At 42.5% G+C, this 144,179-nt stretch overlaps 4 protein-coding genes across 5 annotated transcripts in view; 2 read left to right on the top strand and 2 right to left on the bottom strand.

Annotated features, from left to right (window-relative positions):
- The window catches only part of CALB2 (calbindin 2), a 14,920-nt gene extending 5,861 nt beyond the window's left edge, over positions 1–9,059 (bottom strand). Inside the window, exons 1-6 of the mRNA XM_075282215.1 lie at positions 8,896–9,059; positions 5,471–5,547; positions 4,638–4,727; positions 4,264–4,344; positions 3,093–3,149; positions 2,704–2,781 (exon numbers count right to left, since the gene is read on the bottom strand). Of these exons, the coding sequence (XP_075138316.1) occupies positions 2,704–2,781; positions 3,093–3,149; positions 4,264–4,344; positions 4,638–4,727; positions 5,471–5,547; positions 8,896–8,989 (477 nt within the window). The 5' untranslated portion in view covers positions 8,990–9,059. The remainder of the gene's footprint in view (positions 1–2,703; positions 2,782–3,092; positions 3,150–4,263; positions 4,345–4,637; positions 4,728–5,470; positions 5,548–8,895) is intronic.
- A 10,504-nt stretch (positions 9,060–19,563) lies between these two features.
- Positions 19,564–31,033, bottom strand: LOC142212665 (purine nucleoside phosphorylase-like). 2 transcript variants are annotated; one of them, XM_075280643.1, is made up of 6 exons: positions 30,974–31,033; positions 26,163–26,332; positions 25,216–25,319; positions 24,615–24,790; positions 21,479–21,669; positions 19,564–19,933 (listed from the first exon to the last, which is right to left on the bottom strand). In XM_075280643.1, exons 1-6 carry the CDS (start codon positions 30,994–30,996, stop codon positions 19,737–19,739), a joined length of 861 nt encoding a protein of 286 aa, XP_075136744.1. In that variant the 5' UTR covers positions 30,997–31,033; the 3' UTR covers positions 19,564–19,736. The 2 variants fall into 2 exon arrangements, with proteins under 2 accessions (XP_075136744.1, XP_075136745.1); XM_075280644.1 differs by lacking the exon at positions 30,974–31,033 and adding an exon at positions 30,638–30,858 and having other exon boundaries at positions 26,163–26,335.
- A 637-nt stretch (positions 31,034–31,670) lies between these two features.
- Positions 31,671–36,141, top strand: CMTR2 (cap methyltransferase 2). Its single transcript, XM_075282214.1, has 2 exons — positions 31,671–31,679; positions 33,732–36,141. Exons 1-2 carry the CDS (start codon positions 31,675–31,677, stop codon positions 35,971–35,973), a joined length of 2,247 nt encoding a protein of 748 aa, XP_075138315.1. The 5' UTR covers positions 31,671–31,674; the 3' UTR covers positions 35,974–36,141.
- A 23,453-nt stretch (positions 36,142–59,594) lies between these two features.
- On the top strand, positions 59,595–143,839 carry HYDIN (HYDIN axonemal central pair apparatus protein). The gene is made up of 86 exons (XM_075282213.1): positions 59,595–59,660; positions 69,659–69,756; positions 71,256–71,387; positions 72,090–72,209; positions 72,372–72,506; positions 77,797–77,996; positions 78,163–78,287; positions 78,978–79,179; positions 83,658–83,841; positions 85,935–86,034; positions 86,121–86,239; positions 87,103–87,326; positions 87,649–87,716; positions 87,789–88,024; positions 89,194–89,294; positions 89,373–89,508; positions 90,161–90,325; positions 91,253–91,405; positions 92,436–92,674; positions 94,115–94,355; positions 94,461–94,604; positions 94,704–94,844; positions 95,258–95,565; positions 95,710–95,793; positions 95,901–95,979; positions 96,115–96,183; positions 97,344–97,553; positions 99,657–99,794; positions 101,941–102,118; positions 103,209–103,288; positions 103,374–103,489; positions 103,605–103,741; positions 103,820–103,947; positions 104,372–104,563; positions 104,647–104,796; positions 104,890–105,129; positions 105,204–105,366; positions 105,496–105,645; positions 105,732–105,902; positions 106,127–106,300; positions 109,077–109,300; positions 109,388–109,522; positions 110,339–110,522; positions 111,311–111,452; positions 111,553–111,706; positions 111,969–112,619; positions 112,805–113,023; positions 113,854–114,068; positions 114,146–114,328; positions 116,543–116,662; positions 120,649–120,808; positions 122,567–122,739; positions 122,948–123,146; positions 123,229–123,328; positions 123,451–123,550; positions 124,516–124,684; positions 125,044–125,285; positions 125,448–125,568; positions 125,832–126,036; positions 126,125–126,360; positions 132,080–132,231; positions 133,592–133,781; positions 133,951–134,065; positions 134,207–134,458; positions 134,542–134,688; positions 134,762–134,973; positions 135,113–135,273; positions 135,355–135,449; positions 136,042–136,252; positions 137,442–137,666; positions 137,783–137,921; positions 138,065–138,230; positions 138,377–138,524; positions 138,659–138,866; positions 138,943–139,164; positions 139,249–139,418; positions 139,520–139,718; positions 139,869–140,027; positions 140,773–141,053; positions 141,138–141,357; positions 141,495–141,707; positions 141,821–141,984; positions 142,137–142,287; positions 142,531–142,761; positions 142,844–143,068; positions 143,149–143,839. Exons 2-86 carry the CDS (start codon positions 69,679–69,681, stop codon positions 143,635–143,637), a joined length of 15,087 nt encoding a protein of 5,028 aa, XP_075138314.1. The 5' UTR covers positions 59,595–59,660; positions 69,659–69,678; the 3' UTR covers positions 143,638–143,839.
- The last annotated feature ends 340 nt before the right edge of the window (positions 143,840–144,179 follow it).

The raw sequence follows: 144,179 nt of genomic DNA, 5'->3' as shown, positions 1-144,179 counted from the left end.
GTGGAGGTTCCATCATGCTTTGGGGCTGTGTGGCCAATGCCGGCATCGGGAATCTTGTTAAAGTTGAGAGTCGCATGGATTCCACTCAGTATCAGCAGATTCTTGAGAATAATGTTCAAGAATCAGTGACGAAGTTGAAGTTACGCCGGGGATGGATATTTCAGCAAGACAATGATCCAAAACACCGCTCCAAATCCTCAGGCATTCATGCAGAGGAACAATTACAATGTTCTGGAATGGCCATCCCAGTCCCCAGACCTGAATATCATTGAACATCTGTGGGATGATTTGAAGCGGGCTGTCCATGCTCGGCGACCATCTAACTTAACTGAACTTGAATTGTTTGTCCAAAATACCTTTATCCAGGATCCAGGAACTGATTAAAAGCTACAGGAAGCGACTAGAGGCTGTTATCTTTGCAAAAGGAGGATCTACTAAATATTAATGTCACTTTTCTGTTGAGGTGCCCATACTTTTGCACCGGTCAAATTTTGGTTTAATGCATATTGCACATTTTCTGTTAGTACAATAAACCTCATTTCAATCCTGAAATATTACTGTGTCCATCAGTTATTAGATATATCAAACTGAAATGGCTGTTATAAACACCAAAATATTTAGAACTAAAAATGATTAAGATTAATAGGGGTGCCCAAACTTTTTCATAGGACTGTATATCACACTGAGGGTAAGTTCACACAGGGTTTTTTGGTCTGGATTTTGATGCGGAAATCCGCCTCAGAATCTGGACCAAATAACGCCTCCCACGCCTAGCCGAGACTGGATGCCGATGAAGTGCCCCAGAATCCAGTTGCAGCATTCAGCTGTGGAATCTGCGGCAAGATAGGGCAACTCGCTTCTTTTTTCCGCGAGCGGGAACAAACCACTAGCGGAAAAAAGAAGTGAACAGCTCACACTGAAGTCAATGGGTGTTTATTGGAGCCAGATTATGAGGCGGATTCCGCGTCAAAATGCAGACCAAAAAACCCTGTGTGAACTTACCCTGATACAATCACTACAGTCTTTTTGTACTTACTATAGACTGAGTATATGCTATATTGTACTCACTAGTCTGCTTGTACTTTGTGTAGCCTGCCTGTACTGTGTGTATTTTACTTGTACCCAATATAGTTAGGTATACCCTTTAAATTATTTGTGCATGCTCAGCTATGTACGGTCTCTATATTCTATACAGTACATGCATATACTCTATACCAGGGGTCTCAAACTCGCGGCCCGCGGGCCGCATGCGGCCCCCCGAACAATTTTGTGCGGCCCGCACAAGCCTAGGGATGCCGGATCCAAGTTGAATCCGGACGTTTCACCATTTTGCCCACAGGCAGTTTTATATACTGCCGGAAAGCTGACAGTGCGCTGAGTTCAGCACACTGTCGGCTTTCCCGATGTGGGCCCAGTGTGAAGAGCTTACGGTCCGGTACCGTAGCTCTTCTATGGTCAGAAGAGCGTCTCTGACACTCAGTCAGAGACGTCCTTCTTCACAGCACAGCCAATCGCGCTGTGCTGTGAGAGCCGGGAGGCACGCCTCCTCCCTCCCTGATAATGCTCGTCTATGGATGAGTACTGCGAGCAGAGGGAGGGGGCGTTCCTCCCGGCTCTCACAGCACAGCGCGATTGGCTGTGCTGTGACGAAGGACGTCTCTGACTGAGTGTCAGAGACGCTCTTCTGACCATAGAAGAGCTACGGTACCGGACCGTAATCTCTTCACACTGGGCCCACATCGGGAAAGCCGACAGTGCGCTGAACTCAGCGCACTGTCAGCTTTCCGGCAGTATATAGAACTGCCTGTGGGCAAAATGGTGGAAGGTCCTCTTTAAACATTGAGGTGGAATGAAGGGGCTCATGACACTGGGGGCAGACGAAGGGAGGGGGGAGAACGGCATGACACTGGGGCAGAAATGGAGGGACATGAATCTGGGGGCAGAGATGGGGGGGACATGAAACTGGGGGCAGAAATGGAGGGACATGAATCTGGGGGCAGAGATGGGGGGACATGAATCTGGGGGCAGAGATGGAGGGACATGAATCTGAGGGCAGAGATGGGGGGACATGAATCTGGGGGCAGATGAAGGGTGTATATGTAACTGGGGGAAAGATGGAGGGGGGACATATAGTTTACGGGTGACTGTAGGAGGATTATACAGTGTGGGGGCACATGAAAAATGAATGGGCGGAGTCAACATAAAAGTGGGTGGAGCTAAATTTGCCGCGGTGCGGCCCACCGACTGGCTGGGATCTTGCTCTGCGGCCCACATGCTGAGTTGAGTTTGAGACCCCTGCTCTATACAGTAGTCTAGGCATACTCTTTACACTGTACCTGTAGACTCTATATTGTACTTTTACTCACTATTGTCTCTCTACAGTTCACCTGTACTCTATATAGTTAGACTGTTCTCTGTATAGTTTGCATATACATTGTATTGCTGGGGTGTACTCTCTATACACTACCTGTAGTCACTAGAGTTTGGATATAATCACTATAGTTGTGTGTTTTCTGTAGTGGTGTTGTAGTTTGTTATGTTGGGGTATACTTACTGTAGTCAGAGTATACTCTTTATTATAATCATGGGATACTCCCCCAAACTCTTTATTAGTGTATTTTTAATAATCAGAGGTATCCTATCAATTGTCAGGGTTCGCTCTCTAGAATAAGGGTGTAATTTCTAGGCTCAAGATGTACTCACTATAGTCTGGGTGTACTCATGAAGTTTCTTTTCATCAAATGGTCGGTTTGCTTTCTTCAGCAGATCAGACAGGAATCCCTAAAGGCATCAGAAAAGAAATGTCATCAGATATATAACATGGGCGTGTATCACAGTTATTAGATGGGAAAGGAAGAATCCATTTTGACATGGGGAACTGTGAGGCAGTTATTATATTAGGCAAATGCGGAAAACATTATGTAGAGGCACATGGGGTAGTTATTACACGTATGGACATTAGTTAATCATTACATGGGGGGACATGGGCCAGTTATTACATGGGGAGAATTGGCCAGTTATTATATGGAGGACTTAGGACAGTTATGAGGAGGGACAAGGACCCTATTACCCTGCAGGTCTTCTGTTCTCACCTTTAGTTCATTGGCTTCAATGTAACCACTTCTGTCTGTGTCGTATTTCCTCCAGGCCTGAAATGGTATTAACAAATGAAATATCTGCCTGCCCAATGTGGTAGAAAGCAGCAAGTAAGGGCTTATTCACATATTTGATTACAACAGATTACACATGGCATTATTAAATGAGAGACATATTTTGTCCTAAGTTGACATGAAAAATGGATCAAACTTTTTAACAAAATTGCTATAATTGTCAGTGCTCTGGATCTGTGAAAAACAGTCAGCACATGAGGCATCTGAGTTCTCTTTGATTTTCATGGATCCATACATTAAAATGGGGGTGACTAGTCCGCAAAACAAAGCATGCCTGTTTTTTTAATGGACCAGTCTTAGCGGAAAAAAAAAATGTCTGAGCAGAAACATACAATTAACTGCATCTGTGTGCTTTCCACAGGGAACACAGACAGCAGATGTCCATTAAAGACAGATGTCTGAATAAGCCCTAATAGTGAACCAACAATACAGATAGGTGTGTACAGGTGGGGTGTAATGTAATACACTAGACGTGAGTGCATCAGGAGAATTTTTATAGGTAGGGTGTACTGTGGTGCAGTACAGGTGGGGTGCAGTGCGTTACAGCAGAGGAGAGCATGTACTATGGGGAATGTAATGTGCAGTACAGATAAGTGTGTACAGATTGAATGTACTGCAGTTGTGGTGAGTGTGAGGCCTCTTGCAGACGACCATGGCCGTGATCAGTGTGCTATTCATTTCTATGGGCTTGTACTCACAGCCAGCTTGAAGCACACAGTGTGCAACCAGCCTAAGTATATACCAATGTATGTGTAGTGCAGTAGAGGAGAATATGTACAGGTAGAAGTGAATTTACAATTAGAGGTAATGTGTGGTGTAGTGTTGTGGAGTACAGGTGAGTGTGTTTAGGGTGGATTTAGAGTGGTGCAGTAGGGATAAGTATGAATGGGGGATAATGTGGTGCCGTAGATAAGAGTATGTACAGATGGAGTGTAGTGTGATACACTAGGAGTCAGCATACACATGTGTAATGTATGTAATGTAAGGTGTAATGTGCGTAGGTGTGGTGCCATATATTATGTACGAGCTTAGTGTAGTGTGGTGCATTAGAAGCAAGTCTGTACAGATGTGGTGTAGTGTGTGCATAAAGTACCTCCATAAATTCAGTGCTGGAACCGGCGTGTTGCCTGAAGCAGAGCAGGAAATTTTCTTCTGTCGGCAAAATCTGAGCCAACTAAGAGGAGAAAATGTAGATAAATTAACACAATGATGCGTGCAATGGATGGTATACTCAGCTGTACACTTTACACACAATTGGCATCGCTCAAATTACAGGGTCAAACACAGCAAAACCCAATTCCTCTTCTGCAATCTTGTCCATCTCCTCACAACATCTCAAGCTGGAGGTGAGATCTGCACGCTGTGGTGCCTACAGGATGAGGAACTACTATGTCTCACCACCCCTTCTTGAGGATCAGTACCGAGGAATTGTACTTCCAGCAATACACTACACTGCAGAGGACTCACCTCAGACATCTCAATGCGACCATCTGCATTCTTGTCATACTTCTGCATGAACTCCTTTAGCTTCTCTCCAATGTTTATGCTGGACCCTTCCTAATCACAGAACAGGAAACAATGTCAGTTCATGGTGTGCTGCTTCATATTACCAGTAGAGGGCACTAGCAAACACAGACAAAGAGGAAGCGTCGCACCTGTCCTCAGACGTTCTCTCCCATTGTGATCCACATATGGATTTAGCTTTAAAAAACTGAATGCAAGAACCTGGGGAACATTTATCAAGCCATTTGTGGATTTTATGTCTAAGTTTGCCCCTATTTTCTTGTTTTTTGGGAGGACTTGCAAGATTTACTATTCATTTTCCTGTTTTCTCAACAAATTCACTCTCCTTGTCATTTTGAGATATTGTCAGGAAAAGGAGGTACGGCGTATTTTGAATAATATATTTTTTCAATACATTTACATGTGTTTCTGTTTTAAAATGCTCAGAATAGGCACAAACGCACTATAGTACATGGGTAGTGTAAAAAATCCCATCATATCAGACAACACTGGAATCACATTTCCGTTTTGCACAAGATTTAGGATGCAGTTGATAAATTAGGTGCAAAAATTGGCAAGAAGAAAAAAGGAGCCAACAGAAATGCACTAATGATAAATAAACCCACAAACTTACACTGCAGCAGGAGGTTCAGACCTAAGAAGACCTGCCATTCAAGGATATGAGAAGCTGGGTGCCCATAATGATAGCTGTATTGGTTGTATCCAGCTTTCCTAGAAAAAGGACCTTTGGGGGTCATTTTACTTGGAGGAGATATTGTTATATGACTGTTTCTTACCACTCCAGCTCCTCTCCTTGCAGCTTCCAACTCCTGGAAGAAATTCTCCAGCTCCTTCCCTTCAATGTACCCGTTTCCTGGAAAGATGAGAAGCAATGAGAGTGTCACCACCAGCACTAATGGTTGAAGACACAACAGGTCTGGTCCACTTCCTACTAAAAATTAACAGATTGTTTGCCACCTCTAAAGCAGAAATTCAGCTGCTCTCATGTCACTTCTTCCTAAAACATTCCATAAACCTAACAAATCCCATAAACTACATGTTTACCCGGAATCACAATTTCCCCTTTAATCATCCACAGGACGCTCAGTCTGGGGAGATGTTGGCAGGGACACTGTTCAAGAGGTCTGAAAAGCCCAATGAAATAGCTCATCTGATAGGTAATGTCACTGTCAGCCTATAAGATATTAGCTGTTTTAGTGTTGCTGCAAATTAAGATATACTAATACCGCCCACTTGGCTAATATACTCTAATCTGAAACAACATTAAAAGGGTTTATATTTTTGGAATGGTTGAACAGATCTGGATAAACAAAACAACAAAATGCTCAAGGTGACACCACCTATTAGATGATGTATGACTTTCGGCTTTTCAGACCTGGTGAATAGTCCCCTTTAAAGGGATGTGTCCCTACACAGTGTGACACTGACAGCAGGGAATGAACAATATCAGTGCCGACAAGCGCCCCTAGTGGTCAATTTATTCAGAAATTTCCAGGACACTGCTTCCAGATTTAAAGGGGACCTTTCGCCATCTCTACAGCAATTTGCATCCCTCGATATGTGCTACTCCAGTGATTCCCATCCAGTTGGAGTTTTTTCTGTATCCCACACGGATTTGGAGCAATCATTTTGGATATTTTCAGCAGATCTATGCTCCCTACTGTTGCTGCTCCAGTCCAGGACAGCCCACATGACAATAGAGAGCCAAATTAGCATATTGGGAGCTGAAAATAACTGCACTATTTACTCAGGAACAGAAGAGGGCTCAAAAAAAAAAAATTCTAACAGCATAGGACTCAGAGAGCAGAGCCTGTTGAAAGATGCAAAGAGCTGGAGTTTTTGGAGGTGCTGAAATGGTCTCTTTAATAAAGCAGGCTCCAGAAATGTTATATAATGGGATAGACAATATTAACTAAAACAGACATGTCAGGAGGGGTGACAAGTGCTCTTTATCTATTCCAGCATGATTAACATAACTAAATTGTGGATCTCTAGTGTCAAACAATCAGTTGTTGCCTCCTTAACCCTACAGCTATAGTGTACAAGGGCCCTGCACAGTTCTCCAGATATAGTCTTTCTTTCAGCAGAATTTTCTGCTTTTTTTTTTTTTTAAATTCAAACAATTTTCTGCTTTTGAGAGGGGTAAACCAAATCCTTGATGCTCTAGGACTGGGCAGCAAAGAACAGGCAGATATTTCTATCTTGTAGATGTACAGGAAAGCTAGGGTGTAAAGGCATAATAGGTCATTTTATTAGAACAAATGAGAGGTCTTATCTGGGGACACACCGTACGAGGACAGGGTTCTAGGGTGACAGAGTCATACCTGAGAACATACTAGGGCAGTATTGAGGGGATAATATCTGGAAACACACAAGACAGTATTTAGGGTGAGGGTTAATATTCTGGGTACACACTGAGATAAATTTTGAGACACACTGGGCAGTATTTAGTGTAGATGTGATATTCTGAGGACACTAGGGAATAAGATTCTGGGGTCAGGATATTACTGTGCAGCATTTGGAGCTATGTGTGATCACAGATTTCTGAACTAAGGGGATCATATCTGAGTAAACACTTAGGCAATATTAGGGTCAGGGGTAATATTTTGTAGACACACAGGGACAGGATTCTGGGATGAGATGCAGTATTTTGGGCTAGGGTTAATAATCATGGTGGGGTAGGATTCTGGGTTGAGAGGTACTGGAGCAGCATTCAGGGTGATATTCCTCGGGACCCATCAGGCATAAACTGAGCCGCAGCTGTGCTACTGTTTTCAATGTCATCTCAGAATTTCCCCCGTGTTCTCTAATCTCTGGTGATTTCTCTTCTCGCCGGGGACTTGGAGTCTTTTCACTAATCGTTGAATTTGTAAACAAACACCAGGGAGAATTTGAGATGGGGGCTGGTGATCAAGAATTTCTATAGCGAAGGATCAGACGTTATATGTGCTGCACCCCACCAGCTCACAGTGGCCCTTTTATCTCCCCTGACTTGCTGTTGGGAGAGAAGTACTCTATACATCAAGCTAAAGGTAAGGATTTGAATTTTCCGATCATATCTCTGTGCCCCCCATGTTTCTAATTACTGGGACCTCACACCTATCACCATCATCCTGCCAGTCATATACGACCCTGTGTCTCCTTACTTTCATTCACAGATATCTCATATAAGTGACTGCTAATATAGTGTGAGTGTGTGTGTGTGTGTGTGTGTGTGTGTGTGTGTGTGTGTGTGTGTGTCTGTATGGAGGGGGTAACAGGTGTGATATGCAAAGAGGAGCATGGAGGCTGGTGACTGCTGCTGATGGTTAGGGTGTTACAGTTTGGAGAACTCTTCCTGGTGTAGGTGATATGAGTAGCATGATCCAATGTCCAGAGAACTTTTGGCATCGGTGGTCAAGCTGGCACTGTCAAGTGTCCAAAGGGTGCCTGATTTTGGTGGTAAAGGTGGGAGGTTCCAGTATATGGAGTATGTCTGGTATTGGTGGTTAGGGTTCAGTGTCCAAAAGACTGCCAGTATTATTGGTCAAGGTTTCACAAAAGCAGGATTTCTGCTGTCAGTTGTCAGGATGGTATTGTTCAATATCTGGAGAACTCCTGGTATCAGTGGTTATGGTGGCACAGCCCAGTGTCTGAAGGACTTCTGGTACTGATGGTCATGGTGGTATGGTCCATAGTCCACTAGACTCCTGGTTCCAGAGGATTCCTGGTTATAGTGGTCAGGGTGGCACAGCTGAGAGTCTGGAGAATGCCCTGAGGATCAGGAAAGCACCAGATGACTCCTGGTATCAGTGGTCATGATGCCATGGTTCAGTGTCTTGAAGAATTCTGGTGATGGTGGTCAGAGTAGTATGGTCTAGTCTCCTGGTATCAGCACTCAGGTTGGTATCTTTTAAAGTCCAGAAGACTACTGATATTTGTAGGTCAGGGTGGTTCTGGAGGATTCCTGATAGTGGTGGCCAGCGTGACATGTTCCAATGTCTAGTGGACTCCTGATATTGGTAGTCAAGATGGTGTGGTCCAAAGACCCATTCTATCATTATGTAATGTCCTGTTATAGGGATGCAGTGTGCGGGAGAGTGTAAGGACAGGGACTTTTAACCCTCTAATTCCCTGCAGGGAGGTGTGTGTAGGGGGGGGGGAGCATTTGTGGGGTACTAAACACAGGGCAGTTAAAGTTTGGGGTGTGAGTAGCTCTTACCATCAGAGTCATAATGTTTCCATATATCCAGGAACTGGGAGGCTGTGAGCTCGGCCAGGTGCAGATACAGAGGCTGCTGCTTGTGTGCCATCATTCCCAGTGAGAGCAGCAAGTGATGTAGCTTCAGCGCGTTCTCTCCAGTGATTCACATCTACCCCGCGCTGCTCCTTTATATACAACTCTCCGAGGCTGCAGTGCGGGATCTTTCCCACAGAGGGCGGTGCTGAGCCGCACTCCTCGCAGATGGTGACACCGCAGTGGTGGATACCTGGAGCCGCTGTACAGTGATGGAGAGACAACACGATAAGATGGGAGTGCGGAGCAGTGTGCCACAGTGCAGGTGTCCAGCCATGGCACCCAGAGCTATGCAGGACACGTGTATTCTGTACACTGAGGACCAGTCCTATAGATGGGACATGTATGTGAGGCAGCTCCTCTGGGGGAACTAATGGAACTGGCTAGTAGGAAGAAGCTGCTGGACAAGACTGGGTGTTAGAATGTATCTATAGCAACCAGACTGACAGAACTGATAGATGAAATGTGCTGAGCTGACTCTCATTCAGCCTCATTTATAATGCACATTCCTGGACTCTTATAGTGAGTGGTACAGAAAGTAAGAAGCTATGACTGGTAATATGACAGGAAACTGACAGAAGGTTGTGTGTCTGTAGTCAGGTCAAGAAGCAGCTACAAGAGCCCATACATAAATGTGGTGTACAGTTATGAACATGGTGTGATCATTAGCCTGTGGTGTCTGCTCACAGATAGTTGTTAGTCTGTGCCGGACCAGTGTCCACCAGTAAAAGTCAGATGGTCCAGCAGGGCCGGCTCCAGGTTTTTATGGGCCCTTGGGCGACAGAGCCTCAGTGGGCCCCCTTGTAAAGGAGGCGGGGGAGTCGAGACACTGTGCGTCACAGATGAAGCGAGTGACGTGACGCAGGAGTGTGGCGTCACCAACGCCATACCTCCCAATTTTTAAAGAGTAGAAAGAGGGGCAAAATGTGTGGCGCGCTCTGCGTGCCGTGGAAAATTTGTCTCCACCCACTTTTATGTTGACTCCGCCCATTCTCATTCATTTATCATGTGCTCCCACACAGTATAATCCTCCTACAGTCACCCGTAAATTATATGCCCCCCCCTCCATCTCTCCCCCAGTTTCATATACACCCTTCCTCTGCCCCCAGTTTCATGTCCCCCCCTCCATCTCTGTCCCCAGTTTCATCACGTTCTCCACGCCTCCCAATAGAGTGCAATGGGTTCCGCTAGCGGAAAAAAAGCTTCCTTCAGGCAGATTCCACCTGCAAAAACCAACGCAGTCAATGGGAGGCAGAAAATCCACGTGAAATTGGCAAAACCACATGGAAAAACCGCTAGCGGTTTTTTCAAGGTCCGTACACTGTGCTGAAAAAAAAAAAAACATTTCCTAATTCCTGAAGTCGATTTTTTCCTTGCCAAAATCCTTGCCAAAAAACTCAGTGTGAATGGACCCAAAGGGTTCATACACTTGGAGGAAAATGGTGAGGAATTTGGTGTTGAAATTTCCACACTGAAAAAAAACCCTCCACTAGTGGAAAAAAAGCTAGCAGAACCCATTGAAATCAATGGGAGGCTTTTTTTTTCAGCGTGGAAAATTCCACACCAAATTCCTCACCATTTTCCTCCATGTGAATGGACCCTTATTGTTTCTGTCCTGGGGCCCTGTCAGGAGCCTCCTGCCTGTCTGTCTCTTGCCTTGAACTAGGGCCCTCTTAGCTCTGTGAGCCAGGGATATGTGCCCACAAAGCAGAAGACATCAAGCAACAACAAAATGTTGCTTATTGGGCACCCTTAGGCTAGGTTCACATCTATGTTGGAGACTCTGCTGCAGATTCCGACTAAAATCGTTGGAGAGAAGAATCCTACATGAGGGACTTTTCTCTCTGTCAGTTTCAGTATAAAGCCGGCAGAAACATGATGGACACCTGGCAAACCCAATTATAGTCTATGGAGGTCTGAGGGTAACTCCTTTTTTAGCGGATGGACTCTTCGTAGTTCGGGTCCCCATGCGGACCAATGCTATTGTGAACCTAGCTTCTAGTGTGATTGAGAAGATACAGCCCAGCGAAGGATACTGTTTGGCCTGACTCCGCACCTAGATGTCTTCTCAGCGGTTCAGTGTCTACAGTATATAAAAATAAACTGGGTAGTTCCTTAAATAATCTACCCTGTTTATTGTACTGATGTATAGCCTTGTTGAAATTCTGTATGGTGGGTACCAGTATGCAGTACGACAAGTATATTGGCATACCAGGGTGAGCTGAGGGCACAGATGGCTCAAGGGCCCATTGGAAGATTTACTTGTGCACCTGTGGACCAGTCCAAGCCTGTTGCTGGCGTACCAAACAGCACCATTCCCAGCACCATTGGTCTGAATAACATTAGCGGGTGATATACTGTACATGAGTTTTATTTACTTACAGAAAGTGACTATTTGGTTTATTATAATCAGTTGTTAGTATTTCATATTAAAGGGGTTGCCCAGTATATTTTAGTGCTGGGGTAGAAGGCTTGGGAAGGTGAAACCCCATACTCATCTGTTCCTAGCACTCCAGTGTTCCCCACCGATGTTTGGTCCAGCAACATCCAGGGGCTTGTTTCCAGCAGAGGTCCTTGGCACATGTGACCGCTGAGGGCAATCATTGGCCTCAGCAGTCACAGGAGAGGATCCAGGACATCACCAGTGATGTATGAAAGTGACATCCTGGGTCCTTTCCTGAGACCACTGATTGCCCTCAGCAGTCACATACAGTGAGGACTTCTGCTGGAACAAGCCTCCAGGCGCCACTGGATCAGAGAAGTTTGACCTTCCCAGGCCACCTGCCCCAGCACTAAAATATCCTGGACAACCCCTTTAAGTCCTTTGTCAACAATGCCAATATCTACAACTATATCATACTGGCCTGACTTATAAAATCATCAGATATGCATGCATCATACTGCTCTGGCCTATGACATCAGCAGACATATAAATTTAAAGGGATTCTACCACTAAAACAACATATTTATATTTACCACATCAGAATAGCCTTAAGAAAGGCTACTACCTTGCTCAATCGCCTCCGGCCCGCCGTTCCGTAGAAATACCGGCTTTTACCAGTATGCAAATGAGTTCTCTCGCAGCAATGAGGGCAGGCCTCAGCGCTCAAACGGCAATGGGGGCGTCCCCACTGCTGCCAGAGCTCTCTCCAGCGATGCCTCCATCTTCAACAGCAACCGCGTCTTCTTCCAGCTGGGGTCACACTCCGCTGTTGTGCGCATGCGCAGTACGCAGGCCGGGTTCATGTGACATCAGAGACGTCAGACAACTAGGCCTGAAGCCTGCCTGGATCGTGGAGAGGTAAGTAACAGTGATTTTTATTACCTCTCTCCGGCCTCCAATCATTATACTCGGGGGTCTGCAAAGACCCCTGAGTATAATAATAGTCTTTGTGGGGCCCGCGGTGTCACTTACCAATCCCAGCCCAGCCAGGATCGGTAAGTAAATAGGGCCCGTTACCGGCTGGAGTAACTCCAGCCGGTAACGGCCTATTAAGAAAAAAGAAAAAAACGCAGCGGTATCGGCTGTCGACGGGCCCCTAAGGTCCCGGGCAATGTGGTAGCCGCTACCACATTAGTTACGCCTCCTTGACTTGCTATACATTATGTCCCTGGGATTCCCCAGTTGGAGGAATACCATAGAACTACAAACTTGGATCTTATATATACCTTTCCTCATATTAGTCAGCACTTATATGTATTTATGCATATTCTATGATTTATTGTAGAGTCTAATGAAGGTCTGTTGTCTGAAATGTTCACACATCTCTAATTCTAGTTGTATTTTGTTATCTATGTACTTGGATTATTGAATTTTTGGATACACTGACGTACATTAGCGTTTCTTGGATGTATTATTCACAATTGATAAATACACCGAACCAGTGATTAATAAGCTTTCATATCTGCACTTTTGAGTGTGATATATATATACTGTATATACTGCTAGTACAATACTTGCGGCTTTGCTCGCAGAAAATATATTAAATTTTTAGTTATGTTAGCTAAAGTAAAATTTTCAATGTCACACTGAAATCTTTTTTTCCACTTTAAATTTGCATTATTTTGGCATTTTACTAATTTGTTGTAACATTGATGTGTACAACTTTTTTTCTTTTTTTTTTTAATTTCACCATTTTTATTGATTGTACATATTCAATACATATTATGTAGGATAAACTATTACAACTATTTTTTTTTATCAAAAATTTAAATTTATGCACCTTACACAAACATATAAAACATTTACACCCAATTAACAACATAGTGCAACCCTTCCCCCCTCCCTCTAGTCAGTTTAATCTATAAGAAGTTCACGGACAAATGAATAAAATTGCTTTACGGTTAAACAGCTATCTATTGTGGTGCTTTTTGGTAAACAATGTTTCTGGTTTTACCTTTAGGTAAATATATGAAAAGATTTTAGGAGTTATCCACTCTAGAGCAAGCAACGTACAACTGTCCATGTGAAAAACACGAACTCTCCAAATTAATGCTGGCTACTTTAAGTGATTGACCTTGTGCCTTTCCGGGCCGTGGATTCTACAGCTCAATAGACTTCTATGGAGCCTGCAAAATTCACAGCTTTGTGCACAAAGAAGTCTATGGAACTGCTAAATCCATGGCCTGCGGGCCCATGAAAAATACTATAGTGTGCAAATAGCCACTAAGAATACCAGACGTGTTTTGTCCATGCATGCATGTATGTGTGTGTGTGTGCACGCATGTGATCCATGTTTATGTATGCATGTGTGTGTGCATTCACGTGTGTGATCCGTGTATGTGCGCATGTGATCCATGTGTTTGTGCGTGCGCAGTGCAAGTATCCATGTGTGCAGTAGTTGTGTGAGTATGCATGTGCTCTGTTCGTCCGTGTACGTAGTGTGCATCCATCTGAGTGTGTTTGCATGCATTTGTGGTCCGTGTGTGTGTGTGGTATTTGTGGGGTGGTGTTTGTGTTGTGAGTGTCTATAGTGGTTGGTGGTTGTGTGATGTGTTGTGGCATTTGTGTGGTGTTGTGCTTGTGGGTTGGTGTATGTGTGCTGTGTGTGTGATGTTTATATGGTGTTTGTGAAATGTTTGATTGCTGTGTGTGGTGGTGCGGCCCCTTTAGCAGCGACTATTCGGTGCCATTGCTATAATCCGTCCCTGTCAGTCACAATTGTTGTTTTCCCCTTATCACTTTCACTTTCACCTTCACATTTCCCCATTATATGTATAGGGCTTAACTTCTGGGTCCCCAGTCTCATGATGGGGGGGGGGGGGGATGCTAGCGGGATGTAACATGCGCAGTATTCTGCTCCTGTGGGTGGAGAGGGGGCATGCCAAATTTCACCCAAATCGGGCGAGAACTGTGGATTTGTACAGAGCGGACCACTACAGATTTTGAGTTCCATAGATATAATTAGATAAACATATATCATTCTGCCCTGACCTGTGATATCATCAGACATACCTACCCCACATTGCCCTGACCTGTGACATCATTAGATATACATATATCATTCTGTACTGATCCATAGCATTTTCTTTTTGTTTGTTGTTTTGTTTTTTTGACATTACATTTTTGTTCAAAGAAAACTTATTTATTGTAGATAAAACTTGAAAATATCTCCATTGTTTAACAATGGGTGAGAGATATCTTCTTGGCCTGATCTTCTGTGAAAGAGTAGGAATGAAGATAAGGAAGATAGGGAGTTGAGGTACAGGTCAACAGCATTTTTGGGGCCAAAGATATTTCAACGAATTTAGGGTAACTTTGGGGTGCTGATTCTGAATATGTCATCAGTTTTGCCAGATTGGCTCAAGTTTTTGAGATTTGAGATTCCATGTTAGGATACTCCCATTTTCGTTTCTTAGGGTGCATGAACACTGAGTAACGCCGGGCGTGTATGAGAGCCGTACACGCCGGCATTACAGCAGACTGCCGAACACTTCCCATTCACTTCAATGGGAGCGCTCGTAACAGCGGCGTTTACGAGCGCTCCCATTGAAGTGAATGGGAAGTGTTCGGCAGCCCTGCTGTAACGCCGGCGTGTACGGCTCTCATACACGCCCGGCGTTACTCAGTGTGCATGCACCCTTATGCTTATTGAATCCTTGCACTTGCACTGCACAGAAATAACAGTCATCATGATGATTTTTTTGCTCTCTCCACACCATTGGAACACCAAATTTGAAGCTTTTTCTTTGTCCTTTGCTCCATTTTCGTAATAATTCGATACATGCTTTGCACACTATGTGTGGTGCCCAAGACTTGTCTTGGTCCCCAAGCATAACCTCAAAATAGGCCAAATACACTTTTTTTTATGAAGTCTGTTATGTTTCTTCTATGTTTTTGCAGTGTATATTCACTACAAATGTAACAGAATGAGTCTGGATCGTTAAGACAACTTCTTCTTGATGAGTTCATGCTTTTCATTGGAAAACAGACAACAACATAAAGTTAGTGCAAAAATCAAGCTATGAACAAACTTTTAGAACACTAATTAACAAAAAACTATATTGAGAACTGCTCAGTTCAAGTACTAATCCAAAGAAATTAATGAGATGATGCGTCGCATTTACCAACAAGTGCTATAAATAAGATACCAAAAATCTCAAAAACTTGAGCCAATCTGGCAAAACTGATAGCATATTCAGAATCAGCACCCCAAAAATACCCCAAATTCATTAAAATATTTTGGACACCAGTAATTTTTTTTTTTTTTGTTGACCTGTGTTATCATTATTTATTTTAAGAGCACCATTAAGCAAGTCCATGGTGCATTACATTTGAAGAGGGTTTACATACAAAACACAAAATAAACACATACAAAAACAAGTGCAATAGACTAACTTAGTGACCAACTGGTAGGGTGCATGCACACTACGTAACGCCGGGCGTGTATGAGAGCCGTACACGCCGGCATTACGGCAGACTGCCGAACACTTCCCATTCACTTCAATGGGAGCGCTCGTAACAGCGGCGTTTACGAGCGCTCCCATTGAAGTGAATGGGAAGTGTTCGGCAGCCCTGCTGTAATGCCGGCGTGTACGGCTCTCATACACGCCCGGCGTTACGTAGTGTGCATGCACCCGTAGAGTGTAATAAAGGACCTTACCTTCAAGGGCTCACAATCTATTAGGGAAGTAGGAGAGACAGTAGGGAAGGGTAGAAACTGTTCGGATGCATGGTGTAGTGGCAGCAGGTTATTGAAGGTTGTAGGTGTTCTGAGAGAAATGATGAGTCTTCAGGGACCTCTTGAAGGTTGTGATTGTGGGTGACAGTCTTATATACTGTAGTAGCAAGTTCCAGAGTAAAGGGATGCATGGAAGACATCTTTGATGCGGTTGTGTAAATAGGGGATAAATGTAGAGAGAAGGAGGACTTGAGAGGATTGGCAAATACATGTGGGGAAATTAAAACAGAGATGTACTGTATTGATGGGACAGGTTTTGGATGGCCTTGTGTGTAAGAGTCTGCATTTTAAACTCTATTTTCTTGGTACTGGGTAGCCAGTGAAGGGATTGGCAGAGGGGAGAGACTGATGAATAACATGGAGGAAGTAGGATTATGCAACTGGCATAGTTGTGGGTGAACTAGAGGGTGGACTTTCCTGTGGAAGGCCACAGGAAAGGGTGTGGCAGTAGTCCAAATGGGATATGTGATGGCGTAAACTAGCATTTTTGTAATTTAAGGGGTGTGGAAAAAATGTTTTTGAGATGGAGGTGGCAGGAGGTGTTGAGTGCTTAGATGTGAGGCCTGAAGGACAGAGTAGAATCAAAGGTTACCCCAAGGCAATGAGCAATTGGGACTGAGGTGTGTCTTTTTTTACTAAGTATCACACTATGCAATGCTAGTGTAGAAGTGTTGCTTGGGACCCTTCAACACCTCCAACAAACCATGAGTGCCGTACAGCAAATATACTTGAGCTGAACCCAGCAGGAATTGTTCTTGATACCATAACGTGTGCTAAAAACTATAATTTCCCCTAAGTCCAAACCGCAGCACAACTGATGGGGTATTCCTGCCCCTGTGTGCGGTTTAGGACAGGTGGATTTTTAATTAAATTAATAAAGCAATTGACCCCCTCTATAAGAAGGTAAGAGGAACCTCCTCCTCTTGTGTTTTTTACTGTCCTGTTTGTGGGACAGATGGAGGAGGCTTTCTAGCCTCCTGTATGGATTGGAGGAAGGTGTCGTAGAGCCTTCCTATTCTCCTTTTTCTTTCTTTCTGAGAGAAAGATCTGGGTTTATATTCCAGTCTTTTGTCTTTCCTGTTACTGCCATTTTTCAGCTGTGTTGCAGCTTGTTCATTGCCAGCAGTAAGTTAAGCAGAGTCCTCTCCAACTTTACCTGTGTCCAGTGCAGAAACTAAAGCACTATTTTCTATTGCTATGGGCACTCTGTCAACTGCCTGTTGTTTGTCAGCGCCTGTGCGCACTCACCTGTGCTGCTCAGCCGTGGAAGTCATTTCACTGCCATTATGGTAAGATCCAACCAAACTTTTTATGTCTTGCAGCTTTTTAAGGTGCATTTAGTTCCTTAGTGGAGACCATATGCTGTGGACCTAAGTATAGAGGTTCACATATACCTGTGTATTATCACTGCTTGATAAGTGTATATTTGTTTATTGCTCACTTGATGGTGTATTCTCCAAGTTATATTTAATGGTGTCTATCTTCCAGTCTGCTGTTGCAGACTCTGTGCTCTCACTTGGCTGACGGGCTGGGTTGCTCCGCTGCCTTAAATCGCAGCTAATGTGAACAACAGCCTATTAATGCAGTGAGTTTAAGGATCACTGGATTCTCAGCGCTTGTATATATCCAGATGTCCTCCTCTTCTCCCAAAGGGGATGAAGCTCCGAGACTGAAAGGGTCGTCCAAGCGCAGGCACTTCGCCTGCAGAGATTGCAACATTCCGCTTCCTGACGGATACGAATTTAATAGATGCCGTCAGTGTAGGGCCCCTCCTCCTGAGGAACCTGCACTTCGTGACATGGTCACATGGGTTAAAGAGTTTCTCTGACTTCATGCATGACATGAAGGACTCCCTCTCTCACTCTGCCAAAAGACCCCGTAGGGAGTCGCAGCCATTAACATATCCTTCTGATGAAGGTTCCAAAACTATTGAAATTTCTTCTGATGAAGATTCTGTTTCTCCTAATACCGCATTTCCAATGGACCTTCAAATCCTGGTGTGTAGACAAACAAGTGCCTCATGACAGCTCATCCACACTGTCTCTGTTGGAATTCCTGCAAGGCGTATTGGATAAGGGCCTCACTCCTGCCACACTTAAGGTCCAGTTGGCCACCTTATCTGCCGGTCAGAACAAGCGCCTATCCCAAGATATCTTTATATCTCGGTTTCTCAAGGGTGCAACCAGGCTGAAGCCGTCTATAAGGTCTCCGGTTCCCCAATGGGATCTTTCCACAGTCTTAGTGGGGCTTTGTAATCTTCCATTTGAACCAATGCAGGAAGTAGACCTAAGATTTATGTCTGTTAAAATGGCTTTTCTTTTAGCAATAACATCAGCTAAACGTGTAGGTGAATTACAGGCTCTGTCAGCCCATGAGCCTTACACAACTTTTTTTTCTGATCGTGTTCAATTGAGATTTTTACCTGGATTTTTGCCTAAAGTCCCTACCTATGCTAACCTGAATCAGGCAATTTCTTTACCTGAATTTTTTCCCTCCCTCCTCTACTGAGGAGGAAAAATGGCACTCCCTGGACATAGTAAGATGCCTATTTAGATCATACTAAGAATTTTAGAAAGGAGGAGAACTTGCTAGTCTCTTCTCTCGGGCGATTCTAGGGGTTTAAGGTCTCAAAACCCACATTAGCCAGATGGATCAAGGAGGCAATAAGGCTTTCCTCTATATATCAGGGGCTTACTCCCCCAGATTTTGTTAAAGCCCACTCTGCTAGAGTAATGTCTACCTCATGGGCGGAAAAACACTCTGTCTCCTTAGAACATATTTGTTCCGCTGCTACCTGGCAGTCTCAATCCACTTTTATTAAGCACTACCGTTTAGACCTTCAAGGGTCAGAGGCTACTGCCTTTGGCCAAACTGTCTTGTCATCTGTATGCCGAGGGGGCCCTCCCTAGGGGTTATCTCGCTACATCCCCATCTGTTGTGCTGTGGTTTGGACATGGGGAAATCGTTGGTTATGTATGATAACCTGTTTCCCTTAATCCACACAGTAGCACAAGAATCCCTCCCTATTATGGCTATTTTTGCTATTATTATTATTACTTTATAAATAACACAAGGGGAGGAGGTTCCTCTTACCTTCTTATAGGGGGGGGGGGGCCGCACACAGGGGCAGGAATACCCCATCTGTTGTGCTGCTGTTTGGACTAAGGGAGACAGGTTATCATACATAACCAACGATTATTGTACGTTTTATAACAGGCCTAGATAGCTAAAAAAATTTCAGGTAGGTTTTAGGAGTTCAGATTGGTCTTGTGAGTGGAGCTATAGGGAGACACTATCCGATAGAATCACTGGATGGTGGATCAGGCCCATGGTTGATCAAGTTTGAATTTGGAGCTGCACATCTGAAGTACTTTAAGGAAGGGTACAGGGTACTCATATTTACTGACTTTTGTTATAACCAGATACACCTACATGATTCTCCCCTGACCTATGAAGTCATCAGATATGCAATGGCTTGAGATGTTTTCAACACATTGTTATTATCCCTACATGTCTGCAACATTGTCCTGTTCACTCTAGAACATGTCTAAAATGTTTCCTTCTTCTCATGTGATTCCTGAATGATTACATTTTTCCAACTAAACTTGTGAGCAGTGCAGTGAGTGCAGTAGCTCGTAGCTGAGATGTCTGGAGGACCTCCTGGTGGTTGGCCTGAGCAGAGCTGTCATATGATAACACAGCCATATTGGTGATCAGAGATATCCCAAAGATACGCAACCCACAGTGGCGCCCTGTGATCACTTCTGGAATGGTGCTCATTCCTAAGGAGAAAAGGGATTAAAAAATTATGGGATACAGAAAAAAATGAGGGGCCCAGGACATAGAAGATGAATGAAGCAGGGAAGGCAAGAAATATAGGACAAAAATACAGGAGTGAGTCAGGTTGGATACAGGTAAGAGAGAGGCGTGAAAGGGAAAACAAGAAGCACAGGACATAGACGGAAGGGTAAGGGTAGCAAAGGATGCAGAGAACACTGGCACAGAACAGAAAAGCTGTGAAGCTGGGTGTGGTACTAAGTAGATGAGGGGGCAGATTACAGACAGTAGAAGGAGTGAAGACAGGTAGAATACAGCAAAGATGAGTGGAATAGGACCGAGAAGGAGGGGTAAAGCAAGGTGGGGTACAGAGAAGACGCTGGATGCAGGACAGAGAATGAGGGATAGAGCAAAAATGGGTACAGAGAAGCCTATAGATACAGAGACGTTGAGCGGAACTGGACAAAGATAGAAAGCTGAAGCAGGATGGGATACATAGGAGTGGAACAGGACTGAGAAGGAGGGTAAAGCAAGTTGCTCTATAGAGAAGTTCAAGACAAACAATGGGTGAAGCAGTATGGGGTACAGAGAAGAGGAGCAGCACTGGATAGAGAAGCATAGCTCCCAACCGTCCCGCATTCCGAGGGACAGTCCCGATTTTAGACTGCTGTCCTGTGGTCCCACATGGTTTACCGCTTGTCCCACTCTGCCCCTGAAGTGTTTTGCTTATTAACAAACTCACTACCCGTTCTTATAACAGATAAAAGGTTGTAACTGGGATAAGAGCGGGCGGTGATTGGGGGAAAGTTTGACTACTGTACTCAGAAGGACCTGTGTGACATTAGACAGTCACGTGACTAGGTAGGCATGTCTTTGTATCCCCTGCAGTGCTGAAAGAGATGGAGAGATGTGTGGTCTAAGGTACTTGGGGAGGGGAATGTGAGATGCAGGGTGGACTGTGCATGGAGGAGAGATGTGGGGTGCAGGGTGGACTGTGGGGTGTAATGTGTGTGTGTAGGGGAGAGATGTGGGATGCAGGGTGAAATGTGTGTGGGGGGACATGTGGGGTGCATGAGTGTACTGTGAGGGGAGAGATGTGGGGTGCAAGGTGTAGCCAATGAGAAATGGATAAGAATGGGTGGAGTCAATTTAGAAGTGGGTGGAGCTAAACTTGCCGTGGCTCTCCCACATTTTGTCACTCTTTCTGTCCTTTAAAAGTTGGGAGGTATGGAGAAGGGATTGAAGAAGAGTAGGGTAAAGAGAAGATGATGGAAACATGACAAAGAAGGAAAGATGAAGAAGGGATACAAAGAGGGCCATCAAACAAGAAAAGGGTGTGAAACCGTCTCAGACACAGATGATGTGTGGTACAGAACAGAAGAGAGGGTGACACTGGTGGGTATAAAGCAGAAAAGGAAAACTGAAAAGATGGGTGAGGTACAGTGAAGAAGAGAAAAAGGGGACAGATACGGAAGAATGATGCAGGGTGTACACATAAAATAATGCAAGGGGATGGGATGGAACTGATTTGACAAAATAGGCTATCTTACCCACAGCATCTGCTCCTAGTAGTTTCAGTACGTGGCACTCGGCAACTGTTTCATAGGATGGGCCTCCGACCATACAGTAGACTCCTTCCTGCATGAAGTTTTGTAGACCAAGTTCTTGAGCACAATCCATGGCAAGACGCCTCAGATGGCGATCATATGCATCAGACATGCATGGGAAACGTACTCCAAAACTGTCATAAAATGGCAAGATGACTATAGAGTCAGCAGAGTGGTGCATTGAGGATTATAGTGATCCCCCCAACACATAGCCCTGAAAGGATGCAGCAATTTTTTGCTGTTTTGTGTCATTCTGCTGGCTAAATGTCAGAATTTTTCTGTTTACATTGCTCTACCAGGATATCTTTAAAGAGGTCACAAAGATCCTATCTATACTGCTAGTTTATGTGGATTTAAGAATTTTCCTAAATGCATTGCTTTGTCAAAACTGCTTTGTTTGGCTGCTCTTATTTTATTCACTTCATTGTTTACACTCCGTTTCTATGGTCCTTGGGATTCTCTGCTCATTTGTCAAGTGATGTAGCTGCCTGCTCTCAGGGAAGGGGGGAAGGGCTGGGAGAAGCTCTGAGCTGTTTGTGTCTGATAAGTAGCAGAGCTTCTCAGATAGGGGAGGTGAGAGCTCCGGGATTTCTGAGCTCTTATCAGTCGGTTTAATTCAATTTGGCTGATAAGGGCTGAGATAGGGAGTCCGTTACCTCTGTATGTAATGCAAACTGACTCAAATCCAGCTCTGCTACATCAGCTTCACACTGTGGTAATTCAGTTACAACCAATCCTGTGCAAGTGAAACCCCGCCCACCAATGTGCTGAGAAAAGCAGGAAGTGAATAGAGCACAACAGCCTGCAGGTTGGTGAACAAGCGTTATGGGAATACCCCTTTAAGTTTTCTATGACAAGCTACATTATACTATGGTAATATTTTATGATATAATTACATTATCATTTAAAGAGGACTTTTCACCACCTCCTCCAACTCTTTACATCTTTCAATAGATGGCTTTTCACTAATTCTAGTGCAATTTTTTCTTCCCTCCCTGGTTCACAAGAAATCATTTTTGTTAGTTTCAGCGCCATTGTGCTCTATTCTGTCAGGTGGGCAGTCCCTGTCTGTCTGTTGTAGCCTAGGACTGCCCACTCAGCATTAAAATAACTGCAGTAATGGCTCAGGAATGGAGGGGGCTACAGAAAAAATTCAACAGCGCTGGAATCAGTGGAGCAGTACTTATTAACTGATGCAAAGAGTAGGAGTTAGTGATGATGGTGAAAGGTCCTCCTTAAAGGGGTTTTCCAGGCAAAAAATGTTTTGTTTTTTTTTGTTTTGTTTTTAAAAAGGTTTGCTAGTGCTATTAGTGGGTTAATAAATGCACCCATATACCTTGTTTTGAGTGATTTCTGTGTGTCTCTGGGAGCTCCTGGTATCTTCTGCATTTGTTTACTGGTTCTGCTTCCTACTATATAACTTCTACGCTGGCTACCTCTCACCTCACCCTCTCCTTCTCTCTCCCTCCCCTCCTCTCTCCCTCCCTCCCATACAACCCCTCCCTGTCTCTCTCGCATTCCCGCTCACAACTACTAGCCCTTCCCTACCTACTCAGCTCAACCCCCAACCCCGACTCAGCTCCACCTTATCCCTCTTCCTTCCAGTCTTCTTCATGCGGGATGACCATATTTCTTTTCAGACTCCTGGCGTGCGCTAGACCCAGCGCTGCTCTCTAGCAGACGATCTGCTACTGCGCAGGTCTCTGATGTTTTTCCCATGCCTGCGCAGTAGAGGTGGACTATCGGCTGCACAGAGCAGGGCTGGGTCTATAGCGTGGCCGGAGGTCACAGAAGGAGCTTTCCTGCAAGAAGAAGCCTGGAAGGAAGAAGATAGGTACGTATGATGGAGTGGATAGGGAGGGGGGGGGGAGTAGCAGTGACGTTCTGCTTCCAGAAACTGGAAACAGATCATCACTGGATAACCAGCAAATGTCTCTGGGGCTGTCGCATGACCGCTGCAAGGATATAGGTAAATATACATTTTGTGATAAATTATGTTATTTAGAAAGTAGGCGGTGGGAGGGTGTTTAGATTAGTGTAGGGATTTAATTTTATCCCAGTCAACCCCTTTAACTTTTAACAATTTTTTGGGGGTAGGGAAGTTTTAAAAAGGCAATTCTGAAAAGGTTTTATGCTTAGGCTTTTTTTTCACCTTGCTTCATAAATTAAACTTCAGCTTGATTCTAAAAAGTGGTACATTTAAAGCATACCAATTACATCTGGTTTTGTTATTTTTGATCGCTATGAGATATATGTGCTTTTTTACTGATGGTAGTAGTTCTCTAGTCTAGAAGATATTGACTACATCTATATGGCTGTTTATGGCTATGGACCACAGGCTGTAGGTGATGGGGCGCAGCTCTACCACATGTAAAGTTGGAAGTAAGTAAGGGTAAGAAGATATTTCCTTTTAAAATAAGAAATCTTTCCTTGAGTTGTCCTGTGCAGTCTCTAACCCATATGCCTACACTAATGGCATCGATGATCCCCCTCAGCTCCGCTTGAGGAGAGCTCTGTGACTTCTGGCTTCCTTCATAGCTCTCGTTGTTTGCGACAAATTAGATTTTCTTTTTTCAGGCATGTTTAAAATTGACAAACTGCCAATTTGGATTAAAGGTGTTTGCCCATGTCAGTTTGTCTGCACTGCCTGGAGCAGATCAGATAATATGCAAATGTGTGTAGACAAACCACTGACGTTTAAGTGTGCTTACAAAGAGAGATAACAGCCCAGGGACCTGAGTTAAGGCTGCTGCAGCAGCAATGTAATATAGTATATGTACAGAAATTCATAACAGTCACAAAACCATGTAATTTACCGGGATAAAAAGTAGCCTATGTGTTAATCAAGGTTACAATCTATCTATGTGCCATATTTCATTCAAATCCGTTCAGCTGTTTTTGTGTGATTGACTAACAAACACACAAACATCCAAACTTTCACATTTATAATATTAGTAGGATAGGATGAGATCAGTTTGTGATAACCCTGTGATTATCACCAGCAATGTTGCTGGCTGTATGTATGTGGATATGTGTTGTAGACTGCACATAAAGTATTCACCGGCTGAGGGTTTCTTACCTGTCTTCATTTGGTCCTCGAAGGGGGTTCTGCCCACAAAAGCTGGGTATATTGATATGATCCTTGATCAGCATCATGTCTCCCACACTATAGTCACTGTTCAGTCCCCCGGCTGCATTTGTGATTATTAGAGTATCCACACCCAGCAGTGAGAAGACACGGACAGGAAATGCCACCTGAAGTTGCCAAAACCATGACAATAGAAGGGGTGGAAACAATTGTTTATTCTGCAGTCAATAATCACATGCACATTCTTGCTCCATGACCACCAGCACTTCAAATCTATAGGATATAGCAGTTTTGGCAAACTTTATTGATCCATGTCCGATATAATACCACTGTGGTAAGTTTACATGTAGCAATATTTTACGATATTGCTCTTCATCAGGCTGGGTGCATAAAACTCCACCATTGTTACCAAATCTATGCCACACTAGAGACTCAATATTAGCCCAAATACTGCTACACATAATCCTGCAGCCAAGATGTTATAGCTAAGATTAATCAGTAACATTTGCAGAAAACGATATAACCTACAAACTGGAGGGCTGACTATGATAACACAGCAACACATCATATGTCTGGTGAAGGCAACACTTACTGTGAAGATGGAATATCCCTCGTACAAGTGGAAACGCCCCTGCATACACACACACTGCTTTCCATTCAGGAGCCCAAACACCAGCCGACCAGCATGACCTGGGACTGCGAGAGAGAGATCTAGTTATGAATAACAGCCCATTCCCCTACAGTGCCAACCATTAGACATATGTTCAGAAACATATAAGGCTTTATTCACACAAAGGTTAAAACCAGTAGCAGAGAGTACACTGAAGTAAGGTATAATAGCAATATCTACACCTGTTCTATGAGTATTGGTACACAATCACGGATACAAATTACTGACCAAAACACTGATACGTGAATAAAGCCTTACACGTATATGCATACCTGCTCACATAAAGGCTATGTCATTGTTCTCTTTTATTGGCCCCCACACAAGACGTTGCCCCCTTTTATGACCCCACATGATACATTGCGCCCTTTTAGTCCTACATTAGGACATTACTTGTTGCATTATTCCAACAGGTAATCCTAATATACACTCACCCATCCCTTTCCTGTTCAGGGCCGGCTTAGTTTTGACTTCGTGGGATCACTATGCACTATGTCTGGATGCTGAACAATGTCGGGACGTGATACCTGGATGCTGTTCAGCATCAAGACATAGTGCTCACCGCACTCTGGAGGACGAAGTGGAGCGAGTCTGGAAACAAGTTAGGATGGTTGATATAGAGGCTGAATTTATTAAAAAAAAATAAAAAGGCCATGATGCAAACCACTGCTGCACAGCCCCACACAATTGCATGGCTTTGTACAGGTTTCTTCATGTAAGGGCTGTGTCATCACATGTATGGACAGGTCTCCAAATGTGAGGTCTGTCTCAAAACATGTATTTATAGGTCTCAGAATGAGAAGTCTTACATGTACAAGCAGGTCTCTTGTTTTGCCTGAAAGTACTGGCCCCTCCTGTGTATTGGTACTGACCTGTGCTAGAGGGGAAGTGAGGGATATCCTCATAGGGGATTGCAATCTTATCTTCCAGAGTGTCCGCCAGTGTTCCAAGACCAGAGCCACAAATAATGGCTATTTTGGGGCGTTGATCAGTGTAAGCCAGTATCCAGTTAGCAGCCTCTTCATATGACCGAAGAGGGATGCTGGTGGGAAGAAGACACAATGAAGACCTCAACATATTATATCAGATAATTAAAAGAAATAATAAATAAAATGGGGGAAATATATGACATTTTTCTAAGAAAAACTTTGTTGCCCATAGCAACTCATCACTGTTTTAGCTTTAATTATTTTATAGCGCTCTTGATAGAAAGCTGTTCTGTGATTGGTTGCTAAGAGCAACAGAGACATTTTTTTCTGTTAGACAGTTTTCTATCTATAAATTTATCCAAATGTACTGCCCTTTAACATTAGTATGTACGTTAGTTCTGACATGAACTTAGCCTTATTTCTATCAGCAAATACCCACATGTAAATACTCTGTATCATTTATTTCTTATTCATAGGCAAAGGTGTGTCCAACTTCAAATGCTATCTGGAATCCATGCCTCTGTTCTTGGTACAAAAGACTAATTCTGGTTATTGGAAGGGGGCATTCACACAGTTTCCGTGCACTGATTCTGACGCAGAATTCGTGTCAGCATCCGCGTGGAAATAAAGCCTCCCATTGACTTTAATGGGTTCCGTTTTCCGCGCAGAACCCATTGAAATCAATTGAAAAAAAGCCTCCCATCCATCTATTGGGCAACTTCACCACCAGCAGCTTAACCAGGTGCAAGTTAAGTTGCAGAACCTCTGGATGAATGGGCTCATATTGCAGTATCTTCCACACACATTCCCTTATGGATGACTCACGATGTGGAAGAGGAGGAGTAGGCAAAACAGTTGGTGATGATGATGATGATAACGACAAACATGTACTAGGTGTATCTGCGGCCTGCCTACAAGGAAGATCACTGGGAGAAGGAGTGGAACAGTCTCGCACACTTTCCCTGCCAGTGTGACTTCCAAGTCTCTTTTGCCAAATATGCCTTTTCATATGAGTATGTAGAGAGGTCATTCCTACATTTGCTCATGCATGGCCACAGTTAGGATTCTTTATGCAGATCTTGCACATTGCACGGATTAAACTTTTGGCAATGTACAAAACAATCCCCACACTGGAGATGTCCGTGTGTAGTTGTTGCTGCCAACACCAGCAGTGGCAGAAACATGTCTGCCACTACCATCCCCAATTCCACCACCCCTACATGGCGAACCTCCCCTAGCTCTGCCACTATTACCACTGCCACCATCATCTTCATCGAATGTCAACTTGACCCTGTTGCCAGATCTTATTCACAAAATAATCATCATCATTGGTAATATCATCTTCCCTGTTTATTTCTGACACTTCATGGCCATAGGATTCCTTCATGCCCTCATAATTTCTACTTCCAGATTTCCCCCTAGCTCCTCTAGTAGTACCATACCCCCTGCCACTACTACCTCCAACACCAACAGTCATGTTTTCCTCCTATGCTTTCACACAATACTGATTGTTCTTATCCATCTCATTAAAAAAAGGAGGATGACTGCTCTGACTAGAAGAAATGCATTTCTCAGCAGGTGCCAATTCACTACCAGAGGTCTGTGTCAGTGAAGAATATGGAGATATGATTCACAGTTCAGAAAGGCCCTGCAGTAAATTACTTGTTATGTACGATGAGGAGGAACACACAAAATCCTGACTTCAAGATCCCATCACACTCGGATGCAATATCCTCCTGTAACTGAGATGAGCAAGCTAAGTAATCTAAAACTTCATCTTCATTCTCAGGACGTACAACAATACTGTGGCTACTGGCTGTGCCAACAAGAACAGAAGTAGTGTTACTGTTGCCACCCACTTTCTTACTGTTAGTACTTGCATGTATGTTTCCTCATCCTCCTCCTTTTTAAATACAAGTACTTCAAGAAAAGACAGCTTTAAATAACTTTTTTTTAGATTAGCGCAGGCTGTCAGACTGTATATTGGATGAATAACAATCAAGACACCACTTAATTTTTTTTTTCAGATTAGCACAGACTAACAGCGTTAGACTGTATATTGGGTGAACGACAATCAAATAACAGCTTAAATAACGGATTTTATTTTAAAACTCCACAGGCTGCAAACCTGCATATATGAATTTGACAAGCAGCAAAGAAAAACTCTTAACTAATTTTTTTTTTTTTTTCAGATTAGCACTTGGTATTGGTGACCAGAGCAGAAAAATCCATTGAATAACAAGCGTATTTTCCACATTAGGGCAGGCTGTTTGACTGTATACTGGGTGAACAAAAAAACACACAAAAAATGCTTAAATAATGTATATTTTCTTAAATTTACACAGGCAGAACCAGCCCTTTGCAGTTAGAACAGCAGTTTGTATGCATGTAATGAAAAAAACTCTTGCCCAAATAAACCCTTAAAAGATTTTTCACTAGCAGGAGTGCCAGGTCTAAATATCAGTATAAAATATGTTTAAACACTCTGTATACATCAGCACAGATCCGCTCCCTCACTCCTATCTATAATTTCTATCACTAATCTGCATGTAATTGATTATATCTGACTAAAATTTTCTCCAATCTATTGCGTGCAATTGTTAGCTTTAAGAATTGAGTGCTCTTCATGATGCATTGAGATGAAACACAGATCCTACATCTATCCACCATTATTGTAATGACTTCTGTTCTAGTTTACAGCACCTTATAGTTTGTATGTGACTTTAACATTTTAAGGTGTCCACCCACTGCTGTCTATTGGTTAAGAGGCTGTCAACTAATGCCAGTAAGTGCTAGAACGTCACGCAGTGACTCATACACACAAGTCTCTTCTGTATTTCCTGCTTGACACGAGGGGGTGGCCATTTTTGTTTGCCTGAGACGAATCGGCATTTGTTTGGTCTTCTTAACAACAAATTAATTTGGAATATTTAGGTTGAATCTGATTTGTGATGAATCAGTTCGCCCATCTCAAGTTCAGATCCCTTCTGGGGTTTAAAGGATGCATACCAAGGAGGTTACTTAGACAGCGTTCTTTGGTGTAAAGCCAAACTGGTTAGGTGGCAAAGTGGGTCCACAACATATTACACAAAGTTTCTTATATTCACATGTATTATTAATTTATACAAAATTAGTTAAAAAACATAGCGACCATTTAAGTCCTAGGATTAATTTCAGGTGTCCAAGACATAGGGGACTGACTGTTCATCTTGATCACTTATTGGAGCACTGCTCCAAAATCTTTATCTTAGGCTAAAATTATACTGTGGGGTCTAATATCATTCTCAGGAGTCATATGGGAGTAGGTGCTTCTAAATAGAGTAATCTGTGTTCATTGGAAAACTAGTGCCCCAGCAGGATTTGCAGCTTGAGCCAGGGAAACAAATAGATTCATAATCTCAGATATTATGAGGATAAAAGTCAATTATTAAAATGTTAATATCTATAGTCTTAAAGGGACTCTGTAATTGGGAATAATCATTTTTAACTAAGCACATACTTGCATATCCTTTAGGAAGGCTATTCCACACATACCTTTTGTATGTAAAGCACCATTTTTATTCATATGCTAATTAGCCTCCAGTGAGCACCGGACGTCTCAGCGAGCACTGTCTACCGTGTATGAGAGCAGGGAGATGAGGCATCAGAAGCCTGTGCTGTACACACAGCAGACAGTGCTCGCTGAGGACTTCTGGAGTGCACGCTGGAGGCTAATTAGCATATGTATAAAAACGGGTACATTCAAAAACTAGTGAGGTGATTTACATACAAAAGGTACATGTGGAATAGACTTTCTAAAGGTTTTTCAAGTATGTGCTTAGTTGAAAATGACTTTTCCCAATGATAGTATCCAAAAACGAAATTATCTGCTACTCACTCTTGATTCAGTGATGAATAAACGAATACATTTATTGTGAGAGTAACATAGGTTGATGTGCCATGAAAAAATCGGTATTTAGGTATACATGACAAATTGATCCAATGTTAAGCAGGGACGTTTCGGTCCAATGACCTTCATCATGCCAGATCAATGTGTGAAGTACAAAGAGCCTCCATGGCATGGTCGGATGACCCATTTTCTGCTTGCACCTCAATCCAACATATGATTGTCCGGTTCCACTGTTTTCTTACATTTTCCCAATGATAGAGCCCCTTTAAACTTGGAAGTAGTACAGAATAACACATTATAAAATGATAGTGCATAGTTATAGAATCCTATTCTTACATTTTTCTCTCTCTAGGGAGCAGGTGCAGTAGTCAGGTGAGGGTGGAGGGGGAGGTCCTTTTTGTGGGGGCTTAATAAAGGTTTGGTTTCCTTTTTCTATCTATGTAAATATATTTTTGCTATTGAAAAGCATAATAAAGAAATGTAAAACTAGACAAGCTGGTGCTGCTTGTGGGATTGCTATGTAGGATATTTGTTGAGTATATCACTCCCATCATCTGTGTGCCTGCTGTCATTTATAATGAATGCGTGGTCGGCTCTGCTTTCCATCTGCCCTCTCAGGTGTCTCAGATCCTTCTTCTCACCTTTCTTACTGCCATGCATAAAATGTACCATTCAAAGAGTCCCTAGAACTGAGTGCTAGTAGGTTGGGTCACAGGTGAACAGTCAGGTGGACCTGTCTGCACTGGACATATAGAAGGGTAAGGCTCTCTCCATGGTGCTGAACAGGATCTGCCTACAAGGAACCTGTATGTCCTGGTGAGGATGATAAAGGTCTAGCCTGCTCCTGTCCGGGCCACTGCCTTACCTGCTCTCCATAAGACAGGCCATGTTCTTGGAGTCTGTGACCGTCTCTACAAATCCTCCTCCCGTCAGCTGGTCTCTCGTCACACTCCTTCATCCCCAGACACCTGCCTGCTGTGTGTAAATACCCTGCACCATCTGCTCATCTTCCCACAACTAATAACTTGTCTCTTCTACATCTTTTGTAGTTTTTTCACTACATGGAAAGAAAATATCAAATTGTAGACTTCCAAATGGCTGTGTGCTCATTATGAAGCCTAGGCGACCATGTAGCTATTGAGTTTGGCATATGTCTATGAAGGGGTGGCTGGGGGCGTGCTGCACAACATACTGCCTCCACAGCTTATGGGACCAGCTCTCCTCACACATGTACATGCATATGTATATATGTGTGTGTATATATATATATATATATATATATATATATATATATATATATATATATACACACACACACATATATACACACTGTATATATTTATAGATATATCTAATTATATATATGTATATATAATGTTAGTGGAGGGCCCGTGTCAGCCACGTCCCCGGTTCAGAAACTGCCACTTCTGCCATCTCGTCACTTCTATTCTCAAGCTTCAGTGTATTAAAGAGGCGGGGCAGGAGGATGCCGTTGTTATGGAGACCTGATAACCGTTACGTCAAGAGCGTGCGCGTTACGTGACTTGGCGTTGTAACTTCCGGGTTATGAAGTGAGTCTCCTGAGCGGGCAAACCTCAGAACAGCTCCGAGCATACAGGAGGAGGAGTGGGGTGTGCAACGCTGTGTATAGATATTGATGAAGAGGTGTACAGTGTTGTATATAGAGGGGCGTGGGGTGTATAGCGTTATGTGAAGAGGAGGAGTGGGGTGTACAGCGCTGTGTATAAAGGAGGAGTAGGGTGTACTGCGCTGTATATAGAGAATGATGAAGAAGTGTACACTACTATGTATAGAGGAGGTGTGTAGAGCTGTATATAGAGGGGGAGTGAGGTGTGCAGAGCTGTATATAGATAATGATGAAGAAGTGTACACTACTATGTATAGAGGAGGTGTGTAGAGCTGTATATAGAGGGGGAGTGAGGTGTGCAGAGCTGTATATAGATAATGATGAAGTGTACACTACTATATATAGAGGAGGAGTGAGGTGTGCAGAGCTGTATATAGATAATGATGAAGAAGTGTACACTACTGTGTATAGAGGAGGAGTGAGGTGTGCAGTGCTGTATATAGATAATGATGAAGTGTACACTACTATATATAGAGGAGGAGTGAGGTGTGCAGAGCTGTATATAGATAATGATGAAGTGTACACTACTGTGTATAGAGGAGGAGTGGGCAGTACAGCACTGTGTATAGATAATGATGTGTACAGTGCTGTTTATAGAGGAGGATGAAGAGATGTACAGCACTTTATATAAGCAACTATAACGAGTTGTACAGCTTTGTGTATAGAGGAGTGGGTGTACAATGCTGTGTATAGAAATTGAGGAAAAGGTATAGAGTGGGGGAAACAACACAGTGAATAGATGGAGATGTGTACAGCACTGTGTATAGAGGAGTCAGATTTTCAGCCATTCCTTGAATAGATAATGAGAAAGCTGTACATTAATGTGTATAGAGGTGTGGGTCGTTCATCACTTTGTATAGATAATAATACAGAGGTGTACTGTAGTATGTGGAACGAAGCGTGAGGTGTATAGAGATTGTTTATAGACCGTGATGAAGAGGTGTACAACACTGTGTATAGAGGAGGAGTGGGGTATGCAGAACGGTGTATAAAAGAAGAGGAGTGGGCTGTACAGTACAGTTTGTAGAGGAGCAGCAGTAGTTGTGTACAATGTTGGGTATAGATGAGGAGGAATAGGGTGTACAGAGAAGTAGTGTGTGTATAGTACAGAGGAGAAGGAGCAGATTGTACAGTCCTGTATATAGACGAGCTTGGCAGGGTGTATGATGTGTAGGAAAGTTGATGGGTGTCTTTTTTTTTTTTTTTTTTTTTTTTTTTTTTAAATGTAGATCGTGAGCCCCATATAGGGCTCACAATGTACATTTTTCCCTATCAGTATGTCTCTGGAGTATGGGAGGAAATCCATGCAAACACGGGGAGAACATACAAACTCCTTGCAGATGTTGTTCCTAGCAGGATTTGAATCCAGTACTCCAGCGCTGCAAGGCTGCAGTGCTAACCACTGTGTTGCCCCTGGGTGGCTGGGTTTATGGGTTGTCCGGGATGTGTGTTTTTATAAATTTGGGAAGCAAATTGTCATTCATTGTCATTATTCATTGTCAGGGAGGTGATGGGTGGTTGGTAATGAGTGGTCAGTTGGATTTATGCTAATTGTGGAGGAAATTGACTGTTAGCGATACAGTAGTGTCGAGTGGTGGTTTTGGAGGTGGTGATAACTTGGGATTAGAAGTCATGGAGGTGACAGTTATTCAAGGGGGTCTGGTTTAAACATTTTGAAGGAGATGTCAACAAATCAGCTTTAACTATTGTCAGGATGGTGACTTATGGGGTTTGTAGATTGTTGTGAAGGTGACACATTTTCGGATTTATGGGTTTCTGGGGAAGTAATGGCTGGTTGAGTTTATAGATTAAGGATTTAATGGGCAATAGGTGGTTGTTCGGGTCTATGGGTTATCAAGCAGGTGACACGTGGATAGGTTTTTAAGTTGGTTGATTTTAAAGGGTTTGTATGGGGTATTGACAGCAGGTCTTAGGCATGTATTTGGTATTAATATAATGTTGCTGTTCTTAACAGGCATCAGGCCACCATGTTCAGCTGTGACTTCCCACCTGAGATCCAGAGTCTGTTCAATAAACGCTTCACATATAAAAAGGAGAATGACTGGCATCTGCCTGCAGCCTCTGAGATCCTGAGCTCTGACCACAAGGAATTCAGTCACTTCCTTACCCTTAAGGAGTCTCTGAACAAGGTGAAGAACTTATTGAGTGATAAGAAGCTGGATGACTGGCACCGTCACACGTCATTTACAAACAAAGCCGGCAGGATTGTTACCGAGGTGCGCAGGCAGGCCAATGCCGAACTCTGCACTCAGGCCTGGTGTAAATTCCATGAAATTGTATGTACTTACCCACTGCTTCCAAACACGGCACTCTGGAGCTATGAGTTGAACACCCTTCACCTGTGTGAGGCTCCTGGGGCCTTCATTTCCAGCCTCAATCACTACCTGAAAACCCAGGATGTTCGTTGTGACTGGAACTGGGTAGCCAACACTCTGAACCCTTACCACGAGGCCAATGATGGTCTAGTGATGATTGCTGATGATCGCCTGATTGCTAATACCTTGCCTTGGTGGCACTTTGGCCCAGATAATACTGGAGACATCATGAGCATTAGGCATCTAGATGGGTTACAGAAGTTTATCAGTAATATGTCCTCTGTACATCTGGTTACAGCAGATGGCAGTTTTGATTGCCAAGGAAACCCTGGAGAACAGGAGACGCTGGTCTATCCTCTACACTACTGTGAGGTGGTCACCTGTCTGGCAACACTCAGCCATGGAGGATCCTTTGTCTTAAAGATGTTCACTCTTTTCCAGCATTCTTCTGTTAATTTAATGTACCTTCTAAACTGTTGCTTCCAGACAGTCCACGTCATAAAACCTGGCACCAGCAAGGCAGGTAACTCTGAGGTGTATGTGGTATGCTTGGACTTCTTAGGTAAGGAGGCCATCCAGGGGCATCTAGAGAAAATGATTTCTCACTTGGGGACAGATGTTGGGCTAAAATCTTTGTTTCCTCATCGTTCCATCCCAGCATCTTTCCTGCAGTGCCACCATGTCTGCTGCTCTTATTTTTATGAGCATCAAACACAAACCATTCTGGAGAACTTGAAGCTTTTTTCACAGATGGATGAGACAGACAAGTCGCACCTAAACTTCTTACGGGATTCTGCTGTTTCCTATTACTTGCAGAACTTTCAAATCAAATACATTCCCAGGAAACATTGGCTGGTCCGAAAGTCACGTGTTGGTTGCAGCTTTAATGCACGATGGGTAGGGACTCGTAGCCGCCGCACCGATACTTACAATGAGAGGAAGCAACTAGAAGCACTTACTTGGCCGGAGAAAGTTGCTCATGGATACTTCAACTCCTTCTTGGAAGAACATGTGACTGGTAATCTGGGTCAAGGCTGCTTTCTGGAAGGCTCCAGCTCTGAGCTGAAACATGAAGATTGGTATTTTCTTCAAGGGAAGCGGTTGTCAAAAATCCAAAGCTCTTCATTCTGTGACTGTGATCTTCTAAACAAATACAATGAAACCATTGAGGGTTGTTCTGAAGAAGGATCCATCAGCATCTTGTCATCTCTCTCCTGTTCTTCCTGCTGCCTACAGCCTGCAGTAGATGTAGTGTCATTATTGTTAGAACTAACAGAGAGTGGGCATCATACACTTGTATGTGGGGCTTATCCAGTGTCTGAGGTTCTTCACCAGAGACAGTTATCTTCAGTGTTCTTGGAGTGTCCCCCTCCACAGCAGCCAATCTCCCTCCTTCATGATGGAGATCCAGCCTACCAGCAGCAGCTCATTTCCTTGATTCTGCAGGCTTTTCAGCAGTTACAGACAGGTGACTCTTTCCTCCTACCAGTCCTGTCCTCACTCACCCGCTTTACTTCTGGCATTGTGTACATACTATGCCATTGCTTTCAAATCATCAGCTTTTCATGTCCCACTAGCAGTCTAACTTCTGGTACTAACGCTATACTGCTGTGCTGTGGTTACCAGCCACTTCCCAGCCCTGTAGTCCAGCACCTTCACCAGTTAAAACAGCTGGTAGACCAGCTTGTCAGCTCTGCTTCTCAGCAGGTTCTAGAGTTTATACCTATGGAAGAACTTCTGAAAGGCCATTTTCTGGAATTCTTATGGGACCTAAACTCTGCCATCATTAGACGCAGCCTCCATGTAATTGGAGTACACGAGCATACAAAGCCGTCGTCAAACATGGTTCTAGTCCAAGATTCACTGCAACAAGGAGAATAGAAGGGCGAGGCAGCTTGTGCCATCTAATGTACACATAGAAGCCTCCAGAGTTTGTGACTAGTCTGTACATATGTGAATTTATGACCCACAAGCCTTTGTGATCTTTATAGTTTGTAATTGTTTAATGTGATGGATATCATCCAATAATTTTTGTCCCATGTGGACCAGTTATCAGTTTTTTCAGCTATATGTGGACCAGTTACCAGGTTATATTTCAGCTATATGAAAATTAAATATATATTTTTTTGTGATCTTCCAACTATGTGTTTGTGTGAAATATCTCCCAGTGACTCTTCTGTTCTGTCCATGCTTATCCATTGAGCTCTAGCAGTCTTTTAGGCCCTTGCTCTGGTACTCTGATGGACCAGAACAATGGACATCCTGATTCAGATGTGAACATTGCATAAAAGAGAGGTAGAAAACATTGTTTTGGACAGTAACTGTTTGTGACCTGATACCTCTAGAATCAGCTAGAAATATGCAGATATGCTATAAGCTGGGGTTTTAGTGATGCCCCCAGCTTTCCATTGCTTTATGTTGGAATCTTAGTTGGACTTGCTGTATTATTGGGTCATAGCTGCAAAGCTGAGTGATCTACAGAAGACAATGTTCATTGGGAGAAAGCGAAAACCAGGGTTAGCATTACGACTATGAGGGCTGATTGAGAAAGTGTGACAAGGTGTATGTTGGGGAATATGGCTGATCACAGGGCACTTTTTTTTTTTTTTTTTTAAACTGTAATTTTTATTGAAAGGATTTTTGTAAAATACAATACAACACAAGAGTTGAAAACCTAAAGAACATGAACGTGAAGCAATGCATATAATGTCAAATAGACTGGAAATGTATACACATCACAAAAACCTGAGACTAGAAATGAGGGGGTGGGGGAGGAAGGGGAAGGAGTCAGAGACCATTCAAGATACAGTATGCGTCCCAAGATGACCATATAGCCTGGAACGCCTCAACAGTATGATTAAGTGTGACTGTCAAGTTCTCCATGCTACAGACATCCTTAACTCGGGCTACAAGATCAGAGCCAGAGGGAGGAGAGGCACTCTTCCATCAGAGAGCGATGAGAGTTTTGGCTGCGGTACAGAGATAAAGAAACAATTTAGAGGTGTGCTTACCCAGATGAGCAGGGGGAGATTGAGGAGATCGATGAGGGGATCTAAAGGGACACCTTGAATAAATAGAGCGTCTGTAAGGGACTTGACCTCCAGCCAGAATGGACAGATCCTTGGACAGTCCCAAAAAATATGATACAGGGTACCCACTCCTGCCCGGCCACAGGGCACTTTAATCAGCAGTATGGGTCTGTTGCTGCCCTATATTATTGGGTAAAACTGGGGGAGATAAATTACTCCTATGGTGAACACTCCCACATCAGTATAGCCTATTGGAATCCCTGACGAGAACCTATAGGCTATGTATGTCAGACAATGTGTAATTGCAGTGTCCAGACTTCTGGTTGTACATTAGATTAGATTATTGTACACTTTCACTGCTGCAGCCTAGGCCAGAGATATGGGCTCCGTGTTCTCCAAACACCTCCAGATCTAGCAGTGTAAGTATTAATGTGCCTTATTCTCAGACAATAACTATAGGACAGCTTACCCCAGAGACAGTGATGTGGTGCAGATGTAATGAGAAGCCACTTAACCCTTCCTGGACTACACAGCTCCTCCAAGCACGATTATATAATGTTCCTGCAATCTCCTCTAATCCAAGCAGACAGCCGCTCAACTCGCTTAGGTTCTTCTGTGTGTTTCCTACTTCTGCAACAAGGGGAATGAAACTGCACTGTAATGAATGTGCCCATACAGAAGTATACAAGGGTGACATGGAAATGGCAGGAAGATCAAGTCGGCACAACCCCTACAATCCTCATTAATGTATCGTAGTATTTACCCCTAGATAGAATTTGTCTGATTTATCTTTGTGTTCTCAAGGGGAACCCGATATCAGTTAGGGGCGTAAGAGTATCTAGTGAGAAAATTCCTTTAGAATGGTGTCCCACATTGTACATTTTACAGTACCTGCATAGTTTGTTGTATAGGTATTGTATAGTCAGAAAGTCTGCAGAAGAAATCTGCAGAAACGCTGAGGGAAAAAAATGTTTCTGCTGCATTTTAATTTTTTTGCTGCATTTCGCTACTTGGGCCTTAGTGTGAGGCTGAAGCTCCACGTTGTGTAAGCGCAGCGTTTTTGTTGCAGATTTCAAAGGTTTTTTTTTTTTTTTTTAAATAGCCAAAGCCAGGAGTGGATTGAGTAGAAGGTAGAAGTAAACGTACTGCCTATATATTTCCCATTCCTTTTATAGCCATTCTCGGCTTTGGCTCAAAAAAAAAAAAAAAAGCTGTTTTTTTCTGCAATGTGGGCATTGGCCTTATGGTTCTACTCTAGCATTTTACTTGGGTTGAAGTTTGGACTTTGGGGCACTGCAACACCTTGATGGTTTGTTTGTTTTTTTTAATAAAAAAAGCCATTTTGTTGTAGGTTTTGCAAGTGTTCTTGGAACCATAAGGCTAAGTGCACACAGAGTTTTTTGGATCGGAACCTGAGGCGGAGGCTGCCTCCTGAGTGGCTCCCATTGAAATCAATGGGAGCCGTCTTTTTGGTCCGGGTTTTGAGGCGTTTACGGCCTCAAAACCCTCACCAAAAAACTGTGTGAACTAAGCCTAGGAGTTTACATGGAGTTTTTTGGTCAGGAAACTCTCAAAATCAGCCTCCAAAAAAAGCCTCCCAATAGAACTCTATTGGGAGGCTTTTTTGGAGGCTGATTTTGAGGTGGATTCCTGACCAGAAAACTGTTTGAACTCTGCCTAATCCTGTTGCATGACCCATCTTCAGCCAAGCTTCAGCTGTTGGATAGATGGCCTCATATTTGACTCTAGAATACTATGGTTTACAGAGGAGTTCATGGTTGATTTAATGACTGTGAGGTATCTAGGTCCTGTGTCTGCAGCACAAGCCAAACTTGTCACCCCTCCACTACTGTGGCACCAGTTGAAAGGACAATTGGGATTAACTAACAATCCCAACTATGTTTTGAACTGGGGATTATGCCTGAAAATAATGCAAACAAAACTGCAATATTGATGTCAAATGAAAACTGAGACTCATCTTTCACATGACACCAGAACTGTTCTAAATTCCATAATGCCTAAGCAGTAACTATGTGAAGTGCCCCCTGCAGTAGGGAAACCAAGTGGATTTCAGTGTAGGATTTCAAAGAAAAGAGTTCATTGATTATATTACAACATTTATTAATGACAAAAATACCAAGAAATCTAAAGTTTATGTAATCTTTAATTCCTACGGCAGCCATAAGGGTGTACTTAATTTTTCATATACTACTGCTCCATTTTAGCCTAGGTTTTCTTAAATTATGACGCAATGTAATTTGTTGTTGTGATGTTATGTGGTTACATTTACCTAATTTTAAAAGGAGTATGTCACCAGGGTGATGCATATTAAATCAGTCAAACAGTTACCGTATTTTTCGGACTATAAGACGCACCCAGGTTTTAGAGGAGAAAAATAGGGAAAAAAAAATTTCAGGCAAAAAATGGTAAAATATTTAATATATGGGAGTTGTAGTTTTGGAACAGCTGCAAGGCCACATTGACAGGTGACCCTGCAGCTGTACGGGGATGTATAGGGCGTTTTTTTATGTGGGGCCAGGTGTACTTTTTAGATATACCATTTTGGGAAATGTTTATTGCTTAGATCACCTTTTATTTAATTTAGAGGCAAAACAGAGAGAAAAACCCGGCAGTTTAGCACTTTTGATTTTGACGTTCACTGTATGTAAAAATATTAGTAGACCGGGCATTTTCAGACACAGGGATACCTAATGTGTATGTTTCACAGTAATGTTATACTTTTATATGTATTATAGGGAAAGGAGGTGAACTTTTATTTATTTTATTTTTTATTATATTTTTTTTAAGTGTTTTTTTTTTTTTTTTACTATTTTAATATCCCCCGCCTAGGGGGCTTGAACCTGCAATCATTTGATTGCAAGTCCCATAGACGGCAATACAAGTGTATTGCCGTCTATGGGAGATTCTATACATTACTATCGCGGAGGGTCATAGACCAGCCGCGATAGTAATATATATCTATGACAGGCCTCGGAGCCTTCATTAGGCTCCCGGCTGTCATCGGAACAGGTCGGCTCCTGCGGCCTCGCCGTGCAGGAGCCGGCCTGCATCACTAAAGGTATGGGGCCGGTGGGGGGGGCTAACTAACTGCCGGGACCTGTGGAGGAGGAGTGGATTTGCAGCATGGCCGCGCTACTGCCACCGCTGGTTTTCTTCAGCGGCAGTAGCGCGGCAATCTGCAGGCCCCGGCAGCTAAGACAGTCCCCGGCATCTGCTGTAATAGACCGGCGGATGCCGGGGAGTGTCTTAGCTGCCGGGGCCTGCAGTATAGTCACGCTCCTGCCGCTGAAGAAAACCAGCGGTGGCAGTAGCGCGGCAATCTGCAGGCCCCGGCAGCTAAGACACTCCCCGGCATCCGCCGGTCTATTACAGCAGATGCCGGGGAGTGTCTTAGCTGCCGGGGCCTGCAGATTGCCGCTCTACTGCCGCTGAAGAAAACCAGCGGTGGCAGTAGCGCGGCCATGCTGCAAACCCACATTCAGACTATAAGACGCACCCTCATTTTCCTCCGAAATTTGGGGGAAAAAAAGTGCGTCTTATAGTCCGAAAAAATACGGTATATAGGCCAGGCTCACCTGATTATAATGCTTTTTTTTCCTATGAAAAGTTGTGCCTCTATTGCCAAGATATTAATTTATTTCAGAATGTGCAAATGGGTGATCTGGAGCACCGAGAGCGGCCCTGCTGCTACTACAACTTATTTTGCTTTCTTTTAGTACAAAACGGGCTCTAAAGTTCCCCCTAGTAATACTGTAAGCAAGTCTGTACTGTACACATTGTGTATTTCCAGTATATAGCAGTTGCTATATAGTTGATGTAGCAGTTGCTGGCAAGTGGAAATAATCACTTTTAATATCTGTATATTTTGGTTTTACGCCACCTAGAACAGTAGTTCCGGCGTCATATGTAACCCTGTAATTCTAGCTACAGACAAAAACAAGATGTCGCTAGTGAAAGACGTGTATACAAATGTATACTGTATAAACAGTATGTGATGAAGAGTATTAACATGAGCACAGGTGAGACATCAAAAACTGGTGACCACAGGTACCGAGCTAGAACAGAGGACCTGTGAAAAAAAACTTTTTTTTTTTTTTTTTTTCAAATAAATCCTAATTAGAGATCAGCGAACACTGTTCAGATCAGCCGATCCGAACAGCACGTTCCCATAGAAATGAATGGAAGCACCTGTGACTCCGGCCGGCCGCCGGCAAAGTCAGCGTCACAGGTGCTTCCATTCATTTCTATGGGAGCGTGCTGTTCGGATCGGCTGATCCGAACAGTGTTCACTCATCTCTAATCCTAATCCATTTTCTATTAAGTGACACATATTAATTGCTCAGACACGGCTATGAACACAAGACAGTAGCATGTACCATGAACTGTAAATGATAATCCAAAACATCAGACAATTTTTTTTTTACAGGCACTGGGAATAAAGTGTCCTATTTTTATGGGACTTTTTAGGAATTTATGGACACGTGGCAATCCTTGCCTGTAATATACCTGTCATGGTCTCCATTTTAACCATTGATTGACCAGGAGTTATCTTCTCCTGCCCCTCAGCTATAAACCCTTCCTGTCTCCAACAAGCTCAATTATTAAGCAGATTACAAGGCGGTGCTGGCGGGAACGCATTAGTGTTTCCAGTTCAGTGCTGCTTCCCTATGGCGAAGTCTTATCCTTTTTAGTGTTTAAATAGTGATTTACATTCATTGACCTTAATTTACCTAACAGCTGGGAAGCAGCACAGCAGAGAACTGCTCCAGAATTTTGTTGCATAGTGTCACATATACTGAACATATCCATAGTATCCCCTCACCACTGTTGCCATTACTAACGTACTCCCTCCTTGGTCACTTATTTTCATGATTTACAGTAAGAGGTATGTTATTCCATTATTATTAGCTTCTATGTAATCTGAATTTGATAACTTACTATTTCAGTTTTCTCTCTGTCAGTTTCACCCTAGATGTTAGTGGATGCCCCACTTACCATACAACGATACTTAATGCCCCTACTCACGGTATAATGCCACATTAAGTGCCCTCTGCACAGTATAATGCCATGTTAGTTGCATATACCCATTATAATGTGACATTAGTGCCCCTGTATAGTATAATGTCATGTTAGTTCCCTTCATACAGTATAATGCCACCTTATTTCCCCCATGTTTCCATGTTAGTATCCTGACAAAGTATAAACTTATCTAAACCTGGTGTGCGTCTTGTAGTTAAATGCTTAAATATTTGACGTGTTCAGCTTGGACCTTTACTTGATGGCAGAACCCAGACTACTTTTAAAGTAGTTGAGTATCCTTGCCCTATTGGCCTTGGCAGTCCATCATGCTTCATGGACCATCATGGTAAACTGTTGTATTATGGCTATGAGCAGGAAATCTAAATTTGATAATTGTGGCAGGAATCTCTACAAATGGAACAGTTAAAGAAATGTCTTCAACAAATGTACTGCATGTGAACATGCCCCATAAAGATGCATTCAGTGAAAAAAAATTATAATATACCATATGGGAGTTGCTGAAATTGAATAAAACTTTCTACAGTGGGGAAAATAAGTATTTGATACACTGGCGATTTTGCAAGTTTTCACACCTACAAAGAATGGAAAGGTCTGTAATTTTTATCTTGGGTATACTTCAACTGTAAGAGACAGAATAAAAAAAAATCCAGAAAATCCCATTGTATGAATATAAAATAATTAATTTCCATTTTATTGCATTAATTACCGTATATACTCGAGTATAAGCTGAAACCCCTAACATTACCACAAAAAACTGGGAAAACTTATTGACTCGAGTATAAGCCGAGGGGAGGAAATCCACCATTGCAGATAAAAAGTCTGGTCATGTGCATTACAGCTTAGTAACTCCATGGGGATCATAGTAATAGCTGTTAACCCCATCATGTCCCTCACATTAACCCCCTGTGTGCCTCACATAAGAGTTACTGATATGTGGGACATATGGAGGTAATAATTAGGTATCTTCATAATTAAGGTCCTTCATTGGTATTCTCATGTGTCTCACATATTAGTAACCCTTATATGGGGCACACAGGGGTTAATATGAGGGACATGATGGGGTTAACTGTTAATGTGAGGCACATGGAGTTACTGAAACTAAATTAATAATCCCAAATGCCTGACATTACTAGGCAGAGTAACTAAAGGAAGGTCCCTGTGTGTGTCACTTTACTGTAGCTTCCTCTCCTCCATACAACAGACATCTTCCATAAGACACAATAAATCCTGGCTACTCATCTGCAGGGTAGATGCTAAATCCTAGTGTGCTAAAGGACCTCTGATGACGTCATGACCATGTGATCGGACTCTGGTGTGGGCGGAGCTACTAGGATTTAGACTCAACCTTATCTGCAGATGTTACGTACCAGTGGCTACAGGACCTTTGATGACATCACAGTGACCTCATGACAAGCCATTCACAGAGCAGTAGCACTAAAGGACCTCCCCCTTCCAGGTCCTTAGGTTTTCTGTGCTCCGTGGACCCTGACTCGTGTATAGGCCAAGGAGAGCTTTTTCAGCATGAAAAATGTGCTGAAAAAGTCGGCTTATACTCGAGTATATACGATAAGTATTTGATACAATAGAAAAACTTAATATTTTGGTACAGAAACTTTTGTTTGCAATTACACTGGTCAGACGTTTCCTGTAGTTCTGGACCAAGTTTGCACACACTGAGGGACAACATGGTGGCTCAGTGGTTAGCATTGCAGCACTGGAGTCCTGGGTTCGGATCCCGCCAGGAACAACATCTGCAAGGAGTTTGTATGTTCTCCCTGTGTTTGTGTGGATTTCCTCCCATTATACAAAAACATACTGATAGGAAAAAAAATGTACATTTTAATCCCTATATGGGGCTCACAATCTACATTTAAAAAAAGTTTGCACATACTGCAGTAGGGATTTTGGTGCACTACTTAATACAGATGTTGTTGCCTTCTCACCAAGTTGCTTGCCATTGTGCTGTAGACCATCCCAACTTTGGGTCTACAATTTTGTCCCTGTGTCCTTAGACAGTTCTTTGGTCTTCGCCATGGTGGAGAGGTTGAAGTGTGAGTGACTGAGCATGTGGATAGATGTCTTTTATACAGGTAATGAGTGCAGAGCAGGAGGGCTTCTTAAAGGAAAACTAACAGGTCTGTGAGAGCCAGAATTCGTGCTGATTGGTAAGTGATCAAATACCCTGTCTACCAATAAGACACCTGTGGTAGAATAGGAAAACAACATTTATTCATATTCAATAGTTGGTTGAACCCAGCAGATGCTTCCTTACGGGTAGTATTGATTGACACAATACTCCCGGATTCCTGTTGAAACTCCTGGTGTATGTGAGCCATCGGTTGGGTGCGGTTTCTCTGGCCAGCACCTGTTAGTCTCTGTCTCCCAGTTTCAGAGGTCTGCCAACTCGGGGCACATTCCGACAATCACCGTTCACCTTCCACTATGTAATCAAATAGGCCACTGTCGATTTTGGGTAATTCAGTTCACTTACTATGTTCCTTAAAGATTGACCATTTCTGTGGTACCTGACAATTACCCTTTTCTCGAAATTGGACAACTCTGCACTTCGTGGCATCTTGCATGTGACTATTACTGTTTCCTATTTAATGGCGGAAGGCGTAACATATATCACGATCGGAGATACTGTATCTTCATTTGCATGGGTGTCCAAATACTTATTGGTAGACAGTGTACTTATTCCATGCAATAAATGTGATTTTCTGGATTTGATTGATTCTTTCTCTCACAGTTGAAAAGTACCAACAATAAAAATTACAGTGCTTTCTATTCTTTGCAGGTGGGAAAACTTGCAAAATCACCATTGTATTAAATACTTATTTTCCCCACTTTATAAGTGAATGTAGTGATGATATCTGTGATTACAATATTAGAGCAAAATAATAAATTTATTGGGGAGAATCGTATAATTGAAAGGAGCCTCTAGTAGTACCTGTTGTTGCCTCCTCTAGCCTAGAAACAAGTTGAGATACAGTTGGACATGGAGGCATGCAGGTTCTGTATGGTATCCTTTGGCACATTTGCCCATAAGAAACAGTCTTAGGTTACTGAAGCTGGAATACTATCTGGTCCCATAAATGCTGGATTGGCGATAAATCTGATGACCAGCCCGGCCTAGGAACTGTTACAATCTGGTGGTAAAATTCCTGGGAGACCCTTGCTTATGTGAATGAGCATTATCCTGCTGAAAAATGCTAGTTGGAAGCCCTGCCATGAGGGTCAACATGTGGCGTAGGATGTCCTGCACATATTGCTATCTGTTAGTACTACTAAGGATGATAAGCTGTCGTATTTGATGGTTCCTCAGATAGTCACACTAGCAGTAGGGGCAGTCTGTCTCTCCATAGTAAAGGCAGGATTGAAGTGTTCAACGTCAGGCCTCCATATTTGAACCCAATCATTGCTGATCCCAAACTGAACCTGAATTTGTTGCTAAACACTATGTTTTCAGTCTGTAGCATTCTAAATTTATCATTCTTGATATGTTGGCTGGTTGTCAAAGGCAAGACACATAAAAGTTACCTTCTGCCAAATGTGCCTGAAAATGTTTCTGAGCAGTGGTGTATATAGAAGGTGCCATCCATGTCAAGAAAAGTGTGGGAGCTGCTTGTTTCAGTGGATCAAACAATCCTCTCTACTGGTTGTCTGGGTCATCTAGTGCGTGCATGCCCTCACATAAAGACTGCTTCCAATGCTTACTAACAGCTAGGTCAGAATGGCGGGATGGCAAGCAATTAACCAAAATGACCACACTACATCTCTCAGTCCAATGATGCACTCCCTTTTAATGTAGCAAAATGTTGTGGTCTGATTTTCATAGACTCATTTCTAACAATAAGTGTTCTCTCACCAAGAGGTACACAACCCAGAAGTAGGTTCTGAGAGCCTTTTTAGAGTGCAGTGGGGAAAGCACTTTTATACCCTCTCGTGGCAACACCATGTCTTATCAGACCACACTTGCCTGAGCCATGTTGAGTTTTGCAGCTGGCTGACATTGGAGTACATGGCAGCACACTGTACTGTTTTTAATTGTGCTAGTTGAATGTATTTTGGTTGAGACTTCTAACATAACAACCAGCGATAGAAAGTAGCCAGAAAAACCTCCGTTTGAATAAAGGGTTTGTCTCTCAGGATGTGTTGTGGGATGCCATAAAGTCATAGCACCTGTATCCGCGAGATAAAGGTGGTTAAATATAGGCCTAGGTAATTGGGTGACCATCTGAGAGCAAGAGTGGCGGTGGAGACTGAGAAAAGGCATTTGGTTACAGACTCACATGAATCTCTGGAGAATTGGGTGGAGGGCACAGATGTTACGTATGTTTCTTAAACAAGTAATTCAATAATGAAGGGGACATGACTGGAAGATTACTTGCCAGGATGGCACAGAGGGGCAATAATTATGTTAATAAGCTACAGAATTGGTCTGGGCTAGTGGTACAGGAGATTGACAGCATTTTGGAGGTGTTCAGATAAATTTATGCAAAGTTATACAGCTTTATGGGTATCTTATTAGAACGAGCAATTGAAAGGGAATCTGGATTGATATTCATATACTACATGAGTTTGTGAAGCTGAGCTTTTCCTGATGAAAAATTTACTCTGGAGGAATTGCAATTTGCATTGGGAGCTGTGCCCAATGAAAAAAACCTGGGGGAGAATGGTGTGCCTGAAGAGGTTTATAAGGACTAAGGAGGAGTTACTGTTACCTACATTGCTATCCACTCTGAATGTATGTTATGAAAAGGGTAAGTTGCTAGATTCCTTTTATGATGTGGCCATTATAGTTTTGCCAAATGAAGTTAAGGACCCCCCAGTTACCAGATTATTATAAGCCATTGTCTCTGCTGACTTCTGACATGAAGATTTTGTCCATTATATGGTCAAGGACCATTTCCTCAATACTCCACGGGTATTGTCAGGAGGGGCTTTCCCCACAGCCCAGCTAGACTGTCAGGAACGCCCTTCTGACGGTGGGCAGAGATCAGTGCTGAAACTATAGGCACAGATATCTCCAGCCCAGGAGCACAGAATGGGAAAGCTGAATTCAGCTTTCTAGCGGTTCTGAAGTGGATTGAAAATGATACATGGTTTTCAATTTTTTATCAAATAAAATTGTGAAAAGTGTGACGTGCAAAAGTATTCAGCCGCCATGTATCAGAGCTGATGGGGGAGTGGGGTTGTATGTTGGCAAAGATTGTAATGCCTACCAAACAAAATGAGAACATACATACTTTAGCTTTTGAGTATAGACACGTGCCTCTGATGCATATGTGCCATCTGTGTATGTTCCGACACTATAAACACATTAGGTGTGTCAGAAAGGGTATTGTAGTGAGCGCTATCCATCTCTGTGAGGCATTATCACAAGGGACTACACTGAGTGAATAGTGGGGTGTGAGTACTGGGTGACTTGGCTCTGCTGTTCACAAGCAAGCCTGTATTAATATCCAGATTAAATGCCCTGGTGCTCCACATTGCGCTATTGTTTTTAAAATGGGATGAGAGAGTTACCGATGTAGGGGAAATTATATCCAAGTAATACTAAATATTATTGGGACACTGGTGGTTTCTAATCTAAGAAACGCTTCACTGGTCCTATGGAGTTTTGAATTGGATACTGCATGTGGTAGCTGCTCCTCCCTCCCAGTGTTTTTTGTTAAGGTGAAGGTATTCCCCTGTTTTGAATAATTTTAACATGAATCAAATTTGAATCGTTTTAATATGTCCAGATATTATTGAGTGACCCTCCTAATCAATTTTCATATTTTCTGATTGGGACATAATACTTTAGATATTTCTTTTATTGTTTCGACTTTTCACATTTTTATTTGGTTACAATATTGAGAACCATATAACCTTTTTCATTCCAATTCACAATTATGTGCAATTTTGTGTTGGTCTGTCACTTAAAATGTCCATACAATACAGTTAGGTTTGTGGCTTTAAGGTGACAAAATGTGAAGGTTCAAAGGGATATGAATACTTTTGTAAGCCACTGTATTTATTCCAACTGTATAAGGATGAGACTTTCCATGTCTTGCCTTCTCCGTATGTTTTAGGTAAGTCAGGAGCTAGAGGGGCTATGGCGAAGGATCCAGGACCTTATATCTAGAGTATATGAAGTGCAGCTATTGGAGTTCCCAAAAGCAGGTATGTTGAGATTCTTAGAGAATCAGGTGCAGCACTTGGCTGTATCTAAAATATTGTCTTATGTCTGGAAGACCATAGTGAAACACTGGCTGTCTCCAACGCCACCTACAGTGGGCAAAGTAATCAGGGCTATTAACAATACTGGAACACAAGGTGTACAAGAAAAAAGGGGCTATGCAGAAATATGAGAAACAGTGGGGAAGGTGGCTATACTACCCAGGTTTGGCATCTAGTGAGTTGTTAAGATGCAGGATGTTCACTTTAGGGAGTTTGCCGCTTTGGAGATCTTGAACTTTCTACTCCTTGTGAGAGTATAGTGGGTAAGTGACTTGTGTCCTCCCCCACATTGGCTCTACTGAGAGAGATTAATCAGGGGCATCAGATTCTGTGATTTTGATGGTATGTCAAGCTATGCACGAGGTGGGTGTTTGGAGCGGGTGTTTCATGTGAGGCTACCTTCTGTTTCATATATTTTCTGCAGTTTTTATGTGACACTCATTACCTTTATATATGCTTGAAATACCTCAATAAAAATTATTTGATAAAAAAAAAAACCTGAGATGTTTATTAAAAATGATGCTTTAAGGGTTTCACTCATTTGGCATGAGCTGTGTGTAAAAATCTTGCTGAAGGACTTTTTATACAGATGGAGTGCTCTATAGCGTTATATCACATTTTGGACTGTTCGAATTGGGTCCATCATAGCTCAGATTGTAGATAATAAAAAACAGGAATAATAATAATAAATTTTATTCATATAGCGCCAACATATTCCGCAGCGCTGGACAATTTGTTGGGCTCAAATACAGACAGAAAGATACATTACAAAAAGTCATTTCACACACTGGGACTGAGGGCCCCGCTCGCAAGAGCTTACAATCTATGAGGTAGAGGGGGTGACACAAGAGGTAGCAGGGGCGGCATTGCTTATACAGAGGTCAGACAATGTTGTAATAGAGGTGACTGTCATTACACAAACATAAAACTTTATGATCCGTCACTAGTCGTCTCCTTTAACATGTGGATGGAGCTTGGACATATAGAGTTAGCCTGAAATGGCATCATATCATGTGGGGTAATGTGTAAGCTGGAACAGAGGAGGGTTAAATTCTGGGGATTCCGGAAGGGTTTACATTAGGAATTGCGATAGGCCTGCCTGAAAAGATGTGTCTTTAGTTTGCGTTTGAAACCGTAGAAATTGGGAGTTAATCCGATTGTCTGGGGTAGAGCATTCCAGAGAAGTGGTGCAACTCGGGAGAAGTCTTGTATACCAGCATGGGAGGTTCTGATTAGAGGATGTAAGTGTTAGGTCATTGAGTGAGCGAAGAACACGGGTTGGGCGGTAGACAGAGATGAGGGAGGAAATGTAGGAAGGTGAAGCATTATGGAGAGCCTTGTGGATGAGGGTGATAACTTTATATTTTATTCTATAATGAATAGGCAGCCAGTGTAGTGACTGGCACAGACCAGAGGCATCGCTGCAGCGTCTAGCCTGATAGATGAGCCTGGCCGCTGCATTCAGAATAGATTGTAGAGGGGAGAGTTTAGTGAGGGGAAGACCGATTAGTAAGGAGTTACAGTAGTCAAGGCGAGAATGAATCAGAGAGACAATAAGTGTCTTTAGTGTATCTCTGGTAAGGAAAGGGCGTATTCTGGAGATGTTTTTGAGGTGGAGGTGACATGAACGTGCGAGTGATTCAACATGAGGGGTGAAGGAAAGGTCTGAGTCAAACATAACCTCGAGGTAGCGAGCATGGTGCCTAGGAATTATAGTAAGGTCTGAGACTACAATGGATATATACTATGTGATCAAAAGTATCCGGACACCTGGCTGAAAATGACTTACAAGTTCGTGGCGCCCTCCATCGGTAATGCTGAAATTCAATATGGTGTTGGCCCACCCTTAGCCTTGATGACAGCTTCCACTCTCGCAGGCATACGTTCAATCAGGTGCTGGAAGGTTTCTTGGGGAATGGCAGCCCATTCTTCACGGAGTGCTGCACTGAGGAGAGGTTTCGATGTAGGTCGGTGAGGCCTGGCACGAAGTTGGCGTTCCAATTCATCCCAAAGGTGTTCTATAGGATTCAAGTCAGGACTCTGTGCAGGCCAGTCCATTACAGAGATGTTATTGTCATGTAACCACTCCGCCACAGGCGTGCAGTATGAACAGGTGCTCGATCATGTTGAAAGATGCAATCGCCATCCCCGAATTGCTCTTCAACAGTGGGAAGCAAGAAGGTGTTTAAAACATCAATGTAGGCCTGTGCTGTGATAGTGCCATGCAAAACAACAAGGGGTGCAAGCCCCCTCCATGAAAAACACGACCACACCATAACACCACCACCTCCGAATTTTACTGGTGGCACTACACACGCTGGCAGATGACGTTCACCGGGCATTCGCCATACCTACACCCTGCCATCGGATCCACTGTTCAATCGTCCAATGTTTACACTCCTTACACTAAGCAAGGCGTTGTTTGGCATTGACCTGCGTGATGTGTGGCACCCAATCACTTGACCACGTTCGAAGTCTGTGAGTTCCACGGAGCGCCCCATTCTGCTCTCTCATGATGTCTAATGTCTACTGAGGTCGCTGATATGGAGTACCTGGCAGTAGGTGGCAGCACAATGCACCTAATATGAAAAATGTATGTTTTTGGGGGTGTCTGGATACTTTTGATCACATAGTGTATCAGGGACAGATCTATTAGATGGTGGAAACAGTAGTAGTTCAGTCTTAGAGACATTTAGTTTCAGATGGAGCGAGGACATGATATTAGAGACAGCAGAAAAACAGTCATTGGTGTTCTGTATTAGTGCAGGGGTGATGTCATGGGAAGATGGGTATAATTGGGTGTCATCAGCGTAAAGATGGTACCGGAAGCCAAATCTGGCAATGGTTTGTCCAAAGGGGGCTGTGTAGAGAGAGAAGAGCAGGGGGCCTAGGACCGAGCCCTGAGGAACCCCAACAGCAAGGGAAAAAAGGGGAAGAAGCAGAGCCTGCAAATGATACACTGAATGTGCGGTCTGAGGCCGACTGAGCGGAGCATAGTGAGGAGAAGTTGATGGTCAACAGTGTCAAAAGCTGCAGAGAGGTCCAGAAGAATAAGAAGAAAGAAGTCACCATCAGATTTAGCCATTAGGAGATCATTGGAGACTTTTCTGAGGGCCGTTTCAGTAGAGTGCAGCGCGTGGAAAACAGATTGTAAGGGGTCAAGCAGAGAGTTAGCAGAGAGATAACGGATTAAACGAGAATAGACCAGGCGTTCCAAGAGTTTAGAGATGAAGAGGCGGTTAGAGACGGGTCGATAGTTAGCAGCACAGGAAGTGACATTGTCCAGTATCTGTACGTTAAAATCTCATACATGGTTGTCCTTCCTCACAGGAACACAAGTTATATATAATAAAAGAAGCACAAATGTCAATGGAAGTAGTCATCCTGTACAAGTGGCACACTGTCTGCACTGGATCTGGCGTCTGTCATCTGCTCAGAAATCACTGGAGCTGCCCTGTTCAGCTCAGTTACAGGATCTATTGGCAACTGTGACATTTGGCGTCTTATGTGGAAAGATTATAGTGATAATTAAGCGATCATTGGGTTACATGTTACACAAGCCCTCTCATGCCAAGAGTCTGGATTATTACTACAGTGAGCAGAAAGTCGAGCAAGCCAAAGTCAGTCCTGCCACTACCTATGAAGCCAACATCTCCTGTCTGGCAATCGGTATATCGGAATCTGGCAGTCGGAGCATTAGAACTAGACAGCCAGTGGATAAGATCCTGACAGCCAATCAGATCCTAAAAGCAGGTGGATCAGAACCAGCCAGCGAAGGGATTTCTACATTGTCATCTAATTGTGCTCCTTTACCTGGTTTGGGCATAATGTAAATTTCCATGCCGATCTGCAGTAGTTATGAGCAATGTAATGGTGGCTTGTCACACGTAGGATACTCACTATGCACAAGGTATGAATGGTTTTGGACTTCTGGTGTGAGTAATGGGCTCCATGTCCAGTGCTGGTATAGATCCTTTGCTGTAGCTCATTTGTGGAGATGTAGGAGAGGTTGTGCTGCCTGCAGCTATATTTAGTGTCCAGCGTCTGGTGAAATCTTTGTTCCTTCATTTGTGTCATCTCCCCATGTGGAGTCTGTGAGCGCTCGGATCATGTGACTCCATACCTGCTGGCCCACTCTCTCTCATTTGTAAGGTACAGACACTTTGTACTGATCTTTTTGTGTGTAAAAGAAATGCTCTGAAAGCCTGCAAAATAATGAGCAGGTTATAAGGAAGCGGCTGCAGCTTGGGTTAACTCCTTGCTGCCTGGAAGCTACACTATCTGCAATTGAAACAATAAAGTGGGGACATATTAAATTATTGAGATGCCAACCCAGTAAACACACAGAAAAATCAAATATCAAAACATCTTAATTTAACAGAAACATTACAAAGTTGTGGAGTCCGATCGTGACACCTCATTGCCAAGATAAGTCATCCTTGACATCAATGCTCCTCCACAGACAAGCCCGACTGCTCACATTGAATCTGACCATTGTAAACTACCTGGGCTAATCCAAATGGAAAGGGAACCTACTGCACAGCTCATGTTACCCACTGATGAGTCACACTGCCATTTAGTGGTATTCTCGCTGTAGCCCATTGACCGTTGCCACTAAGCAAATGGGATTGCAATATTTCACATAACTGATCAAATATGAAATCAGAAATCAAAGGGAGATTAAGGCTAAGGTACCATGTACAGAACTGCAGCCAAAAAGGGCTGCGGAAAAGACTGCGGCAGAAATGCATTGGAAAACAGCAGCCTTCTATTGTTCTTTTTTTTTTTTTTGAAATGTAGATTGTGAGCCCCATATAGATTATAGCCCCATATAGATTTTTGCCTATCAGTATGTCTTTTTGGAATATGGGATGGAAATCCATGCAAACACGGGGAGAACATACAAACTCCTTGCAGGTGGTTTTTTGCCCTTGGTGGGATTTGAACGCCAGGACCCAGTGCTGCAAGGCTGCAGTGCTAACCACTGAGCCACCGTGTGGCCCCTTATACCTCTTCTATTGTTCTGTCCACACCACATTTAGATTTCCTGGCGCCATCAAACATGTGGCCAAAGCAAGTTTTGTAACCTACTTCCCATGCCTCTACTCTAAAACTTTCACTCCAACTCCCTGTTCTGGGAAAGAGGATAACTGGACTCCATTATTGGCCTGTATGGGAGTATCCCCAATTTGTTACTCCAAGCACAACCAAATAAAAACTCTGTTCCATATCTACTGGGGCTCATCTATCAAATTGTGTCCACCACATTTGTATTATATAGTAGCTCTGCATACAATGGTATAGAGCTACAATTGACGTGTCACTCCAGGTGAAGTGGAACCAGAGCTGTTGATGTGTGCAGAGTTTTACAATAATAATATGTGGCGGCATTGCAGCAAAGACACCATCACTACCTGACCCTCAAGGTCTCCTAGCATCTTCTGCTCCTTCCTGCTGCATGTCAGCTCGATTACACCAGTGATTATGGTCCACTTGTTCACTGTAACAATCTCTTTGGGCCTGGAGACATTTTGGTGTTTGGTTCTCAAATGTAAGACCTGTATATGGATCATAAGAGGTTTATCGAAGAGTTAAGGAGGAATAGTGCAGAGGATGTGAGGGCAGTGAAGACTGTGAAGTAGAATCCAGCCTGCCATGATGTACGTACACTTCTTGCCTCATTAGCACCCAGCCTGCTGGAGTCTCCTGACCTCTCCACACTGCTCAGAAATGAAACATCTATTTATACCTGCTGTAGGGGATGTGAAGCCTTTTTGCTGCAGATCTGTTCATCTTGCTGTTGCACAGAACTAAGTTTTGCAAACAGATGATTTGCATTGCTTCCCTAATCTACTCCCTAAAGAGATTCATAGAAAGAATCTTGTGATATAAAATGAACATTAGAAGAGAACGTTCTCTACTAAATAATCCAAAATCCCATTGCCATCTTTAATCTTCAGATACAGCATTTATTACCTACTGTGCTTCAGCTTGGAGTGGGGACATTTCCTATTACCACCTTTTATTTCTTGTCTATGAACCAGGGTGCAAAGTGCTTTTTGGTTTGGGCAGTCTTTGGGTTAACAATGTTACCATCCTGGAGATCTAAGGCCATTATTATTATTGGGCACGCTTCACTGGGCTAATCTAGCATTTCCCCTCTCCTAATGGATGTGAGGGGAGGAAGCATCAATGTTCAGTGTATGGAGGGCATGGCTACTGCTCACTCTCCTGGAAAGATCTCAGTCTGGCTGAATAAAGTGCTGGTAATTTATTAATGGGAGCTCACCCCCCATGTGCCATTATATCAGAAATAAAGGCAAATTTGTGCATATGCTTAAAGGGAGTCTACCAGCTCCCCAGGCATATTCAACTGTGACCACCATGTTACAGAGCACATTACAGTGATAATCAACATACCCTTTGAAGCCTTATACATATGAGACAATTGGTGCACTGAGGGCGGACCTTCAGCTCCCAGGAGCACTGCTCTTGCCACTTAGATCTCTGAGGGTTACACATGGATTGGATTGGTCAGGTATCTGTCTTTTTTATTTTTTATTTGCTTTATTGAAAAGTGCATACCAGACATAATAATAAAGAACAAGCATGTAACATATGGTACAAAAACAAAATAAGCAGTTACACAAACGGAAGCATACCCAGGAAAAAATGCCACGTTACCAGTCCCCTCAGTCAACAGTGAGCCCATAATGTAGTCCACGTGCCGCAAACCGTCCAGCAGAGCCCGAAAATCAGAGCAATACAACATAATGAAGGTATCAATAGGCAAAACACATGAATAATGGAACAGGATAACATAAAGGAACACACAAATCAAATTAAAGTAATCGTGAATACTTCAGGCAGTTCCCTACCCCTCAGGCATAAATGAATGTAGAGCCATCCTTAAAGATGGGGCATTATACTGAGACATAGGAGAATTTCACCATGACCCCACACTTTATGAAAATTTCTGAGAACATCCTCTCCCTTTGTATAAAATCTGGTTACTGAGAAGAATAGAGTTAGAGTTTTCTCCACATTGACACTGATGGAGGTCGCGGTGCCATCCAGCGCAGTGCAATAGCCTTCCTGCAGTAAGACCCCCATAGGAAAATTCTGAAATGAAGTTGCCAAACCTCCTCATCCAGTATGCTCAAAAGGCACACCTCTGGGGCCAATGGTACAGGCATAGACAGGTATATGTCATTTTTAAACAGAAACCAGTGAAGGAAAAAGTCCTTTGTGCAGACTCCAGCCTAGATGTGAACATATCCTTAGTAACATACATAACAAAAGTATGTTGTTTATTACTGTAATATTCTCTGTAATACAATAGTGACAGTTGAAAATTCTTGAGGAGAATACTGTTCATGCTTTTGTAACCATTGTGTATGCTCCTGAGTGTCTATATTAGATAAGAGGTTGTTTGGATTATTGTACTTGACGCATAGTACTGTACTGCCCGATTTGGCCACGGGTTTTTGTCTTTCCTCCCTTTGGCCCGTTGTTGTTTTGCTTTTCATGTATTTTGAAAAAATTTTCTTCAATAAAAATCAAATTTTAAAATAAAATTCTTGAGGAGGTGGTAGACTCCCTTTAAAAAGAGTCAGCTGCTATGATAAGGGGTTTATAGCTGGAGTGGGGGTTCATGGAGGTGGGTTATGGCTGGGGAATGAGATTTAGTGTGGGAGTTATGGCTGTTGATACAGGGTTCAGTCAAAGGGGTTTCTAACTGTGAAGAGCTCACAATGTACATTTTTTCCCTATCAGTGTGTCTTTGGAATATGAGATGGAAATCCATGCAAACACAGGGAGAATATACAAACTCCTTGCAGATGGTTTTATGCCCTTGGTGGGATTTGAACATCAGGACTCCAGTGCTGCAAGGCTGCAGTGCTAACCACTGAGCCACCGTGTAGACCCTGCAAATTTTTATTCAGTATTTGCTGCATTCCCGTTCGGCCACAGGAAAATAGCCAACAGACCTGCGCAGGTGGCGCTTTTGGACAAAGTCGCGATGGGAGCGCAAAAAGTAGAGGCAGACCGGAGAAGACAGAGGCGTCGCCGGAGAGTTTTCAAGCAGCACTGGGGACTCCCCCAGTGCTGTTTCAGCGCAGGGGAACGCCCCCAGTTTCACAAGAAAACTCATTTACATGGGGAAGAAAGAAGATATTTCTCAGGAACAGCGGCGTGGATCAGAATAATAATGGTAACAGAAGAATTGCCTTTCTTCAGGCTATTCCTACATGTGAATATTCAACCAAAAATAGCAGGTCCGCACTCCTTGGGTTCCATAAAATATAACTTTTAATAAGCCATTAAAAGCTCACACAACATAGAACAATTTGTGAAAAAGTTAGAAAAAGACGCATAGTGCTTAAAAACGCCGACGCGTTTCGAAGCTTTACAGCTAAGGAGCTGTAAAGCTTCGAAACACGTTGGCTTATTAAAAGTTATATTTTATGGAACCCAAGGAGTGCGGACCTGCTATTTTTGGTTGAATATTCAGTTGTGAAGTTGCCTTGTCTAGTCCAGAGGTGAAAGGCCGTGCACCCAGAGGGAAATCTTGGAGCATACTTACAGTCCTATGAAAAAGTTTGGGCACCCCTATTAATCATAATCATTTTTAGTTCTAAATATTTTGGTGTTTATAACAGCCATTTCAGTTTGATATATCTAATAACTGATGGACACAGTAATATTTCAGGATTGAAATGAGGTTTATTGTACTAACAGAAAATGTGCAATATGCATTAAACCAAAATTTGACCAGTGCAAAAGTATGGGCACCTCAACAGAAAAGTGACATTAATATTTAGTAGATCCTCCTTTTGCAAAGATAACAGCCTCTAGTCGCTTCCTGTAGCTTTTAATCAGTTCCTGGATCCTGGATAAAGGTATTTTGGACAAACAATTCAAGTTCAGTTAAGTTAGATGGTCGCCGAGCATGGACAGCCCGCTTCAAATCATCCCACAGATGTTCAATGATATTCAGGTCTGGGGACTGGGATGGCCATTCCAGAACATTGTAATTGTTCCTCTGCATGAATGCCTGAGGATTTGGAGCGGTGTTTTGGATCATTGTCTTGCTGAAATATCCATCCCCGGCGTAACTTCAACTTCATCACTGATTCTTGAACATTATTCTCAAGAATCTGCTGATACTGAGTGGAATCCATGCGACTCTCAACTTTAACAAGATTCCCGATGCCGGCATTGGCCACACAGCCCCAAAGCATGATGGAACCTCCACCAAATTTTACAGTGGGTAGCATGTGTTTTTCTTGGAATGCTGTTTCTTTTTGGACGCCATGCATAACGCCTTTTTTTTTATAACCAAACAACTCAATTTTTGTTTCCAAAATGAAGCTGCCTTGTCCAAATGTGCTTTTTCATACCTCAGGCAACTCTATTTGTGGCGTACGTGCAGAAACGGCTTCTTTCTCATCACTCTCCCATACAGCTTCTATTTGTGCAAAGTGCGCTGTATAGTTGACCGATGCACAGTGACACCATCTGCAGCAAGATGATGCTGCAGCTCTTTGGAGGTGGTCTGTGGATTGTCCTTGACTGTTCTCACCATTCTTCTTCTCTGCCTTTCTGATATTTTTCTTGGCCTGCCACTTCTGGGCTTAACAAGAACTGTCCCTGTGGTCTTCCATTTCCTTACTATGTTCCTCACAGTGGAAACTGACAGGTTAAATCTCTGAGACAACTTTTTGTATCCTTCCGCTGAACAACTATGTTGAACAATCTTTGTTTTCAGATCATTTGAGAGTTGTTTTGAGTAGCCCATGATGCCACTCTTCAGAGGAGATTCAAATAGGAGATCAACTTGCAATTGGCCACCTTAGATACCTTTTCTTATGATTGGATACATCTGGCTATGAAGTTCAAAGCTCACTGAGGTTACAAAACCAATTTTGTGCTTCAGTAAGGGTGCATGCACACTACGTAATGCCGGGCGTGTATGAGAGCCGTACACGCCGGCGTTACAGCAGGGCTGCCGAACACTTCCCATTCACTTCAATGGGAGCGCTCGTAACAGCGGCGTTTACGAGCGCTCCCATTGAAGTGAATGGGAAGTGTTCGGCAGTCTGCCGTAATACCGGCGTGTACGGCTCTCATACACGCCCGGCGTTACGTAGTCTGAATGCACCCTAAGTCAGTAAAAAGTAGTTAGGGGAATTCAAATCAATAAAATGATAAGGGTGCCCATACTTTTGCACCGGTCAAATTTTGGTTTAATGCATATTGCACATTTTCTGTTAGTACAATAAACCTCATTTCAATCCTGAAATATTACTGTGTCCATCAGTTATTAGATATATCAAACTGAAATGGCTGTTGCAAACACCAAAATATTTAGAACAAAAAATGATTAAGATTAATAGGGGTGCCCAAACTTTTTCATAGGACTGTATATGGTGAGATCGAGACTTTATTCCTACATGTATTTAGTTTACAAAGGGTATTCTCTATTCTAGTGATAGAATCCCTTTAGCAGTAGCCACACTGTCTAAGAAAAGCTGATCTGCTGGTAGGCCATCGATATTAGAACGTTGGATAACACATTTAATATATGGGGTGATAACTTATGGGGGGCAGAGAACACTCCAGGTATTGTAGGGAGCTCCAAAAGGAGGTTTGACTTATAAATTTTCAGGGCACATTGCGCATTGCCGCCTCTCATTCCTGGAGAGCTGTGTGGCACGCTGCACACACCACCCATCCTGCTTCCCACCCCCACAAAATTTGTATGGCTCCCGATCACCTCCTCTTCTCCCACTGAACCTCTTGTTAAAAGTTTGAGCCCCAGCGCTGGCCAGACGGTTATGATTGGAGAGGGGGTGTAATTAGACAGTGAGGCTCAGTGAGGGAAATAAGGCCGTTGATACACGGTTGAGTCAGGGGGCCATGCCTAGGATCCAGCCAGGGAACACTACATTTGCAACCATGAAGAAGAGAGCGCTTGGATGCGTGCGCTGTAAAGAGGAATGGGGCTATGGAGACATGTCTGCCGGGGACATGGAGGCGACATTTCTGTATTACTCCCTCTTATTACAGCGCTCACCTGTACACATCAGATAGGCAGGACAACTGGTCTCTACAGTAACCGAAGACGCGAAGACACCCAATCACAGAATAGTTTGTTGGCAGGTCACCGCTGGTTGTTATGGTGACGATACTAACTAAAGGTCTCACAGGAGTAGAGAGAAACATTGGGAACTAGACGTCCCGAAACCGGTGAGTACAGTCTAAAGTAGCGAGCACTACCGAGAGCGCACAGGGGATATGGCGGCCCTCATAGCGTGATGTTACACTTGTAATAGACACTGCCTCAGTGTAACATGACACACGTAATACATACACCTCAGTGCAACACCACACGTTATACAGACAGTCCCTCAGCATAGTATCACACATGTAATACAAAGTGTCTATTATGTAATAGTGTTATATCACACATGTATACAGACACATGTATACAGACAGTCCTAGTTTATAGCTCACTTGACATAAAGACAATGTAATACCTCACATGTATTCAAAACGGTTCCCCTATGTTATATCACACATGTAATACAGACAACCCCCACGTAATATTACACATTTAGGGCTCATTCATAGCTGCGCCCGGTCTCCGTTCTGCAGGTTTCCGTTTCCTGCACAAAACAGGGGCAGGAAACAGAAACCTGCCGGCATGTTTGACGCCCATTCATTTGAATGGGCTTGAATAGTCTCCGGCCATGAGCGGTGGTGAACGTTTTATGCTCTCTGCGGCAAAACCGTTTTTTTTTTAAATCGGACACAGAGTCGGACATGCAGTACTCTGTGTCCGGTTTTAAAAAAAAATGGTTTCGCCACGGAGCGCATAAAACACTCACTGGTGCTCACGGCCGGACGCGGCATGAGAGGTTTCATGAAAACGGAGTTACAAACAGTGCTAATGTCATATCACACATGCACATGTAATAGAGACAGCCCCAGTGGTGTAACTAGGAATGGCGGGGCCCCATGGCGAACTTTTGACATGGCCCCCCCCCGACCGACGCTGAAGACCTCGACCGACCCCCTCCTACGCATTCCTGCGTGCTCTATTATGCCCCATATTGGCCCCTGCACACAGTATTATCCCCCATAGTGGCCCCTACACACAGTATTATCCCCCATAGTGGCCCCTGCACACAGTATTGTGTCCCCTGCACACAGTATTATATCCCACTGTGGACACCCATAAACAATTATTATACTCTGGGGTCTTTTCAGACCCCAGAGTATAATAATCGGAGATCCAGGGGGAGAAAAACATTAAAAAAACTCTGTTACTCACCTATCTTCCGGCTCCTACGCTGTCGGCCTCCGAAGTAGTCCATCTTCAATGACGTCAGATGTCACATGACCCGGGACGCAGGCCCCTAATGTCCCGAGCCCTGTGGCAGCTGCCTTTGCTGCTACGGCGGTAGTTACGCCACTGGACAGCCCCACTGATATATATATATATATATATATATATATATATATATATATATATATATATATATAGGAACGCCCCCTCCCATTCTGATAGTACTCGTCCATAGACGAGTACTGCGGGGTTGTTCCTCCACGCTCTCACAGTACAGCGCTATAGGCTGACTGTCAGGAACGCCCTTCTGACGGTGAAGAGCTGTGGTACCAGCACCAATAGCTCTTCACCTGAGGCACAAATCGTGAAAGCAGACAGTGCACTGAATTCACTTCCTGTATTCCTTATCAAACTGACAAAGCCGCCTCCTCCCCAGCTTACTCAGCAGAACACTATGAACTTCCCCTGTTTCTCTGAAAAGAAAACAGGTTCTTATAATATTTTTTTTCCAAATAAAGAACTAGGGCTTATTTTGAGGGTAGGTCTTATTTTACAGGTACTGGAGTGAATCAGAATCTTTTCTGATTCACTCCAGATGAATCTTGTAAAAGGGTTGAAGTTAGTTACCGTAACTTACATTCGCAGTTGATGGTGCAGTGTCAGAAGGCCTTAAACAAACTTACTGCCACTCTCTTTCTCTAAACACTTTGTGTGGCAGTAGCACCGTGCCCTCTCTATCTCCTCTCCTCTACGCTAAGGGGAAGGGGGGGGGGGTGCTGTAATGAACAACCAGGAGTGCCACCTTAATTCTGGTCACGTAGGTAGCCAAGCCCACGACATAGTAGCGGTTGGTAGGTGGGATCCAGGAGTCGGCACTCGGGAAGCAGGACTCTGGAGTGGGTGAGCGGATTTCTCCATGCCATGGCAGGAGGTAGCGGGGCACCTGACCTGGATGTTTGGGAGCTACGGTATGCCTGTTCTCATCAGTGACGTCATGTGACATAACCTAGCGTTGGAGGCGCTGACTGTAATTAGGGCTTATTTTTTAACTACGGCTTATAGTTCAAGCCTACTCCAAAAACCCTGCAAAATCAAGCTAGGGCATATTTTGGGGGTAGGGATTATTTTTGGAGCAATAGGGTATCACAATACTCATGATTACTAGAAATCTAATATAGATGCTGATGGAATAATGAGAGAAGGACTCAGTGATATCTGTGTCTTTACATAGAGAGATAACAGACACAGCTGAACAGCAAAGCTGTAGATAACAGTGAGAGCAGTGAGTGATGTCATATGTCCTATCTTATCACTCAGGTCTGGCTCTATGGAAATGCTGTCTAAACAATGGGAGGAATAATTTTACATAGCAGGAAATTAAAGCAGCATTGCTAAAGCAATATATTTAGGAAAACTTTTCGATTTACATAAACCAGCAGTATAAATAGGATCCTTCAGCTGGGAATACCCATTTAATGTAATATCACACATGCAACACGGACATCCGCCCTTGTAATACAGATGCCCTATTGAGCAATTTTGCTTGTAATGCAGAAGCACCTCTATGTAAGGCCTGGTTAACATCTGCATTCGGTAATCCGTTCAGGGAGTCCGCATGGGGCCCCCCTCCCCCCGAATAGACTACTGAATGCATTGGCAAGCGGTGTACAGTGAAATCACACAGACCCCATAGACTATAATGGGCTCTGTGTGCTTTCCATGCGGTGTCCGCACAGAACATGCAGACAGAAAAGTACTTCTCGATCCACTTTCCTGTCCGCATGACTCGTGCGGAGACTGCATAAAAAACACACGGACACCGTTATAGTCTATGGGGTTCATGTGCGTTCATTGAACACCACTTACAAATGCATGTATGAATGTAGTCCGTTCGGAGGGTCCTCATGCAGACTCCCCGAACGGATTACCAAACGCAGATGTGAACCAGGCCTAACGTGACATATGATTTATATCTGCTTCCTATTTAATATCACACATGTAATTGACTCATCCCCATGTAATATTATGTACTACATAATATCTCACATATAATAAAGACAATTCTCATGTAATATTAGTGTAATATCATTGTGTTCTAAATATAATGTATATGAAAATAAATCCTATAATGAGTCAGGCACTGGCTTCTGGAGGTCCTGTATTTAAACATAGATTTTTTTTTGTGTAAGACAGTGCCCCCTGATTCATTGAAGTGACTGAAGATGCCAGCATGTAGGTCACAGAGCACTTACTCATTCAGATATGCATGACGGCTTATGTGATGTATCTTCTATCCACTGAGCATTGAAGAGATGCTCTCCCCTTATTTAATGTTATGTACGGTACAGTCTGCAGTAATAGAACTATAGCTAGTGGACAATACCTGCTCCTCCATGGTTATATTACACAGTTACTGTAGCTCTGGAGTATAATTCAAACTGTAACCCAGGATAAGTAATGTAAGTACATAGTGTATCCACCAGCTGAATAGTGAGTGCAGCTCCAGAGTATTATACAGGATGATTCTCAGACTTAGTACAGAAAAAGTGGGGGAGGTTTATTATTGAGCGAAGCGTAATAATATTGACCTAAGTTTTCTCATCTGAAATGCCACAAAGCAGAATTTACTCTGCCCTTTGCACTTTCTAAAAAGTGGGTGTTGTGAGGGTGGGGCCAGTAACCCCAATTTTATGGCGTAAATGATGACTGAAATATGAACCAGCAAATCAGTTAACAGACCCTCTCCATAGTGTGTGAAGTGCGCGTATGCTGGCACCCATAGAAATCAATGGGATCTGTTTTAACGCCGCTCATTCTGAATGAGTTTACGTTCAGAATGAGCTGAGCGTAAACTCTGTGTGAAGGCTTCCTAAGGCTGAAGCCCCAGATCACGGAAACGTAGCTTTTTTTGTTGTAGATTTTGTTGCGCTTTTTTGAGCCAAAGCCAAGATTAGATTGAGCAGAAGGTAGAGGTGTAAGAACTTCCTATATCTGTCCCATTCCTTCTGTAGCCATTCTTGGCTTTGGCTCAATAAACTGCAACAAAAAAAGCATGCGTTTCCGCAACGTGGGGCCTTAGCCTAAGCTAAAGCTCTGCGGAAAGAAACGTCGTGAACGCATTGCGGTTCTTTCTGCAGCACTTTTAAAAGAAAGTTCATAGAGTTTTCCTCTGCGGACTTTCTCTTAACATTATATCCAAGGGAAAGCCAACAGCATTTCCGTAGATATAATTGACATGCTGCGATTTGCAAAGCTGCAACGGCTGTGCAAATCGCAGCGTGTCCGCGCTGCGATTTCTTCCGCAAAGTGGGCATGGGATTCACATGAATCCCATCCCCTTTGCTTGCACTGTAAAACGCCGCGATTTTTCCCGCAGCGTCTCCGCCACAGGCAAATCACGGCATTTACGTCCCATAGGGGCCCCGGCTTTAGACGCCGCATTTTGACTGTGGCATTTTACAATCACTGCAAAGAGGATGGGATTCTAAAAAATACGAGCAGCGGAAATGCTACAATTTTCAAAACCGTTGCAGACTTTCTATCAAAGTACTGTGGGAAAAACTGCAATGTTTCGCTGCTGCAGTTTTTCCCAAAACACTTTTTTGCTGTGGCCCACTATGTGGGATCCTAGTTTAAAACTTATTTCAATAACCTAAATAATAAAAAAAATGTTATACCCTTCAAAATCACTTGTACCAAAAAACATGAAAATGTACCTAGTCATGAACCAGATAAAATGGATATGAAGTGATAAAAAAAATAAATAAATAAAAAGTTCAGTGGGTTGGTACAGTGAGACGGAGTTGGAAATATTTAATGACGACTTTGTCCTCTTACTACCTAGCTCAGCGGTTCTCAACCTGTGGATCGCGACCCCGGCGGGGGTCGAACAACCAAAACACAGGGGTTGCCACATACCTCCCAACCGGTGGGAGGTATGTCCCGGTTTCAACTGATCGGCACCCGGAGGACGCCGATGAGTTGAAAACACAGGCGATTAAAGCAGGAGCTGTCACAGCCAGCTCCTGCTTTAACGCTGTGCTGCGGCTTCTTTATGTGTAGCCGCGATGTGATGATGTCACATCGCGGCTACAACTATATGAGTGAGCGAGACTGAGCGGGCAGCGGGGGAGCGTTGGAAGGTGAGTGTAAGTGTGTTTTTTGGTTTGTTTTAAACATTAAGGTGGAACATAATGAAGGGGCAGATGAAGGGGGGGACGGCATGACATTGGGGGCAGAGATGGAGGGACATGAAGCTCTGGGCAGAGATGGGGGAACATGAAACTGGGGAACAGATGGGGACATGAAACTGGGGGAAGAGATGGGGGACATGAAACTGGGGGCAGATGAAGGGGTTATATGAAACTGGGGGAGAGATGGCGGGGGGACATATAATGTACGGGTGACTGTAGGAGGATTATACTGTGTGGGAGCACATGAAAAATTAATGAGAATGGGCGGAGTCAACATAAAAGTGGGTGGAGCTAAATTCGCTGCAGCGCTCTGCGCGCGCGCCGCATATTTTCTCCCTCTTTCTAATCTTCAAAAGTTGCGAGGTATGCCTAAAGCCATCAGAAAATACACATTTCTGATGGCTTTAGCCACTGAGAAGCCGCGCTACTCTCTGCAGCAACGCTATTCAGCTGGAACGCACGCCGTTATGGACGCATGTTCCAAACTGAATACTCCTGCTCTGGAGGGCTCAGGCAGTCTCACTGTTGGACTTTTCATACGTTGGAGGATTTGGAGCCCAAGCATCCCTGAGTTCTAGGAGTGTAAGGATGGAGTCCTGAAGGAGAAGGGCAGTACTGAGTGAAAAGTTGGGTTGTATGGGTGTAGAGGTTACCCTGGAGTAGGCTACTGTGGTAGAGATGGGACAGAGGTCTCAAGCCTTGGTCTGCAGCCACACTTTAGCCAACAGCACAGAGCTATTCCTTGCAGATCTATAGGTGCCATACTAATGGGCCACAGGGCCAGAGTATACTTTACGAGGGCCCCGAGGAGAGGAGTTGCTGTTCCATGTTACCAGTGGGCATCAGTGCAGTCTAACCTCTGGCCACAGAAGGAGAGTTGTCCAAACTGAGTACCTCCAGCCAAGTGATGTCCCAATGGGTGGGGATTATTTGATGGTGACAAGAAGCCATGGCAGTTGCTTTTGACCATTGACATCACCAAAGTGATGGGAGAGCTGGTGAACAAACTTCTGTGCTGGCTGCAGGTTGGTCTTTTGGAGAATCCCTGATGAGTGCCCCAGGGGTTTATTAATCCCAATGAGGGCAGAGGAACAGCTTCTGGGACCTAGCCAAGTGTGACTGACTAAGTTTTGGAGAATTCAAGTGTAGCAGGGAGGTAAAGCTGAGAGTTCAGAGGAAGAAGGGCAGAGTCTGTGGTTCTACAGCTCCTTCTTGGCTATGTGGACCAGCACCCTGTGGTTAGATGACCCATCCATACAGGTTCAGCTTGGCTGTTGAGTTAGGAAGAGCACGACGTGATCAAATCCAACTACTTTCAAGCAATCAAGCTGTTGACTAGGAGATGAAGACTGGGATGAATGAAAGTAAGGGGAAGACTTAGGAAAAACTGTGAGGTCACAGCAAGAACTTCTCCAGCCACGAACTGAAGAACCTTTGCGGTCAAGCACTGAAGTGAGAAGTCCCCTTCAGTTCCAGTTCCTGCATCCAGTTTTTTTCCCCTACTTTTATGTGATTCCTATGATTAGCTTGGTTTTAGCCCCTGACACTGGATGACTTCCACTAGCTGCTGTAGCATGCGCTGTGGTCTTCATATTCCTGGTTGGAGCATTCCTCAAGTGGGCCAAGTAAAACACTTACTTGGGACTAGGCATTGGGCATCCATGTGCAAGGTAGATTCCTGGGAGCAATGGTGCCCCAGGTGTGCTTGGTGAATTCCTGGCAGGGTTAGGGTGGTAAAACTGTATTGGGCTTGTAGCCATATGAGGCTAGCGAGAACCTCCATGTGTAGGACGAGGTGCTGGACAGTAGGTTACAAGGCTCGATTGTAGCGCTTTTAGGGGGCATTCACACTTACACCCCATGTCCGCCCGCCCTATTCCCCGGAGAAACCGTATAGGGGAAGGCTTCCTGATGGTCAGTTTTAAAAGCCATTCATTTTTAAAGCAAACCTTCAGTCCTCTCCGCAGTGAAACCATTCTTTTTGCATGGACATAAAGTCGGACATGCAGGACTTTGTGTCCATCCAGAAAAATGGTTTCCCTGCAGAGAGGCTGCATATGGGCACTAGCGGTTTGCTTTAAAAAAAACCCATTCAAATGAACAGGGGTGCAAGTGTGAATGCTCCCTTACAAACATCTGTCACTGTACTGTACATACAGGGCTCAAAATCTAAGTTCCCTATCAGTATGTCTTTAGAATATGGGAGAAAACTGGAGTACCTGTAGGAAAACTACAAAAACACCAAGAGAATATACAAACTGCTTGTAGATGTCTTCGGCTGGAGTCAGTGGTTTGCAGCAGTGGTAGCCCCGGAGCCACCAGTCATTGTCCAGTTTACGCCAGGCAGGAATGGCCTTGTACCGCATGAAGGGCCCGTTTCCTTGCTCTTAGTAAGTAAGCTGCTTGAAGTACAGCTTGAGGGGAGGTTTGTTTGTAAATGTGGAAAACAACTTGGAATGGAAATAGCTTGGAAAGCTTCTTAGATTGGTTGAGAAGAGAAGCTAGATTTTACCTGACAATTCCAAGAACTGGGCACCTTAGGATGCTGGGGAGTGAGAGGAAGGGTTCTTCGATGTGGCGATCAGTGTATCCCCCTCTTAATGGTGGAAGTGTGTTGTTTGTCGCCACAGCCTGTGATCTTGTGAACTGGGTCTAACTTGTTTTATAACACTTGTTATTGAATAGTTCCACTATAGTGGTCAAGTGGACTGTGTTGGTGCTGAGCTCTGGGAGGTTGCTTTAACATCATTCATATTGCTGTAAACATAACCCATATTCTGAGTGTCAGGTCAGCACTAATCCCCCTGACAGCTGTAATCTGCTTGCTAAGGATAGATTAATGTCCCTGAATGGAACAGAAATGGAAGATGTGAAACAGGGATTTCAGGACACAGCAAAGTGGAGTGTCAGCCTAACCCCCCTCCCCTTCCCTGCTCCTAGGGGGCATCAGACATGATAGAAGGAATAAAGAAGACACAATGTGAATCCTTTCCCTATTATATAAGTAATATGCAAATCATTCTTAGAGGAGGGAGCGGGCACAAGTCTATACACTGTGGCCATGTGAGATATAACAATAGTGCAACCACAACCCTATGAAGTATGAGGCTGCAGCCTGTGTGCTGGACTCTGTACTGCAGATAGCAGCGGTCTTCATCCTGCAGCTCATTTATTACCACAAGTTGAAGACTACTGGTATAAGGTTCCTCATCCCGCTGGGGATGGTTAATAGAGGTGCACATCAATAGTGATGGGAGTTGTATGCTTATAGTTATGAATGGACCTTAATGTCATCATGCTATGAATAGTCAACCAAGATTTTGCTCAAATACCTCAGTATTAAAAGCTTACATTTTCCATAACCGGGTGATTAATTATCATGTATTATATGATGGACACACCAGTATAACGCCCATCATCACTATCTGGTAACATCTGTTATCTATACCCATATAATTCCTCACATCATTACCTTTTAGCTACGTTGTTAATTCCAGCCAGTACTATGCATTATCATGTTTGTTGGCGATACCCGAACGGCTCTCAACATTATTATCTATACTCACTATCATTACAATATACTGTACGTTGGTCATACCAGAATAATTCCCTCAGCAGTACAATCTCTATCTATTATTGCTAGTGTTATCGCCCTTCATCACTAGTTGTTTGCTGCCTTTGAGCACATTTTGCTGTACTTTACAATCTATTTATTATTATTATTAATAATAATAATAATAATAATAATAATATGATTCAATATGAAGGCAAAACCGAAAATTTACTGCAGCAGGAGTGGCATCCAGCTCCATCTCAACCTTTTTTCTGTTTGGAACAAAATTCTGACCGATGGTCAAACATTAAAGGAACTTATTATATTGTAGAAGAAGGGGACAACATATAGCAATTCATGTTGCGTCTAAGAAATGGAGAAGGAGAGAGATATTGTTTTACTGATAGATGTTAGTGGATATTTCCTGCAAGCGGAGTGCCACGCCATGCCTTTAGAAGTCAAGTAGTGCTCCCTTTCCCCACTTTAGCTTCATTTTCATGTTGTAGGGAGCTCAAATTGGGGCTTTGCTGCCTGTCCATTACTATCAGGATGATATCCGGGTGCAGAATCTAAAGAGTTATATCTGGTTATACTATCTCATATAGTTTACCCTTTTAGGTTCACCTGTGAGGAAGATATATTTAACTCTAGGAAGAAAATAATCTGTAGTAAATATCAGTTGTTGAGTCTCTTTTGGTTTCGGAGGAAAGCTGACGGACATCCAGTATAGGTGAGTGTATCACATGGCTTTCCTAGGGTCCTGAAATATTGAATCTGCTGCTTATAAGAGCAAGAGATCAATCACGCTACTGCATAACAGCTGACTTAGGAGGAGAGTGACAACTCTTGTGATAACTGTGGACATTTTAATTGTCACTCAGCTTTTCCAGAAATAGATATAAGTTAGAAACTGTTAAGTAGAATTAGAAGAGGAGTCTGCGGGGGGGGGGGGGGCTTATTCACTGAAGTCTGTTGTTTGCCTGTCCAGTAAAGTTGTTTGTTTGATGAGAAAGTCTCCTCAGCATAGTTGTTGCCTGAACATGATGGCTGCTACAGGCTGTGCATGCATATATGTGTGTATGAAGGTCATTGTTGATTTACTGGAGGAAGAGCTGTGGTACCCAGAAATAATGCTTCATTCTCTTCTCAGATGTACTGAGCCCCTCAGACATGCCAAGCAGTATCCAGAGCAAAGTCCAAGCTCCGCGCAATCCAAAGCTGACCAGACATGAAGAGGCCGCCAACATGGTAATAAGTGCTCCATAAATTGGGTCGTTTTTTTATCCATCATTGCAAGGCTTAGTCTGACAGATGTCGGTGACTGAACCCAGGGATTATCCAGGGCACAAACAAATCAAGTCAAACAGCTGTTCACAAATAATGCTTGCCCCCCACCAGGACCATGACTTCATCTCTGCCTCAGGTTCAGTGGGGCAGGTAAGGAGGTATCTCCACACACATTAACTGCTTAAAACAGGATCAAGGACCAGTACCTGCACCGAAAAAGTTAATGCATATTGTGCCCACGGCCGTAAAGTATAAGCAGGGGTTAGGTATTAAGCCAGCTCCACATTGCATTGCTCATATCAGGGGCCAGAGCAGTGCCAGTAAAAGCAATGTATATTGTGCCGACTAATACACTGTCTACCAATAAGTATTTGGACACCTGTAGTCTGAGCGGCAATTACAGCCTCAACCCTCAGGGGCATGCTTTCCACAAGTCCTTGTATGAGGGCTAATTGGTATTTTATTCCATTCGGCTTGGAGAAGACAGGTAAGTTTTTTTTCACCAATTTTGGACGGCTGTTGCACCCCTTAGTTCGGCGATCCAACTCTTCCCAGAGGTGCTCGATAGGGTTCAAAATGGCGTTGTTATCCTGGAAGTAACATTGGTCTGACCCAAAGAACCGCCATAATGTAAGAAGCACACTGTTATCTAAAATAGTGCAATAGGTGTCAGAATTGAGTTTACCATGCACTGGGACAAAGGGTCCCAGTCCATACCAGGAGAAGCACCCCCAGACCATAACTACACTTCCGCCAGACTTTACTGGGTGTCCAAATACTTATTGGTAGAGAGTGTATAAATTATCAGTAAGGGCTGGTAAAGAGTAGTGAAGCTCCACACGGCTAGGACCAATATCCATGTCAACAAAAGTAACGTATATTGTGCCCTCTACTCTAAAGTATCAGTGAGGTCAGGTAAGGAGCCATTTCCACACGGCACTGCTCAGGAGCTTACATTTGTACCACTAAAAGTAATGTATTTTGTGCCGACTACTTTAAAGTATCAGCAGGGTAAGGAGCCAGCTCCACATGGCACTGCTTCTATCAGGAGCCAGGGCCAATACATGCAGAGTAATGGCTTATTGTCCTTCTGCTACAGGTTGCCTGCTACAAATTACAAGGCTCAGGAAATTTACTCCAATGTGACTTACACATTAATTCCTATATGAAGGACATTCTAGTAAAATCAGACGACACTGGTGGTATCACTACTAGTCAATACACACTAGTGTAGTATGAGTCAACTGTAAGGACAACATCGTTTAAAAGGAGTCAAATAGAACATTTTCATGCTTTCGTCATCCTTCTTGATATAAGTTTTTGGAGCGACTCAGCTCAAGCATGTATTATTTGTAATGGAGTGATCAGTACTAGGGGTACTGTTCTAATGTCAAATATTCAGTGTTTAGTGTGCTGGTGCATCCATCTGTTAATACAGATTCCCTCGTTCTTCCTGTTAGATGACCCTGACTCCATCAGCATTTCTGCGAGAGATGTCATTTACAACAGAGCAGCGATTGGCCAACACTAGAGAGATGCATCCTCCGAGGATCATTCAGATACTTGATATGAGTGAGACCACCCATCAGAAGGTGCGTACTGTTTTCTGGTATATTTAGTGTTGCATATATTTTGTATTTTATATCTAAGGGATATGTTGCTTATTTCTTCACAGTTTTAGCCTTAGTTCAAGATGGGGATTCCGTGTGTGCATATTCCGTCGTGGCTGCCGCGACGGGTTGCCGGTGCAGTGCTTTCCGCTCCAGATTAGGCCCAAATGAATGGGCCTGGTCCGGAGGGAGCCGATGCGAGGCAGATGCCGCAGCTGAATCAGCCACAGAATCCACCTGAAGAAAGGGCAGCTTGCTTCTTTTTTCCACTAGTGGGAACAATATGTTAGCGGAAAAAAGAATCCAATGGTCTACATAGACCTCTATTGTGAGGGGGCAGATTCTGAGAAGGATTCCGTGCCAAAATCCGCCCACTCTTGCCCCGTGTGAACTAGCCCTTAGTCTGCTAGTTAGAGACATAGCCTTCATGCCTGGTTTAGATTTGTTCAAACTGCCATGCTGTTTCTGAGGAAATATGGAGATGAGCGGACTCCAGTTGCATATGACACTACTTATCTAATGAGAAAACAGCAGTATCAAACGGATTGAAATAAGAGGTTGCTGCTCAATCAGTTGCAGTCATTATAGCAGCTTTATGTGACGGAGGCTTCCAGGGCCTATGTGTGACAGCTGTTAATAATATATTTGCCTCCTGTTATGACTTATTCTCAATGTTTCTTGTAGTTCTCCTCGGTGGATGTAGAGCAAGCCCTTTTCCAGCCTTTCCCATCAGAAATTGTCTTCCAGAACTACATTCCCTGTGAGACGTATGAAGTTCCACTAATCTTAAGGAACAATGACAAGGTGAGCTCCTGCCTCCTGTATGTGTATTGGTTACATATCATATCATACAGCATATGGTGTATATGGGTAGTTTATCATACATACTTATCTGTTATGGCCCAGGGGCAATAAAGCTTTTAAGTGTAGTGTAAATCTCATCGTCATTACTTTTTACCTTTTCAGGTTCCTCGACTAGTAAAAGTCACCCAAGAGAGTTCACCATACTTTCAAATTATCAGTCCCAATGATGTGTGTCACAAAGTGGCTCCAGGCATGCCATCAACTTTCCGTATCCTCTTTACACCTGAGGAGAATAAGGTAATCTAAAGGCATGTCCACTGTAGGTGGAGGACTCATCACTAGAAGCTTCCTGCTTAGCATCTTCTATGGCCCCTCTCAGTCATTACAGACAAGATTGTAGAAATGGGAGAAGAGTTAGTAGAATGACGGAGTTCCATACGGAGTTCATTTCTTGTAGTGACAAATGCTTGTTAGAGATAATCTTTCATCTTGGAAAACAGCCCCAAACTACTAGAATGGGTGGAAGCTGAATAGCTGAAGAGACACAGAGTCTAACAATGTTATTACTATCTGTGTACTATGTATGTATGTTGAGGATACAGTCTGATACTATATGACATTGAGGGTATCTTCTCTGACTTAAGGGAGTTCTTGTTTGTATTATCAGAGACACTTGGTCAGAATCCTACTAATATTATAAGTGTGAAAGTTTGTGTGTTTGGATGTTTGGATGTTTGTGAGTTTGGATGTATGTCCCTCAATCACGCTAAAACGCCTGGACGGATTTGCATGCAATTTTCCAAAAACATAGTTTTCCCTTTAGGATTGAGTCACAGGCTACTTTTGGTGCCACTAAACAACATGGCTTCCTTGCAGGAGACTCACAAAAGCAGGACTCCTAGCCCCAGCTATAGACTCACACACTGCCTGGCATTTCCTGCCTCAACCTGCCTGCCCACTCCTTACTGTCACCTCAGGAGTAGCCCTCGCTCTACTCACATTTACATATAGATTTCCATTATATAACAGATCACATTGTCTGTATCACTACATACACAATATAACACATCACATTGTCTGTATTACTACATACACAATATAACACATCACATTGTCTGTATCACTACATACACAATATAACACATCACATTCACATTGTCTGTATCACTACATACACAATATAACACATCAGCTATAGACTCACACACACTGCCTGGCATTTCCTGCCTCAACCTGCCTGCACACTTCTTACTGTCACCTAAGGAGTAGCCCTCACTCTACTCACTCACATAACAATATAACACATCACATTGTCTGTATCACTACATACACAATATAACACATCACATTGTCTGTATCACTACATACACAATATAACACATCACATTGTCTGTATCACTACATACACAATATAACACATCACATTGTGTGTATCACTACAGACACAATATAACACATCACATTGTGTGTATCACTACAGACACAATATAACACATCACATTGTGTGTATCACTACATACACAATATAACACATCACGTGTGTATCACTACATACACAATATAACATCACATTGTGTGTATCACTACATACACAATATAACACATCACATTGTCTGTATCACTACATACACAATATAACACATCACATTGTGTGTATCACTACATACACAATATAACACATCACATTGTCTGTATCACTACATACACAATATAACACATCACATTGTCTGTATCACTACATACACAATATAACACATCACATTGTCTGTATCACTACATACACAATATAACACATCACATTGTCTGTATCACTACATACACAATATAATACATCACATTGTCTGTATCACTACATACACAATATAACACATCACATTGTGTGTATCACTACATACACAATATAACACATCACATTGTGTGTATCACTACATACACAATATAACACATCACATTGTGTGTATCACTACATACACAATATAACACATCACATTGTCTGCATCACTACATACACAATATAACATCACATTGTGTGTATCACTACATACACAATATAACACATCACATTGTGTGTATCACTACATGCACAATATAACACATCACATTGTCTGTATCACTACATACACAATATAACACATCACATTGTGTGTATCACTACATACACAATATAACACATCACATTGTGTGTATCACTACATACACAATATAACACATCACATTGTGTGTATCACTACATACACAATATAACACATCACATTGTGTGTATCACTACATACACAATATAACATCACATTGTCTGCATCACTACACACACAATATAACATCACATTGTCTGCATCACTACATACACAATATAACATCACATTGTGTGTATCACTACATACACAATATAACACATCACATTGTGTGTATCACTACATACACAATATAACACATCACATTGTGTGTATCACTACATACACAATATAACACATCACATTGTGTGTATCACTACATACACAATATAACATCACATTGTCTGCATCACTACACACACAATATAACATCACATTGTGTGTATCACTACATACACAATATAACATCACATTGTCTGCATCACTACACACACAATATAACATCACATTGTCTGCATCACTACATACACAATATAACATCACATTGTGTGTATCACTACATACACAATATAACACATCACATTGTGTGTATCACTACATACACAATATAACACATCACATTGTGTGTATCACTACATACACAATATAACACATCACATTGTGTGTATCACTACATACACAATATAACATCACATTGTCTGCATCACTACACACACAATATAACATCACATTGTGTGTATCACTACATACACAATATAACATCACATTGTCTGCATCACTACACACACAATATAACATCACATTGTCTGCATCACTACATACACAATATAACATCACATTGTGTGTATCACTACATACACAATATAACACATCACATTGTCTGTATCACTACATACACAATATAACACATCACATTTGCTATCCCACCAAACTTTTTAAAGCACTTTTACAGTTTCACACGTCTGTGTCCGCCCAAATTCTCAAATCACCGCAGGCGAAGTCGCGGGTAAAAGCTAGTATTTTTATAAAATAGGTGGTTGGACATTATCTTTCTTCATAGTCTACCACGAGACCCATGTCCAGAATCATTCCAGGGGTCTCTGGATAATCCTCACCTATTTTTATGTATATGACAAAAAAGCGGATGTCCGCGAATAAACTTTTTTTGTTTTGTTTCACTATGGCACATTTTTTAGTTGCATTATCTAATAAAAGTTATATTTTATTGCCCTGGAACCACCTACTCAGTGATTTGCTAAGAATTGGCAGTTTCCACCATCTTCAGTGACTGTGTATCTGTGTATTAACTTTCACTCCCTTGTAGTAAGCTGCCAAATGGCCCATGTTCTGTATTCTGCCCAGGAGTCCGCTGTGCTGTTGCTCTGAGCTTAGGAGTCAGAGGGATGCATCACAGCACAGATTACAGGCTGATTGTCGGGTTACTCCACAGGAGAGAAAGTGATTTCGGAGATTATTATAAATAATTATGGCTGTGTCTCTTCAGTTATCCACATATTATAGTACTTCAGGAAGGTTTTTGGAGAGCGTATATCTTTTAGAATGCATTTCTTGAAATCACCCATAAATAGAGGTTGCTCACTTGTTTCATATCTGACATAATGCTTATCTTGCAGGGGATAGAAGGAGGAAATATTCATGATATAAACACAGGTTTTAACAACAAGTTTATGAGAGTGTCTCCACTAGAGCTGTATATACTGTTTAGCCCCATTAGGGATTAGTTTACTAGCCAATTTACATGGCAGTGTTGCTGTTCCTGGGGACCTACCTCGAATAAACTTTGTTTTTAAAGTTCTGTTTAACCAAACACCCAGTCGCCATGATACTGCCTTGGGGGAACAAGCTGCACGGGTACTGTAATGTCTTAGAAAGTCTGAAATATTGTATTGCATCACCCGACACAACAAACAGGTTTTCCCTTGTGCTGACTGTTACACTCTTGAGAGCAGCACCTACTGGGGTAGATGGTATTTCTCATAACACTATTTTACCAGCTTTCAGAACAAGAACATTAAAGGGGTTGGCCACTCCCAGACCAATGTTAAGAGACAAATGTTATTCTTTTTACAATAAAAATATATACAATTTTCCAGTATACTTTCTGTATTAATTCCTCACAGTTTTCTAGATCTCTTCTTGCTGTCATTCATTCTGTTACTTCTAGTGGGTAAAAGTCAGACCATGGTCATGTGATTTATGGTCCATGGTCATGTGATGAGCACACAGGTATACAGCTCGTTACCAGGCAGATCTCTGATTACTATAACGAGCGGCACCTGTGTACTCATCACATGACCATGGACCATAAATCACATGACCATGGTCTGACTTTTACCCACTAGAAGTAACAGAATGAATGACAGCAAGCAGAGATCTAGAAAACTGTGAGGTATTGATACAGAGAGTATATTGGAAAATTATATATATTTTTATTGTACAATCCATAACATTTGTCTCTCTATATTTGTCTGAAAGTAGCCAACCCCTTTATACAGGATTAGTGACATATTAATGGAGACTAAAGACTATTTCTTTTCATTTTTAACCTAACGTGAAATGTTTTTGATTGTTTCCTTTCATGATGTCGTCACAGAGACCATACACTGTGTTATAGCGTGATGAGATGATGTCAAAGACAGGAAACAAAATCTTAGACTGATGACATCACATTAGTGATCATAGTATTAATCATAGGGTCTAGACATTACATCAGAGACCATAATCTAGGTTTTTGAGTGATGACATCAAAACAGAGACTTTAATCTACATATTAGAGTGATGACCTAATTTCAGAGACTGTAATGTTCTCCATCAGAGACCAAAATGTTCATCCTCAGAGACTGTAATCTACATCCTAAAGTGAAAACATCACATCAAACACTATAATCTACATCATAAAAGACTATAATTTGTGTCCTGGATTGATGACATTGCATCAGAGACTATACTCCACATCCTCGAGTGATGGCATCCCGTCAGAAATTGTGATATGCCTCCTAGAAAGACAGTTTCACATTAGAGACTATAATTTATCTCCTGGAGTTATAACATCACATCACAGACTAGAAAGTACATCTTGGTGTCAAAGATATCACATCACAGGCTGTGATCTGTGTCCTTGAGTTATGACATCATATCAGAGATTGCTATCCTTTGTAAGTCTTGGAATGATGATATCACATCAGAATCTGTAATGAAGAATGATGCCATCACATCATAGATTGTTATATACACCCTGGAGTGATGACATTCCAGAAGGGGCATTCGTCACTTTTATACAAAACTTATGGTTATCAGGCACTGTTAGCTCTATTGAGCGCTGCGTCAGTGGAGTGTCACTAGTTAGTCTGTCAATCTGATTGACATTGTTATATTGCACTACTGTTCTTTCATTATAAAATAAACTCTATGATATTAATGTGAGCTCCTTGCTTCCCTTATCTTTGTTAATGTAGGACTATGTTCATGAATTGATTTGTATCACTGAACGAGAAAAGTTTGTAGTCCCCATCAGAGCAATTGGAGCCCGTGCAATGCTGGACTTTCCAGACCAGTTAAGTTTCCAGGTCTGTCCTGTCAAGTACAACACCCAGAAGACACTCCTGGTGCGGAACATCGGGAATCGGGAAGCTCAATTTCAGCTCCAGACACAGAGGTAATGAAAAAGAGGCAATTATGCCCAAAGACTGTAATGTTTTGTGATATTCATATATTATGTGGACTGTACAGAAAAAGATAAAGTGGGAGTCCTGGTGATGAACTTGCTGGTATTGTGGTTGGAAACAAAAGTGATGTATTTAAATAATAACTTATTGTTCCAGGCCTTTCAGCGTGGAACCAGTAATTGGAACACTTGATGTAGGAAATAGTATGCAGGTCATCTTGGAGTTCCAGCCTTTGGAGGTTGGCGATCACAAACAAGAGTTATTGATCCATTATGACACAGGTAATTCATCCTGAGATTTTAATAACGAATATAAGACAATGAATCCACGTAATGGAACATGAGATCTGGAGGACGTGAGTAGATCTAGTATAGGAAAATGAGTCCATGTAAAGTGATGTTGGCGATGTGAAGGACAGAGTCCATGTAATGTGACATGGGAGAGCTGGAAGAGATGTGTAGATGTAGAACTACAAGTACTTGTAGAGTGACGTGAGAGATCTGGACGACACGTGTAAATGTTGTGTAGGACAATGATTCCATGTAATGTGACATGGAAGATGTGGAGGACACATGTAGGACAATGAGCTGGGACGGTCTCTCATGTTACGGCTTGTGGTATCGGTGACCCAGCTTGTTTTCCGTTTGACAATGACCTTTATCAGTGTTAACATCAAGCTGTCGGCTTGTTAGGATAAATGAACAGTATCTAGTTACTGAGACAGTGCCAGATCTCAGCATGGAGGAAGATGGTACAAACTTAAGATCTCCATTGTGATGTGTGCACATGTGGTGACTATATTATATATATAGAACACACAAGTATAGACACTCAGAGCAGAACTCACAGAGTAACATGTAGAGACTGTGCTTTATATGTAAAAACACATATAACCCCCCCCATAGTAGCAGGGCCCGCACAGTCACACAGGTCTTATTCATGATCCATCTAGGTTTTTTGTTGTTCCTCAGGTGAAGATGTGCGCATTAGCCTGTATGGAGCTGCAGCTGACATGAATTTGCGACTAGACAAAAATTCACTGACCATTGAGAAGACCTTCCTGTCTTTAGTCAGCCAAAGGACAGTCACCATTCACAATCGCAGTGATATTGTTGCGCATTTCCAGTGGAAAGAATTTTCTTCTCGGCAGGAGGAGGAGCAACAGAAGCAGAGGTAATGTTCCACCAGCAGCAGAGAGTGCTATACCGGTAGTAGTGTATTACACAGGCATACCCTGTGCTGACACACTGGTACACCCTTTGATGACATGCAAGTAGATTATGAAACACACTGTGCTGACACTGACTGCATTTGCAGACATGTATATGCACATATTTCTACCTGAGTAGACTCTTAGTAGTCATCTTCTTGGTTTGTGCACCTCTAAAAATGGTCATCTGTGACATGTATGTAATGTGTGAATTTTCCCTGGGCACAGTATGACGCTTTATCATCATAGTGGCATCTGGACAGGGAGACATTGCACCTTAAAAACATGCATTACGCAGAAAAATGGATTCCTAAACAGACAAAAGGGGCTATGACAAGCATTCAATCACCAGTATGTGGGGCTAATCACAGTAACAGGGCTGGAACACACCGCACACATATTAATCCTTAGCTGTCTGGCATGACAGGGGTTAATCTCTCTGTTTGCGGTTTGTCATGTGGTCAGTGGCACTGCCAGTCTGCAGAAGTACATGTCTGTTTGAATTATATAAGATGACAACACGCCACTGAGTACATGAGAGTAAAAGTAATAACGAGACGCTGGCGTATTCTGCGTGTCTGTACTAGGTAATCGGAAGTGGCAATTCTGCACTAATTGCTCTTGTGCCCGTTTAATATTTAACAGAAGGATCCTGCGCTGCTGATGGAGTCACACAGAATTGTCTACAGAGTTCTGCCTCATTAACAGGACAAATAATAAATGTTACCAAATCCTCCATGAAGTGTTAGGGTTAAAGCCGATTCTACAACTGGGCCAGTGTTTGCCCCCGAGGGCCACAGCTGAGAGATTTCTCCACTTTCCTCAATTTTTAATGACATTAACCAGAGATGAATGATCTTGTGCTGAAGAAAGCACTTTAACTAAGAGCAAAGTCAGTGGCCGTGTCCTCACGTAGCCAGAATGACTCTGTCGCGCCAGTGAATTTTCTTATTCACTGACAGCAAGCAGGGAATCTTCAACATGGCTAGAAAGGTAAACACAAAAATAATGGATTTACCAAAGGTTTCATGCTAGAGTTAACATGGAAAAGATGCTAAATTTGACACAGGCCTTGTTTGCTCAAAAATGTGTTAGTGCAATTCCCTCTAAAGTCTATTACACCATGTCCTAGATTATTATGCAAATTATATTTTTATCAGATTTTCCTAAATGATCGATGCAAATGACAGTCAGTATAATGTTCAAATCTTCAGCTGTCAGAGTATAAATTAAATTTTATCGGACAAACCTACCAGTGATAACATTTTTATCCACAAATTATTATGCACAACAGAGTTTCTAGACATTTTATAGGTTGTAAAGAACTAAAAATGGTCATTTGTTGAATCTGCAGCATTAAGAAGTCCCATCTTTTGAAATCAGTGACGTAGCCAGTGGTCCTGGGTCCACTGACTTGGTGGGGCCCATCCGAAGTCGCTATAAACACATGCAATTTTTTCAACTGTATCAGTGTCTGAAGGACACCGATACAGTTGAAATGCACGGTAGAGCAGGAATTGTTTGGCTTCCTGCTCTGCCATTCTGTAAACCTCAAGTCACTACAGGCTTGCTGGCTTACAAGGCAGCTGAATCACAAACAAGACATCTGCGCCAAGCACTGCGCAGTGACATCATAGCATTGCAGCTCCTGTGCGGAGATGCAGACACAGAAGAGAGAAGAGACGGTGACAGAGGTGGCTTTGGTGCAACAAGGAATCACAGGAAGGTGAGTATATCTTTTATTTATTTGATTTTTGGGAGCAGTTCGTATATGTAGCATAAAGGGCATGTTAAGGGGCATTAATACTGTAGACGGGAAATCAGTTATAAAAGGGCATAGAGAATATAAGGGTCATTATTTATAAAAGGGGTCATTGGGGACATGAATATAAGAGCATGAGAGGGCTTTATGATCTTAATTTAGAATTTGGGTATTGCCTGGGCTTGTATTGTCCATTTCTTTTTACTTTCTCTTGTGTTTTTCCCTTTTTTTATATCCTTCTTTTCATGTAGCCATTTGGACTTTAACCTAGATCTATTCTTTAGGGACAGTTGACACCAGTCTCTTCAAGTGTCTGGCTTTTGTATCATTTCCAATCTGTGTTGTATTGGGCGGACCTCATCTATTTGGGCCCTACGAGGCCTCCTATTTTTGATTTCTCATGTCCTTTCTTTGATCCTTTAATAAAGTTTTGTTGATTCAAAAAATTCATCACATTTTTTTTTCCCATAGTTTTTCATTGCATTTTTGCTGCGTTTTCCTCTGCAGACCCTTTGTACCTTTTATACGTGTACGGAAAACGCCAGCTTTTCCACACATATAGTTGCTATGCTGCGATTTTCAAAAACGATGTTTTTTTTCTGCAATGTGTGGATGGGAATAGTCAGAATCCCATCCACTTTGCAGGTACTGTAAAACGTACCATTTCTACAGCCAAAACGGTGTGTTTTTGGAATGTGAGGTCCTGGTCTGAAGTAGGTTTCTGTTAATCGGGCTCAACTTGCTCGACTATCACGGGTATTTGAGATTGATTTCACTAATCCAAAGAGCCCAGAGACATGATACCGTCCATGAGCTTAATTGAAAAACTAATTGTTATGATACTTAAATCCAATTTGCATAATAATTTGGCACGTGGTATAGACCGTTGCAGTGATCTATTTTCACTTACTTCAATGGCTGTGTCCTATCCCTATCAAGGAATTTTGTGATGAAGATTTAGTTGAAAAGATATACTCTGGGTTCTGATGTTTGTTGTAAGAGTGGACAGCAAGACCATTTGGGGGCCGTTCACACGGAGTAAACGCGAGCAGATTATGGCAAAATACAGGTGTAAAAAATGGCATTGAAGTCAATGGGAGTCTGATTTTTACACGTGTATTTTGCCATAATCAGCTTGCGTTTACTCCGTGTGAACGGCCCCTTGTTCTGTTTTTGTTTGGTATTGATTGTGGATGCCATGTCAAGAAATGAATGGCACTGTGTTGCTCACTCTTTTTGTCCAGTAAAGGCAGGGCCGGTATAGGCAGGTATAGGTAGGTGTTTATTAATTGACGCAGATGTGATTTTATATTATTGTTTTTTTTTTTTTTCAGATATAAGTAATTCAAAATTTTGCAGCCTTTTAAAGATTTTTTTTTAATAGATTCTTTATTTATAGCAAAAATTCCAATAGACAAACAATACAAATAGAGAAACAAGCCCAAAACATCAAAGACCAGTAAACATAACAAACAATTGAGAACAGCAGCAACATAAGACAGCACGGCAGGTGAGCCAACTCACAATGACAATGGCCAAGCTGGCAAAATGGAAAAGAAAAGAGAAGAAAGAAAAGGAGAAACAGGGGAAGGAAGCAAGCGAGAGTGGAGAAAGGGGAAGAGAAAACAAAAAAAAGAAGGGGGAGAAAAAGTAGGCAACCCCAACAACCCCTCCATGATCGCTAGTTCTACTGACCAGAATTCAACTCACTAGGTTAATATTGGTCTGAGTATCCTGGAAGAGAATCCACGGTGTCCTGACCTCCACAAAAGACTCCTGTGCATCTCCATGAGACACAATGAGATCTTCCATGCCTTGGATATCCTCCACCTTGCAAATCCAGTGTAGTATGGAGGGTGGATTGGGTGACTTCCAGAGTGTCAGAATACACACTCTGGCACATTAACCATGGGAGGAGGACTTGCAATAGATGTGGAGGGGTTAGTCCCAGAGGTGGAGCAGGACGAAGGCCGACATGTAAGGGGGGTAACTTGGAATACCTGACAGATCACCCTATGAACACTGTCCCAAAAATTCCTCAGTCCAGCACACTCCCAAAAGATATGCAGTAGCGTCCCCTCCTCCATTCCATATTACAGATTTTCTTTAACCATTCAAGTGGTGACAGTCTGTTGTCTTGATCAGAAACTTTCTATGGTCCTGCACTTTTGATAAACACAGCCATGATTCCCTTATTGTGGCAGGGATAACTTCTTGTGTATGTAGTGGTCCTGCCTTATAACCTGTCATTGTCCCCATTGAAGTAGGTGGGTCCATTTTAAACAGCCATCAAAATGGAAATAAATCCAGTTAACTTGCCCGTTTTCTCACAACTAAGAAATAGACACAGTCATGTGAATATATCCTATGACTGGGCGTGTTGGGATGTGCGATTCTGTAACAATGTGTGATGTGGATTCATGCAATGGTCTTCTGCTTCTGTACAGTGCTATCAATGTACAGTAATCTGTAGTGATATAATAAAGCTCAGCATTACCTTTGAAGTCCAGCTCCTGTTATATATCATTAATATTTTATGTATTCATTTTGTTCCGTTAAGGCCTGGTTCACATCTGTGTTCGGTATTCAATTCGGCGAGTCCACTTGGGGACCTGCTTTTGGATGCCGTCAACAAGTTGCTGCTGTCAGAGTTTTCACATCTCATTTTCTGATCTTCAGGTTCTGCTCTGATCTGCTCATTGAGGAAGAAGAGGAAACAGACCGCTTTTTGGATGAATGTAAAGCAGATCCCAGTCTTCGTGAACGCCTCTCGCTTCTCAGCCGCACCTTTCACAACCGGCGAAGAGAAGCAGAGAGTGACACCATGTTATTTACAGATACAGTGTTTCAAATAGAGCCCGTGGTGAGTGTGTGCAAAGTTATTTCTTTTATGTTACCCAGTAGGAATTTCACAATGGCTCAGCAATCTGTGATAACAGCCGGAGGCCGCAAAGCCATGATGTCCATTCATGCCAGCACTGGATCACTTTCATCATCACTGCATAGACAACTATCACTGATTATAAAGAAATATTAACAGTTCCTCCAATACCAATATATCACAACTAAAGCCTGTGTTAAGACATATGTTTGATTATAGGTAACCATCCAAGGAAATGAATACCAGGACTTTACAGTACTAATATCATTCAAAATATAAAGGTCAGAAAAATACCTAAAAGCTCCTCAGTAATTATCAGTGAGTGTCTAAAAAATTATTTAACAGACAGCACGGTACCAAATACTATCTGTGGACAACTCACAAGGTAATACATAGATCGCACATCAAGGAAGCAAAGCCATAACCTTAAGCCAATTTCGAAACCAACACTATTCATATTTTGTTTGGCCCATCATTTGTTTCCCCAAGCTCATTGGTCCGTAATGGATTATGGTTTTGCATGTTGGATGTGTCATTTATCTATTATCTTGTGAGTTGTTACAGATAGTATTTGCTACCATACTTTCTGTTGAATATTGTTTTACACTATCACTAGTAATTATTGTGGGAGTTTTAGGTATTTTTCTGATCTTTGTTTTTTGATGCTGCGTTCACACTAGCATTACATCTACATTCTTTGGGTCAGTCAGCAGTTACACACAGAGCATGAAAGAAACCGTTGATTGTAATGGAGTCCATCGGGGGTGTCTGTCTTTTATAAAACTGAAAATGGCAGAGGAAAAGTCCTCTGTTCAGAACTTTTTCCTTCACCAATTTTCGTTGGAGGCTCCAGTGCAGCTGTGAACATAGCCTGAGTGACATTCGTAAGGTTCAGGTATTTATTTTTATGGATGGTTATTTTAGTGTGCATATGATATAAATGATATCTTAATACGGTCAGCAGATGTTTTGTATCACTGCATAGACAGTATATAGCTCCACTTAATCCATGCAATGATCTTTGCCAATGTTGTTGTTCTATGACCACTATGAAGTGACTTTGGAGTCTGATACATAATGGGGCACATTTATCAATGCTGTAAAACTTTGCACTGTTTTAAACTACTAATCCATTTAATAGTTGTAGACATATTTATAAATATGTTGTATGGACCTTCATAAATATGGAGTGTTTCTAGAAGCTCCAAAATGCTGACTCCCCATGAAATAATTATTTGGCGCAAAAATGGAGATAAATATTTAGAAGTCCACCACTATCTCCTTGGTCTTCTTAGCATTAATCCTAAGGTGGTCCCGCTGGCACCAATCCACAGAATTCTGGTCCAGTTCTCTGTACTCCCTGTCATCTTCGTCTGTGATGAGGCCTACTTTTGCAGAGTCATCTGAATACTTCTTTAAGTAGCAGCTAGATGAGTTGCACCTAAAAATCTGCAGTATAAAACTTATTTGCTTATACTTTTTTAGCAGACCATGTATGTTCTGTATGACTGCAGTCTACTTAAATGCAATAGCCTTAAAGGGAGTCTGCAGTAAATAAATTACAAACCTAATCCCAGCACCTTGTAAAGATGATGCTGCACTTTCCAAATATGTCTCTGTTATTCAACTTTTGAGATCCATTGTCATGTAAGTCGTTTTACTTATGTGCAAATGAGGGGAAAGTTCTTTGCCCAGGAATCTAGCCCTGTGACCAAAGCCTAGACAAGTTAAGGCCCACTCCTAAATATGTATAAATGGCGATTTACATAAAAATGGGTGTCTGAAACTAGAAAAGTAAGATCACCTCTACAAGGTATTGTGATTACGCTTACAACTTACTGCTGATAGACTCCCTTTAAAGAGACACAGTCCCCTTTCTGACCCTTTTCTGCAGAGTAACGCAACTGGATCATTTTAGGTTCTGACTGTTGCCAGTTACTGCCCGACATCTGTAATGTGATGAATTGAAACCCAAAGTTTAGTAGAAAGTTGTTTGCCTTTTCAGTGAATGAGCGTTGTTTAGAGATGATCATTTTCCTGTGTTTAATGTAATTTTTTTGTATCTCTTCTGATAGCAGGGGGATGTCTGGCCTAACTCTTCTGTGCAAGTTACTGTTCTCTTCAAACCCCAGGCTGCTAAGGTATACCAGCGGACTGTCTACTGTGATATTACAGGTAACTACTCTGGTACTGCAACCCCTGCTCCTTCAAAATATAACATTGGTTAGCTCTAGACAGCTCAGTCCATGTCTCTCTTGCAGGTCGAGAAACAAGACTGCCCCTGAGGATTCGAGGAGAGGGTCTGGGGCCCAAACTCTGCTTCACCTTTGATGAATTGGACATTGGGAAAGTGTTTGTGGGCTCTACACACAACTATGAGGTCAGTGCTTTTTTATCCTGACTGCAGCTTCCTAAGGGTAGTCTCAGATGTGACTACTGTTTTGTGGTGCAGATTGTGCTCTACAAATACATGACAAGTACAACTGGATTGGGTTTTAAAAATGTTGTTTTCACATTTTCAGCATTCAGAATGCTGTAATATGTGTAGAAGATAACTTAGGAGCATGTGTCACACTAGTGATAATATAAGGAGTTGTTACCTGATCCCCTGCTGTTGGGGTCACCTGTCCTGGTGCATCTTCTCAACTATTCCTGGGGTCTTCCCCCTGTTCACTGGGGCTTTTTCTCCTCTTTTTATATCCACTTGGCTTTTTTCCTAACTCCTTCTCTGTGTGGTCTATTTGAGCTCCACATATCCAGAATCAATGGCTGTGTAAATGAGATCTTCCAACATATGTATGACTTCAGTTAGTAAAGTAACTGGATTTTGCTCAGATGAAAACTTTATGGTAAAATCTATGACAATGACAGCATTTGATATGCCAGTCGTAATCTATTGTCTGCTGGTGTCAGATGTGCCATATGCCTCTTAATTCTGCTGTACCTCATGTAGTCCATAAAGTGAAAGATGCACTAGATTTCAGTTATAATTTGTGACATTTTTCTGTAGCACATTCTGCCCACCTACTGCCCCCCATTGCTCACTTTTTGAGGAAACCAGGTGAAAACTCACACTTTTTGCACCAGTTCTGCATGTGTCAAAACATTTAACTTTTTACTTTCAGAAAACTGGATCAATGGCTTTCATAAATTACTCTCCTGTATGTTCTATCAGATATAAATCAGACATCTTCAAGGATAAACCCCATTAATGGCTTCATCTTTTGTCTTTTCTCTTAAAAGGTCATCCTGGCAAACCAAGGTGCTATTGATGGGCTCTTTACCCTTGTGCCTCACACCTCAGTCTTGGCGTCCAGCTTTTCTTTCACACCCAGTGAAGGGATCATCCTACCGGATGGACACCAGGCCATTCAGATCTCTCTCTGCTGCAGCATATTGGGAGAATTCAAGGAGGATTTCCACTTCGTTGTAGATGGAGCTTCTGATGATGTTACATTAACAGTGAGGTAAATACCAAAATTAGGGACTTTAAGGTGCCAGATGGTCATATGGGCAGTCAGATAGGGTCCCCAGCAAGATAATGTGAATAGTCACATAAAGACCCTGGCAAGTTCATGTGAACTGTCAGATAGTGACTCCTGGTAAGGTAGTGTGGACAGGCCCTTGATAACTATGTGCACAGACAGGTAAGAACCCCAGAGGATGTGAATTAATGAAATGTCCATCTCTTATGTTTAGTTTACCCAATGTGATGTTGGTCTGCAGTGAATTATGGTACTGTCACATACTGTATCACTGACTATATCATGTGGTGGTTGCTGTTTACAGAGGCTGCATCATTGGACCCACCTTCCATTTCAGTGTTCCAGGCTTAAACTTTGGGGATGTGTCTTTTGGTGAGTGCTGTTTCAACATTTGCAAACAGATAGACACACAGGCCTTTTCATTAAATGATGTTTATTTTCTAGGATTTCCACAAACTCTTTTGTGTTCTCTCAATAACACATCTCTGGTTCCCATGAGCTTCAGTCTAAGGATCCCTGGAGATGGCAGTGGTGACCCAAGTGTCAGTAGTCACACGCATATCGTAGAAGACAGGGCTGCATCCTGGAGAAGACAACAGAATGTAGGCTGGAGACCTCGTGAATTCACTGTTACTCCCTCCAAAGGAACCATCCGCTCCCAAGGACTCCTGGATATAGAGGTAGAGTACAGGAGATGCAAGGGAAACCATGTGCCCACCGAATGCCCACCAGAAAAAAAGAATATGCCAATGACATGATTGACATGCTTCCTTCTGATGCTCTGCAGGCTTCTCTGATGCAGAAGCTGTTTTTCATAGACATGCTGCTGTGGCATTGAGGCGAACAAAATGTGAAGTTTACAGGTTTGTATTTACAGTCTGCAACCCAGAGTAAATTCATCAAGCTTTTTACAGTCTCCTATACATGTACACAGAAATGGGCAGACGTTTCCAGTGAAGGAGATTACAGACTCACTGCCCATCTTCTCTGGCCCGTATAATAGTGTGGAAAGAGCATAACACCATGCACTTCTATCTTCCTCCAGGAGGATATCCCATTGCTTTTTTATGGTGTTCAGTTGAAGGGTACTATTGAATACAGTATCACCTTTAAGTATTGTATACAAATTGCGACCAAACCAGGAAGGAGAATCTAGGCTACAAAAGTTTGGAATGGCCTGATAGCAGTCTGTGTCCTGGTGTCATCACTGCATGACTTTAATAATAGATGTTTGCAGAGCTGCTGTCTGAGCACCTGGGGAGGCACATGGTGGAGCGCATCGCTGACAGTGTCCCTGCAGAATATATGTGCAGACAGCTGCTCCCCCTACTACCTGTGCCTTTCCCTGTCATTACTTGCATTATGTATCTCTTCAGTCATGCCAAAGCCCCTGGCACTATGTGCTGTTATTGATTCAGGTGACCGTGTGTGTTCTTCATGATAAATTAATCATAGATTGCTGACAGATGGACACTGCTCTCTGCTGTCAGCAGTTTCCTACTTTGCCAAGATAAAACTGTGATTCAGGACTTTGCTTAACTTCAGGGATCCGTCCTACTTTGAGGGGAAAACAGTTTCCTGAACCAAATCCCCCTTGCCTTCACATTTTCTGATTTTTGTAATATAGCAACCCCAGAATAACGCATGCAGTCCCCGGCATTACACAAAGAAGGTGGGTTTTTTGTTTTCTTTCCCTTGTATAAAATATACAAGAACCTTGAATGTGAAGCACCCTAAAACATTATACTGGAACACCTTATTGGCCAGCAGCTCTTATCCCACATTTGTAAACTGCACTCTATCAAACACCTCAGCACCAGCTCAGTCTTAAGGCTTTATATTCCTACAGGTGACCCTGTGCTCCAACAGCTTGAAGACATATGAGCTGGCCTTAGTGGTGGATGTGGACGGTATAGGAGAGGAGGTTTTGGCTTTACCAATAACAGCCAGGTAAACTAGACATTAAGCTCATGTGTCATTAAAATTGTGCAACAGGTCTTTGTGCTGACACTATTTCATGTGACTCAGGTGTGAAGTGCCACCATTGTTTGTAGAGAACATTGCCATTACATACAACCGGTGCTTCCTGCAGTTCCCTTATGAACGCACTGTAACACTGCACAATCCCAGCAACCTCAAGGGGTATTACATCTTCTTGCCACAGGTATGTCATGGACCTACATTGTATACAGGGGGAGTATAAACACTGTCTACCAATAGGTATTTGGACACCTGTGGTAGAATAGAAAGACAACATTTGGTTGAACCCAGCAGATGTGCTACCTTATGGATAATATTGATCGACACAATACTCCTGGATGCCTGTTGAAACTCTTGGTGTACGTGAGCCATCGGTTGGGTTCGGTTTCTCTGGCCAGCACTCATCGGTCTCTATCTCCCAGTTTTGGGGATCTGCCAACTCAGAGCACAGTCCGACAATCACCATTCACCTTCCACTTTGTAATCACATAGGCCACTGTCGATTTTGGGTAATTCAGTTTGCTTGCTATGTCCCTTAAGGATCGACCATTTCTGTGGTACACCTCAATTACCCCTTTCTCGAAATCGGACAACTTTGCACTTCGTGGCATCTTGCATACGAATAATGCCAATGCACTAATGCCAATGCTGTTTCCTATTTAACGGCGGAAGGCGTGACGTACATTACGACCGTAGATATCTTCATTTGCATGGGTGTCCAAATACTTATTGGTAGACAGTGTATAAATGAGTAGGGAATAGAAACTTCAGTTGATATGTATATGGGGCTCAGCAACAAACTTTAATGGGTGAGTATATGCTTCCATTTTTTGCAGGAGTCAGATTCTTCCTCTAGAATCCTGTATAACAGCCCAAAGCCACGTGGAATAATTGAAGCTCATAGCAGTGTGGAAGTACCTATTGTACTGAGAGCCCAGAGGACTGGAGAGCTGTGTGTTACAACTCACATTGCTGTATATGGAAGTGTCCAGGCACCGCTGGTAAGGCTACCTGCTATAACTCTTATCAAGCACAACACTAGAGTATTACCATAATCCAGTCATGTTAAACATCATTACCATAGGCGAATCTGATATATTCAGTTCCTGGTATCCTCTTCCCATCCCTACATAAATAACTTTGGTGTAAGTAAGGGTAAGGAATTCTATAGTTTTACATTTTGACTGCTTTCTGGTTCCTATGTCTATTTCTGTGCATGCTATTGTTACTGTAAAAGTGACAGCTCTTGCCTCTGCTGCCTTCTGAAGCCCCTAACCAGTTAAGCAGTGAGAAACCTACCTGATGGGTCTGAAAATACAAGGCCTGGTGCAGAGAACAATAGTGAGCAACCCTCAAACATAGGCTTCCAGTACATGTTACTATGATAAAGCTTTTCTCTGGTTGTTGCTCTTATCATAAGTGATGTCTCCTTATCCTGTTTTTTTACCATTAAAAAAGAGAGTCCTAATAATCATGTACTAATTCCCCCTAATCCAATTTTAGAGGCTGGTGGTGTTCTCCTGCACAACATCAGTTAACTGTTAGGAGAAGAACATTTCTATTGCCACAAGCGCATGGATATTTGAGGTGGTGACCTCTAGCAGTGCTCCCTTGGCCTTTGCTATATGTAACTGTATTCTTATCGACTATAAAACAGTAATTCTGTAGGAAACCCTACAGGATAACTATATCATGGCCTGTTATCAAGTAGAATGGCTCTTCTGAATCATTTCCTTGTGACCCTTGTGTGTGTTTCTGGTGACCCCCAGTACAGATCAGGGTTACTGAAAATAGTTGTCACAAATCATTTAGTTGCAGAGAGACAGTTTGTCGTTACTTCTCTTTTTTCATTTATATATCCCATTCATATTGAGATGCTGTAGTATATTTTACACATCCATTTCTGTTCTATACAATGTTTTTCATAGGAAGTTCGTCTTTTGTGCACTGGAGAAGGGCCTGTCATCCATGTAGATCCAAGTGAGGTGAACTTTGGTGATGTCCCAGTTCTCACTGATGCTTCCAGAATGATCCGTCTTTGTAACCAGTCTGTGATCTCAGCTCCTTTCCAGGCCAGCATGGTGAGTGTATATTCAGGTCTAGGCAGATCCACAGGTCAGTGACCATCAGAGATTCCTACAGACAGGTCACATTTCACTTACTACAGGGCTTTGTATATCATTAATGGGATCATACCAGGTGATGATCTTGTTCTTACTGACTGGTGATAGATCCTGATAAGAGTTCTTCTCTACTCTGCAAGTTCCTATGGAGACTGATAAGTACTACCTGGCTATGATACAATGCACTACTATGATGAGTGCTAATTACCATCACAATAATGAATTGTCTTTAATTATAATCTCTAATTCACAATCATCTCCTCCCAGGTAACTCAACCCCCTTCTATTATAACCAAAAATGTCTTCTATCAGAAATTCAAATCTTATTATCTCCTAACTTGTATCTCAAATCCTCACCAACTCCCATCAGGTACTTCCATGTCTTCATCACCCCAGTCCTGTGCCTCCATGCCCTCATCAATCCCTATCCTATACCTGAAAACACATCACCCTCCATCATGCACCTCAAATCCTCATCACCCCTATGCAAATCTTTGTCATCCCACCATAATGTATATATGTCCACATCATCCCCATCCTGTACCTTAATTCCACATCACACCTCATCCTTTACCTCAAATTCACAACAATCCCTATCCTTTACATTAAATCCATATCGCCCTCCATCCTCTATCTCAGACTTACAGTACATCAACTGATAATGTTTACTCAAATTCCCCATCACTAACCTAACCTTCATGTCCTCTTTACCCCTCATCCAGTACCTAAAGTCCTCATTACTCTCTATCCTGTATATCAATCTTTTATACCTCTTGTCCTCAAACTCCATTCTCTGTGTTTTGCTATATCTTGTGCCCCTTTATTCAAGATTCTGTACCCCATTCCCCCCTCTATCAAGTACTGGACAGTGGTCAGCAGGACTGCTCCTCTATTCTTCTTATTTCATCCTTTTTTACTCCTCTTCTTTTCCAGGATCCTCTCCATTCCTCTCATGTTCTGTGTCTATTTTACACTGCTCTTCTTACAGATGCGGAAACGTTCACTGTGGCGAGTGGAGCCTAGCTGTGGCGAGGTTCCTCCAGAAGGGGAAATCTATTTAACACTTGTGGCCTATCTAGATGATACAGTGGCCTTTAAAGACACAGTCCAACTGGTTATTACTAACAGCAATACCTATCTGATCCCAGTGCACGCTACTGGCACAGGAACCACAATAGTAACTGACAGGCCATTTGCACCAGTGCTGAATCTTGGAGCCCATTTCAGGTAGAATATCTGCTGTCCATGTAATTTAGTGATGAACTGTCTTATGACAAAAGGTCTACCACATCTTGATCTTGAACGCGCTGTCTTTTACTATATGTCTATCCCATGTTTTACCTCTACATTTTTGAATCACACTAAAACAAATTGATAATGTCTCCCTCCATAGTTTGGGTGACACAACTGCTTGGGGTATTACTCTGGAGCTATTGAGCTCCTCCCATAACTTGCTTATCATTATGCCGCAGTAATAACATACTAGAAGTGGAAATATTAAGAACATGTAATGGGCATTACTGTAAACTGACCTTATATATCCCACATAGAAGGTATATGTCACTGTTACCACATTATGTAAGGCTGTATGTCCAAACTCCAAGTGCCATTACTTTATCCACACTTTACAAACAAATGTGTTTGGTATTTCATGCTGCTCACTAGCTGTCCTTGCCACATTATTATCCTCCGGAAACAATCTACACCTCTGCGCAGCATTGTCATTGCCTTAGAAATGGTGCCTACATAAACATGGTGTCTTTGGGTGTTCTGCCAGCTCTGATAAGATATGGAGATAAAGAATTCTTCTTAGAAGTGTCTGGTGTCAGTGGAAAGTTTGTGGAGAAATGAGTTTGGGGTGAGGGGAGATTATGGTGAAGAGCGACATTGGGTCAGTTTCCTAGTTTCGCCTCTAATTCTATTGTGTGGGGAGTTTCAATGACACCAGACTCTTTGTGTTGGAGCAAAGCTTTAGTAAATGGAGACAGATGCCGTTTAACCCAACCCTCACTGGTACTAGATACCACTGCAAGGCAGGAGGAGAGGTTGGCGGGCACAAGTGGCACAGCCACGGTTAATGGGACATATCACTGTGTGTCTCCTGCTGCTGTTCATTGTCATCGTCTTTGTTGTGCTCGCTGCAGAGCATAATAGTCAGCGATGGAAGATAACACCACAGTAACTTCATCTGAGCCCTGGCAGTAACTGAAGAAGACGAGGAGAATGTAACCCAAGAGCATTGTGACCCCGTTCGCTTTTCTGCAACACTGAGCAGATCATGGCTCACCCCCGAGACCCAAGTACTGCCCCCACCAAACGCCTATACTCCCATTTCATAGCTGATTTGACATGTAATGGATTTAGGAGACATCTCTCAGCACACATGGCTTCTTCTTCATTATTATTAGGTTGCTGTCTTAGTTGGGGACTGTAGTTTGCTCTTCCGCCTGTCAGCTTCCCACAATGTACTTCCTGCCTGCTCTTGTCAGAATGTCCTTTGCATTAGTTTCCCGCGGGTGGAGTATCACTTAGCGGCTACTTTATACTGAGCACTGGTGCCTGGTAGATGAGGAAGAAATTGTGGCATTTAGACCATTCCTTTAATTTTGCTTAATGTTAACTGAAGTAATATTCTCTCTCTGCAATAAATGTAATATTTCCATGCAGTGCTGGTCCTTGTCGCTATCATTTCACTATGACAAATCGTGGTCGTCGCACTCACCAGCTGTATTGGATGACTGAGGGATTCCCACAGTTCCGCAAACAACGGCAACTTCCTAACCTTAAACCTGGGGCCCATCAACCCGAACCCCAGGGCCCAGTGTTCAGACTCATCCCATCACGCATGGAGTTGAATCCTGGTCAGAGCATTGATGTTGTGTTAGAGGGATCCTCAGCCACACCAAAGGTGAGTATTAGTGATATCAAAGTGAAAGCAGCAGGACTGTTAGTAGTTTGGAGAATACAGGTATTACCTACATCCTTCCCCCATGTGTCTCCTATTATGTTGCAGCTGGTGAAGGAGTGTCTGCTAGGGCAAGCTATCATAGGGAAACAGTCCGGGAAGGAAAAAATTCTGAAAGTTGATGTCATCTGTGAATTTATTGCTCCTGTTCTTCACCTGTCCAAGCAATGCCTGCGCTTCTATGAGGAGAAGGTAATGGACCCCTTTTAGAAGCATAGCTTGTATGTGTGTTGCCATGTCTGGGCCTTGGCTTACCAATATTGAGTACTGCTTCTTTTGTGCCTTTACTAGCCACCGAAAGAAGAGCTCAAGAAGAAATATGAGTCTGTGACCATGAGAAATGTTTCCTCGCTGCCTATAACAATCCTCCTATCACTGAAATATCCATTCTTCCTGTGTGGCAGGGATACTTTCCTGGAGGTTTATGATCAGGTAGCATTGGTCACTGTATGTGCTGCTATCAGTATTAACCAATCTTAACCAGCCATCATCTGTCATTACTATTTCTCACCAGACATAACAAGTTTATTATCTTTATTATATTTTATTGTTGCTGTAGACTGGGTTTCATAGATTCTGAGCTAAGTGATCTCACCAGCACTACCCACAGCAGACACCTAGAAATCTCTATGTTTTGCAGAGTTAGACTCCTTCAGAGATTGGTAGAGCATTAGGACCCTTCAGTTAGTGGAAGTGTTGGATTGTAAAATATGTTGATATAATTTTTTTTGACACTTATTCCTTGTGTCTTAGACTTTATGTAATCAACAGTACATGAACAGAAATGGTTTTGGTGGATTTGCAGCCAATACCCTCAACAGTACACTGTCCTCTTTTCCCTCCAGAATTCCCTGCACCTTGGCACTGGTGAGGAAGTGGAGCTGATCATCATGTTTGACCCGACTTTTATTGATGATCTCCAAAGCCAAATATTGGAAGAGATTCTGTCCATCCGATATGCTGAACACCCTCATACAGATTACATTACCCTGCAGGCTGAAGTGCACTTCCCAAACCTTCACTTTCCGTATACTCAGATCCACTTTGGCTGCATTCTCAATGACACAGAGAGCACATGTGATCTGGAGGTGACCAATTGTAGCCCACTGCCTGTACAGTACCGTTGGTCTTTTGTGACGGAGGGTGAGATCAGGTGAGACATACCTCAGTGTAGGACACATTGCCAGGCCTCACTCCTGTACTCGGATCACTGGTGTTTCCACAAGATGAGCTAACTCTTAGTTGTATTTTCACTGTAATCTATAAAATGTTTAGTGATGTGTGCATTGTATTGCAGACTCAATGGGAGATTGCAGAGTTTAGTAGACAGCCCTCAAGATGCTTGTGGAATCTCTGTAAAAGGCTCAGATTCAGCTAACTGGTGGGGATTGCTTTATATAAGCTATTATCAACTCCATATGTTGCATCTCAGTCCATTATGTTAGGAATGGTCTCTAAAGCATTGTAATGACCTCTTCTAATCCACAGGCAAAATGAACCCTGCAAATCAGGAGTAGATGTCCTACTTACAGATACCTTAAGCCAATCATTAGGCTCCCAGACAAAGGTAAAGTCTGACCCGTTCACCACAATATACATTACTCTAGTGTCATTGTGTAGTGCCACATCACTGTTTTCTCCTCTATGATCTTAACATTAGTGATGGTTCCCTCTCTGCTCACCTGATTTTCTCTGTTTTCAGATTATGACCTCGGGCATTGGAGATGATGTAATGGTGGCAGAAGAACATGTCATTACGGGAGTAGAAGAGGTGAGCAGGATCCTGGAGTGCTTGCCCAGGATCTGAGAAAAGATTATGATTAACGTGTAAAGATCTCTCGCTTACATCACAAAGTAGACTGGACATGAGATGAAAACCCGGCGGTCAGTTTTCAAACTAATTCATTTGAATGGGTTTTCAAAGAGACCGCACGTGAGCGTCTTGTTCCTCTCTGCGGCGAAAGCATTTTTTTTTTAACCAGACACAAAGTCGGACATGCAGGACTTTGTGCCTGGTTAGAAAAAAATGGTTTCGCCTCGGAGAGGCACAAGACGCTCACGGGCGGTCACTTTGCAAATCCATTCAAGTGAATGGATTTGAAAACTGACCGCCGGGTTTTCGTCTCCTGTCCAGTTTCTCTTGGCTGAAGACGGAAACCTGGAAGCGGAGACCAGGAGCAGGTGTGAACCCACACTTACTGAGAATCTATATAATGGAATATTCTCTATCACTAGATATATATTATGACTGTACTAATCCTCATCAGTGGGAATCAGTATAATGGCTATAATAATTTCCATTCCTATTTATTCACTGATTGTAATAATATCTGGCTCTGGATATCTGTATAACAACCGTAATAATCTTCATCGCTGAGAATAGTTGGAAAATATTTAATATCTATCTATATAACAGTGATGTGCAGCCCCATCTACTTATCTATCTATATAATAGCATAATTTCCATTCCTATATATGCAAAGACTATAATAATATCTATGACTGAGAATCTATGTAAAGTTTCTCACAATTTTCATCACTGTTTATACAGTGACTGAGATTTGTATACCGACTGTAATAATCTCCATCACTATTTACATAACAGCTGTCATAATCTCTATCAATATCTATATATCAATTGTAGGGCTAGATTCACACAGTGAATTTTGGAGAGGATTTTGAGGTGGTCTTTCACCTCAGATTCTTTTCCAAATTCTGGCCCCTGAAAAAAAAGCATCCATCACAGTCTCAAGTTGAAAACAATGAAATACAGATTCTGAAATCCACTTAAAAATCAGGTCCAGATTTCACTGTGTAAACATACCCTGATAATGTCCATGACGGAGGATCTTTATAACAACTGTAATAATCTCCATCACTATCTATATAATGACTTCATCACTATATAAGGATTATAATAATCTCCTTCAGGTGTTTGATATTCTGCCACAGTTTGGGACTCTGCAGCCAGGAGAGAGTCAGATCATGTCATTCACATTCTATGGACACCCTGACATCAGCGCAAATGCCAGGGCTGTGTGCGAAGTTTATGGGGGTCCCACGTATGAGGTCAGCCTACATGGTGAGGCCTCTATTGTCAGCTACGATCTGAGTACCAGAGAAATTGACTATGGAGTACAGGTAACATTAAGCATGTGTCTATATTATCAGCAAAGAAGATAAGGATTTATGTACATGTTATAGTGATGGGATTTATTTGCTGATGTTGGGTTATATGGGCTATTGAACTAAACATATGTTTTGATGTTGGATACATATTTGTGCTGATGTCAGCTTACATTTTTGTACAAAAGTTCATAACATATATATACATGTATATATTTTTGATGGGGTATTTATGTGCTGACATTTGGTTATATACAGTCCTATGAAAAAGTTTGGGCACCCCTATTAATCTTAATCATTTTTAGTTCTAAATATTTTGGTGTTTGCAGCAGCCATTTCAGTTTGATATATCTAATAACTGATGGACACAGTAATATTTCAGGATTGAAATGAGGTTTATTGTACTAACAGAAAATGTGCAATATGCATTAAACCAAAATTTGACCGGTGCAAAAATATGGGCACCTCAACAGAAAAGTGACATTAATATTTAGTACATCCTCCTTTTGCAAAGATAACAGCCTCTAGTTGCTTCCTGTAGCTTTTAATCAGTTCCTGGATCCTGAATGAAGGTATTTTGGACCATTTCTTTCTACAAAACAATTCAAGTTCAGTTAAGTTTGATGGTCGCCGAACATGGAAAGCCCGCTCTCAAATGATCTGAAAACAAAGATTGTTCAACATAATTGTTCAGGGGAAGGATACAAAACGTTGTCTCAGAGATTTAACCTGTCAGTTTCCACTGTGAGGAACATAGTAAGGAAATGGAAGACCACAGGGACAGTTCTTGTTAAGCCCAGAAGTGGCAGGCCAAGAAAAATATCAGAAAGGCAGAGAAGAAGAATGGTGAGAACAGTCAAGGACAATCCACAGACCACCTCCAAAGAGCTGCAGCATCATCTTGCTGCAGATGGTGTCACTGTGCATCAGTCAGCAATACAGCGCACTTTGCACAAGGAGAAGCTGTATGGGAGAGTGATGAGAAAGAAGCCGTTTCTGCACGTACGCCACAAATAGAGTTGCCTGAGGTATGCAAAAGCACATTTGGAGAAGCCAACTTCATTTTGGAAACAAAGATTGAGTTGTTTGGTTATAAAAAAGGCGTTATGCATGGCGTCCAAAAAGAAACAGCATTCCAAGAAAAACACTTGCTACCCACTGTAAAATTTGGTGGAGGTTCCATCATGCTTTGGGGCTGTGTGGCCAATGCCGGCACCGGGAATCTTGTTAAAGTTGAGGGTCGCATGGATTCCACTCAGTATCAGCAGATTCTTGAGAATAATGTTCAAGAATCAGTGACGAAGTTGAAGTTACCCCGGGGATGGATATTTCAGCAAGACAATGATCCAAAACACCGCTCCAAATCCTCAGGCATTCATGCAGAGGAACAATTACAATGTTCTGGAATGGCCATCCCAGTCCCCAGACCTGAATATCATTGAACATCTGTGGGATGATTTGAAGCGGGCTGTCCATGCTCGGCGACCATCTAACTTAACTGAACTTGAATTGTTTGTCCAAAATACCTTTATCCAGGATCCAGGAACTGATTAAAAGCTACAAGAAGCGACTAGAGGCTGTTATCTTTGCAAAAGGAGGATCTACTAAATATTAATGTCACTTTTCTGTTGAGGTGCCCATACTTTTGCACCGGTCAAATTTTGGTTTAATGCATATTGCGCATTTTCTGTTAGTACAATAAACCTCATTTCAATCCTGAAATATTACTGTGTCCATCAGTTATTAGATATATCAAACTGAAATGGCTGTTGCAAATACCAAAATATTTAGAACTAAAAATGATTAAGATTAATAGGGGTGCCCAAACTTTTTCATAGGACTGTATATGTAAGGACTTAGGAGATGTGGTGTATGTGTGTGTGTATAAATACAAACATATATATATAAAAATTAAATAAAACAATCTATATTTATATAATGTATTCCTGCTGAAGCTGAGGGTTCACATATCTGCTGATTTTAGGGTTCATGTATGTGCTGATTTTTGGGTACTTGTATTTGCTGATGTTGGGAGTACATGTCTGTACTGGCATTAGATACACCTATATACTATTGTTTTGTAGCATTGAACTTCTGGTACATGTATTTGTTTTACAGATGTTCAACAAAGTTGCTGAAACTGAAATTGTCCTCAGAAACACTGGAAAGGTCAGTTTTCCATTTACAGTGCTGAACCAGAAGCCGCAGTCGCAGCAGTGTCTGAACCCTAGGAATCCATATGTGCATCCCTTGAGTGTGAGTACACCCTCATTCCTGTACACCACCATCTTTTTTTTTCCGGATATATTTAACGGTTACTGCGCAAGTCATGACTAACTCTCTCATGTTACAGTGAATTAGCATAAAACACTGAACCTCGCCACAGCCCCTATACAATTAGCACATGAAATATGTGCACTGTATAATCAGTACAGAACTTTATCACAGCCTCTACACAGATAATATGGAGAGCCTACACACAATATAGTCATTATAAACGCTTTACAACTTTACTACAGCCTCCTTACATAAAGCGTGTGTAGCTTGCACACATAATACTCAATTTACACAATACAGAATCTGACAGCAACCACTATATAGACAGCATATACAGTTTGTTCACAGTATAGTAAGTGTACACCGTACAAAACCTCACCACAGTCCTGTCTATAGATGGCATATGGTGCTTGCACAAAGTATAGTCAGCATACCCTATACCAGTATTTCTCAATCTTTGGTATGTGTACCCACAGGGGTATGCCATGTTATCCCTGGGTGTATGCGTCACAGTGGAGAGCTGAATGATGAATACTGAACGCAACTTACCACTTTCTCGCCAGAGTGCCTGTAACTGCAGTACTGATGGAAACACTCATTGCACTAGCACAGGATGGCACAGTGGGCATTCAGAGGAAGCATGGGGCAAAATGATAAGTAATGAATGCAGTTTACAACTCGCTATTATGACATAATGGACCCTTATTCCCTATCCACAGAACAGGGGATAAATACCTGACAGGGCAGGGCCCCAAAAGTTCCACTATGGCCTCCTTGTGAATGAAGTGCCAGTGCGCATATGAGACCAGCGCTCCATTCACTGCTGTTGGGCTGTCAGGACTGTAATCCCTGGCAGCACCTACAGCCCTGTAGAAGTGAATGGAGCGCTGATCGTGCAAGTGCACTGGCACTATATTCACAAGGTGGCCTTAGGGGGGATTTTGGTTACTCATCCTCCTGATCACTGGGGGGACCTGTCGATTGGACTCCCAGTGATTGTGCACTAATCCCCTGTCCTGTAGATAGATGATAAGTGTCCCTAATGGAACAACCCATTTAAGCATTACTGAATGTGGAGTACTGTGGAGACCATGTGATGTATTACTGCGGAGACCATTATGTTATGTGTGGGAGCACTGTGGGGGCCATGCCATTATATGTGATGGCAGTGTGGGGGTCATTATATTCTATGTCGGCACTTTGGTAACCATTATATGTGAATGCAGTGTTGGGGCACTGTGGATGCTGTTACATGCGGAGCACTGTAGGAGTCATTATATTACATTTGAGCACTGTGAGGGTCATCATATTACATGTTGGTGCACTTTCGGGGTCATTTTATTGAATGTGAAGGCCATTATATTGCATATAGGGCCACTGAAGGGACCATTAAACAACATGTGGGGCCACTGAGGGTCCCTTATACTATGTTTGGAGGCACTGTGAGGGCCATTACATAACTGTGGACAGGGGCTCCAAACAAAGCCTTATTTTGTTAACATTTATTGTTGGGGCACGGATGGGGCCATCATATTTCATGTGGGACCACTCAGGGACCATTATAATACATGTGTGGGCCATTACATAACTGTTGATAGAGACTACAAATGAAGCCTTATTTTGTTATCATTAATAAGTTATTGCTACTTTGAGAGTACTCGGTTTTGATATTTTCTCACTCGGGGGTACTTCTCTTAAAAAGCTTGAGAAACACTGCCCTATACACGCAGCAAGTAGAGCGTGCACACAGTATATGTTCATTATACACATCACCTTAGTCACCTGCAGTATAGAGCACTGAATGTGTGACACAATCCAGAAGGTTCACAGATTGAGGAGGATAAACATATAAGGCAGAGGATGAAATGTTATGTAACAGCTGTAGGAATCTCCCTGTCAAAGCAAAGATCTGGAAACTGCTATTGCCCCCCAGTGGACTAATCTCTTACTGCAACTGCTGGAACGTTCAGGACTTCTGCTGAGTGGCATAAGATGTATAAATGTGTGTATATGTGTGTGCTGGAAAGCCACCGTGATCTCAGTGACAGTCCCTCTTGTATTCCTCCCTCATACACATCTGCCAGTATAGATCTCACTTATTGCCTTACCCCCTTTCATACTTCAGGGTCTTATTCCAGCTGGAGGAGAAGAGATTCTAAAGGTGTCCTATTTCCCTGGAGTCCCTGATACTTTCCAGTGCATCATTCATCTGCAGGTGGCTCATATGGAACCTGAGAATATTGCTTTGAAAGGAGAAGCAGTATTTCCCTGCATCTGCCTGGATCTGCCCCGTAATATCGATGGTATCTACCACAGTGCACCCTTTCAGTGTCTCATGTCTTACTTCTGGGTATCTCTGTTACTTTTCTTTGCTTCTTACCTCATGCCTCACTTTTGTGCTCTGCAGCTGTACTCTTGTGCCTCAGGCCTACTTTTGTGTTTTGCTGCTGTTTTTGGTTTTCATCATGCCTAACATCCATGACTCTTTGCTTTACCCCGTACATCATACCTTACTTCTACATTTCTCTCATTTACTCTTGTGCCTCCCTGCTCATCCTGGCAGGGAATGGTGATGATCACATCTCACTTCCACAAGTGCAGAACTTGTTATCCACATCATACATACTATAAATGCCAAGCATACAGTATGGAGAAAGGGATTCACTTCTAGTTGTCCACATCCCCTTTGTACCTGTGCAGGTTGTCTTTTTGCTGGACAGGCAGATAGGAAATTGGCCCATGGGTCATGGGAAGTATATGGAGAGGGTTGAAACAGGTCTTTTTATCCTGCCAGTTCCATAATGTATTTTCATTTTAATTTAACACCTGGCATCAGTTTTGGACTTTATGACAGCCCCATTTATCAAATGTGACATGTTACTTTTTGTGGCAATAACTTTTTCCAGTTGACTTTGAATACTTTTTTTCATGACGCATTGTACTTCATGTTTTTATGAAATTTGGTGAAAATTCATAAAAATGTGCAATTTTCAAAGTTTGAAATTATGCTGTTTTCATATAGAGAGTCATACCACTCAAATTAGTTAATAAACACAATTTACCATATCTCTGCTTTATGTTGACATCATATTTTAAACGTTCAGTTAATTTTTTTTGGACGTTATAAGGCGGCATTCGCACTGCTGCTGCAGTCCGCCCTGGAGTGTCCACTGTAAACCCCGGGGAAACCAGACAGCAGACAGCTTGCAAGCGGTCGGCTTTAAAACCCATTAATTTGAGTGGGTTTTAAAGGTGACCGCCCGTGAGCGTTTTTAGCCTCTCCGCCTGGAAACCGTTTTTTTTTCAGCGGACACAAAGTTCTACATGCAGAATAATAAAATCTGAAGTATGATTGGTGTCTGCATTGTAAGATTTTCTGTGTTCTTCCTCCAGGATGTGACAAATTTGAGCCGTTCCTGACAGCTGCTCGAGAGAAGTTAAGAGAAGGAGAGACTAGCTCCTGTGATGCCTCTGTATGAAAATCTGGTGACTTGATACCATGTATAGAATCCTGAAGCTGTCAATGTGCTGTATAGAGAGCTGTGAATTGTTTTGTAGGATACACTCCTTATGATGGAACTGGAGCGTCTGCTGATTAAGAAACATGCAGAGGATGACCTGAATATGGGGGTAGCCTGGGACTGTTCCCAGAAAAGACACCGGCAGCTGCTAAAGTGAGTGGTCGCTGCGTGCTTGTCCTCTTTCCATCCAGAGCGGAGCAAAACCTTTCATTGTCATAACTGTTCACATTCTGTACTTTTAGCTGTTACTTCTTTCTGTATGTTTCAGGGTGGATCTTCCAGATTACCTGCTGGATTTTGGATATGTCATAATTGGAGAAGTTCAATCACATGTTATTAAAATCACCAACACAGGACATTTTCCAGTATCTTTCCAGGCAGACCAACGAGGACTAGTAGGCACAGGTACCACATTGTCACCCTCAGGATAGTAAGAAACAAGGACTATGTGCAGTAGTAATCCCTGCATTCTGCCTTACATAGGGTTCACAGTAGAGCTTGACCGTGTCAAGAATCTGCCATGTTGTCAAACAGAGATATTCCAGGTCAAGTTTGATCCTCTGGGTACCAATCTAAATCTGGGGCCAGTTGATGCAGTCATGTACATTCAGGTGAGCTTTCTTTTAAGTGTTTCCCTCACTTCCAGATCTTGCGTGCATTTCTAAAGCCCTATTCACATCTGCATTTGGGTTTTCATTCGGGAAGTCCGCTTGGGGAACCCCCAAATGGAAACCTATACGTATTAAAAAGCAGTTACCTGGGAAATAGACTATAATGGGGTCTGTGTGGTTTCCGCACGAAACAGGCAGAGAAAAAAGTCTTGCAAGCAGCACTTTTCTCTCCGCTTGTTTAGTGCAGAAACCGAGTGGACACCACACAGACCCCATTATAGTCTATGGAGGTCCGTGGGTTTCCTGCATATAGGTTTGCGTTTGGCAGGTCTCCAAGCAGACTCCCTAAACGGAAACCCGAACGCAGATGTGAACCAGACTTAAGTTCTTAGCAAGCTATATATTTTGTATCTCTTTTTGTCAGGTGAGAGGAGGCCCCAGGATCTCTGTCCGTCTGCGGGCACATGTGACTATGCCATCTCTATGTGTTTCAAGTGAGAGGGTGGAGTTTAGTCCTGTGCAGTGTGGCCAATGCCAGATCTGTAGCATTCAGCTTTTTAACCAGCTTCCAGTGCCCTGTGAGTGGATGGTGATGTCCCAAGATGCTGAAGTTAAGGTATCATTATTAGTTTGTGTTGTGTTCACAAAAAATGCCTTCAAGTGACCAAGACTAATGGTTATGGTTCCTATCTTCTGCAGATAGACAAACACCTCCCTATGCACCTGCGTAAGAAACTAAGGCAAGAAGCCAAGCCTAAAGCAGCTATCTTTGAGATGATTCCATCACGTGACTTTCTGCTTCCCGGCCAAAAGAAGAATGTGGAGATTAAGTTTTTGCCACAGGAAGAGGTAAAGTAACATTTCAGAGGGCAAGGAATATAGAAGGAGTGCAATGTGTAACCCTTTGCAAATTATGGTGTTATTTTGGTTTGTTTCTTGTAGAAACTGTACAGTCAGCGCCTGGTCCTTCAGGTGGCTCAGAGCAGCCAGCGAGTGATGCTACTACTACAAGGTCAGGGCTTGGAGCCGCGTCTAGAATTTAGCCCAAGTGTACTAGAGCTGGGCCCCATCCTTCCATTCAGCCATGGAGATGAGGTTGATGTTTTGGTGCGAAATCCTTGCAGCTTTCCTATAGAGTTCTATTCCCTTGAGATGGACAAGCAGTATCTGGAAGAGGAGAAGGTAAAAGTCTATTGTCTGATCATCCTAAAGATTTCTTGAATATGTTGCTGGATTATTCTGTGTGTTTGATACAGATTCTGCAGATGCTGAAGGGCTATGATGCGGAGAACACTCTGCTGCTCCCACCACGTTCTCCTGGAGAGAAGCTACCACCTGAAATCCTAGACTACTATGAGGAGAAGAGGCGTCTGCAGGAAGAAAAGGAAAAAACTTGTATGATCCAGGTCACTGAGGCAGGTGAGTGTTTTTATGTACTGAGCATCTGGCACAACGTGTCCCTTTATACAGATCCACCAGACAAGACCACACATAACATAGCAGTGTTGTCAAAATGCCATCATATTATCCCAGAATATTTGACTTTAGGTGCTGTTGAGGAGGCAGAAAAAGAACTAGTGTCAGATCGGAGTGAGAGAGCACAGTTTCCAGCAGCCCATCGGATCCCCTCCACCACAAGCTGTGGAGATGGCCGTTCCTCTACTGGAGAAGCTGAGGAGGACAAGGAAGGAGTGACAGGTAATCACACAATATTAATGACAGTGAATGCTAGGACAGGATAGCCTTATAATGTCTCAAACCTCAATTTGATCATCTTTGTACAGGTGAAAAAGTTTGCAGTGATGTTGGTAATGGCAAGGGTGTGGGAGAACTGGAATACAACCCTGTGTCCACAGCTATTGCCCGCTACATGGGTATAGACACCAGTATTGAGGGTCAAGCAGCAAGAAATCGTCGTGGAATTGCTATCATTGTACATGGGGCCCCTATTTCTGGTGAGCTAAAAGTGGAACTCTTGAATAAAATAATCAAAGTATCTGTGTTGCATGAATCTTATTACTACAAGTTGTATATAAACCAGGCTTGGATGTAGCTGCTTGTGTCTATTCCAGAACTGATGATATGTGTATGAGAATGGATATGAAAAGAGGAGCAGTCATTATTAACCTCTTTTTGAGAACACTGACTAATATAACACCCTTGTGCTTCATTCAACTAGGCAAGAGCTCTGCTGCAGTAGCATTGGCCCAGCATTACAATGCGGCTTGTCTATCCATTGACTCAGTGATCCTCGAAGCCATTTCTGATGAAAACAATCGCGCTGGTCTGAGAGCAAGGCAACTATGTGCTAAGGCTGCACTCAGTCAGGTTTTGCGTGAATCTGATGAAGCAGGTGAGGTACATTGGAGTTTTGTTTTCAGGTTTTGCTGATGCCATGTAGGTATTGTGTATCGGTCTATACCAGGGGTAGGCAACCTTTTTCGTTCGGTGTGCCGATTTAAATTAAAAAATCAAAGATTAGGTCCTCGGAGTGCCGCGCAATAATTGTGCCCCTATACTAAAGTCATATAACACAAACTGCAACATAGAGGTGCTGTCATACTGTGCTCCTAGCCACATGTGTTTACCACTATTTGCCTGGATACACCTGTACTTTTCCATTAGAAGCAATGTAATTACACATGTAACCTGCAATTAGTGATAATGTATGTGACTGGTAGCAGAGTGAAGTCATACCTGTAGGGGGGCGACACACTATGTACCTGGATGCTGCATCTAGTCCCTGGACGCTAGTACCTTCACTTTTCTGTAAGCAAAACGCAGATTAATTTCAGCCACATTTAATTCCTTGCAGTACGGTAACAGGAATTAATGGGTGTTACACTTACACTAAAGTGTCAGCACTGTTGGCTGGGGACTAGATCTGGCTATAGTTGCATCTGGGTACACAGTGTATCATCACCTGAAAAGAAACACCCTAAGGCTGAGGCCCCACGTTGTGGAAACGCAGCTTCTTTTGCTGCAGATGTTGTTGCGGTTTTTTGAGCCAAAACCTGGAGTGGACTGAGCAGAAGGGAGAAGTATAAGAACTTCTTATACTGTATATTTCCCATTCCCTGTGTAGCCATTCTCAGCTTTGGCTCAAAAAATTGCAGCAAAATCTGCAGGAAACGCTCCCCTTAGGGGAGCAGCACATGACCAGTGACATACTGTCCCATACTGTAATTGATACAGGCAGAATGTCACTGGGAGGCAGGTACTCCTAGTATCATAGATGACTATACTGCTAGGAGTCCAGCACGTTCAAGCCAGTAAATCAGGCTGACTTACGGACCGGATTTCACATTTGAAACACGGTCATGTGCTGTTCCCCTTAGGCCTTCTGCACAAAAACGGTACGGATGTGGTTTTCACTGACTTATACATTAAAAATGAATTGACGTGGCTGCAAATGGAAACACATATAGGACAGGTATAGGGCATATATAGGACCTGCTCCATAATTTGCAGCTCTTCAATTTTGGCCCAGACACACAGCCGTAAAAATAACGGCTGTGTGTACGGGACCATTAAAATATAATAGTCCACAATATTATTTCATATTAATTTCTGAAGATATCATATACATATGGGACAGATAAATAACACCAGTCTTTATAACCCCGGAGTCAGCAAAAGCGATGCAGTCCACTTAGGAAGAGGTGCACGTCTCCTCATAAATGACAAAGCAACCTCATCTAGGCCATGTTTTGGAAGGGATTTGTATGGCAGCTCATAGCTGACGTACATTCCCCACATCATATATGCCAGATTTCTGGTGTAAGTGATAATAAAATTTGGTGGGGCCAGTTTGTCGGGGAAGTGGTGATGGTAGTGCAGAAGGAAAAAAATTTCCATTTTTTTTTACACAAAATCGCGATTTGCACAAAAAACCCCTGATGTTTTGTGTCTTTTACACCAGAAAACTGGCATCCAAGGCTTATTAAAAAATCTGCCCCACTGTGTATCTATCGTATGCACTCACTGACAAAAGAAAAAACGCAGAAAGGGTTTCCCAGGAATGTCTCCACAAGATTGTAACACTTCCTTGGCCTTCCCAGTCACCAGATTTATCACCAATTGAGTATTCATGGAAACAGCTGGGATGTCAGCTTCAGAAACCTACAAGTGGGCATAAGCCCAGTTGCAACATCTGTGGTCAAATGTGTGACAGGAAAGCCAATAGATGCTGTATAAATCCATGCCCAAGTGAATGTCATCTTGTATCCAGGCTAGATGCAGCCCAACAGTGTATTAGCACCTCCTTTCAATTATACAATTTCCTCAATAAACGTACCCTTTCGCATTAATATTGTAACTACTTACAGCACGGTGGTAGCTCAGTGGTTAGCACTGTTGCATTGCAGTGTTAGAGTCCTGGGCTCAAATCCATCAAAGGACAACATCTGGAAGGAGTTTGTATGTTCTCCTAGTATTTAGGGGGCAGGGGTCCCCTGAAACGCCAAAGACATACTGATCTCCCCCATAAAGTTTGATTGAATGCGCTTAGTATCTATTTATTCACACTGGCAGGTGACTAGTTATAAGGTTATATGACCTTATTTATTAAAAGATGGGTGAACCAGGGTACCAAGCAAGCCCTCTTACCGCTTGCATCACTCCTATTTTCTCATAGATTGTAAGCTCTTGAGAGCAGGGCATACACTAATGTTTAATATGTTTAATTATGTTGTTACACTGTAATGTCAATATATATATTATAACAATGTGTACTGACAACATATAGGTGTTGTGTATCAGGCTATACTGTATAAACGACTTATAGGTACAGTGTATCAATTCATACAAATCTATTATATGTGTGTATCAGTCTGTACAGTCGTCATATAGGTCTTTTGTATCTGTCTATACTGATCTAATATAGGTGTATATCAGTCTCTACAGATCTCATATAAGTGTTGTGTATCAGTCTGTACAGATGTTATATGGGTGTTGTGTATCAGTCTGTGCAGTTATTATATACATATTTTGCATCAGTCTTTACTGATGACATATAGATGTAGAGTATCAGCCCATCTAATAAAGGTGTGTATAGACATCATATAGGTTGTGTATATCAGTCTATTTGTATCAGGGGTAGCGGTGACATATTAGATTGTGTCCTCTAGGCACTCAGATGGTTGATGCCCCTATCATTCAGCCTGGATTAAGTATGGAAGCCCTTGCCAGACACACAGCAGAGGGAGGCCAAATTGTGGAGCCCAAAGTTGCCCCTCAGTCTATTATCTCCCGGGGAAATCGAGGAAGTTTGTTAGCAGCAAAGGGGAAATCAGAGTCTCATCAAATCTCGGGATTCAAACAGCAGCATCTTTCTGAGCAGGCAGCATCACAGGTAATGGGATATTACACTGCTCTCTGCTACTTGTTGGTGAAGATTCTAACAAGTTTTCTGATCAATCGTGGTTCTGTTTTCCTCCAGTCCGGCAGCTCCCCTGTCCCAGGTCCAGCACAGCAACGTTTGAGTGTGAGTGCGAGTGTAGGAGGTGAACTAGGACTGATGAGCTGTGTTCTTCCAGAGGACCTCCTGTTGGAAATCCTGTGTGACCGGCTCCAGGTACATACAATAATGTCTGACTGATGACTGTGTATGAACACTCTTCTCATAATACACTAACCTCTAACTGATGCCTGTCATGTACAATGCCTTCTAAATGATACCTGCCACATACACTGACTTGTAAGTGAAGCCTTAAAGTGAGGTGTCAGCAGGAAAATCGGTATTAAACTAATGACTGTACCTTGTAGGGGCTACTCCTATAGTTTCCTAGCATGCATTTCTTATTCTGTATTGCATCTCTGTTTTTAGCTGAAAAGGGCTTTTGGGACGTTTTGTCTTCTGCTGGGGCTTCACTCTCTGTTCCAAATATTCACTCGTAATGGCCACCCATCTTCATTCTCCCCTCATTGCTAGAGTGACATCTTCCACTTTGTCACAGTTAGGCGTGGTTATCTAGAGTGGACAGTGAAGCCCTGGTCGAAGAAGAAACACTCTTTTCAGACCATTGTCATAAGAATAAAGTAATGATTTTCATGAAAATGAAGCTGCAATGCAGAATAAGAAATGTATCTTTGGAAAGTGTAGATACACCGCTGCAAGGCACTGTCATTGGTTTGATACCAATTTTCCTACTGACAGACTACCTTTAACACTGACCTCTGACTGTATGCCGATCTCTGAGTAATGCCTGCACACTGACCTCTGATTGATGCCTCTGTACACATCTCTGAGGGAAATCCATTACATACACTGACATCTGAATGGTACCTAATCTTCGACTGACTGCTGTGTATTCTAGATTCTTTGGTGTATTTTTATAGTTTTTTTGTAGCTGTATAACTCTTTCTGCGTACTCTTTCTTTTGTATTTCAGCTAAATGACTGCTTCCATGGTGTGGTGTTTGATGGTCTCAATACCTTGTTTGCCCGTAACATGTCCTCTGCATTACACATTCTCCTAAAGGCTCTGAATAATCGCAAGCACATATATTTTATTAATCTGCAGCAGGATTATGCCACAATGAAAGCTCAGGACAACATCAAGAGACAGCAGAAAGGTAATTGGGACCTCATGTTATTTATCAGGAATATGCATGTTGATTAGTCACTTTCATGTTTTTAAAGTTTTTTAGTTACATTTTATTATTATTATTATGATGATGATTATTATTATTATTATTACTACGATAGTTCTTTAACGCCTCATCACTACCTTCTTCCTTTAGTAGTCATTACATGTTTATCGTGTTTTGTACACATTAGCATTTTAATTAACCACATTGTTTTTCTCTGTTTCTAACATATCTATTATCATAAAATAGAAATATATCTTTCACAAAATCTTTTTATGTGGGGCCACACAGTGGCTCAGTGGTTAGCACTGCAGCCTTGCAGCGCAGGGGTCCTGGTATTCAAATCCCGCCAAGGGCAAAAAACCATCTGCAAGGAGTTTGTATGTTCTCCCCGTGTTTGCATGGATTTCCATCCCATATTTCAAAGACATACTGATAGGACAAAAATGTATATTGTGAGATCTATGTGGGGCTCTCAATCTACATTAAGAAAAAAAATAAAAAATCTATTTAAGATGCCTTCTATGTACTTTGCTTATAATAATAATAATAATAATAATAATAATAATTATATTATTATTATTTATGTTGTGGTGTAGAAGTGCCCTCTTCTTTTTGGGTCCCTCACTTCTAGATTATTTATTGTTCACCAGCTTGTTATTTATTACAGACTTGAGTGGGATTTTTATCTGTGCAAAGCAACTTGCTCAATAAAAAATTAATTTGAGGGATTGTTGCAAACTGAATTAGCATGATTTCTCTTTTTAACACAGAACAGGAGCAACTGCAAATTCAGGCCAAGGAAAAAGCCAGTATGGAGGAGATGGATGAAGAGGAATATGACCACTTACCGGCTGAGGAGAAAGCACGCATTGATGGACTGCGTCTTAGAGCTTTGAAGGAACGTAAGAAAAGGTTAATACACTCTTAATACACTTGTTTCTCGAAAAGTGTCCTCAATATGTGTAATAATGTCTGAGTATTAAGTGTCTCTCTATCTCACTTGGTGGTGCAGAGAGCAGGAAGAAAGACTGGCCAGAGAGGAGCATGAGCGAAAGCTGCAAGAAGAATTGTTAAAACAAAGAGAGGAAGAGGAGCTGAAGAAGAAAACCAAGAGAGGAAAGAGCCGTGATTCTGATGGGAAGAAGAGTCAAACTGGGAACAAACAGGTGCAATCCAGAAACACTACCCCAACCGCTGCCCCAAATACTTGTCCGCTCTTCTGTACAGTGTTCCCTTCACTACTCAAAACAAGTTCCCCTGCGGTCTAAACACTATCCCCTCTGCTGCCCCAAACATTGTCCCCTCCACTTTCCCCAAACACATACCCTTCCATTAACGCAACATTTTTGGATACCTACTTTTGTCTGTTTCACTAATGCCTACATTTTCACACAAGACTGATTTTATCTGTCTGTAAATTATCCTCAGGCCCCAGTTATGCTTGCTGTGAAATCAGAACAACGATTGGACTCTGGAACTGAGCGAAAAGTTTCACTAAACCGGCCAGATTCTGCACTGTTTGAGTGGGATGAAGGAAGAAAAAAGAAAAACCGAGAACTTCTCCAGCATGTAAGTGTCCAGGAAGACCCAGATAAAGACTCTCTTAGTGAGAGCGAGAAACAACTGGTTCAAAGGTTCAAGAGCTACGAGTCTTCTCAGAAGGAGATTCTACACATCCTGACATACTGGGATCGTGTACAGGGAGTCCTAGTATCAACTCCTGCTGCAGAAGATGGACAGCATGAAGGGGAAGACCAGGCACCAGAACGGCAAGCACCTTCTGGTAAGAAGTATCGTAAAGACCGTGACCGAGAGCGGCAGGAGAAAGTAGAGCGGGAGAAGGCAGAGAAAGAAAGAATAGAGAAGGAAAGAGCAGAAAAGGAGCGGCAGGACAAGTTGAGTGCCTCAGTGAATGAAGGAGGTGTCTATATAGGACAAGAGAAAGAAGGACAGGAGATCCGAGAGGATGAGCTAAAAATAGAAGTGGGGATCCCGCACTATGACATCCAAGGATCTGCAGAGCCTAACAACAGTGAGAAAAACATTCTGCAGAGTGGCTTCCTACCCTCAGTAGAGGAGGTGAGAATAGATAGGTTTATGTCATCCCATCTCGAAGCACATTTATATAAACCAATGCAGTCACTGTTACTAAAGGCTTAGATTACTGCATAATGAGTCATATCTTTACCCATTTTACTTGATCGCATGTGTAAAATGTTTGCAATGGGCATTGTTAAATATGCTTCCTCTACTGATCCTGACAGGTGCTTGAAGGCCTTGGACTTGGCCCATCTGGTCCTCCAGTTCCACCACCTTATCTCTTCTCGGTCATTGTCTTCCCTGAGAGGAGGACTATTTCTGCTGATCCAGAGACACTTGGCCATTTCACCTTCATTGCAGCTTCCCCTGATGACCCCAATGTAATTAATGAAGATAAGAAGGATCCAGAACTAGAACCTGTTCATACTATCCCCATGCTTAAAGTAAGAATGCCATCAGGGCAAAAGCAGACTGACTAAATATATCCAGATGCAAAACACAAAAGTTCTCCTCTAAGTATTCGGAGAGCTGTAAGATCTACACATAGCTACATTTTTAAGTGTCATGATTAGTCAGAATAACAGCCCTGTGGCATGCAAGGCTGCATCACACTGTATTTGCAGTGTACATTTTCGGTATGCATTGGAGGATTTTCTGAGTTATACTTCTGACACATGGCACTGAGTAGGAATGCAGTGGCATTTATCACCATTAAGCATAACTCGCAGATGCCTCCGTATCACTCTGGCTACCTCAGTATAGAATAGCATAAATCACACTATTCCCTAAAACATTGGAAAAAAAAGTATACAAGAAATATATTGGACAAAAGAAATCCAAAAGAATACTTTTTGGGCTTAATCGAGTAAATAGGAACCTGTAAATACATAGATGCATACACGTACATAGACTGCAAATTCAACTTGACTAGAGCATAACCATTACTGATGAGCTCTGATACTGTGTTTGCAGTTTTTTTTATTCCGAGATTCCTTTATGTTAAGGGAAATCTCTGTTCTTGTGCATTTTCAAGCAGCAGTCCTACTCACAAGAACATAGGAAGCATTGATGTTTGTGGCCAACGCTAGATGTTTTATTTTCTGCCCCTTGAATGATTGCCGCAAAGAATTGTAAAGGGTATACCGAGCTATCAGGGCCAAGAAAGTCTCATTGATTATAGGTGTCTGTGACATTTCTCCATGTGTGTGCCCCTGATAGCAGATGTCATATTTCAGCGGCTTTGTTATATTACTGGGTTTCCGAATCATTTCAGGAGGAACAACTGACACCCACCAAGGGCCGGAGCAAAAAAGATAAGGCTTTAGACACTGGGCGTGATAGCCAGAAAGAAAAGCGCCGATCCTCCTCTCTCCGCAAGATACAGCAGAACCTGGAGAGCCGCTCTCCACCACCTGGGGCCAGGACACCCCTCTCAGACATGGACCGCAGCAGTCTTACAGGAGAAGCCTTACCAGACAAGTTACCTCCGTAAGAATTTTATAAGAGCAATTGCCAGCCCTGTGATGCTTTGCTGTGAGCTATTTTACACCTTCATTTGTCTCTAGGCTCGGGATATTCCGCTGGGTGGTACCAGCCGGTGGTGAAGTGCCTCTACGCATTCATTTTCACTCAAATCATACTGGAAACTTTGATCAAACCCTGAACTTTGAACTTCTTGGAACGCGTCGTAGATACCAGCTGTACTGTCGAGGAGTGTGTGCCTTCCCTACCATTAGTAAAGACCCCAAGTAAGAGATTTGTTATTAAATTTGCAGACCATTCTGAAATTAATATGTTATCCAAAGCCAGCTTTAGTATAGCCAACATATACTACCCATATAATACAATGATACTGTGTACAGATAACTGTGTACAGATAACTCTGCCATAAGTTGTCCAAACTAAGCAATGACACTGTTTATTGGGCATAGAATCGGGCTTGCAAGTATTGTGGCCAGCAGCTCCTTTTTTAGTGCAGGTAATTGACGTACACCTGCACTACGCTAAATTGTAGGCAATGATGAAAACTAAGGTATTTGCCTGTACTTAGCTGCACTCTGTCAGGACTAAGTAACTTTTATAATATGCTGATGTGCAATGGTAGATACAGGGAGTAAAAGTCAGAATTATGGAGTCAGAGTCAGGACCAATTTTGTGTGTAGTCAGAAAAAAGTGACTAAGTTTTTAATATTGTATAATTCAGTGGTTCTGTAGGTGTGGTACACATATCCCTGGGTATACGACCAAACAGGGGTAGGCACTGCATGAGAGTGCCCACCCCTTATGGTATTTTATGGGGTTTGTCACCCACAGACTACTATTATATTCTGAGGGTCTCTTCAGACCCTCAGAGTATAATAAGCGGAGGCCATGGGGAGGAAAACAAACATAAAAACAGTGTAACTCACCTCTCCTGGGCTCCAGCGATGTTCCCTGTGCTCCTCCAGCCCCCAGGGATAACGTCACAATGATACATGTTATTATGTTATACTGCATGGAGTAGCCACTATGGGATATTACACTGTATGGGGATCATTATGGGACATTATGTTGTATGAAGGCCACTTTGGTATAGTTCACTGTATGGGGGCCACTATGGGAAATTATGTGACATGGGGAGGCCAATATCAGACATTATACTGTATGGAGGGGCCACTGTGGGACATTATACTATATGGAGGGGCCACTATAGGACATTATACTGTTTGGAGGAGCCACTAAGGGACATTATACTGTATGGATGCCACTATGGGACATTATATTGTAGGGAGGGGCCACTATGGGACATTATACTGCATGGAGGGGCTATTATGAGACATTATACTGTATGGAGGGGCCACTGTGGGACATTATACTGTTTGGAGGAGCCACTAAGAGATATTATACTGTAGGGAGAGGCCACTATGGGACATTATACTGTTTGGAGAAACCACTATGGGACATTGCACTGTATAGAGGGGCCTCTATGGGACACTATACTGCAAGGAGGAGTCACTATGAGACATTATACTGTATGGGGGCCGCTAAGGCACTGTGGAGGTTATTTTACATATGAAGGCAATTATATTACATTTGGAGCACTGAAGTGTGAGGACCACTATACTACACATGGAGACACACATGTTATTATCATTGTGGAGGTACTGAGGAGGCCATTATACCACATGTGGGGGCACTGAGAGGACATTACATATTTGAAACCTTATTTTATTAACATTTATTGCTACTTTGGGGGAACTCAGTTGGGCCATTTTCTCACTAAGGGATACTTTGCTTGAAAAGGTTGAGAACCATTGGATGCCTAATTTGGTCCAATTTTACTTTCCTAGAAATCTCTGGCATTTTAATGAAATAGAGCACCTTCTCTGCTTCTGATTCACCATGTCTGCCATTTATGCTGGAGTTGGAGTATGAGTCTAGCTGTAAAAAAATGGAAGAGTCAGAGACAGTGATATGACCTGTCGACTTCAAAGCCTTAGTTTACCTAAGCTTAGATACGTTTATGTAAAAAAAAAAAAAAAAAAAAAAAAAAAAAGGGCAATAATATTGTAGGTATGATACCTTTAATTTTTATCCAGAGAAATTGAATTGGCAAGTTTTCCAAGCACAGAGACTTCTTCTTCAGGCATTTACAAATTAATTACTGAAAACCGAGAACAACATTTGAAAAATGCTACAGTGCTTGCAAATGTCATTTTTCTGGTTAGCCAATAAAGGTATTTTGCCCACAATACGTTTGTAGCAAATATCGCATGATTTTTTTCTGGGTAACACGGTACTACACTATTTTTTCCTAAACATGGTGCAGGATATAAAGCTAAACAGTCATTGCGTAGCTAGCCATTGCCATACAAAGAGTGGATGATTTCCTTCAAGGCTCCCACGCATGGGTAGACTTGTACCTTATCACCTTGCAGCTGGTTCATGACTGTTGTGAGCTAATTCTAGATCTTTGATTGCAGGGTTGTCTTTCAACATCGTAAGAAAGAAATCCAGACTGATGAAATTATTCATAAGAAATTCCTCCTCAGCTCCAGTACCTTTGATTTTGGTCCTCTATTGTGTGGCAAAAGTCGAGAGAAGTGAGTGCAGACATCTGTTGTCAGTATGAAGAGTTTCACTTCAGAGCGGGAAAGTAACCAGCAGTCCCTGAAATCAGCAGTCTCTGAAATCAACAGTCCTATGCATTAAGATAGAAGCTTAGTCCCCAAAGGGAAAATCATCCATATGTGTTTATTCTGCTGCTCAACTAGCCATTGAACAGGCTATTTTAATATGAGTTCCTGCATTTTAAGTGGTAGAGATGTAGGTATCTTCTGACTAAACCCTTCATTTAAATGTACAGGAATAAGTATAAATCAAAGATAACATAGAGCAACTCCCAATAATCCCCAGAAATGTCACTTAAACAGGTACTTAAAGAGGACCTTTCACATCCTCACAGATGTGCGGTATTACATACCACTAGAAAGCTGTTGGCTTTCCTGGTATGAGCCCCGGAGATATCGGTATTGTTACAGTCCTATGAAAAAGTTTGGGCACCCCTATTAATCTTAATCATTTTTAGTTCTAAATATTTTGGTGTTTGCAGCAGCCATTTCAGTTTGATATATCTAATATCTGATGGACACAGTAATATTTCAGGATTGAAATGAGGTTTATTGTACTTACAGAAAATGTGCAATATGCATTAAACAAAAAATTAACGGTGCAAAAGTATGGGCACCTCAACAGAAAAGTGACATTAATATTTAGTAGATCCTCCTTTTGCCTCTAGTCGCTTCCTGTAGCTTTTAATCAGTTCCTGGATCCTGGATGAAGGTATTTTGGACCATTTCTCTTTACAACACAATTCAAGTTCAGTTAAGTTTGATGGTGGCCGAGCATGGACAGCCCGCTCTCAAATGATCTGAAAACAAAGAATGTTCAACATAGTTGTTCAGGGGAAGGATACAAAAAGTTGTCTCAGAGATTTAACCTGTCAGTTTCCACTGTGAGGAACATAGTAAGGAAATGGAAGACCACAGGAACAGTTCTTGTTAAGCCCAGAAGTGGCAGGCCAAGAAAAATATCAGAAAGGCAGAGAAGAATAATGGTGAGAACAGTCAAGGACAATCCACAGACCACCTCCAAGGAGCTGCAGCATGATCTTGCTGCAGATGGTGTCACTATGCATCGGTCAACAATACGGTGCACTTTGCACAAGGAGAAGCTGTATGGGAGAGTGATGAGAAAGAAGCCGTTTCTGCAAGCACGCCACAAACAGAGTCGCCTGAGGTATGCAAAAGCACATTTGGACAAGCCAGCTTCATTTTGGAAGAAGGTCCTGTGGACTGATGAAACAAAGATTGAGTTGTTTGGTCATACAAAAAGGCGTTATGCATGGCGTCCAAAAAAACCAGCATTTCAAGAAAAACACTTGCTACCCACTGTAAAATTTGGTGGAGGTTCCATCATGCTTTGGGGCTGTGTGGCCAATGCCGGCAATGGGAATCTTGTTAAAGTTGAGGGTCGCATGGATTCCACTCAGTATCAGCAGATTCTTGAGAATAATGTTCAGGAATCAGTGACGAAGTTGAAGTTACACCGGGGATGGATATTTCAGCAAGACAATGATCCAAAACACCGCTCCAAATCCTCAGGCATTCATGCAGAGGAACAATTACAATGTTCTGGAATGGCCATCCCAGTCCCCAGACCTGAATATCATTGAACATCTGTGGGATGATTTGAGGGGGCTGTCCATGCTCGGCCACCATCAAACTTAACTGAACTTGAATTGTTTTGTAAAGAGGAATGGTCCAAAATACCTTCATCCAGGATCCAGGAACTGATTAAAAGCTGCAGGAAGTGACTAGAGGCAAAAGGAGGATCTACTAAATATTAATGTCACTTTTCTGTTGAGGTGCCCATACTTTTGCATCGGTCAAATTTTGGTTTAATGCATATTGCTCATTTTCTGTTAGTACAATAAACCTCATTTCAATCCTGAAATATTACTGTGTCCATCAGTTATTAGATATATCAAACTGAAATGGCTGCTGCAAACACCAAAATATTTAGAACTAAAAATTATTAAGATTAATAGGGGTGCCCAAACTTTTTCATAGGACTGTAATTTCTTGCACCAATATCTCTCCACTGTTAGAAGGGCCTTACAGCTCAGGATCATCACTGGGTTGTGAGGAATGTCCCTCCTGACTATACTTGTCCATAGGCTTGTACTGTCAGAGAGGAGGAATTCCTTAGAGCCCAATTATTATGCTGAGCTGTAAGACTCGCCCTTCTGACAGTGAGGAAGTATTTGTGCCGAAATTAACGACACCGATATCTCCAGCTCATACCGGGAAAGCGGAGAGTGAGTTGAATTCAGCACAAAATCAGCTTTCTAGCAGTATATAATACTGCACATCTACAAGGATGTGAAAGGTCCTTTCTAAAGAGGTTCTGTCACCGAGCCAAGTACAAAACGCTAAGTGACATATATCATTTTCATTTGATTACATTTTTTTTTTTTTAATCTGCCTCCCCCCTTCCCCCCATCTTCATTCAAAGTCACAGCCCCCTGGAAGGTTATATGTATAGGAGCAGCCTCTAAATGTATAGAGGAGATGTAACCTCTACTAATGATTCTGTCTATATGTTATTGCAAAAGTAACAAGGTGAATTGACAGGTCTCTGCTGATGCAGTCAAGGTAGTTATATAGGGTAAAACGTAACCTTTATTCAAAAAAGTGTAAAAAAAAAAAAAAGGGTGCATTAAAGGGGTTGTCCCATCACAAGGATCCTATCTATACTGCTTGTTAATGTGGATTTAAGACTTTTCCTAAATACACTGCTTCAGCAAAACTGCTTTGTTTGTCCACTATCTTACTTTATTCAATTCTTTGTGGCCACAGCCCTGACTTAGCTGCTCATGAGTCAAGTGATGTATCTGCTGCTCTCAGGGGGGAGGGAGGAGGGGCTAAGTGCAGAGAGTGAGCCTGTGTATCTAGCTATTCCTGTGTCTACACCACGTGACCTAGGTTCCTGTTAGTAGATAGGGGAGAGGAGCTGCTTTCATTTCTTCTGTTCTCCCAGTTATCAGGCTAGCTAATTCAATTGTGTTCATTATGGCAGAGACAGGCAGTCTCTGTATGTAACACAGAATGGAGTTGCTGCTGCCTGTACTTCATAGTCCAATATGGGTGGGCGGAGCTACACACTAATTTGGGGGCGGAGCTAAACGGCAGGTTGCATGTGAAACCCCGCCCACCAAATGATGCAAGAAACCAGGAAGAAAGAAGATTTTACAGGAGTAAAGACTGATGAGTATGTGAGGTGGGAATACCCCTTTAACTGTCTGATAATCCATTAGCTATATGTGTATGTAAACCCTCACATTTGTGATTCACTGAGAGTATACCAATAGAAGCCCCTCTGTTTGTAGTTTAATAACAGATACACTTTTTAAAGGGCTCAAAAAGAATTTAGATCTGCAGCAAACCAACTAAAAAGGGATGTCTAAGTTGGTCAGTCATATAGAAATTACTGACCAAGACCATAATAAATGTATGGAGTGCCATTTCCAACACCAAATATGACAATTAGAGTCAGGGATGAGTATAACAATTCATTCCCACTTATTCTATGCCCATGCTAAAAAGGCTGCAGAAAGTCAGCAGTTAACTAAAATATCTATGTATGGTCAAGAAAAAAAAATTGCTGACTGAGATCAAAGACATCCTACGTGAACAGCGCTAGACTAACTAAACTAGATATAGGAGCAGAAGTATATACTATATGCATCTTTATTTAAAACAGAGAAGTGCCCTAAAAAGGGCATACTACTGACCTCTAGTCTGGAGTCCAAGGGTGCATTCACCCTAAGTATACGCTGAGCTGATTCTGAACGTAAAACACGTTCAGAATCAGCGCGTACAAAGTGCTCCCCATTGAAATGAATGGACTGCTTTTTTCCCTATTGGTTTCAATGTGATACAGCTGTCAGTCAAAGACAAAGACACATCCATCAATGCAGCTATGAGGTATTGCAGATATTACTGTGCAATCTGCTTCCCCTTTACAGATATAAAGCTGGGCAATATCCAGAGAACATGGAAAAAGTGACGATCTCCAACGTGTCTCCCCTGGAATCTGAGGTCACATTCTGCTTCCAGTATGACATGAAAGCTGCAACCTTTATCCTGGACCCCCCAACCATGAGTCTGAAGCCCAAGGAAAAACAAGTAGGTTTTTAGGGACAGTATACACCCACATGCAACTAACAGCCCCCCCCCTTTCCAGAGAGTAATTTGATTTCTCACATGTCAGGAAAGGAAGACAATGTGATCTGTTATATCAGTGTTTGGATCTACTAAACTGACCATTCACGAATGACTATTATAGATTAGGAGTGGGCCTACTTGTGGTGTGTCAGTGATGTTATGTAGCCAGATTTCCGGAGGTGGATAGGATTGTCTATTTAATAGTCTCTAGGTTTTCTAACACTTTTGAGATTTCAGAAGCCATATAGTCATCCAGTGTTGTAATAAAGTTTATCATTACAGTACCCGTCAAAAGTTTGGACACACCTTTCGTCCCATGGTTTTTCTTGTTTATTTTTGTTTTCATCTTTGAAGACATAAAAACTATGAAGATACACATAATAAAGTAATAAACAAAAAAAGTGTTACACTAGGTTGACACTGGCATCGCTTCTCGGTTATTCGGGTCTCCTGATGGACCCAAACAACAGAGAGGCATACCACTAAAACAGCGATAACACAGAATTTGGTGGACCTCATTGACACTGGCTCCTAATGGAGACTCTATACAGAAAAGGACCTATCCAACCAACTTCTACAGAAGTATCAAATGGATAAAAGGATCCGCGCTTACCAACCGTAGTTCTTGTTTCATTCGTTTATTAAAGCCTCACACACAACTTCTTCAGGTGTACAAAGGACAGTATTGCATAGATACTGTGCTCTCAGTATCTATGCAATACTGTCCTTTGTACACCTGAAGAAGAAACCAGCTTCCGGTTTCAAAACGCGTTGTGTGTGAGGTTTTAATAAACAAATGAAACAAGAACTACGGTTGGTAAGCGCGGATCCTTTTATCCATTTGATACTTCTGTAGAAGTTGGTTGGATAGGTCCTTTTCTGTATAGTACCATGCATATGTGCTTTCACGGTTAAGATCTGCCAGCTACTAGCCATTTTGTCTGTGAAGTGATATTTGAGTGCTGTGATCATTTCACAGCGCTGAAAGGTGATTTATATGTTGAATAATACTTTGTGGAATCGCTTTAAAAGGGTAATGCACAAGCTGCCGCGCGGTGCTCTCTCTTGTGTTTTCTTCTAATGGAGACTCTGTCACAGATGGGAATGTACCCTGACAAAAAAACTGAATATGTTTTATATTTTAGATTCATCAAACTGGCCCCCTTTTGCTTTGTTGAGAGCTTTACACATTCCTGGCATTCTCTCAATCAGCTTCATGGGGTAGTCACCTGGAATGGTTTTCAATTAATAGGTATAACTTGTCTGGGGTTAATTTGTGGAATTCCTTGCTTTCCTAATGTGTTCGAGATCATCACTTGTGTTGTTCAAAGGTAGGATTGGTAGACAATTCCATCCACTGTTTAGCTATATTCAGCTACTGTTCTAATCCACATTATGACAAGAACGGCGGTCCATCATTACTTTAAGACATGAAGTCAGTCAGTCTGGTACATTTTAAGAACTTTGACGGTATCCTCAAATGCAGTAGTTAAAACCATTAAACCCTATAATGAAATTGGCTCTCATGAGTATGCAAAGCTGTCATCAATCTAAAATATAAATCATATTTATTGTTTACACTCCAAAGACATACTGATATGGAATTTAGACTGTGAGCCGTACTTGGGACAGTGAGTGATGACAATATCTGTAACATGCTCCGGAATATGTTGGCGTTATATACCGTAAACATTGATTCATCTGTCTGTTCTAACCTAGGAACTTTCCATATGGGCTTATCCTACCACTCCTGGGGTGTTTGAAGATAATATTGTGTGCTGCATTAAGGACAATCCTGAGCCAGTCATATTCCATGTGTGCTGCAGAGGTGTGCGCCCAGAACTTGAACTAGACCGCAAGCAGGTTCACTTTGAGAAAATACTGCTGCATCGGTGAGTAGATTCTTAAACTGTTAAAGGGGAGAAAGTGAAGCCAATAACTTATGCCCCTGCATGGCAGATCAAGTGGTGATTCCCACTGCTGTCTTTCAAGTTTATTTTTATGACTTCATCCAGAACTGTGACATGGAGAGGCATAGTAAGAGAATAAGCATTGATGTTGCAGTGTCTCCCAGGCTATTGATCTTCTATATGTTCACAGGAAGGACACCAAAACAGTGTTCCTCAGGAACAGCACCTTTTTACCAGCTGCCTGGAGGGTGACAGGTCTGGAGAACCTGGGCGATGATTTCTCTGTATCTCAGGACCAGGGTATTGTGGCACCTCGCTCAGAGTATGGCTTACAGCTTCACTTCAAGGCAGCCAAAGCCATCAACATCAAGAAGTTTATCCGTCTGGAGGTAATAGTGGTAGATAGCTGATATAGCTGTTTTGTTCAGGAGAGGCCATAAGTCATCTCGTGATCTGCTGTGTTTTTTGTAGGTTTCTGATGTTGAAAACATTCTGGGAATTGTCCAGCTTGAGAACATTCAAGTGTTTGCAGAGTCTTACGATGTGGCTCTAGATATCAGCTTCCCTAAAGGTAATTCTGTGCCCTAATGCCCTGATATTTTGATAGCACAATCACAAGATATGCATACTACTGAGGAAAGCTAGTAGTGGATGCTGTAAACACACCATTAAATCTGGGTGATGTCCCCACAGGCACAGATGGAGGCCTGGACTTTGGAGTGGTGAAGGTATTAGAAGAAACTAAACATACTCTTTCTTTGAAGAACAAGGGGAAGTATGAGATCGGCTTCAGGTAATTCAATGAAATGTGTGTACAGTGTTAACGTGTTGATAATAAAGGTCCATTACTACTCTGCTTACAGACTAACCCCCAGACCCTATCTGTGGGATTGACTGATGACTAGGTAATGATGAAACAGAGAGTTAGATACTGTATACTTAAAGGTAAGATGCAAAATAATACATTGAGAGAAAAAATCCTTATAAGGTTATGTTCACATCAGTACTGGAGTCTCCAGCACAGAGTCCAGCAGAAATCCTAGATAAAACAGTACCACAAGACCAGCTTTTTTCATCCCGTGAAAAATATTGGACACCCAACGGACCCCATCACAGAAATACCGCTTTCCTCACGTGCCACAATCCCCATTTGTACACATATGAGTCTGATGAGGGTCTAAGGACTGAAACGTCACTCAGTATCTACTACCTGCACTACTTGGAACTTTTTGTGGATACTCACCGTTTGATTGTTTTACTACATGCCTGAATGGTGAATAATGTAGTAATATCACAGCACTCATATAGGTTGCTTAAAGGGGTTTTCCGGGCAAAAAAAACTTCTTATTTTTTTTTTTTTTTTTTTTTAAAGGTCTGTTAGTGTTATTAATGGGTTAAAAGTGCATCCATATAGTTTTAGCAGTGTTTTTTTTTTTTTACATAGAATTATGTGATCTTCCACCAATATTTATAACAAGAAAGATAAGGCATAATATTCAAATGCAGAGGATAATAGCGATATTTCGGCTGTAAATACAAGCAAAATCTCAAGCAAAATCTGCTTTAGAGAGCCAGTGAGCTTGGGTGGAGATCCTGGCTGGAGGAGCATGTCCTCCTGTTGTAAGAATTTTGGCTTACAACCGGTGAATAAAACACTGAAGTTATTCTAATCTACAAGAGTGCAAAGTCTCTTCTTTGCTGTAAATGCTACATTATTCCAGCTCTCTGACCTATATCTCCCCATTTTCCTCTCAACAGTTTCTCCTTGGAAGCCCCTGCTCCAGGAATGCCTGACCTAAACTCCATCTTCTCCATCCTGCCACAGAAAGGGACCTTGAGCCCAAACGAGCGAGCCAGCCAAGTGCAGATTGTGTTCCAGGCCAAGAAGGAAGTGCAGATTATGGATAAACCGATCCTGAAATGTCAGGTATTCCACAGAGAATGTGAATGTTGTAGAGATGTTGGGGACTTCATATACACACACTTTCTGTTCATACTCAGTACACATTGTCTCACTACACACACAGTGGTGAAGTCTTTACTCTTTCTTGTATAGTGCCAACATATTCTGCAGCACTTTACAAATTATGTCCTTCACTGTCCCATAAAGGGCTTTAAATCTAAATTCAATATGTCTTTGGAGTGTAAGAGGAAACCCAAACACGAAGAACAGACAAACTTCTTGCAGATTCTCTCTCTAAACAATTATTTTCTATGCCTAAAACTCTGTCAAGTGGATGAACTTAATATACACATTACTGATGTTATATCTCTGACTTTCCGCAGGTTATTGAACCCAACCTGTCAGATGTTGGTGAGACAATAGCGAGTATCCCAATCCGTGTGTCTGTCTCTTCAGCGTTCGCCAAATACCACCTCTCGCCATCCTCAGACATTAACTTTGGAGCCATGGTGATGGGCAGTCGCAAGTTATGTTCATTTATTTTGGACAACTGTGGTTTGCTTGAATTTCGATTTAGCATCAGCAAGATGATCCGTGAGGTCATGATTCAGCCAGCCAAGAAGGGGTAAGGAGAACTCTTATGATTATGTCATCGTCATTCTCTGTACATAGATCTATCTCTGCTAATACACAGTGATGAGTTATTGTAGACAATTGTGAAGTCTGGCTGATCTGTCACCTCCTTACCATCATTCCATGAATCTATCAGCTCCTTTATGTTTCACAGGCCTGCTTATGGATCAAAGAGAGCTCGTTCCCGGGAGGGTTCTGGATCCAGTAGATCAGTTGCTGTGGGCAAAACAAAGCGTGCTGATTCCCAGCTGAAAGACATCAGCAATTCTGGGCAGGTATGTTGGTCCCTACATTGTCAGCTGAAATATTATTAGGGACATGGTTTAGTGTCTTAAATCTACAAATACAATGTTGAGAGCAGGTAATTCGCTCCAGTGACTGTGAAGATTGCAATTATCTGGAGTGGGAAAGTGGGAAACCATGGGGTCGTCACATATGGCTATGTACACATTTATACTCACAATAATTCTTCGGACTTCAAATGTGTAATATGTCATTTTCCATCAGTCTGTATATGATCAGGTAAAATTTTTCATAGGCTCGTCTTACACTGGGCATGTTTACGGTGTCACCTGGCTTTGGGACGATTCCTCCTGGGGGTCAGCAGATCATCAATGTGGAGTGTTTAGCTGACCAGCTGGGGAAAAGTGAGGAATTCCTGGCTCTTGATATTTCTGATCGAAACCCAGACGACCTACCTAATGGGATTCCTTTGCGTCTCCTGAGTGAAGTGTGCACTCCAGGTAAAGCTCAACCAGGGCCTCTGTTCATGCATAACTCACTGGAACCATACACACATATGCAGATAGTTTTCTTTGTCTCTGTGTCTAGGATTTGTCACGGACGATATTGCCAGTATATTTGAAGAACATCGAATTTTAGGGGATGTTAGAATCCTGCATTGTCTTCCACCTCTTCAGTCTGGTGGGATTTACCTGCAAGACGAGAACCGATTCTTATTCTGGAATGTGCTGGTGGGGCAAACATTCACTGCTCGCTTCAAGATTATCAACTCTGGGAAGGTTCCCTGTGATGTGGCTCTGACTGTAAAACCTCTGTCTGCTAAGGTAAAAGTATCATTGAAGCAACTATAGGGTTTAACTATGCGTATGACCTAGGGTTTAGGGAATTGACCAGTTACAGCAGACCCTTATAGTCCCATACTGCTGCCTATTGGGTTTCAGAAGATTACATATGATCTACTATACACTCACCGGCCACTTTATTAGGTACACCATGCTAGTAACGGGTTGGACCCCCTTTTGCCTCAATTCTTCGTGGCATAGATTCAACAAGGTGCTGGAAGCATTCCTCAGAGATTTTGGTCCATATTGACATGATGGCATCACACAGTTGCCGCAGATTTGTCGGCTGCACATCCATGATGCGAATCTCCCGTTCCACCACATCCCAAAGATGCTCTATTGGATTGAGATCTGGTAACTGTGGAGGCCATTGGAGTACAGTGAACTCATTGTCATGTTCAAGAAACCAGTCTGAGATGATTCCAGCTTTATGACATGGCGCATTATCCTGCTGAAAGTAGCCATCAGATGTTGGGTACATTGTGGTCATAAAGGGATGGACATGGTCAGCAACAATACTCAGGTAGGCTTTGGCGTTGCAACGATGCTCAATTGGTACCAAGGGGCCCAAAGAGTGCCAAGAAAATATTCCCCACACCATGACACCACCACCACCAGCCTGAACCGTTGATACAAGGCAGGATGGATCCATGCTTTCATGTTGTTGACGCCAAATTCTGACCCTACCATCCGAATGTCGCAGCAGAAATCGAGACTCATCAGACCAGGCAACGTTTTTCCAATCTTCAATTGTCCAATTTCGATGAGCTTGTGAAAATTGTAGCCTCAGTTTCCTGTTCTTAGCTGAAAGGAGTGGCACCCAGTGTGGTCTTCTGCTGCTGTAGCCCATCTGCCTCAAAGTTCGACGTACTGTGCGTTCAGAGATGCTCTTCTGGCTACCTTGGTTGTAACGGATGGCTATTTGAGTCACTGTTGCCTTTCTATCAGCTCGAACCAGTCTGGCCATTCTCCTTTGACCTCTGGCATCAACAACGCATTTCCGCCCACAGAACTGCCGCTCACTGAATGTTTTTTCTTTTTCGGACCATTCTCTGTAAACCCTAGAGATGGAAGCAAATTTGAAGAAAATCCAGCACTGCAGTCAGGTATCCGTATAAAATAAAACTTAACTTTTATTGACTTGTAGTTGCTACATTAAAAAACCTGTGTGCAGCAATAGGAGTAGCAGAAGCCTACGCGTTTCGGGATAGACCCTTACTCATGGCATACAGAGCTGTAATATGCTGCAATCTTATATAAAAATAAAAGAGACACACATAAAATCCAGGCCCCTCCCATCTGCACATAGGCAGGAAGTTAATTAATTAAGCAACATTTGTGATACATGCGATAAGTTGCAAGTGAAGCAGGAAAGAAAGCAGGCAAAGTCGGCTGATTATAGTCAAAATAGTTCAAACAGGTTAAGGTAAATAAATAAATAAATCATAATTTGTAGTGACATAAATAAAACGTGACATGACCAAGAGATGTAACATCTTCAGTACATAGTTGTGGCACCATACTGAAGAAACATAATGACAACATCCCTTTCTATGGTGCATAATGCACCAGGAGGATAGAGTACGTATTATACTGGGAAAAAAAAACAAAACACTGAGCTGAACACCGTACTGGAACATGAAAGTGTGATTTGTGTATGATGCTCCAAGAGGATAAGATAAGTATAACTACATTAAGAATTGCATGTGTATCATACTGGAAAGAAAAAGGAGAGGGAAAAAAAAAAAAAAAAAAAGGAAAAAATGAAATAAAAAAAAATAGGGATTTTTTTTTTCTTGAATAAAAAAAAAAAAAAATTTTTGAGAAAAAAATAAATAAAATTTATAGAAAAATAATAAATATTTGAAATGTATAATTGATGCATAAAGACTATAGGAATATAGGATGAATTGTTGCAGTTAGTACAATTAATAAATAAAAGCTAAGTCAGTACGGAAGTTCATTCCGTGGGGGAATCTAGTTTTGAGCATGAAAATCCAATTGGTTACCTCTATGTACGGGAACCAATAATACCTATATTCCATGGCCTCCCGAAGATACATAAAGACACCCTCCCTCCTCCCCTGAGACCAATAATCTCAGGGATTGGCTCGCTCAATGAACGAACATGCATGTGGGTTGACACTATACTACAACCTCTAGTCACACGAGTCCCAGGGTACATAAAGGACACCAAAGATCTTTTGGTGTCCTAGAAATTAAGTGTTAACAAGCAGTTGGACAGGTGTATCTAATAAAGTGGCCGGTGAGTGTAGGTATATTAGCTTATAATGCAATGATTTAAAAGAAACTGTCTGCTCTCCTGTGTGGTGTAGTATAGAGGATCTATCAGCTGTTTTACATGGTTTAGTATAGAGGATCTATCAGCTCTTTTACGTGGTGTAGTATAGAGGATCTATCAGCTCTTTTATGTGGTGTAGTATAGAGGATCTATCAGCTCCCATGTCCGGTGTAATAAAGAGTAACTCTCAGCTCTCATGTAAGGTGTAATATAGAGGATCTATCAGCTCTCCTGTGTGGTGTAGTATAGAGGATCTATCAGCTCTTTTATGTGGTGTAGTATAGAGGATCTTTAAGCTCCCATGTCCAGTGTAATAAAGAGTAACTCTCTGCTCTCCTGTAAGGTGTAGTATAGAGGATCTATCAGCTCTACTGTGTGGTGTAATATAAAGGTTCTATCAGTTCTCCTGTGTGGTGTAGTATAGAGGATCTGTCAGTTCTCCTGTGTGGTGTAGTATAGAGGATCTCTCAGTTCTCCTGTGTGGTGTAGTATAGAGGATCTCTCAGCTCTCCTGTGTGGTGTAGTATAGAGGATCTCTCAGCTCTCCTGTGTGGTGTAGTATAGAGGATCTCTCAGCTCTCCTGTGTGGTGTAGTATAGAGGATCTCTCAGCTCTCCTGTGTGGTGTAGTATAGAGGATCTCTCAGCTCTCCTGTGTGGTGTAGTATAGAGGATCTGTCAGCTCTCCTGTGTGGTGTAGTATAGAGGATCTGTCAGTTCTCCTGTGTGGTGTAGTATAGAGGATCTGTCAGTTCTCCTGTGTGGTGTAGTATAGAGGATCTGTCAGTTCTCCTGTGTGGTGTAGTATAGAGGATCTGTCAGCTCTCCTGTGTGGTGTAGTATAGAGGATCTGTCAGTTCTCCTGTGTGGTGTAGTATAGAGGATCTGTCAGTTCTCCTGTGTGATGTAGTATAGAGGATCTGTCAGTTCTCCTGTGTGGTGTAGTATAGAGGATCTGTCAGCTCTCCTGTGTGGTGTAGTATAGAGGATCTGTCAGTTCTCCTGTGTGGTGTAGTATAGAGGATCTGTCAGCTCTCCTGTGTGGTGTAGTATAGAGGATCTGTCAGTTCTCCTGTGTGGTGTAGTATAGAGGATCTGTCAGTTCTCCTGTGTGGTGTAGTATAGAGGATCTGTCAGTTCTCCTGTGTGGTGTAGTATAGAGGATCTGTCAGTTCTCCTGTGTGATGTAGTATAGAGGATCTGTCAGTTCTCCTGTGTGGTGTAGTATAGAGGATCTGTCAGTTCTCCTGTGTGGTGTAGTATAGAGGATCTGTCAGCTCTCTTGTGTAGTTTAGTATAGAAGATCTGTCAGTTCTCCTGTGTGGTGTAGTATAGAGGATCTTTGAGCTCTCCTTTGTAGTGTAGTATAGAGTATCTGTCAGTTCTCCTGTGTGGTGTAATATAGAGGATCTTTGAGCTCTCCTTTGTAGTGTAGTATAGAGGATCTGTCAGCTCTCCTGTGTGATGTAGTATAGAGGATCTGTCAGTTCTCCTGTGTGGTGTAGTATAGAGGATCTGTCAGCTCTCCTGTGTGGGGTAGTATAGAGGATCTGTCAGCTCTCCTGTGTGATGTAGTATAGAGGATCTGTCAGTTCTCCTGTGTGGTGTAGTATAGAGGATCTGTCAGCTCTCCTGTGTGGAGTAGTATAGAGGATCTGTCAGCTCTCCTGTGTGGTGTAGTATAGAGGATCTGTCAGTTCTCCTGTGTGATGTAGTATAGAGGATCTGTCAGTTCTCCTGTGTGGTGTAGTATAGAGGATCTGTCAGTTCTCCTGTGTGGTGTAGTATAGAGGATCTGTCAGTTCTCCTGTGTGGTGTAGTATAGAGGATCTGTCAGTTCTCCTGTGTGGTGTAGTATAGAGGATCTCTCAGCTCTCCTGTGTGGTGTAGTATAGAGGATCTCTCAGCTCTCCTGTGTGGTGTAGTATAGAGGATCTGTCAGTTCTCCTGTGTGATGTAGTATAGAGGATCTGTCAGTTCTCCTGTGTGGTGTAGTATAGAGGATCTGTCAGTTCTCCTGTGTGGTGTAGTATAGAGGATCTGTCAGTTCTCCTGTGTGGTGTAGTATAGAGGATCTGTCAGTTCTCCTGTGTGGTGTAGTATAGAGGATCTGTCAGTTCTCCTGTGTGGTGTAGTATAGAGGATCTGTCAGCTCTCCTTTGTGGTGTAGTATAGAGGATCTGTCAGCTCTCCTGTGTGATGTAATATAGAGGATCTGTCAGCTCTCCTGTGTGGTGTAGTATAGAGGATCTGTCAGCTCTCCTGTGTGGTGTAGTATAGAGGATCTGTCAGCTCTCTTGTGTGATGTAGTATAGAGGATCTGTCAGTTCTCCTGTGTGGTGTAGTATAGAGGATCTGTCAGCTCTCCTGTGTGGTGTAGTATAGAGGATCTGTCAGTTCTCTTGTGTGATGTAGTATAGAGGATCTGTCAGTTCTCCTGTGTGGTGTAATATAGAGGATCTGTCAGCTCTCCTGTGTGGTGTAGTATAGAGGATCTGTCAGTTCTCCTGTGTGATGTAGTATAGAGGATCTGTCAGTTCTCTTGTGTGATGTAGTATAGAGGATCTGTCAGTTCTCCTGTGTGGTGTAGTATAGAGGATCTGTCAGCTCTCCTGTGTGGTTTAGTATAGAGGATCTTTGAGCTCTCCTTTGTAGTGTAGTATAGAGGATCTTTGAGCTCTCCTTTGTAGTGTAGTATAGAGTATCTGTCAGTTCTCCTGTGTGGTGTAGTATAGAGGATCTGTCAGTTCTCCTGTGTGGTGTAGTATAGAGGATCTGTCAGCTCTCTTGTGTGGTTTAGTATAGAGTATCTGTCAGTTCTCCTGTGTGGTGTAGTATAGAGGTCTTGTCAGCTCCTTCAGCTTTTCTGCTTAGTATGGAGGATCTGTGATCTCTCCTGCATAATGTAGTATAAAGGACTTATTGGATCTGTCAGTTCTCTTGTGTGGTGTAGTATAGAGGATCTGTCAGCTCTCCTGTGTGGTGTAGTATAGAGGATCTGTCAGCTCTCTTGTGTGGTTTAGTATAGAGGATCTTTGAGCTCTCCTGTGTGGTGTAGTATAGAGGATCTGTCAGTTCTCCTGTGTGATGTAGTATAGAGGATCTGTCAGTTCTCCTGTGTGGTGTAGTATAGAGGATCTGTCAGCTCTCCTGTGTGGTGTAGTATAGAGGATCTGTCAGCTCTCTTGTGTGGTTTAGTATAGAGGATCTTTGAGCTCTCCTTTGTAGTGTAGTATAGAGTATCTGTCAGTTCTCCTGTGTGGTGTAGTTTAAAGGACCTGTTGGCTCTCCTGAGTTGGTGTAGTGTCATCTCTGCTATGCAATGCAGTATAACAGATATCAACTGATATTCTTATTATAGGTTAATACTGAACTCCACAACTAACTTTTATTTTTCTAGTCTGTGGCAAGAATCACTGACATCTTTGAAGTCCGGCCTCCACGAATGAGTATACCAAGCCATAGTCACAGCTATGCCAGTGTCTCCTTCACCCCACAGAGTATGCAGAGCTACCAATGTTCATTTGAGGCGACTGTTGAGGGGTTTGCAAGGTACATGTTTTGCTTTAATGCAGATTTGGACTTTAAAGTGTATCTAAACTTTTAAACAATGTTTGAATTTCTGGGAGGATTTGTGTCACGGATAAAGGTTGCAGTTGTACCTGTACTATTTCCAGAGATATCACTGGTTGAAAATACCTTCAAGATTAAGATATTTATATGCAGCTCCTCTTTTATATGACACCAGTAGCAAGTTTCTATGTTATATAGTGCCCAAGATTGGAAGATTATGAAGATAATCTGTTTTCCCTTAGCCCAAACAGCAGCACAAGATGGGGTATTCTTGCCCCTGTGTGCAGTTAGGACAGGTGGAATCTTTAATTAACTAACAGCTTTTCCCCTATAAGAGGCCTAGAGACCTCCTCCCCCCTGTGTTAGTCCAAAAGTATACAAATATACAATAACCCAACCTTACAATAATTAATGGGAGGGAGCCTTGTGCTGCTTTTTGGGCTAAAGGAAAACAGATAATCTTCATAATCTTCCATTCCCCCTACGCCCAACAGCAGCACAAGATGGGGCTTTAGCAAGTATCACGTCTATTAGGGTGGGTGGGTGGTCTTGGCAGGCCGATGCCAAGACAGACTGCCCAAAGGCTACAGAGTCCGCAGAGCGCCAATCTAACCTATAGTGTTTGGCAAAGGTCAGCTGCGAACTCCAGGAGGCAGCGGCATATATCTGTTGCAAGGAAAGTGAACATCTTTCTGCCCAGGAAGTCGCCACTGCTCTGGTGGTGTGGGCATGGACGAACTCCGGCACAGGCAGGTCCTGAGCATGAAGGGAGCAGATGATGGCTTCCCTTCATAAATCCATGTGGTTGGTGACAAGGAGCAGGCTGTAATGTGTTCACTTTGCTTAGTGCAAACACTGACAGCCTGGTGTGTGGCCAGAGCCGCTATGTGGCATCACTCTTAAAGGACAATTATTGAGCGGGAGCATTAACAGGAGCACTTGTTCCCAATAATTGCCCTGAATATTGGGCAGGGTAATAGGACCTTAAAGTGGTTATATCTGGGCAAAGTTTGCAATGCAAAACATAAAGCTGGTAGCTATTAGAGATGAGCGAACACTGTTCGGATCAGCTGATCCGAACAGCACGCTCCCATAGAAAAGAATGGAAGCACCTGGCACGCAGACTTTGCCGGCGGCCGGCCGCTTAACCCCCTGCGTGCCGGCCGCTTCCATTCATTTCTATGGGAGCGTGCTGTGAGCGTGCTGTTCGGAACGGCTGTTCCGAACAGTGTTCGCTCATTTCTAGTAGCTACAGGTATGTGTGAGGGGTTTTGATGTGAGTAGTATGTTGCCTCATTGCCTTTAGTTAACACTTTTTCTCTGCTGTTGTTCTTCTTAGTGCGCTTTCTAAATCCCGGAATTTGACCTTTGACATCAGTGGAGAGGGCAACCTTCCCCGTATTACCATCCTGCGGCCAGCATTGCGCAACAAACGTGGAAACCCAGTTCTGCTTTTCCAACGACTTCTGATTGGCCAGAGCCAACAATTGCCTCTTGTCTTAAAAAACGAAGGCTCTGTCCCTGCAAAGGTAGGCAGGTGGCAGCATATCATGTCATCTTCCCATTTATATTCTGTTTCAGTCTCCTCTATGTTATAGTAGCATGTACTGGATGAGTATGTGCTTCTGGGCCCAGTGTATAATAACTCAGCATTGTATTGTCATATTGCCTATATTAATTACTTGCTTCTTCACCTAGCTGAATATTGATTTGCCAGAAGATGGATTAACATTTTGTTTAAAGCCAAAACCGAACACTAAATGCATCTATCCTGCCTGGACGGAAACAGGACATCTAGAGACATTGGAAACAGGTATTTGCACACGGTTACAGTTGAAGAACAGGTGTATACTACTAAATGCACCTCTTAGTGTATCTGACACTCTGTTTATAACTGGTCTAGTAAACACTTTAGAAATCGTGGATTCATCTTGTCTTTCCACCTGTCTAATAGGGCACCATGCTCACACTGCCTCTCTAATCTTACATCCTGGAGAGACTGGCGAGTTCGTAGTCGTGTTCTGTCCTCATGAGCCTCAGCGCTATGAGGGTGCTCTGTTCCTGTCAGTGCTGGATAATCAGTATGAAAAAAGCTGTGTGCAACTTGTGGGTGAAGGTTATAAGGAAGACTTAACCCTAGATAACATCCATAGTCCTGGTGAGCTAGTTACCCTGGAAGGGCAGCTGGAAGACGATGTGGTGGAAGGTGAGGATGTGATCGTATGGAAAATTGCTGCTAGCTCATACTTTGCTTGCACCTCTTCATGTGTAATCTCTTATTCCTTACAGCTGCCCGTACTGAGCACATAGTCTTTGGTGATTGTTACATAGGACATCAATACCATGTAACTTTTACCATGACAAACCGCAGCCAAACAGATGCCATGAAGTTTGAGTGGCTATTAGATACGCCTCTCGAGTTCTCCCCTAAGGTAGGTCACATGACTGTATTCCATATCCCACTGCAGCTCTAAGGTTAAATCTAATTGTCAATCCTGCCAACAGGTAGGACACATTCACGCTGGGTGTTCCAAAGATGTCACTGTCACCCTAATGTCAAATGTGGCTGTGACATTAAAAAAGTCTCCGGTAAAATGTAAGGTGACCCGAATCTCTTTCCCGTGTCCCCTCGATCAAGTGGCTGACTGGGATGACAGAATGAGGACAGTGATCTGGGTGGACAGTAGTAAAGGAGCAACTGGCAAGCATCCAAAGAAGAAGGTAAGGTGGACCCCGAAACTTCACATGAATCTTTACTTATATTTGACTGATCTATTCACTTACTAAAGGAAACGCACACGACTAGAAATCCAGTTCACACAACTGCAGTATTTCTTCATGATATGATGTCTGTTTGCAGGTAATTGAGACTGATCCAGAACCCGCTTACATGGTTCTCAATGAGGAGGTCCGAGAACTGGAGCTGCTGGTTACTGGTACTGTGGATTATGCCCGCTATGTAGCCAAGTGTGAAGCTGTGCACTTCAAAGACACACTACTGTATCAGACACGTGTGTACAAGTAAGTGGGATTGAGGGAAATGGCAAAAGGGTAGTGTCACACCGTGTCCATTAGCTTATAGACGCCACTCCATTTCTGCAGGTTTCTCATGCAGAATACTGGAACAGTCCAGCTGCAGTTCTTCTGGCAGGTCCAAGCAGAGGGTCAGAGAAAACAAGGACAGGATGACACAGGCGGTAGGTGCAAGTCTTTGGTAAGTTAGTGGCTTTACTCCTCTTAACGGGAACCTGTCAGGGTGATTTAGGTTCTTATGGATTAGTGTTTTAGTGTTCTAAATTGCCTTGTTATAATGCCAGAGATGTACACCCAAGTTTCACTGTGGATGTGCACTGAAACCCAGGCCCAGGTAGTCCTTTTGCTTCATGGAAGCACTGTGTAGATGCAGGCAGTACAGCGGATAGGTGAGTGTACAATTTTTTTTTAATGCAGTCATTAATTGTGTTATAACAGGGAAATTTGGAATAGTAAACTCCCAGTCTGTAAGGACCTTTGGGTGGCTTAGTGTCCCAAATTGCCCTGACAAATTCCCTTTAAGCTGGACATACACATAACGGAACCTAGTATTGATCATGCATCCTTGAAAACGGTTAAATTACAAAATAAACTCTGATTTTTCTTAATTCAGACGTGCATTGAATATTAAGAAAACATCAGGCTACAGGTTCAGTTTCGCTCAGGGATCCCAGAGTCTGTATGTTTCCAAATGCCTATTATCTTGTAAAATTACACCGGTAGACCTCATATGGTATTGCTTTACATTATTAACAGAGCCCCTTGGCACTTCACGTAGCTCTTCCATCAACAGCCGTCCATCCAGTGCCCTAGAAAGTTTATCCTCGCTGCAGCCTGTACTTGCAGAGGCCTCTTCGTTCAGTGTGCAGCCAAACAGTGGCATCATCCCAGCTGGGGAAAAGCAAGAGTTCCTTATCAAGTTTTCACCTACACAAGTTGGAGAGTTTGAAGGGTGTCTGAACTGCAGGTAAGATAGCAACTGATGATGGATATATGTGTGAATCTAAACTCCATGAGCTCTGTTTCATGAATATAAATGTATGAACTCCAGCTGCATTATCTGGCACCATATCACACTGTTAAATTTACCATGTGTCCTTCCTGCAGTGACACATACTGTATACATATTGTTGATAGCAGAAAAGCCACAAGTAAACCCTAGCCGTTTTAGTTTCAAAGGTATTTATTAAATTATAATATAGAAAACATAGTAAACAGTATATCAAACAAAATCAGTCATTATTTGACAAAAAGTGTATAACACCTATCAAGGACAGCAGCACATATCAAATGGTAGCGTACATAGAAACATGGGGTAAACAAGATAAAAGCTGAAAACATAAAAAACAACCTGGGTCAGGGGAGGAGAGTAGCGCTACAATGAGCAAAGGTAATAAACAGTGACATCCAAGGACCCAACAAAGAGGAGAAATGAGGGGGAGTAAGGACTCAATCCAGACACTGGACTAATGCTGGAGACAATATGGAAGACCTGGGATGCGAGACCTGTTGACCTAAGGAGCCCAAAACTTGTCAAAGGTCGGGCTGGTATCAGAGATAATGGAATTAATCTTCTCATGAAGCATAATGGTATCAACCCGTCGCATGACCTCAGCCACTGAGAGAAATGTTTCTGGGCGATTAATAAAATATACTGGAGTAGTTTAAATTGTGTATATTGCAAATTAGAGGGCTTGAGGTTGAGAAGAAATGTAGGAGCCTGAAGTGGGAAAGATTGTCCAAAAAGCTGTTGCGTGATCCTGTGGATAGCCAGCCAATGGCGTCGGGCATGAGGGCAAGACCACCACACGGAGGACAGTGCCTGCCTAAGGCATTACAATCCCTAAAACAAAGTGGTGACACAGTAGGGAAAAATTGATGGATTCAAATATGTCCTAAGAAAGACTTTTAAAGAGGACTCCATGAGGGTGACCTGCCAGCTACTCTTGCTAATTGATGTACAACAGTCAGTCCATTCGGCTGAGGTCAGGGTAGTGTCAAGGTCTCGCTTCCAGGCCAACCCTAGCTGTCTTGATGGATATTGGCTCTTCAAAATATTTTTAACAAAACCTCTTGTGGTTTTCCTATGACCTAATGAAATAACTTGTTGCAGCGATCACACAGTAACATGTCATGTAATGTTTTCTGACTGACAGGATTCCCAACATGTCCCCTGGGGATCAGGAGCCAATGCTGCCTGTGACAGGACGTAGTCTTCTGCCTTACTGTCACTTCCAGTTGGAGGATTCAGACTACATTAGCAGTGGGAGACGCAACCCAGAGCTTTGTGGACCCCGTGGGGCCCCCTCAGGAACAACCTTGGAACCTAACACTCGGGTTGTTGAGTTCACATCTGTGGGTGTGAGAACCAAGAATAGCAGGTAAACCAGAACCTGGTCCAAGGCTGGAGTGATAGTTTGGACCTTCTTTCAATACTTTAGGATTTCAGGTGACTGTTACAATAAACTGTTTCCGTTGTCATAATTTTGCTTTGTAGGACTTTCAGCATTGTAAATCCTACTAGCAGTCTATACTCCTTCCTATGGACTTGTGAGGATCCCCCAAATCTTCAGAATCCTCCAGCCTTCCGCTGCTTGAATGAACAAGGAGTGATCCAAGCTGGAAAGAAAATTGAGGTATGATCTTTGTTAGTAAACTCCAGAAGTATGTGACAATAAAGAAGTACTTACTAGACCTTTTCTTTTTATGGGGACACTGTACTAAAACATTGGGACTGCTCATTGTTGCTGATGAATCATTTATTCTCTGCCTCTGACAGATCACATTTGAGTTCATCCCTCAAGTGCTGGATATCACAGAATCTTTTTGGAAATTCTTGATTCCAGAGCAGAACATCTCTGTTTCATTCCTGCTTGTTGGTAAAGCTGTGGAACCCTCGGTCTCTTTAGACAGGTCGCATCTGAACTTCCGCTCTCTGCTGATAGGTAAGTATGTATGTGAGTATATAAGTGTGTACTTCCTGCATGTGACTGGGGGTTTAGACAGTATCATCACTCATGTCTGCTAGTTCAGAAGGGACTGTGGCCCTCAATCTTTGCTACATATGTGTGTTGTCTTATGTTGTATACAGGACAGGAAGTGCGGGAATCCATCTACCTAATAAACAGTGAGATGAAATCATTCAGCTTTGCTATCCGTGACAGTTCTCGGTTTTCGGAGGGCTGCAGCCATTCCTTGACAGTAAGACCTATGGAAGGAACAATCCCTCCTCAGAGCAGGTAATATACATACTTCTTATGGTTACTGCTCTGCACATTATTCACATTCATTCTCTATATCTACTGATAAGTATTTTTTTACGAGTACTTTTGCAACTGCCTCAAGCCCTTATTCTTAATTTTTCTTTGTCCAGAGTACCCATCTCTGTTTCTTTCACGCCATCCACAGTTGGTGAGGTCAATTTCAACCTAGTTTGTGATGTGAAAACCAAAACTGAGCCCCTCTACCTGAATGTAAAGGCTGATGGCCACTCCACCCAAGTGTCTGTGCAGTGCCAAGACAACACGGGCACAGTCACCGCCCTGTCTGCTCAGGAACCCAAAGAGATTGATCTTGGGCAGGTGAGTTCCTGACTGTTAGTAGGGTTCTGTTCATGTCCTGCAGATAGAGCAAACTGTCTCTTTTTTTTCTTGATAGGTGGATATTAATGACAGCTCCACTTTCCACTTCAACATCACAAATAATGGAGAATTCCCCTTTAGTTATTTTTGTGCTCTAACCATCCCTCGAGGGCTGCAAGAATTTCTGAACATCTCACCCAGTAGCGGACATGTAGCCCCTGGGCAACAAACTCAGATGTCTCTCACCTTCTATCCAACCAAAAAATGTACAATAAGAGATGCTGTGCTGACTATAAAAGTTAGTAACATTAGTTATATCCAACAAATGAAGCCTGTGTATAGTCAGTCACTATGGTAATTTTTTGTAATCTTATTCTGTCAGATAGAAAATGGGCCAGAGCTAACATGTCCTCTTCGTGGTAGTGCCATCCAGCCAGGAATCCACTTCTCTTTCAAAGAACATAACTTTGGCCACTGCTTTATCTACCATGCTGGGGTGCAGCCTGTCTCGGAAACCCTGATTATCACAAATAAGGATAGCAGGCCAGTTAGGTAAGCAGACACCAAAATAATGAACACCCCAATAGTAATAGTGTTTCTGCTTGTACTGATGATCGCAGTACTGATCATATGTATGGATTCTTCCCATGTAGCATTGATTGCCTGTTCAATAATACAGCTCACATGGAGCTCCAGTTCTGTTCAGATGTCCTCTCCCCTGGAAACAAGATGGAGGTCCCAATCATGTTCTATCCCCGAGCAGCAGTCTTGTACAAAGAAACTGTTGTCTTTCTGATGAATGGTCATTCCAAGCAACTTGTTCAACTTCAGGGTCACGGGATTGAGATGAAGGTCGGAAATGTGTAAATTAAAAAATGTAAATGATAAAAGCTGACACAGATTCCAATGCGCAGTATGTGAATGATGTACAATGTGTCTTGATCTGTCAGTGATGGCCTCATAAACATAATTTACTCATAGGAGATGTCTGGTATTTTACAGGTTGAAGTCGCTGAACCCAGATATAAAGTTGTAAATTTTGGAGCTGTTAACATCGGTCAGACTGTGAAAAGGGTCATCCCCATTGTGAATAAGAGCCTTGCCCCTGTAACATGCACCCTACACGTGAGCCCGAGTATCCCTGCATTGCAAGATCCCAAGGTATGGTTGCCACTGCCTGTAAACCTGTGTATGGTATTCTTCCCCTTACATAAATATATGGAGCAGTGCTACAGCCACACAGGAAACATTGTAGGATAGAGGCCAAATAAAAAGCTGATGCAAAGGTGTGAAGAAACAATATATTATGTTTCTAGGGGATGCAGATCCATTCTAAGCAAGCTCTGATAAACGGAGAACATTGGGGCAAAGGAGTGTGCACATTTGCTTGGGGAGTGTATTATATTTATTTTCATACCCCATAAACAGGGCTGCTTTAACCATAGGGTAAAAGGTGCATCCACACCAGACCCTATGGTAGTGGAGGCCCCTCAGCCAACCCAGATCAGAGGGCACAGTCCTGCATTTCAGGTGCTGTCCAACTGTTTTGGATGGCAGGTGATCTGTGCAGCAGGGAGGTGTAATGAGTGCTGAGCTGCAGACATCACTACAGCTGGAGCCTGGAACCTTCAGGCAGCTCCTTGGGAACCGGGCTAGGTGAGTATAACTGATTTTTTATATTTGTATGTACTATATTTCGATGGTGACTGAGGGAGCAGAGGGTATTATGTGGGGGCAACTTAAAGGACATTAAATTATGTGAGGGGGTACTTCGGAAAAGGTTCCATTAATGTATTAAAACGGCCCTGCTCATATGACTTGTAGACAGGTTTGCACATCACATACAAGACTCAGGAAGCTCAATAGATCTAGAAATGCCCCTAATTTATTTGTGATTTTTCTGCAGGTTCTCAGTCTGTCTCTAAGTGGTGAGGTAATGCTTCCTTCTCATGGTGGACTGTGTAAGCTGGAGATGCAGTTCATGCCCCGGAGCAGAATTTCCCCATTTACAGAAGAAGTGATTCTGGAGTCCTGTGGAGTGCAGCGCTCACTCTTTGTGATACGAGGCTGCAGCCAGGGCCTGGAGCTCAGTTTGGACCAGGAGTGTGTATCATTTGGGGCAGTGGTGCTCCATAGCCAAGTCACTCGAAGGATTATCTTAAGTAATACAGGAGAACTAGGAGCCAGGTATTGTTAACTCGGACCATCTGACCTCCCACCTCCTTGTAAAGGGTTTCTTTACCACTCACTATTAACCCTATTGTTTCGCAGGTTTCAGTGGGATATAAAAAAATTTGAGCCAGACTTTTCCATCTCGCCTGTGTCTGGATATATCACAGCAGGCACTGAAGTTACATTTGACATTGTCTTCCATCCTGTTGAGATTAGTTCTGACATTCTGTATGAGAACCTGCTCTGCTTGATTGAAGGAGGCAAAACATTAAAGCTGACACTGTCAGGATCTTGTGTTGGGCTCCCATCCACTAAGGAGGTAATGGCTTTCAAACTACTTATTGACTGCTGGACATTATAGTGCCACACCTTTGCAGTTGAGATTAGTTACATGAGACTGTGGGGTGTATTGCATTCTCTGCCCTTCAATTCTGTTTATATCGTTTACTGTTATAGGTTGTCAACTTTCAGTGTCAGGTACGAAGTAGACAGACACAAGCAATTTCTTTGAGCAATAAAACAAACCAGACCTGGCATTTGCAGCCAGTAATTGATGGAGAACACTGGAGCGGAGCAGAGTTCATCACTGTGGAGGCACATCAGCAGAACAAGTCCTATGAAATAACATATCACCCACTGGTCATGAGCACTGAGGGCAAGAAACATCAGGTAATTGACCTTTCCTAGTTCATGGGGTCACTTGACTGACTTTGTACTATTACAATGCATACTGAGGTTTTCCTTATTATGGCTGAGTCTCTTGATGACTTTGGTGTTTTTAGGGCTCAGTCTTCTTCCCACTTCCGGATGGGACAGGATTAATCTATCTTCTGCAGGGTCAGGCTGAACCTCCAAAATCCTCTGGTACAGTGATAAGAGAAGTACCTTGCAAGACGTCGTACACTGAATTGCTGACAGTCAGCAACTGGCTGCGCAAAACCCAACGGTGAGGAGGGTATGGGCCAGGTGGATGTAGACAGCCCTCATACTGGGACTTATTATCCTTAGCTGAGATATTATACACTGAGTTGTATTTAGACCTGGTAGGGAACATTACACTCATATTTTAACTTCATTCTTATTTTTATCTCCTAACAGTTTTCATGCCATTATTGACATCCTAAAGCCAGAACGTCTGGATAGTGCCACCACCATAAAGGGTTTGGACTATGTAGAGGTGCCAGGAGGAGCCAAGAGAGACTACAAACTGACTTTCCATTCTCACAAAGAGGGCACCTTCTCAACCAAGGTTTAAAATCATAGTCTCAGCCTGTGTGTGAAACTGTGAGCTAGATAAAACCTTAGAGCACAGGCTTCATCCTCTTTACTGTTCACAGTGCTTGACATGTGTAGACCTGCTCACGAGCTTGGATGCTGATTTTGGTGGTGGGTGAGGGATTTACAGCGATTCAGTGCTCCAGAGGATTAATAACAAGTTTGAGAAGGGATGTTTGAGTGTCTTTATTTACTTGTGTCTTATCCTTGTTTCTAGGTGACATTCCGTAATGAGACAACACAAGAATACATGTTCTATTACGTTACATTTAAAGCCACACCCCCTGGCATCATCAGCACCATAGAACTGGTGACACCGGTGCGACAAAGCACTGCAGCAACCTTGCACGTGGAGAATCCACTGGCTGTGGCTGTCACCTTCTCTACAGAATGCAAAGTGCCAGAGATTAACCTTCCCCCACAGATTACAGTGCCAGCCCAGTCTGAGGTAACCCATTTCTGTTGTCATACACAGATGGTACTGCACACAGGTAGCAGCAGACAGTGGACTATTGTCTCTCATTTTCCAGGGCTCCCTAATGTTTGAGTACCAACCTCTGAAAATTGGTGAATCTACAGGCCGGCTAACACTGCAGAGCAATGAACTGGGTTTATTCCAGTATGATCTTCTCCTAAAAGCTACAGCCGCTGTGTCTGAGAAGCCACTCTACTTCCAAACAACCCTGGGCTCCAGTCAAACGCTGAGTGCCAAATTCATGAATTTCACTCGTCAGAAGACTGAATACAGCTGTAAGGTGAGAGTTGGTGCCCAACCAATGAGGAACCCTCAAACCTCTTTAATATTGACTTCCTCATCATTTTATTTTTCTTTTAGGTTGATAACTCAGATTTCCATGTAGACAAGGTGGTCATGGCTGCTCCCGGTTCTCAGGGTGGATCGGAGGTCAGTGTGGAGGTGACATATGAACCGATTCAGCTTGGAGAGTCCCGTGCTGTGCTGCATATCTCTTCTCCTTTGGGGGGTGAATACACCATCCCACTCTTTGGCTCTGCCATGACTCCAAGACCTCAAGGACCTATACAGATTCGTGCTGGTTCCAGTGTGTCCATCCCCTTTAAGAATGTTTTCTTGCAGCCCACAACCTTTAGCTTTCAGACTGACCCTACAGCCTTCATTGTGAAGCCCAGTGAGCCTGTGCGCCCTAAGAAAACCCACTACATCTCTGTGTCATACGAAGCCCCTCATGGTGGCAGCAGAACTCCTGTGACTGGGAGACTCATTGTTTCCTGTCCTCGTGCCACAGGCATTGCACAGGGAATCTGTTGGGTGTATTACCTGAAGGGCATACCATCCGACAAGTGACACAAGTAACATTCTTGTAATACAAGAATCTCGTCAAATCCAGAGAATGACTGTGCCTTATTTGTGTCCCCGTGCTGACCGATACCTCTTCCTGTAGACCTCGGGCATTAATGTTTATCATATTACTGAACTAAATGTCCTGTAGTCCCCTGAGATGATAGTCATCTTTCCCTGTCATACTCTGCAGTCTCCTTTAGTTACACACTCAAAACAATAAATATCAGAACACAAAGAAGTAGTCAGTGTGGGATGAAGGCATAGTCCTCTGCATGGCAGACAGTACATCCTGCCAAGGTCCGTGATTTGCTGTATTCTACCTCTAGTTTTGGGACACAATCCCCACTCCTATCCCAAAACTCAGCACAGCCTATAGACACTCTGCTCCATGGTGATGATGAAAGGTAGAAAAAGACGACTAGCCTAAAAACAACATGAAATGGTCAATTACAGATGAGGGTCAAAAAATATAATACTTAATTTTTAATAAGTACATTAAAATAAAAAAAATATTATCACACTATGACTAAGAGCTTCGCTCGAAA

This window comes from Leptodactylus fuscus, chromosome 7, assembly GCF_031893055.1.
Source record: "Leptodactylus fuscus isolate aLepFus1 chromosome 7, aLepFus1.hap2, whole genome shotgun sequence".
Classification (NCBI taxonomy): Eukaryota; Metazoa; Chordata; class Amphibia; order Anura; family Leptodactylidae; genus Leptodactylus; species Leptodactylus fuscus.
Note: the sequence above shows the minus strand (reverse complement) of the source record. Positions and strands in the feature narration are given on the sequence as shown.

Excerpts from the sequence above, each read along its gene's own strand:
- LOC142212665 (XM_075280644.1), bottom strand. The coding sequence starts at position 30,780 with ATGGTACATTTTATGCATGGCAGTAAGAAAGGTGAGAAGAAGGATCTG. Across the intron at positions 25,320-26,162 it reads TCACTTCCCCTCTAGCACAG|TCCCAGGTCATGCTGGTCGG; the intron begins GTCAGTACCAAT and ends TCTCTCTCGCAG. Across the intron at positions 21,670-24,614 it reads CGAGGACCAAATGAAGACAG|TTTTGGAGTACGTTTCCCAT; the intron begins GTAAGAAACCCT and ends ATTTTATGACAG.
- HYDIN (XM_075282213.1), top strand. The coding sequence starts at position 69,679 with ATGCCAAGCAGTATCCAGAGCAAAGTCCAAGCTCCGCGCAATCCAAAG. Across the intron at positions 103,490-103,604 it reads AGACACCGGCAGCTGCTAAA|GGTGGATCTTCCAGATTACC; the intron begins GTGAGTGGTCGC and ends TGTATGTTTCAG. Across the intron at positions 139,419-139,519 it reads AAGGATAGCAGGCCAGTTAG|CATTGATTGCCTGTTCAATA; the intron begins GTAAGCAGACAC and ends CTTCCCATGTAG.